A 144,179-nucleotide genomic window follows, 5' to 3' on the forward strand; every position below is an offset into this window, starting at 1 on the left:
TTCTTATTATTTTAGATTTCTATCTCCTTTGCATTCTCTTTTCTTTTCTCTTCTCTCCCTCCCTCTCTCTTTCTCTCTCTCTCTACCTTTCTGGTTCTCTCTCAAATTCAACCTGTGAGGCTGGATCCAGTTTCTCATCTACGTATGGAGTGTGTTTTAGCACCTGTTACGCTGTAGATGCCAAATTTCTGACCACCATTGCATATGGGACTAAAGCCCCTTTAGACAATAGCTTAAGTGTGCTCACTATTTTTTCTACTATTCTTTTTTTTTTTAGTTGTAGATATTCATCTTTTTTATGAGCCTGATTTTGAAGCTTTTATTTTACACACTATCCATCATTGTAATGTATTTGCAACAAAAATGATTATCAATAGGTGAATTCAGAGTACTACTTTGGCTGTACAAACCATCCCTCTGTTTTTTAACTATATTTTTCCCAAAAAGCTCAACAGGAATTTTTCAAACACAATTTGTTATATTAGTTTAAATTTTTTTAAAATATATAATTAAATATATATATTAATTTAAATATATATATATATACATATATATGTATATGACAGTCATAGAGTCTGAACAAAAGGAAACCTAAGCTATAATTCTATAGAGAGGTCAAGCCTCTAGGAAAAGCAGACTAACTAGATGCTAATTACACAAAGTATTTGCTTTTTTTCCCAACTTCCTCTTCACTGTGATATGGAAAGGGCCTGTGAGCAAAAATGCTAGTTAACCTCTTTAACTTCCATTAGTGCTATTGGCAGTGTCTCCTGGATAATTCAGAAAACTTTTGCTTAGTAACTATAGTGAAACAGACATTTTAATTTCCTGAGGTTTCCACTCGCTAGAGGCAGCAATTTAGGAATTTATGAAACTGTTCAATGCTAGTGTGATATATTGAAAAAAGAAAAAACTAAAATAGATGTGTAGAAAAACAACATTTGGAAAAATAATCTAAATATAATTTAAACCTCTTACTTATACACAAATGCTCTCTTGAGCTTTGGTTGCTTTGATTTACACCCTGAATCCTCTATTATTTACTAAATTGGATCTCTCAATATAACATCACTATTCATTAGCTGATGAAATAACCAAGAAATTAAGCTAGAAAGCTGTATAAAAATTCAGCTACTTTACAAATCTTTACAAACATTTTGGGAGAAAGAAGAAACACACAATATAATTGGCTAAAAAAATGAGTATAAAATCTAATAAGTGCATTGCAGGTACAATGTAGGTATCAACACCAATAGGACAGCTCATATATCTTTGTCTTCAAAAGATAGTTCAGAGGATAGATCAAATAGTGAACAGTAAAACTTTCAACAAAGTACAGCTTCATCCCTCCCAGGTAAAAATTAAATTGTTTTAATAATAATTATATTCATGACTGCTTTATTTTGTATACCTCTTTGATTACATTATGCATTTACAATATACCAAGATTTATATATGTTACACAAATAGAAAAACTATATTTTGGTTAAAAATATAGTCTTGTTCAAAGCTTAGAGAAACTTTATTTTGACAGTCATAAAAATGGAAGATAGGGCTCCACTGGTGGCGCAGTGGTTGAGAGTCTGGCTGCCGATGCAGGGGACACAGGTTCGTGACCCGGTCCGGGAAGATGCCGCAGAGCGGCTAGGCCCATGAGCCATGGCTGCTGAGCCTGTGCGCCTAGGGCCTGTGCTCCACAACGGGAGAGGCCACAACAGTGAGAGGCCCGCATATCGCAAAAAAAAAAAAAAAAAAAAAAAAAGTGGAGGATAGCTGAGAAATGTTAATTCAAAAAATTAATTGTTTTTATTTTCAACAAGTCATCTAAACCAATAGGAATAATAATTCCAGTGGAAATACAAATAAATCATACAGGAATATATAGTGGTACTGGAAGGGGCATTATAAGTTGTCTGGTTTCACAATTTCATCTTTTAGGTACAGAAACTAAGGCACGGAGAATATTAGTGGATTTTTCAAGTTTATATTCAAATAGTTAGTGGCAGAGCCTGTCTCCTCATTTCCATCATATTTGTTTGATTTCTTTAATGTGTAGCCCTTTCATAGCCTGAAATTTGAGCAAAGTCTTTTAAAGTTTAAATATAATGCCCTAATTTCTGTAATTTAGCTGTTTGAATATTTTAAAATGGCCTTTAGAGCCCAGAAATAAATGTCAAGCCACAGGGGGATGTTTTGCCTTAAATCAGCAACCAAATCTTCCTTGGCTCTCTGAAACCTGATGGACACTCGTGTGTTGTCAGCTGCCTTAACTGCAACATGTAAATGAATGGCCAGAAGAATCTAGGCAGATGTTGTTAAAATACCTACTTTTTCTTTTGGCATCTATCCTTTCTGGTGTTTTTTGCCTGTTCAGTGTCTCCAAGATCTGGACTACAATCAGTGCAGTTTTTTTCTAAGCCAGTAAAAGAAATCCATTTCTTATAATGATAAAATCCAAGTGCTCTCACCTAAACTTACTAAAGTCCTATTGTCTGCTTTAAGATCTGGCCTTGGTGTATGTGTCAATATATTGTCTGTAAATACAGCAGTAGAGATAGCAGAGACAACACATCCAGCACCACAGCTAGGGCAAGAGGACTTCTTTTGATAATAAATAGACTTGCAACTTAATTATGTGTATTAGAAATGGAAAGGCATTAACTCTGCATAATGTTTCTAAGCAAAAGTAACCAGATGCTCTACTTGGATTAATTTATTTAGTTAAATACCCTCGTAACTTGATTGTTTCTAAATGTCTACTCTATTTTTATTAACCTGCTAACTGCTGTATATATGAAAATACATATTTTAATGAAATATTATTACTTACTATATTCTAGTCTGAATTTTTATTTTCCACCTGCGATTTGTCTAGTAGTCTCCATGAAATTAAAGTAGGTTCTTTTTTTTTTTTTTGGTAAAAGAGATGGTTCTAAAAAATTAATACGTTGTGTCTAATTTCTAATAGTACTTAATAGAGCAAGTCCAAAATTTAAAACCATGTAGGTCTTTATAGACAAATCTTTCTCTTTACTCACAGAACGTCATAAAGTAGAACTTTCTGTCAGTAATTTTCTAAATCAAACTATAAGCAAAAATACATGAAGAAAAAATGGAGAAGTTGATACTGGAATTCTTAAACTGAGTGAAATTACCAAATGATCATTCTTATTTACTTATTTTATTGAAAAAAAAAGATACGCCTCTAACATTAAAAAAGCAATGTAATAAAAGGGTATGTTAGCAAAATATATCATTTGTAAAATAAACTATACCAGTAATCTTCAAAAAATTAAAGAAACTAAAATGCATATCTCATCTCTTGACAAGGTGTATAAAGTTTCGTGTTAATTGAGCAGTAAACTTTACTTATTTAAATTGATATGTCTATAAAATGCAACATTAAATAGTCATAAGAGCTGACAACTTGGATCCAAATTTATTGTTCCATGACCACAGTAAAGTGGGAAATACAGAGATGCAAACATATTAAGTGCATATAAACATTATATGGTTCCAAATTTATGGGGAAAAAAAACAAAACCAGAGAAAAATTATGAAATAAAAGATCAAACCCCATTATATTTCAAATTCTTTAGTATACTCCTTATGTAATTTTTAGATTTCAAAATTATTTATCATATTAATAAAACCATAATTCCTTTTGAACCATAGTGAAGTGAAAAAACAATTTAAATAACCCAATTTCTAAGATAAATACATATTAAGTCAAGTCAATGGCAAGCAAAAGAAAGAAAGGAACAAAAATCACACTTTTTTTAGCTTTGAGATTGCAGTATTTCTTCTACAAAACAAAGTCAGTCTATCCATAGCTGCCAGGATTTTTTGTTTGTTTGATTATTTAACTTAATGTTATCTAATCCTCACTAAATATGCTTGAATATACCTACCTTCTTTAATAATATGAACTAAAATTATAAGGACTCTTATTTCCAAAATATATTAATGGAAATAAGATATATTTTAAAAGGAAGAGATGAAGGAAAAAAAATAAAGCTAATATATTACTCCTCTGAGCTGCCTATATAACAAAAATATCTGAGCTGCCTATATAATAAATACTCCTCTGAGCTGCCTATATAATAAAAATATCTCTATAAAATTTTATATATATTATTTTTATTTATTTCTGCATACCATATCTTTGTCACACATATTAAATTGTGTGTTAACCAAAGGAAAAAAATCTGGAAGTTTAGGTATCAAAATATGAACAGGGTTTTTTTAATTGGTAGTGGGAATTCTAGGTATATTTTACCATTTTGTTTACACTTAACTGTATGATCTGTTTGGTTTTTTTTTCTTTCTTTTTTCGGATGAGCATACATTAGTTTTATAACTTGACAAGTCTATTTCCAATTTGGAAGAAAAATAAAGTGAACATCTTTTAGTTTTGAAAATAATGTTTATTGAATTATTGATCTGTTCAAAATTGATCTTAGTACAACTTTTTTTTTTAACATCTTTATTGGGGTATAATTGCTTTACAATGGTGTGTTAGTTTCTACTTTATAACAAAGTGAATCAGTTATACATATACATATGTTCCCATATCTCTTCCCTCTTGCATCTCCCTCCCTCCCACCCTCCCTATCCCACCCCTCCAGGCTGTCACAAAGCACCGAGCCAATATCCCTGTGCCATGCGGCTGCTTCCCACTAGCTATCTACCTTACTACGTTTGTTAGTGTGTATATGTCCATGACTCTCTCTCGCCCTGTCACAGCTCACCCTTCCCCCTCCCCATAACCTCAAGTCCGTTCTCTAGGAGGTCTGCGTCTTTATTCCTGCCTTACCCCTAGGTTCTTCATGACATTTTTTTCCTTAAATTCCATATATATGTGTTAGCATACGGTATTTGTCTTTTTCTTTCTGATTTACTTCACTCTGTATGACAGACTCTAGGTCTATCCACCTCATTACAAATAGCTCAATTTCGTTTCTTTTTATGGCTGAGTAATATTCCATTGTATATGTGTGCCACATCTTCTTTATCCATTCATCTGATGATGGGCACTTAGGTTGTTTCCATCTCCGGGCTATTGTACATAGAGCTGCAATGAACATTTTGGTACATGACTCTTTTTGAATTTTGGTTTTCTCAGGGTATATGCCCAGTAGTGGGATTGCTGGGTCATATGGTAGTTCTATTTGTAGCTTTTTAAGGAACCTCCATACTGTTCTCCATAGTGGCTGAACCAATTCACATTCCCACCAGCAGTGCAAGAGTGTTCCCTTTTCTCCACACCCTCTCCAGGATTTATTGTTTCTAGATTTTTTGATGATGGCCATTCTGACTGGTGTCAGATGATACCTCATTGTAGTTTTGATTTGCATTTCTCTAATGATTAGTGATGTTGAGCATAATTTCATGTGTTTGATGGCAATCTGTATATCTTCTTTGGAGAAATGTTTATTTAGGTCTTCTGCCCATTTTTGGATTGGGTTGTTTGTTTTTTTGTTATTGAGCTGCATGAGCTGCTTGTAAATATTGGAGATTAATCCTTTGTTGGTTGCTTCATTTGCAAATATTTTCTCCCATTCTGAGGGTTGTCTTTTGGTCTTGTTTATGGTTTCCTTTGCTGTGCAAAAGCTTTGAAGTTTCATTAGGTCCCATTTGTTTATTTTTGTTTTTATTTCCATTACTCTAGGAGGTGGGTCAGAAAGGATCTTGCTGTGATTTATGTCATAGAGTGTTCTGCCTATGTTTTCCTCTAAGACTTTGATAGTTTCTGGCCTTATATTTAGGTCTTTAATCCATTTTGAGCTTATTTTTGTGTATGGTGTTAGGGAGTGATCTAATCTCATACTTTTACATGTAGCTGTCCAGTTTTCCCAGCACCACTTATTGAAGAGGCTGTCCTTTCTCCACTGTACATTACTGCCACCTTTATCAAAGATAAGGTGTCCATATGTGCATGGGTTTATCTCTGGGCTTTCTATCCTGTTCCATTGATCTATCTTTCTGTTTTTGTGCCAGTACCATACCGTCTTGATAACTGTAGCTTTGTAGTATAGTCTGATGTCAGGGAGCCTCATTCTTCCTGTTCCTTTTTTCGTTCTCAAGATTGCTTTGGCTATTCGGGGTCTTCTGTGTTTCCATACAAATTGCAAAGTTTTTTGTTCTACTTCTGTGAAAAATGCCAGTGGTAGTTTGATAGGGATTGCATTGAATCTATAGATTGCTTTGGGTAGTAGAGTCATTTTCACAATGTTGATTCTTCCAATCCAAGAACATGGTATGTCTCTCCATCTATTTGTATCATCTTTAATTTCTTTCATCAGTGTCTTATAATTTTCTGCATACAGGTCTTTTGTCTCCTTAGGTACGTTTATTCCTAGATATTTTATTCTTTTTGTTGCAATGGTAAATGGGAGTGTTTCCTTGATTTCACTTTCAGATTTTTCATCATTAGTATATAGGAATGCCAGAGATTTCTGTGCATTAATTTTGTATCCTGCCACTTTACCAAATTCATTGATTAGCTCTAGTAGTTTTCTGGTAGCATCTTTAGGGTTCTCTATGTATAGGATCATGTCATCTGCAAACAGTGACAGCTTTACTTCTTCTTTTCCAATTTGGATTCCTTTTATTTCCTTTTCTTCTCTGATTGCTGTGGCTAAAACTTCCAAAACTATGTTGAATAAGAGTGGTGAGAGTGGGCAACCTTGTCTTGTTCCTGATCTTAGTGGAAATGCTTTCAGTTTTTCACCATTGAGGATGATATTTGTTGTGGGCTTTTCATATATGGCCATTATTATGTTGAGGAAAGTTCCCTCTATGCCTACTTTCTGCAGGGTTTTTATCATAAATTGGTGTTGAATTTTGTCAAAAGCTTTCTCTGCATCTATTGAGATGATCATATGATTTTTCTCCTTCAATTTGTTAATATGGTTTATCACATTGATAGATTTGCGTATATTGAAGAATCCTTGCATTCCTGGAATAAACCCCACTTGATCATGGTGTATGATCCTTTTAATGTGCTGTTGGATTCTGTTTGCTATTATTTTGTTGAGGATTTTTGCATTTATGTTCATCAGTGATATTGGCCTGTAGATTTCTTTCTTTGTGACATCCTTGTCTGGTTTTGGTATCAAGGTGATGGTGGCCTCGTAGAAGGAGTTTGGGAGTGTTCCTCCCTCTGCCATATTTTGGAAGAGTTTGAGAAGGATAGGTGTTAGCTGTTCTCTAAATGTTTGATAGAATTCGCCTGTGACACCATCTGGTCCTGGGCTTTTCTTTGTTGGAAGATTTTTAATCACAGTTTCAATTTCAGTGCTTGTGATTGGTCTGTTCATATTTTCTATTTCTTCCTGATTCAGTCTTGGCAGGTTGTGCATTTCTAAGAATTTGTCCATTTCTTCCAGATTGTCCATTTTATTGGCATAGAGTTGCTTGTAGTAATCTCTCATGATCTTTTGTATTTCTGCAGTGTCAGTTGTTACCTCTCCTTTTTCATTTCTAATTCTATTGATTTGAGTCTTCTCCCTTTTTTTCTTGATGAGTCTGGCTAGTGGTTTATCTATTTTGTTTATCTTCTCAAAGAACCAGCTTTTAGTTTTATTGATCTTTGCTATTGTTTCCTTCATTTCTTTTTCATTTATTTCTGATCTGATTTTTATGATTTCTTTCCTTCTGCTAGCTTTGGGGTTTTTTTGTTCTTCTTTCTCTAATTGCTTGAGGAGCAAGGTTAGGTTGTTTATTCGAGATGTTTCCTGCTTCTTAAGGTGGGCTTGTATTGCTATAAACTTCCCCCTTAGAACTGCTTTTGCTGCATCCCACAGGTTTTGGGTCGTTGTGTCTCCATTGTCATTTGTTTCTAGGTATTTTTTGATTTCCTCTTTGATTTCTTCAGTGATCACTTCATTATTAAGTAGTGTATTGTTTAGCCTCCATGTGTTTGTATTTTTTACAGATCTTTTCCTGTAATTGATCTAGTCTCATGGCGTTGTGGTCAGAAAAGATACTTGATACAATTTCAATTTTCTTAAATTTACCAAGGCTTGATTTGTGACCCAAGATATGATCTATCCTGGAGAATGTTCCATGAGCACTTGAGAAAAATGTGTATTCTGTTGTTTTTGGATGGAGTGTCCTATAAATATCAATTAAGTCCATCTTGTTTAATGTATCATTTAAAGCTTGTGTTTCCTTATTTATTTTCATTTTGGATGATCTGTCCATGGGTGAAAGTGGGGTGTTAAAGTCCCCTACTATGAATGTGTTACTGTCGATTTCCCCTTTTATGGCTGTTAGTATTTGCCTTATGTATTGAGGTGCTCCTATGTTGGGTGCATAAATATTTACAATTGTTATATCTTCTTCTTGGATCGATCCCTTGATCATTATGTAGTGTTCTTCTTTGTCTCTTTTAATAGTCCTTATTTTAAAATCTATTTTGTCTGATATGAGAATTGCTACTCCAGCTTTCTTTTGGTTTCCACTTGCATGGAATATCTTTTTCCATCCCCTTACTTTCAGTCTGTATGTGTCTCTAGGTCTGAAGTGGGTCTCTTGTAGACAGCATATATAAGGGTCTTGTTTTTGTATCCATTCAGCTAATCTGTGTCTTTTGGTGGGAGCATTTAGTCCATTTACATTTAAGGTAATTATCGACATGTATGTTTATATTCCCATTTTCTAAATTGTTTTGGGTTCGTTATTATAGGTCTTTTCCTTCTCTTGTGTTTCTTGCCTAGAGAAGATCCTTTAGCATTTGTTGTAAAGCTGGTTTGGTGGTGCTGAACTCTCTCAGCTTTTGCTTGTCTGTAAAGGTTTTAATTTCTCCATCAAATCTGAATGAGCTCCTTGCTGGGTAGAGTAGTCTTGGCTGCAGGTTTTTCTCCTTCATCACTTTCAGTATGTCCTGCCACTCCCTTCTGGCTTTGTAGGGTTTCTGCTGAGAGATCAGCTGTTAACCTTATGGGGATTCCCTTATGTGTTATTTGTTGTTTTTCCCTTGCTGCTTTTAATATGCTTTCTTTGTATTTACTTTTTGACAGTTTGATTAATATGTGTCTTGGCGTATTTCTCCTTGTATTTATCCTGTATGGGACTCTCTGTGCTTCCTGGACGTGATTAACTATTTCCTTTCCCATATTAGGGAAGTTTTCAACTATAATCTCTTCAAATATTTTCTCAGTCCCTTTCTTTTTCTCTTCTTCTTCTGGAACCCCTATAATTTGAATGTTGGTGCGTTTAATGTTGTCCCAGAGGTCTCTGAGACTGTCCTCAGTTCTTTTCATTCTTTTTTCTTTATTCTGCTCTGCAGTAGTTATTTCCACTATTTTATCTTCCAGGTCACTTATCCGTTCTTCTGCCTCAGTTATTCTGCTATTGATCCCATCTAGAGTACTTTTAATTTCATTTATTGTGTTGTTCATCGTTGCTTGTTTCATCTTTAGTTCTTCTAGGTCCTTGTTAACTGATTCTTGCATTTTGTCCATTCTATCTCCAAGATTTCGGATCATCCTTACTATCATTATTCTGAATTCTTTTTCAGGTAAGCTGCCTATTTCCTCTTCATTTGTTAGGTCTGGTGCATTTTTATCCTGCTCCTTTATCTGCTGTGTGGTTTTCTGTCTTCTCATTTTGCTTATCTTACTGTGTTTGGGGTCTCCTTTTTGCAGGCTGCAGGTTCGTAGTTCCTGCTGTTTTTGATGTCTGTCTCCAGTGGCTAAGGTTGGTTCAGTGGGTTGTGTAGGCTTCCTGGTGGAGGGGACTAGTGCCTGTGTTGTGGTGGATGAGGCTGGATCTTGTCTCTCTAGTGGGCAGGTTCACGTCTGGTGGTGTGTTTTGGGGTGTCTGTGGCCTTATTATGATTTTAGGCAGCCTCTCTGCTAATGGGTGGGGTTGTGTTCCTGTTTTGCTAGTTGTTTGGCATAGGTTGTCCAGCACTGTGGCTTGCTGGTCGTTGAGTGAAGCTGGGTGCTGGTGTTAAGATGGAGGTCTCTGGGAGATTTTTGCCGTTTGATATTATGTGGAGCTGGGAGGTCTCTTGTTGACCAGTGTCCTGAAGTTGGCTCTCCTACCTCAGAGGCAGAGCCCTGACTGCTGGCTGGAGCACCAAGAGCTTTTCATCCACACGGCTCAGAATAAAAGGGAGAAAAAGTAGAGGGAATTAGTAGAAGTATGAGGAAAGAAAGAAGGAAAGGAGGGAAGGAAGGAAGGAAGAAAGAAAGAAGCAAAGAAGGAAAGAAGGAAAGAAAGGAGGGAGGGAGGGAGGGAGGATGGAAGGAAGGAGGGAAAGAAGGAAAAAAGACAGAAAGAAAGAAGATACAGTAAAAATAAAATAAAGTATAATACAGTTATTGAATTAAAAAATTCTTATGTAGAAAAAAAAAAAGGGACGGATAGAACCTTAGGACAAATGTTGGAAGCAAAGCTATACAGACAAAATCTTACACAGAAGCATACACATACACCCTCACTAAAAGAGGTAAATGGGGAAAAATCATAAATCTTGCTGTCAGAGACCACCTCCTCAATTTGGGATGATTCGTTGTCTAAAGGAGGGAAAGAAGGAAGGAAGGAAGGAAGGAAAGAAAGAAAGAAAGAAAGAAAGAAAGAAAGAAAGAAAGAAAGAAAGAAAGAAAGAAAGAAAGAAAGAAAGAAAGAGAGAGAGAGAGAGAAAGAAAGAGAGAAAGAAAGAAAGAAAGAAGGTAAAGTATAATAACGTTATTAAAATTAAAATTGATTATTAAGAAAAAAATTTTTTAAAAAAACCATGGACGGATAGAACCCTAGGACAAATGGTGGAAGCAAGACTATACAGACAAGATCTCACACAGAAGCATACACATATACATTCACCAAAAGAGGAAAAGGGAAAAAAATCATAGATCTTGCTCCTAAAGTCCACTTCCTTAATTTGGGATGATTGGTTGTCTATTCAGTTATTCCACAGATGCAGGGTATATCAAGTTGATTGTGGAGCGTTAATCCGCTGCTTCTGAGGCTGCTGGGAGAGATTTCCCTTTCTCTTCTTTGTTCTCACAGCTCACAGGGGCTCAGCTTTGGATTTGGCCCTGCCACTGCGTGTAGGTCGCTGGAGGGCGTCTGTTTTTTGCTCAGACAGGGCGGGGTTAAAGGAGCCGCTGATTCGGGGGCTCTGGCGCACTCAGGCCAGCGGGGAGGGAGGGGCACGGAGTGCGGGGTGGGCCTGCGGCGGCAAAGGCCGGCGTGACTTTGCACCAGCCTGAGGCGCACTGTGCGTTCTCCTGGGGAAGTTGTCCCTGGATCCCAGGAACCTGGCAGTGGCGGGCTGCACAGGCTCCGCGGAAGAGGGGTGTGGAGAGTGACCTGTGCTCGCACGCAGGCCCCTCGGTGGCGGCAGCAGCAGCCTTATCGTCTCCCGCCCGTCTCTGGGGTCTGCGCTTTTAGCCGCGGCTTGCGCCCGTCTCTGGGGTCCGCGCTTTTAGCTGCAGCTCGCGCCCGTCTCTGGGGTTCGCGCTTTTAGCCGCGGCTCGCGCCCGTCTCCGGAGTTCCCTCAAGCAGCGTTCTTAAACCCCTCTCCTCACGCACCAGGAAACAAAGAGGGAAGAAAAAGTCTCTTGCCTCTTCGGCAGGTGCAGACTTTTCCCCGGACTCCCTCCCGGCTAGCCGTGGTGCACTAACCCCTTCAGGCTATGTTCAAGCCGCCAACCCCAGTCCTCTCCCTGCGCTCCGTCCGAAACCGAAACCTGAGCCTCAGAGCCTCAGCTCGCAGCCCCACCCGCCCTGGCGGGTGAGCAGACAAGCCTCTCGGGCTGGTGAGTGCCGGTCGGCACCGATCGTCTGTGCGGGAATCTCCCCGCTTTGCCCTCCGCACCCGTTGCTGTGCACTCCTCCGCGGCTTCGAAGCTCCCCCCTCCGCCCCCCGCAATCTCCGCCCGCGAAGGTGCTTCCTAGTGTGTGGAAACTTTTCCTCCTTCACAGCTCCCTCCCACTAGTGCAGGTGCCGTCCCTATTCTTTTGTCTCTGTTTTTTCTTTTCTTTTGCCCTACCCAGGTACGTGGGGAGTTTCTTGCCTTTTGGGAGGTCTGAGGTCTTCTGCCAGCGTTCAGTAGGTGTTCTGTAGGAGTTGTTCCACGTGTAGATGTATTTCTGGTGTATCTGTGGGGAGGAAGGTGATCTCCGCGTCTTACTCTTCCGCCATCTTCAAGGTCCCCCCCCTTAGTACTACTTTTTAAAGTGGTTGGAAAGCATCATGTAATAGTATGAGGTGTCTATCATAAATTTAGATCCATGTGTGGATATTTTTTAAATTTTAAGATAAAGTCAATTTTTTACAAATTAAATTATGTTTTGCTTCTTATTTACATTAATAATTTGGAGTTGCTGTGTCTTAATTTCTTCTTGGTATAAAGTTGACAATGGATATTAACTTTTTGACTGTTTCTGAGTTTTCCTTCTTTGCCTTACTACTTCTTGGTAGTAGATAGGATACATCCTTCTTCAAGAGATTGAGAGCTTTACTAAGTGGCTTGAAAAGAAGTGTTATATTTTCTCAGTATAACAAAATATTTGAGGTGTATAGTTAAAAAATAACTTTACTGAGATATAATTGAGATTCAAAAACTATACTTATATACTGTAAAAAAATTCATGACTTAGATGTATGCATACATCCATGAAACATCGCCACTATCAAGGTAATAAGCATATCCATCTTCTCCAAAAGATTCCTAATGCACCCACCCCCCCACCTTTTTTGAGAGGGTTGGGAGGGGAAAGAACACTTAACATGAGACCTACATTCTTTACAATTTTTTAAATGCACCTACAATATTAACTATAACATAGACACTGTGTTGTACAGCAGATCTTCAGAATTTATTCATCTTGCATAACTGATTCAGAGTGATTTTATTCACAATGTCTATCCTGCAACTTCAGTCATCCTATTTATATTCAACACAGGAGGAAGGGAGAAAGAGATGGCACCAGCAAAATCACTTCCTTGCATCAGGAAAGTAAAAGCTTCCCCAGAAGCTTCCCAGCAGTTTTGTTTTGTTTTCTATGGTAAAAATTGTTTTACCTGCCAATGGAGACAGTGAAGACTGTGAAGTTGGCAAGGAAGAAGTCATTTGGGAATGGGCATTGAGTTAGCCAACTATTTCTCTGTTTCTTTCTGAAACATTATTTGGCTCTAAGTTTTGTTCAGCAGATCTCATGTATTGAATAATACAACAATCACTCCTTAAGCAATCTCTTACATAATCACCCACCTCATGTTACCTCTTCCCAAAACCATACCCATACCTCACCTCTGAGTTCCATACCCATATGCACATATACTACCAACCAGACTTCTTCCTTTAAATAGTGTATGTATTAGATGTATCAGATAACTCAGTGTACACCATTTTGGATAACTGCTAACAAACAACCATCCTCTGACTCCAAACATGTACACACACAACAGTAACTACCACCACGCACAGACAATAGACTCAGCTCACGTGGATTATTAAGTAAATGTTAGAATCCAGGTCTTTACATGGATTCCCCCTTGCTCATTACCACCCACCATGACCCACTTAATGGAACTTAAGATATTATTTGATTCTCTCCTCTGTTCCCTGTTACAGATATAATTACATTAATTTAGGTTCTTAATTGCTGACACAAACTACTGCAAGATCCTCTGGGCTCCAAACCTCCAGTATCTTTATTCCTTAACATCTCTTTAAATAATACCATGTGTGTTATTTTAAATGTATAAAAGACTTAAAATGTCACTCTGTTGAAAACCCTTTCATTGATTCCTAGTACTAAGTACAAGCACCTAAATGTGGTATTTACTATTCCCTTGTCTCACCTATCCCCTTCATTGTTCTAGCCATACTGAACTATTTGCATTTATATGCAAGTTTGTGCAAATTGTAATACTGGGCATGAACTCTAATCATTCATCTGCCTTTGAATTCTAGCTCACCTGTATGACCCATTACTGTGACATTTGTGATTTTTTAAATCATTTTCTCCATAAAGGTTATAACTGTCCTTCCTACTTAGTTAGCATTCTAATTTGCCATAATTTTATTATAGAAACAAGTCACTTATTTACGCTCTGTTTCTCATACTAGAATGTGAGCATCTTGGAGGCAGTAAATCTTGTTTCCCTCTGAATCTTCAGGGCCTAGAGCCTTACAGAACATTCAGTCCAATAGGATTGGTGTCCTTATGAGAAGAAAAGACCCCAGAGCTCGCCTGTGCTCTCTTTCTCTCTGCAAGGCTATGTGACACAAACAGAAGGTGCCATCTCCAAGTCAGGAAGAGAATCCTCACCAGCGCTAACACTGTTGACATCCTGTTATTGGACTTCCAGCCTCCAAATTTTGCAGAAAACAAATTTCTCTTGTTTAAGCCATTCAGTCTGCATTATATTTTTATGGCAGCCTGAGCAAACCAATACAATTTGTGGATCAATTGTTCATTTAATTTAACCTGTTGAATAGTATAGATTGTGCTAATAAAATTCATCAGAGACCTGCTTTTTTATGAGAAAGTAAAATACACAAAGATTGAGTTTATAGCAGTTACAACATAAGGAAACTTGCATTACATTTATGCAATAAGTTTAGCAGATTGTCAGATCATGGGGTAAAATTACTGAGTCTGAATAATTTAATTCATGCTTGTATTCAGAATCAGTATCAGGAGGCAACAATGTAAAATTAATTTCCAGAGTCAAAATCTTTTTACTTTTTTAAATTGAAACACAGTTGATTTACAAAGTTGTGTTAGTTTCAAATGTACAGCAAAGTGATTCACTTTGAAAAAAATAATATATATATATATATTCCTTTTCACATTCCTTTCCATCATAGATTATTACAAGATATTGAATATAGTTCCCTGTGCTGTATAGTTAGTCCTTGTTTATTTATTTTATATACACATTGGTGTGTATCTGTTAATCCCAAACTCCTAATTTATCCCTCCCACCACCCCTTTCCCCCTTTGGTAACCATAAATTTGTTTTCTATGTCTGTGACTCTATTTCTGTTTTGTAAGTAAGTTCATTTGTATCATTTTTTTTTACTCATTTTACTTTTAAATTTTGTTTTCTCTAAGTGTCCTTTAATTCGAAAACTCAGGAAGACTAAATATATCAGTAATTCTTGTTCACAGTGTAGGGCTTTTCTTCTGTGGAATAGAGACTGATAATATATTTTATGTAAGTTACTTTAAATTTAAATACCATTGATTACTTATTAAATTACCATTTGTACAATCATAAACCTCTATATAAAATGAATCTAAAAATAAATAATTTTGCTATCTGTATTGACCTTTTCCCTCCTTTATAAATACAGTATATTTTAATTACACTGATTAACAAAAACAAAGACACAATGAATTGAACAAGTTAAAAAATTCTTAGCAGATCTACGTGCTAGGATAATTAAAGGACTTAAAAAGATTACACTGAGACAAGAAAAGAAGATTAAGAATTTCTATCATTTTTATCTATGAGGGAAATTACTAGGTGCATTTTTATGGTTATTATTACTGCTTGAAAAAAGAACTTAAAAGAAATATGACAATTAGAATAGGTGATGAAATTTCAGTAAATTTCCTGGAATTGAATCCAGGCCCTGCTGCTTCTTTTCTTTATGACTTTGGGCAATTTATTTAACCTCTCTGAACTTCAGTTCCTTGCACTGTAAAAAAGGAATAATTATGGGACTCACCTTCTAAGGTTGACGTAAAAATCGCATGAGCTTACATATGTAAAATGCTTGGCATAGTGCCTGACACCTAATAACACCCAATGAAAGTTAGCTATCTCATAATAATGCTAATAGGTGTTAATAACCCATTTTGTATTTGATATTTAAAATGAACTTAACACATTTACATTAGGTAAATAGAGATATACCTACAAGACCTGTCATAAATGTCAGAGACATGTCTAGTTCACTCTATCATCTATGATCATCCAGGGAGTTGAACTTTTGAGCCCTATGAAAGAGGTTTACCTATAAAAATTAAAATATACATCACCTTCCTGATATACTGTGTGGAGTAAAATGTTTGTTTATTTTTCACCATAAGGCAAATGATTCTAAAATATAGTTTCTGTATAATATAGAGAATCCATTGAAGGAATCAGGAAATTACCAGATTATCTTAATACGAATTTACTTTCACACACACACACACACACACACACACACACACACACACACACAACTAAAACTCAGCATCCCCCCAAATAAACAACTATCAGGTGAAGACTCACAAAGAAATTTAAAAATTATTTAAAAAATACGTGAAACCAATAAAGGGAAAGCTCAAGTATAAATGTTATTTACACACCAATAAAATACTTAGTTTCTTTTTTCTTAATATATACAAACACTTTCTAATTTGACAATCTAAGGTGTTTTGGAGTAATAACACAGAATAAGATGGTTTAGGGGAAAATATGAATGGAAACTTCCAATTTTTAAAAAATAATACATGAGTGTCCTAGGCAAGAGCTAAAAAATATATGGCAGGTATAGTGGTGAGGAGAAGAAATTATCATTAATTACTTTTCAACAGCAGTGGCAGTGTTTCAAGGTTGTCTTCTGCCTGCAGATTTATTAGCTCCTTCATGGAATATGTCACAAGGGAGGTATTTTTGAAGCAATAACAGAAGTGTGTGAAAAATCTCAATATGATGTGAGTGTAATCGCCTTCTTGCAGATGTTAATTCCCTGCTTGTTGCAACTAGAAAGCAGGTGCCAACATATTTGTGAATGCTCTTTCCTTCTGGACAGCACACCGGCAAGTTGGGAAAGAACCCTGTAACATGCTAGATGTCGTTGATACGTAATAAATCTTAGTAGTTCAAAAGTCTTTCCAAATGTATGAGTAGTTTCAACTGATATTTAGCCCCCTTCAAATTGGAAGATGAAATGAGGCAGTTGAAGCTGATTGTGTTCTCTGAGCTTGGAGGTGAGATATTTCTTCATCACATGTTGTCTCTGATGAACTCTCAACAAATAATGGATGTTTTCAAATATCTTCCAAAGTGAATTTAGTTTCAAAAAGAAAACGTCCTTTTTCAAAGCACAGTTCTTTAATGAAAAAAAAAGCATAATAATAAAAGAAAAACTCAATAAGAAATTTCAACTTTCAAGGTCACATAGGATAACTTTGTAATCCAAAGGTGATGGAAAGGAGAAAAATGAATCTGAAGAAATGTAAAAGCCAAGATCAGTAAAAGAAAGTTTATATTCTCTTTACAGAACACATAGATTAGAAAGAAATGTACAGCAAAAAATGTTAGGTTTTTTTGTGTGTGTGTGTACTGGATCAATATGAACTTCTGAACTGACAACTCATGGTAAAATATAGTACATTTTACCCAAGAGATGACCTTAACTATCTAATATAATGATTTTTTTATCTGAACAAATACAGAAGAAAATGAGTTTTCTGTGTTGTCACTGTATTTTAATTGTCCAAATACTAACTTTAATATATTTTCCATGTACTGAGAACTTCTATTAATATCCTCTATAACTATGAATGGAGGAAGTAAAGTGGACTAAAACTGAGGTTTTAGCATGTGCAAAACATAGTTTTATAAACATTGGATGTGTAAAATAATTTAATTTCTTCAAAAACTCTAAAATACTCTTATTTTCCTAATTTGAAAATGAGGAAATTGAAGAATGGAGTAATCATGTAAAATTCCCAAGCAGTTAATTTGTGCCACATCAAAGATCTGAACCAATGCTATTTGTCTCCAAAAGTACCTTCTAAACTTTTTGTAATAAGAAAATCATAAAGATGGATGAATCAAATGAAGAGTTTGCCTCTAGTTAAGAAAATGCACCTAATATTTAGAGTTGAGATGAGAACATAAAAAAAATAGGAAAGAAGCAGTTGAGAGATAAAGAATAAAAGAATGTTTACTATGTTTTGTATCTTACTAAATCTGATTACTTACACATAAGTCAATATTCCTTAAAAAAAAGTGTTGGGAGCATTTTTATTAATAGTTATTTTGATTAGAGCTTAATCATTTTCACTGGGTCAGATGAAACCAATCTGATTTTAGAATAGGAATGTTGAAAAATTGAGTAGGATGGCTAAAATCACCATCATACAATAATGAAACAAATGCTTATAAAACATGGAAGGTTTAAGGCCAAATCCAGTTGTCTTTTTCTTTTCTTTTTTTTTTCTGTCTCAGGTAATACTAAGTTCTTCTTTAACTAAACTGGGAAGTTTGTTCTAAATAATTTCTTAGAAAGATGCAATGTGTTGACCGGCTCCCTTTATTCAACAGATATTTGTTGACTATCTATACCAGAGTGTGTTCCAAATGCTTGAAATACTTCAGTGAAGAAAACTTTGAGAAGAAGAAGGTGGTGGAGGAGGAAGAGGAGGGGGAGGGGGAGAGGAAGGGGAAGAAGAAGAAGATGAAGAAGGAGAAGAAGAAGAAGGGGTGGGGAGAAGGAGAAATAGTAGTGGAGGAGGAGAAAGTGGAAAAAGAAGAGAAAGAGGAAGAGGAAGAAGATGAAAAGGGAAATAAAGAAAAGAAAGACAAGACACTTCCTCTTTACTTTTGTGGAGCTTGAACTACATCAGTGGGAAATCTATACTACACTGTTGATACACTAAATAAGTACCACTTATTATGCTAGAGGGTGATAAGTGCTTTGTCAGAAGGTTATGTTTTGCATAGGGATTGAAGTGTGGGTTATAATTTCCAAAGGGAGGTTGTGGTGGGCCTCGCAAAGAAGGGCCGATCCGAGCCAGTGATTGGAGGTAAGAGTCATGAGGAAATCTGAGGACATATTTTCTAGGCAGATGGACTACCAGGGCAAATGTCCTAAGCAGAGGTATGACTGGCATGTTCCAGGAACAGCCAGACTATCACTCCCACCACCCCCACCCCCATCCCCATATGATTTGAAGAGAATGAGCTCTCGGGAGAGCAGAAGATGAAGTTAGAGAGGAAACAGGTATCAAATCACATGGAGGTGCTTGTAGCCCATTTCAGGACATTATGTGCTTACTTACAGTTAAATGGGAACCTGTTGCAGGATTTTGAGCAGAGGAGTGATATGATTTCACATACCATGAAAGAACCACTTTGGCTTCTTTGCTAAGAATAGGCTGAATGAGGGCAAAGGTATAGTACAGGTAGGAAGTCAATGCAGTAATATAGATTATCAAAGAGGATGGCTTGGATCAGAGTGATAATTGGTGAGATATTAGTGATATAGTGGGAAGTAGTTGGATCCTGTTTATATTTTAAAAGAGCCAGAAATGTTTCCAAATGTCTAGTATGAAGGAAAAATACACTGAAGAATGACAAGTATTTGAAGAATGATGCCTAAAAATATGTAAAATGAAGTTGTCATCAACTGAGACAGAGAAGTTGGCAGGCAGAGTAGATTTGGAGGGGGAATATGAAGGGTACACTATTAGATATGTAGAATTTTAAATGTCTATTAGACACTAGTTGAGATGTTTAGTAGGCAGCTGGACTAATGAATCTGGGTTTCAGGTGAAAAGGACTAGAAATTATATTTGGGTGTCATTGGCACATAAACCATGAGGCTGCTTGAGATAACCACTGTAATAAAGAAGTGTAGAAGAGGTCTGAAAGTCTAAGTCAACATTATGAAGTCAGAGAAAAAGAAGAAAAAGAAGACAAGAATTAGGAGAACAAAGAAGAAAAACAGTGCCCTGGAGGCAAAATGAGGAAAGTTTATCAAGAAAGATATAAAGAGCAGCAGAATTTTATGCTGCTGATGTGTCATGTTAGATAAAGAATGAGAATCACATATTGGATTTAGTAAGGTAAAGATCACTAATTATATCAACAAGAGCACTTCTGCTAGAACTGGCATAATGCATGATCATTGTGGCTCCAAGACAATATGTGGAGAGAATTGGGAAACAGTGTGGATTTCAGGGAGCTGACCTGAAAAGGGAAGCAGAGGAGTGGATTTGTATTTGGTAAGGAAAATAGGATCAGATCACAAGAAATCATATTTTTAAATGAGAGAAATTTAAGAAATTTTTATGCCGATGACAAAAGTCTCGTATAATGGTTAATTTTAGGTGTTAGCTTGAGTAGTCTATTTTGCCCAGTTACTTGGTCAAATGCTGTTTAAATTGGTAGACTTTGAGTAAAGCGTAGGTGGGCCTCATCAAATAAGCTGAAGGTCTTAAAAGAAAAAATGCTGAAATCTCCCTAGGAGAAAAGAATTTTGCCTTCAGACCTGTCTTTCTCTCTCTCTCTCTCTCTTTCTCTGTCTCTCTCTCTTTCTCTCTCCTTCTCTCTCCCGATCCTACTCTGATTGGTTCCATTTCTCTGGAGAACCCTGACTAATATGGAAGTAAGCAGGAAAAATTACTGGGATGATGTCCTTGAATGAGTAAAAGGGAAATAATCTAGTATACATGTAAAGGGAATCTCTATAGTTAAGGTATGGTCAATTCTTTAGAGGAGTTCTTAAAATTGTTATACCATGAACCTTTTCGGCATGCTGGAGAAGCCTACTGATTCCTAGTCAAAGTAATATTTTAGGACTTCAAACAAAACCAATCACATGTAAATGCATGTATTTTTATAATATTAAAAACATAAAATTTTATTATAGTAAACTGTATTTCTCTATTAACAGTTTAAATAACAAGTTCAAGTGGTATGTTTGCCAGTGTTTTCAAAGTTGTGATTAGTGTAAAGGATACTTACACTATTGCAGTGCAATATGAAAATTATCTGTGCTTTCAAGCAATGATGAGTTACAGATATTGCAATTCAGTGTTTGCCTATATTCATCTTTTAAAGAAATATAAAATGTCAGGAATTATTAAAAATAAGAATATAACTTTTTTTCCTACAAATTCATGGGCCCCCTAATTTCCATCCATGGGAAATTTAGGGGATGCTGTCACCCAGTTTAGTACCTGCTCTACAGTGATTAAAAGGCAGTTAGAGGAAATGGTGCAGATGCTGTTAAGTGGGTAGAATTGGTAATGGAAGTTGGAAAGTTTGTGTCTAATTGCCTCTAATGATGTAAGACACAAGTTCCTCAGCTGTGGATGAGGAATAAGAGATGTGGAGATATGGAGAGAGGAGAGGATGGGTAATAATGGGCTGGAAGAATGAATGTCCTAGGGAAGCATCGTATGATTGCAAATCGCATTAAGATTTCACTTGAGGTTCAAGTCATAAATTTAAAGTGAGATCAGTCAATGTAGTTGTGTATTTATCTACATTCATGTTAATCTTTAAGGATGCAGAAAAATAGCAGCTGAAGTGTTAGATTTAATCAGAGTGTGGTTTTGCCAATTGAGTATGAGGAAGCATGAGGCGGGGGCACAGAAATTAAGTGTATGTACTTGACTATGGAATTCAAGATGGGTAAAGGAGGTTGACAAGGATGTTAGGAGATAAGGAACAGTGAAACTGATATGAATCAAAATATTGATGGCTTTGATGATATATATGATTGTTGGGGTCTGGGTTAGGTAGTGAGTTATAAATACATGAACCTAGAAGATATTACCATGCCTCTCACAAAGGGACAAATTTATTTTTTAACAACTTTATTGGAGTATAATTGCTTTACATTGTTGTGTTAGTTGCTGCTGTATAACAAAGTGAATCAGCTATATGTATACATAAATCCCCACATCTCCTCCCTCTTGTGTCTCCCTTCCATCCTCCCCATCCCACCCTTCTAGGTGGTCACAAAGCACCAAGCTGATCTCCCTGTGCTATGTGGCTGCTTCCCACTAGCTATTTTACATCTGGTAGTGTATATATGTCCATGCCACTATCTCACTTCGTCCCAGATTACCTTTCCCCCTACTAGTGTCCTCAAGTCCATTCTCTACGTCTGTGCCTTTATTCCTGTCCTGCCCCTAAGTTTTTCAGAACCATTTTTTTTTTAGATTCCATATATATGTGTTAGCATACTGTATTTGTTTTTCTCTTTCTGACTTACTTCACTCTGTATGACAGATTCTAGGTCCATCCACCTCACTACAAATAACTCTGTTTTGTTTCTTTTTATGGCTGAGTAATATTCCATTGTATATATGTGCCACATCTTCTTTATTCATTCAACTGTTGATGGACACTTAGGTTGCTTCCATGTCCTGGCTATTGTAAATAGTGCTTCAATGAACATTGTGGTACATGACTCTTTTTGAATTATGGTTTTTTCAGACTATATGCCCAGTAGTGGGATTGCTGGGTCATATGGTAGTTCTATTTTTAGTTTTTTAAGGAACCCTCATGCTGTTCTCCATAGTGGCTGTATCAGTTTACAGTGCAAGAGGGTTCCTTGTTCTCCACACCCTCTCCAGCATTTATTGTTTGTAAGTTTTTTGATCATGGCCATTAGGGACAAATTTTAAAATAATTGAGTGTTTCTTTTATCCAGCACTCTTCATGAAATATCAGAGGAAAAGATCTTTCACAGAAGAAAATTCTCAGAAAGGGACATAGTATTCTGAACAAGCAATTGCCACAAAGTCCTACTGCAGGATGGGGAAATCTGGTCTGGATCACATAAACACTATTTTTCATTTATGCTACACTGTAGCAATTCCAGTTCAGGTGTCCCACAATGGACTGAATGTTTGTGTCCCTCCACCCCAAATCCATATGTTGAAATCCTGGTCCCCAGTGTGATGGTATTAAGAGATAGGGTTTGGGAGAGATAATTAGTTCATGAGGAGGAAGCCCTCAAGAATGGGATTAGTGCCCTTATATATAGGACCCCAAAGAGTTCTCCAGCCCTCTTTCTGCCCCGAGAAGATATAACCAGAAATTGGCAGTCTACACTTACGAAGGACCTCTCCAGAACCAATCACATAGACACCCTGTTCTTGGACTTCCTAGTCTCCAGAACAGAAATAAAATTCTATAGTTTATAAGCCACCCAGTTTATGGTACTTTGTTATAGCAACCTGAATGGACTAAGATAGGTCTCAATCATATCGAAGGTCTGAGACAATGGATCAAGTAAATATGTGCCTACATGCCTAGAGCAAAGTATTTTAATCTTTTCTTGACAGGAAACTATAGGAAAAGTTAGCATATTCTTTTCCTTCGAAGCCACATCATTCTATTTAGCTTGACAAAAGGAAGAGATAAAATTTAAAAACTATCTCTAATGTCATGGCTGGTAGTTTCCCAAGAGTACTAATTCTAGGAAAGAAGCAGAGCATTTTCCTAGAAAATAAGGCTCCAACAGTGTCCTTGATATTTACGAGATTATTCTCCAGTTTGGCGTGGAGTGAAATAAAAAGTCTTGATCTACTCTTGTTGTGTGTTGGGCAGGAAGACAGGCAGTTAAGGAATGATAGACATTGAAGTCTCCCCCATGAATAAATGTTTTTTTAGAAAACTTGAAACCATTCAGTTTTTATAGCACCTGACTCATAACGGAATACAAAGAAGAAGAAATGCTTATAATCCCGGGAACAAAGCCATAACCAAGAAGGATAATGCTATTGTTGCATGTCACCCAGCTCAAAAGAAAGACTTGAATATTGAAAATAAACTCTTAAATCACAGTCATTTTTCTTCATGGGACACTAATAGTCAGTTCCTAAGTGGAACTGTAGGTCCCTTCCCATGTTATTTGCAATTATTTTTAGCTAATGAATGTAGATTTCTGAGATTCAAGCTTTTGTTCTTTAAAACAACAGTAAAAAGAACAGGGCTGTATATGTAAAAGAAGTTTGATGAAGATCAAATTATATAATATATATGAACAAATCAAATTATAAAAATTGTCGATATGCAATAAAAATTAAATTAGTATAAGTTGTCAGATAGATAAATAGATGATAGATAAGATAGGTAGATATAGATATAGACATATAAAGTTTCCTTAATTAAATGTTACCTTCAATAGGTCAAGTGATATTACCAAAGTAAACAAAATTAACAAAATAAAAATCAATCAATACAAACATCAAATAGATTTTTAAAAGATAACTAATATTTCAGCAAATAAATGATACTTGCTGTATGTTTTACATAAATTGGTAATTTCAGTAAAATGAATAACAAGCCAGTTTATTTTTGTCAAATTGTTTTTGATATATGTATATATATATTTCAATTAGAGTACATACCTAGATGTATGTACTCATTTTTAATTGAGTTTGCTTTTGTGTACTATTTCTTTTATCATTGGTCACCAGCTTCCACTCCACTGTTTCCAAAACCCTTTTCACTTTCCTAGTCACATGATGAGAAAGATGTAAAATATAGCTTGGACAATAGGAATCCAAATGGTGCCTTGGGCTAAGGATCATCCTCCTTTTTCTCTCTGGAGCACATGGAAAGAGGAGGATAAGATGAAATAGTAGTACTGAGTGTAAATGTGAGAAAACCAAATAAGCAAGAGGCTCTATATTTAGCAAATTTTCACAAGTGTTCAGAGCTTAGGGAAAATACAAACATGCTTAGCTCTTGAGTTTTGGTGTCCATGACATGCAGGCATGAATTTTTATTTCTAAAATTAAAAAGTTTTATTCTTAAGCAAGTTTATGCTGTTTAATAGAGAGACTCAGATGCAGGATAGGCACTGGCAAGAAATCTTTTTCAAAATCAATGTTCTATCCTTTATTAAAAATATAGTCCTTGTGACAGAAATAGATTTCAAAAATGTACATATTTATAATATTAATAGGAATATTTGAACAATTTAAATTATAATGCTTCAATTTAATATATAGATTACTTATACGTCTAAGAAATTATCTGAAAGTATTTTATATAACCAAACACAAGAACGAGTCAGAGAATTATGATTTATTAGGAAAATTGCCTTTCATTAGATGAACAAATTGCATACCTAATGTATAGGCAAATAATGAGATATCATTTAAGACATTAAAAGATATAGGTATTAATTTCTTAATATTTAATCATTTATTCACTAATTCAAAAAATAGTACTTAATATCTACTATTTTGTTATATTACATATTTAAAGTTGTTGTTTTTGTTTTTGTTTCTTTTTTTGGCGGTACGCGGGCCTCACACTGTTGTGGCCTCTCCCATTGCGGAGCACAGGCTCTGGACGCACAGGCTCAGCAGCCATGGCTCACGGGCCTAGCCGCTCCGCGGCATGTGAGATCTTCCCAGACCGGGGCACGAACCCGTGTCCCCTGCATCGGCAGGCGGACTCTTAACCACTGCGCCACCAGGGAAGCCCTGTTTTTTGTTTTTTTTAATTTTTAAAGTCTTTATTGAATTTGTTACAATATTGCTTCTGTTATATGTTTTGGTTTTTTGGCTGCAAGACAGGTGGAATCCTAGCTCCCCGACCAGGGATTGAACCCACAATCCCTACGTTAGAAGGCAAAGTCTTAACCACTGGACTGCTGGGGAAGTACCCATACTTAAAGTTTTAAAATTTATTACAGATGATAAATCATGCACAGAAAAAATTATAAAACAAACTAGGACGTTATGAATTTTAAAGAAAATGGAGTGTACTTATGATTAACCAATAAAAGAAAATGTTAGTCTCAAAGAGCTTAAGTTCATTAATTCAGTTATTCCCAAGTACATACTGATTGCCAAATATACTTCACATAGTTTGTAAGGAGGTGATAATAAAAGAGTGAATAGCGCAGATACAATTATTTTATTAATGATGGTTCTGGTTCATTTGAAAACTACACATATACATACATGTATGTGTGTATTTGCAAATGTGTGCATATGTGTGTATGATTACAAATGATGGAATTACTATGATGGAAAAAAATACCAAACTCTGCTCAAAAAGAGATTACATGGGTAATTTAGTCTTTATGATCAGTTGAAGCCTGTTGCATGTCAGGGCTTGTAAAGGGAAACAAACAAACAAAACGCAAGGTGTGTAGAGGAAGGGAAGAAACCAACCAAAGCTTCAGTTTTGGAAAGGGTACACTAGAGAGGCTTGTGAGACATCAAAGAAATGTCTAAAAGACAATAAGAAAGGTGAAGTAGGTATAAAGCTCTGGAATGAAGTAGCTATTCTTTTTCCATAGTGATACTCTTTCAAACCAGGGTTAAAGGATAAGATTACCTGTTTTTAAAATTATTTCATAAACACAGAGTGCTTAGTAAGTGTCAAGCACTTGAAATATAATTGCAGTACTGCATGGTGCTACCTAGAGAAAGAATGGGAATAGCTTGAGTCCCAAGCGGCATCAAAATCAGATGTCTATTTCAAGGAGGAGAAGGTGGTAAAGAACACTGAGAAAAAAAAGAAATATCTTAGTACAATTGAGAAGGGAGAGAGGAGAGAGAGACAAGAACTGAAAAAAGGAGAAAAGAGAAAGGGGATGTGGTTTTACAATATACAGGGAAAAAATAATGTTACTGAAGGAAAGAAATAAATGCTGGCAATAAGACTAGTAAAGTATGGTCAAGTGAAAAGTATAAAGTTTCCCTCGGCTTTAGTATAATGGAATGGTGACTGCAAGAAGATTTTTTGGCTGAGTGGTAGTAGAGATGCAGATGCCAGGCTGGAATAGGTTAAAGGTAGACCAGGATGTAACAAAATAGTGGCTTTATATGAAGGCAACTATAGAGGAGCTTGAATGTGAAGATGGTGGAGCACAGGGCAATAACTCTAGGCAGATGTGTGCCCAAAGAACACAACTCCTTTGATATTCTAAACAATAGCTCTAATCAAAACAACATGCTGCTTTTGCAATCAGTGTCTACAAAATTCAGAATTTATTTATCAAAATATATTGTATGTTAAACATTGTATTTGATTTTGAGTCTTAATTGTGTATTATTTCATTGGAAAATAGAATTATGTAAGAAAATGTCTTAAGGCAATTAAATTCCCTATCTATATAACATGAATAATACTTAAATCTTATAATTTTTCATTCAATATGCTCCTTCAATTTGTAGAGTAATATGTGAAAACACAGAAATAGTTTTATGGTCATTTTAGTTTTCAAAGGAGATAGCAATGGTTATTACAGAAATGGAAATAAATACAAGTTATTAATTAATTATATTAGAGAAAAGCAAAGTGACTCTTTTCCTTGAGAATATTCTCAATGCATTGTACAAATATGATTTTTCTATTAAAATCTAGTTCACTTTTTGCTTCTGACTTCAAACATATAATTATATTGTTTTAACCACTGAATAACCCTGTGACAATAATTCTATTATAGTGCATATTAATCATAATCCATTTTTGCATATACAACTTGTCTCTAAGTAGTGGTAATTGTTATTTGTTTTGAGTATTTTTCTGAATCTTCACATGAACTCTCATTTAAAATCATTCTCAATTAGGTAAATACGCATAGTTTTCTGAACAAAGGATTTTGTCAGTCTTTCTAAGATAGTGATAGTTAATCATGGTGCAAAGTCATGCTATCATACTGGTATATCAGTGGCTTTGAAAAGTCTATGTTGTCTAACTCTGATATCAAAATTGTGTTTTCTGTTTGTAGGAATTTTGTCTTGTCTTTTGGCATGCTTATTTTTTGTGTGTTTATTAATTTATTTGTTATTCATTTGAATGCTGGTCATTGTTTATACAACAATGTCAACTTCTCCGCAACAATTTTTTTTTCTCCAAGTGAGGCTTACAATTCCTTCTGTTAGGCAGTTAGTTTAAGGCCAGATCGTCTCAATTCAGACAGAGACTGAGAATATTCAAGGCTAGGATTAAGTTTTTGTGAAGAATGGCCTATTGTTATTTTCTAGAACATAGCACTTCGTGGATCATATTGAAACCTTAAGATTTTACCTTTCCTCCTTGGCAGTCTATGAACTCCATTTTTTGTGTTCCCAAATCCCAGAGACCACAATAGCCAAACTCTGTTTGGCTTCTTAGTTTCTTAGCTTCTGTTTATTAGCCTTTCCCCATGAGCCACTTATAAACTGCAAAACACCTCAAGACAGGAAGCATTGTTACATGAGTTTTAGCTAACCTCACTGAATTTTCCTTCTTTCTGGGATTTTGGCCCCTTAAGCCCTGGATTACTTGATAGCTTTAATATGCCTTCAAACATGTTTTTGTTGTTGTTAATTGAGCCCCACTTTTCTAGTTATTTTTAATTATTTCCTCCGAATCTATTGGTCTATGATAAATGAATCTGCCATTTGCAAGAAGTAAATTGTATTTATCTTTTCCTCATTCAGTCGCACCACCTCAAATATGAAGCCATGTATTTCAATAAAACCCCAAATCTCTTTTTAAATATATTTTACATCAACAAAAATAAGCACACCCAGAAAACGAAGAAGTACAGACACATATAGAGCTGTACACAGTTTGACTTATTCTTTTCTTTGCTTTCCCGTAATTTCAGCTGATCTTCAAAACACAGCAAAATAGACTAACCTGTCCAGATTTCACATCGTTATACATAAGAACTGATTAGAAAACAAAACACCTGTCTATTTTTCCACTCATGATAATAATGATTTATAAAGAAGATTGAATCTTCCTAAAAGAATTCATGAGTTACATTGCATATTTTTTCACACTAAGTCTTCAAAATATGATATGTGTATTATACTTAACAAAACATCTCAATTCAGACTAGCCACATTTCACCTTCTCGTTAGCTACGTGTGGCTAACAGCCATCATATTCGAAAGCACAGTTCTAATTCAATTTTAATATTATCTTTATAACTAACAAGTGAGTACGGTAATCAATAAATTAAGTATATTCCTTTAATATAACCTAGATAATATTTGTAAAATACTTGATAAGGAAAAACATAAATCAAAAGAAAGAACATTCTAATTAATGTCAAGATGTATAAAACTTTTGCATTTTATTCTCTTCCATATTACGTATCTTTATTAAAATTAGGATATATTGGTAGTTCTCACCAAGTACTCTTTATTTATAAATCTAGATGTATTGCAGTTTAGATTTTCTGTTAATATTGTTTATTTTATTAAATGAAGCAGGCTGTAAAGAGAAAATTAAGATGCAGTCACATATTAGCAGCTTACATCAAGTCTCTCATAGATTTTTTTTGCTAAGAAGTTTCTAGACCACATAGTACTAGAAAATACTGTACAATTTTAGGGATCATGGACCATATTATATTCATTTCTTTATCTCAAGGACACTTATAAGATTGACTGGAGTAGAGTAGACTTAGATTGTTTACAACAAAAGATATTTGTTTTCTCAAGTTATCATTAATATTTTCCAGAAAATATTTTATTTTTTCTGAGAGGCTGGTGGTGGGCAATTTCTGATTTGATGTCTGCTTTTGAGAGATTCCACAGCACACACATGGATGGTAATAATCTTTTATTACAGAATAGTCTCCAAAATCATCAGGGAAAGCAATAAAATTCTAATTTAATTCCAAAACTATCATTTGTTTTGGTACATTTGAATCATATAATCTATGCTTCATTTTATGCAGTGCCAGCAACAGCTTCCACTAAACTACATAACAGTGTTTACTAAGGCGTTCAGCTTTTCTGAGAAGTGGGATTTGAGGAAGAGCAGGAAAGACATTGGGGAAGAGGTTTGAAAAATATTAAAACACATATTTCTTTGATATATGTTGTCATGAATTTATATACAATGGTCATACCACCAGGTTTATTATCTTTGAAACATAAATTAATCATTTATAAAATCAGGAACATATTACAGAACATACAAGTGATTGTAACACCTTCCAACGTCTGAATACAAAGCTAAAACTGTTCTTGCTCATGGATTTCTAGTTTCATTAAATCATAGAAAATGAGTTTTATGACCAGTCCTCCAGATGGGCAAATATTCACATGCCACACAACATTTCACAGATTTATATGAAAAACAATCTGTAACTGTATGCATATTAGAAATGAGAAAATGAATCCTCACATATACATGGGTTTCCATAGGTGCACAGCTGTACAAATTTGAAGCTTTCCTTCCAGCGGGTTGACCTGTTGCCCTTTTACTGTAGGGTGACTAATAGCGATTAACCTTTACAAGAAATTAAACATAAAATTACCTGTACAAAAAATTAGAATTAGACATAAATAGTGTTCTGGTTTTTTTGTGTTTTTGTTTGGTTTTTCTTTTGTACTGGTGACATATGAGAACAACCTGTACAGTTACAGTTTTACCCAAAATGACAAATGAATTTTGCATCATCCACAGTTCTTATACCCAGAAATACAAGGATGTTACAGAGTCACATAGTTTAGTTTAGTGTCACAGAATTTATTTGCTTATTCTTTTGTATAGCAACAAAAGTGTCAATAATATAAAAATAATACCTATCAAAATATTTTGGTCAAGATTAAAATGTTTTAATCACTTGCATAATCAGAGATAATTTACTATCTATGCATTTTCCAAAAATCTGTTTCTTAATCTTTTAATGATAGCATAAATATAATAGCATTAAGTATAAAACATATAATAGCATAAATACCGCCTAGGATTTCCCCTCCTCCCTCCCTTTCTCCCTCTTCGGCAACCTCTCTCTCTCTCCTACTATCAGAATTTAATGATTTCTTAATTTCCTCCTACACATGGTTAATTGCTAGAATGAAAAGATGTACAAGAGAGCATATTACATTGTTCTTTTCTTCTTTTATAAAGAAATAAAATTATGATAGGATGCATTTAATCTATATAAACAATTCCAAGGGCTTTACTTTTAAGTTTTATAAAGACAGAGAGTTTGTTCTTTGACTTAGTGCTAAAAGGACTTGGAATTTTGCCTGGCACATAATACACTTTCAAAAACTAAAATAAAACAAAGCCTACTGAGTCCATGTGGATATTGTTACAGATCTTTAGGCAATCAATTACCATTAAAGTATAAATTGTATTATTTGCTTATAGACTTGCCTTTCATATTTTCCTCATAAAAATTATGTTCAACTAAATGCTAAGTTCTACATGTGAAATTACTTCACATGATGTAAAAGTAATAATTATTTTTGAGTATATTTTGCAATGGATAAATTGTTTATCATAGCTTTTAATATAGTTTACATTTTAAATTCTTGAGATCATTCTAAGCTACTTTTAGATTTTCTTAAATGTATTCTATAATCACACAAATAATACTTTATCCTCTACAGGCTTCTCTAGACAAATTATGTCATTAATGTATTTTTCTTGCTTGATAGTCCCTTCAACAAATTCCTAAGCAGAATGAAATCCCACCAGTGGCCTCTTTGACCCATAAACCTAATGTTTTGAAGTTTGGTGGTTGTAACAATATGTTACATTCTCAAAAATGGGTTTTTTTGGAATGAGTCTTGAACTTGTGTAATAAGTTGCTAATTATGAAATTAAGAAAATTAATTTTGGCAAAAAAATGGCAGAATATAAATCATCACAATGATCAGAAATGTTCTAACTGCAGCATTTGTAACCCTGCTAGTTTACTATTAGTGTAAATCTTTACATGTAATTGCCTTTCATTGATCTATTGCCTTAACACAGAATAGTGTGACAAATATTTAATGTTATTTCATACATTTCCAGCATGCATTGATTATTTATTAAAAATAAAATAATTAATTAGAAATACTACTGAGTTAAGAGCTGTAGTTCAGTCCTTCGTGTTCCCCCAAATCAGTTTTATTCCTGAGCTCTGACTCCACTTCGTCTTGCTTCCTCTCCAGAAGTAACTATGGGTCAAACACTTACCTGTTGTCTTTCCATATTCTATGTTTCTATTTCTTGCCTGAAATGACCGGACTGGCTAACCATGCCCGGAAACTTTTCCTGGAATGCATAAGTCGACCTAACAATACCACACAATAGGAAACCAATAACCCTAGTTTTGTGTTATGACTTTACTGGAAAAAATCATTTAATTTGGCTATGCCTCAGTTTCCACAGCTGTAAAATGGTGATATATTTTTGGGTTGTTTGAAAAATTACAGTGTTCTTATATAAAAGCTGGCACAAAATTTAATTGGAAAACTCTTTTTTCAGTCCTTTTTTGTGATATTCCTTTCATCTCTTCCTTCAACCCTCCTCAGAAATCTTCCATTCTTTGGCAGGCAGGACCAGAATTTCTGTAATCATATGGGTGATTTAACTCTAAACAGATGATTGTGATAATTGAGGAAAATGTTTACACGCTTTCCAAATCTAGCCTCAACAGAGAGAAAGCAGAGTATCTTCTATATTTCATAAACTGTTAAATGTTTTAAGGCAAATTATAATCCCACATCAACAGCCAACCTCTACTAATTCAATCTATCTGGAATAAATTTTTATTTAAACACATAAAAAATATATCATTTATGTATCATATTAACAGTTTCTGCAGTTCAGTTTAAAAGTGCACATTGCTATGAACAAGTTAATAATTTCTTGCCAAATAGAGCTTTAAAAATGGGTAAATGACATATATTAATAAGCCACTTACATATAATTTGGTGTTTCTAAATGCAACTTTTCCTCTTAAGTAAGTTAAGCATTCTTCTTGTAATTCTGGTTTAAAATATTAATTTACTAATTTTTTTCATATCGGAAAGCAAAACCAGATTTTATATTTTATTCAAATCACATTTATTTTAAATAAGACTCTTCTAGATGAATATTTTTTTGTAGTAACCCTAAACATTGCTTATTTAAGTGTTTCAAAATACAAAAATAAAATTAATATCCAATATGTTCCTTAGCCATCTCAGTATGAACGTGAACTGTGCCAGGTATTATTATCATATCCAAGAACTTTTCATTGCTTCTCTTGATCCAACTAAATCTATAATCTTCTGAGTCCAAGATTTATAATGCCTCACCTCCCTCACCCCCACAGGAAGCATAATCTCATTCATGCCCTGCTTCATTGAGAATAGGAAATATAAAATATTTACTTTTTTATAATTTACTGAAGCCATATTACTCTTACAATACACAGATAATTAAGGCAGACAAATTTATCATGCACATTTGTATATAAAGAAACTAATACATTTAGTCACATGGACAGCTGCCCTAGAAGACACATCTGTCCAAAAGCTTACTTGTGCTACCCTGAAAAACCTGAAATTTGAATACATGATTTGACATGGCTATGCTATTCATTTATCCATTTTCTATCATCTGCATACATCATATGCCCAAATGCTATTTTTACCTTATTGAGAGAGGGAAGAAAGAGTACTTGTTAAATATCCCAATATTGAAATAAATACTTACCTTATGTATTCCCACATACGTTCTTAAGTGTTAGGAGGTACATCACATCCATTTTTGTATTCCATTGCCCCCAACATGTATATTTTCTATAGAAGCATTCAACATGTTTTGTTTCTGTTTTACAGGATATTGAATCTCATGAACTACACCTATTCTACCTTGGTTGGTTGGTTTGTTGATGCCGGCCAAGTCAGTCCTATTTGCCATCTACACCAACAGGATTGTTCAAGGAATACTTACAAATCTTAAGCCAGACCAATGAGAAAACTTTTTGAGGTATATTTCTCCAATGTTTATTCTTGTTTTTGTTTTTGTTTTCTACAAATGCAGATAAGAAATAGCTCATTTTTTTCCTTTCTCTTTATGACACTCTTAAAAATAGAAGCACATATCTGTTTGCAACCATAGCTCTCACTATGTAGAGAGAACTGGTCTTAGAGAATGAAGTGAAAACAAAAAGAAAAGCGAAAGGAAAATGGAGAGAGATCAGAGAGGAGAGATGCTGCTCGACTCTATAATTCTAGTCATTTCTTAGGCTATATACATTTCTGATCTTTCTATTGACTTTTAACAAAAGTTACTGAATTCAACTTTTTTCTGCCTAAGCTAGCTGGAATTCACTTGCAAACAAGTAAGTGCTAGTAATCTAATGCTTTAATATTGTGATAAAACTAGGGTTACATACTTCGAGAATTTTAAGGTGCCCCCAAATTAGCATCTTTCGCCATGCAAATTCTGAATCAAATGAAGGAAAAGGCAAAAGCAGATGGAGAAATAACAATATGGTTGATATGGCTGACATTGGATAATATGCCTTAGGTGTTTGACAATAGGGCTTTGATACCACACTCCAGAACTGGACAGACTTACCCTCTTGGTAAGAGGCTGTGCTGGACCTTAATGTCCTTCTAGACAGAGCCTATCTTTGTAAGTTACATCACGGAGTAACAAAGAATGTGTGCTCCAGAGGATAGCGTAACTCCAGATAGATGTGAGGGGGGGAAGGCACTCCCCACTTTCTCTCCTAAATACTCTCATAAGGCAGGTAATTCCTTCTGCCTAGAGGAGGAAGCAGTGAGGGAGTAGATAGACCTGAAGTGTTACACTGATGGGTACCCCTCCTTGTGAAAGGATTTGTAATAAGGATTTGTAATAAGACATCCTGCCTAATTCATAAAGAAAAGTACATGGTATTTTTAATTAAAAATTGGATGTGGTGCTTTTAGAAGAATGATTTTAGGAAAAAAATCTAAAATGACAGGCAATTTGTTTAAAAATAGTTTGCTGTTATGTAAAATGTGACATTTTCTCTGTTATAAAATTCTACTACTTTTGTAGCCAGTATGTTTGGTGTAATTTAATTAATTTCTTAAGCATGCTTTTGCACTCTAATTTTATGAAAATCATTTGAAACATGAAACTTTAAGATGGAAATGAACAAATTTTAATAGAAAAATCAATATTAGTTCTTTTAATCTAATCAGTCTGTTGTCAAAAATGCTATTTTCTGGGATGTTAGGACTCTAGTTTAACCTTCGATTTCAGGTAATACTTACTCATATAGTTTCTCGGATGCTGCAAAGAAATCATATTTCTGCATTACATTCCCTACTTTTTCTCTTTGCACACATATATCTAGCACAGTAGAATCAATATAAAAGGGGATAGGAAATATGTTACTGCTATGAGTTGGGTTTTCTAAGAGACTGCTAAAATAGGACTGCTATTGCAGGAATTCAAAATGATGGTCACTTGTTCATTGGCAAATGCAAATAGTAGAAAAGTCTTACCACTTGTGCTTTTGTATTTATCCCACTGCTTTTTCTATCCCTGTATTAATAATTCAACATGAATGCATGTATTGCAATGTTTGAAATTTTTTGCAGTCTGCAAGTACAAAACTGAGACAAGATGAAATAATTCTCATAAATTTCTCCTACATCTAACAACATTCTTAGGCAACATTCTTCAGACATGTGAGTTCATAGATTCTGAAAATTATGTCTAAAATTTTAGAAACAAGAAATTAAAAATTATATTCTGCCATCTTTGGTGATCACTCAGCAGCAAACAATGGAAAACAGCCATGACTGAAATCTCAAGTTGGTAAGTCAAATTTATTTATGCAAAAGTCACTTGTGGATTATTGGTGAAGAGTGGGAGCAAATAAATAGATATTTTAACTATGACATGGATGCTATAGTTCTAAGTAAGTAATTTTTAGTTAGGTGATTAATCTAAACAAAGTGACTAAGTTATTCCAGATGATTTAAATTCATCTTTACATTGGTCTTGAATGTTGTAATAATAAAAATTACCTTCCCAACGAAGAACCTCTATCTAAATTATAATATGAATAAAAGTTGCCAATCACACATCTTCAATTGAATTTTCAAAATGTTATGGTCTTTATTTTTATATTCTATATGTCTCTAGTGTATTTGTTGATAATAGTATATTTAAGTTATCATTATTTTTGGACATGTGGCAAGAAAGGATGTGCACCAAATTTGTCATAAATCTTAACTCTTCCACAGAATAAAGGATTATTTTTTGGGCTAAATTAAGCTCTCAAGTTAATTAACAACTTCTCATAAATATAACAATGATTTAAATGTGATTTTAATAGAACAATGCCATACCAGGTACATTAAAATTATCATTAGTCCAATAATATGTATAAAAATAGTGTATGGAAGTGGCTTAAATGATCTGGAGACTAACCATAGCTCAGGAACTAGGCAAAGTTAAGACAGGCATCATTTCTGTATATGTCTGCTAAGTAGTTCTGGCGATCACATTTACTGAAAATTTCAGTGTTGTTTCTTCTGGGGGACTTTCCAAACACTTCTTAATTCCTTTCAAAGGAAACTTTTATGAATCAAACAAAGAAACACAAATTTAAAACATTGAACCATTTTTTGGTCGTTGTTATGTTAACCTCTACAAAGTATTGCCATCTGGTTCTTACTGACTCATTTAAAAACGCTTCCCTTATAAAGCTCCTGACATCTTTTGTCATTTAAAAAAACCAAAGTTAATGTGTATACAGTCTGTTATGACAAGTATGGCTAGGAGCAAGAACAGTTATTTAATATAAGAAAAGAATAATAAGCAACAAAAATAATACATATATACACATACTATACACACACACACACACACACATATATATATATATATATATATATATATATATATATATACATATGCATATTTTTCCTCTGTCACTAAGGGTTCTATACTTTCATTTAGAAGCAATCATTTTAGGTTTTAGCTAGTGCCCTTACTGAAAGTCAGATTAGGTACTATCCTGATTTGCTCTTCATTATAATATAGATTTATTATTTAACAGGTTAAAGAAATGATTTCTTTCAAAGAAAAGATATTTCTTCACCAAGCTTTAAAATATTAGTTTTCATTTTGCCTCAGAATATTTTATTCATTGGCAAAATGCCCAGTCCAGTAATATAAAAGGAATAAATTATGTACATTTAGATGGCATTTTAGTGCACTCTTAATTAAGAGATGGTAACCATCATCTAAGGGGACACATTTTATTTAGTGAGTAAAAGAACAGATCCATTAACCCCCATAAATTCCAATATTTAGCATTAGGGATGAATTTTAAATTACTGTTAATTTTTTTCATTGTGTTAAAAAAAAAACCTTAGGATATTGATAAAGAATGAATGAAATCTCCTTGGTATATACATATAACAAATATTTTGAATATTTAAATATGAAATGTGAACATAATCATTACTTAGAATGTTTTGTTATTAAAGAAACAGTGGATTTCTAACATTTTGAAGCAGTTTAACACACTGTTATGTAGTGTTTAACAGAGCTAACTATTGATCAGGCAAGTATTTCTTTAAGGACATCTGCATCTTTGTAAATGTGGACTAGTAGTTTGATTGGGTATTCTCTAATGATGAAGAAACCCCCTAAAATCGGCTGAATGTATTAAAAATTACTCGATAGATTTTTTGAAATTGATATAAGTATGTTTTTGAACAGAGAGAAAACAAAGAAGCAAGAAGGTACATTTCTGAATAGTGAAGGAAGGAAACAGTAAGATATTTTATACATGTTACATATCAAGATAGAAATAAAAATAGGGTAGAAATTGATATTTTGCTAAAATAGTAATGTGTTAAAATATTTATGTACAAAACACATACAGACAAACACTTAAACATAATAGCAAGCATTTCTGGAAATTTTAAAAGAAATAACTCTTTACAAGTAATATTTTCAAATTGAAAAGCAGGTGAATATTCAAGCCAGCATATGAAATATTTATTGATTTATAAAATTCCGGTACAAGTGATTTGCTTGTATTTGTGATAGAATTCATTAGCCTTTAAATATGTTTCCAAAGATGTGATGAATATTTATTTAAGAAACTGGTGATTTTAGGAAAAATGGTATGGTGTATTTACCAAACACTGGCCTATGATTTATAAGCAGGGATGGAGCCTTATTAATGACTTAGTAGCAGTACTATATCACTGTCAGGGCAAAAGGTAAGAAAAGGCCAATAAAAATCAATTGTATTTGATTTTTTTCCTCATTAATAAAAGGTATATTGACTTACAGAGACATAGTACACTTAAAAATTTAACCTGCAATACCTATATTCCCAAAACAATTTAAACAATTCAAACTGTATATGTATATGCGGCTAGTTAGAATATTGAGAGAGAAGGGGATTGGTTCAAATTAAGCTACTTTTCTGTTTTCACTGCATGATTTATCTTCCAGAAATCATATTGACTTTTTTTTTTTTTTTTTTTTTTTGCGGTACGCGGGCCTCTCACTGTTGTGGCCTCTACCGTTGCGGAGCACAGGCTCCAGATGCACAGGCTCAGTGGCCATGGCTCACAGGCCTAGCCGCTCTGCGGCATATGGGATCTTCCCGGACCGGGGCAGGAGCCCGTATCCTCTGTATTGGCAGGCGGACTCTCAAACACTGTGCCACCAGGGAAGCCCCATATTAACTTTAAAACAATATTTCAATATTATAATATAGACCAGATTGTCCCAATTTCTTTGAAAAGAATATTCTCTTAATAATAAAGTTATTTTCTAAAAATAGAGTAGCTTTTTCACAACGTATTAGTTTTTTAAAATTCTGGAAAATGCATATTCCTGCTTTATAGGATTACTGAATCAAATCTGCGTGCTGATTTTCAGGATCTTTCAGGGAAAAATTTTTTTTAATTAAAGTTAGTCTGAATTTATAATACTGTCAGCATTCCTTGAGATGTTTACTATGATGTACCAATATCCAATTTTATAATGACTTTAAATTATTTTTAACAATTTAATTGGCACAAATTAAATTTCTCATTAAGTATATTATAATTCATCCATATTTTTATACCTTTGTTAAAAATAAAAAGATATTTGTAAGTCATAACTACTAATTAGGCATCTGGTTTCAGTCATCCTAAATATCATTGGCTAGAATGTTATTTCCACTTTTTAAATCATAATGATTAGTTATAATTTTATAGATAATATTTAAATAGTTAACTCTATATTTTAGTAATATTTATAACTGGCATTTATTCCATAATTTCTGTTTGGTAATTTTTTAAGAGAAATTCAGTGAGTAGTAAAATATTGGTTCTTGTACTGATGGAATAGCCTTATTGCACTAAAAATCTGAAATGATACTCTACCCCGTTATAGACTCGCAGAACAGTTTCCTTTCCTTAGGTCTTGTAAGGGATTACTCCATCTTACCTTTTGTCTATTATTGCTGAGAAAATGGCTCTCAGTCTCATTGCCATTCTTTTGCAGGTAACTTACACTACTAAAGTATCCTTTCAGATTTTCTCTTCATATCTGATATTTTCAGTTTCACTAGGTTCTATCTGGTGTGGATTTATTTTACTTATCCTATAATTTGTGTCAACTTTTAAGGTAAGGTTCATGTCTTTGAGTTAGAACAAATCCTTAAACTTTATTAGATCTACTTTTTTCTCTACTATGTTCTTAATTATCTTTATCTGAAATAATCATTAGGAATATATTGATGCCTCTTAAAATAACACACATGTTTCTTAATAGCTTTTTCATAGTTTTCTTCTCTGTGTGAAGAGTGAAGGGGTCTTTGTCCTAAATTCTACTAAAATGCCCTAAGAATTTGTCCAGTCTGTAATTTTTAACATGTAGTTTGATTTTACTCCAGTAATTACATATTTTAATTTCTCTGTGTTCATTTTTAATACACATGCCTCTTATTTAATCTTCCACTTTTACTTTATACACTCTACTGAGTTATATGAGTACTCTTACTCTCCTTGTATCTGAAGTAATTAATCATAGTTATTGTACTTATTTGTTTTGTCTGGATAGAATAAATCTTCTGCTTTTCAAGTTTGTTAGGAATTATTACTACAAATTATTATTGTATCTTCATAACAATACTAGCTATTCTAATAAATAGACCCTCATTTATGACAGTTCAAAGACACCATGGATTTTTTTTTTTTTTTTTTTTTTTTGCCTTATAACAGTAAAAACTGGTGGTTCTTGTTGGTAGATAACCTAGCCCCTTCCATCTTGCTATACTTCTATCAGTAAGAGCCTTACCATTTTTTTGCATCCAGAAGACATAAGAAAAAAGGGATTATGTGTAAAAAGCACATCCAAAGTTTAGAATCTTACCTTGTAAATGAAAGCGATCTCTTCTCTTCATATTCGAATTGGGAAAACAAGTCACATGGCCATACATAGATACAAGGGACTCTAGAACCTGGTCCAGCAACTGCTTTCTAGTCACAGTCACAGGTCTCTACCATGGACAGAAACATAAGAGTTAACTGGTCTAGCCATTTCTGCCAACTCATATATATATATTTTTTCTTCACATACTTTGGATTTCTAGTTTAGGTTTACCCTGAGTCTCTGAGTAGAAATTCTCTCTTCTCATTCTCTCCCTCTCTCTTTCTCTCCTTTCTCTCTCCCTTTGTCCCTTCTTCCCTCCCTCCCCCCTCTCCATTCATTCCCCTTTGTATTTGGTTGTGTGATTGCTTCACCCAGACACTGAGACCCCCAAATACTTCACAGCTCAGATAGTCACAGCTCAGTCTTCGTCTTCCTTCACTATGTTGGCTTTTGAACATTGAATGATCTACCTTGTTTGGATATGATGCTTACTATGAGGCTGAGTGTACTTCTTCTCAAACCCTGACTATGTAGCATTAACACAAACTATGGTCACACGTAGAGTGTATGGGTAAGATAGCGTTGTCACATCCCAATTTTTAAAAGTCTAAAAATTTACAATACACAGGTCTTTCAGCTCCTTGGTTAAACTTACTACTAGGTATTTTATTCTGTTTGATGCAATTGCAAATGGAGTTATTTTCTTAATATATCTCTCTAATAGTTTGTTATTAATATATAGAAACACAAGTTTTTGTGTATTGATTTTATATCCTGCAATTCTGTTTTGTGATGGAGTCTTTAGGGTTTTTATATATTGATATATCATGTCATCTGCAAATAATGACAGTTTTACATGTTTCTTTCCAGTTTAGATGCCTTCTATTTTTTTTCCTTGCCTTATTGCTCTGGCTAGGACTTCCAATACTATGTTGAATAGAAGTGTCAAGATTTGACATTCTTGTCTCATTCCTGATCTTAGGGAAAAAGCTTTTCACTGTTGAGTATGATGTTAGCTATAGGCTTGTCATATATGGCCTTCCTTATGTTAAGGTACATATCCTCTAAACCTGCTTACTTGAGGGATTTTATCATAAATGAATGTTGAATTTTGTCAAATGCATTTTCTTCATCCTTAAATTTTAAAAAGTCTTAAAGTTTTCGTTCTTAGCTAGACTAGTGATACTCCCCCTCAGTTATTCTACAGAATGAAATTCCCACCGCATGGTCCATTCCACAACCAGTAGTCCAGGATGCTAGCAAGATCAGTCTGAACTTTTTACTTTGAATTGCTGTTTGATTTCTGGTTTATAGAGACAATGTTCTTTTTTTTTTTTTTCTGAGTGTCCCTGTGGCATTTATATCTCTTGCTCTGTATTTAGAGTATTATGGAGTTAAATATGAATGGCTAGAGTCTTCCATATTGCTAGCTCATCTTTTTATAAGTATATTGCTTATATTTTGTGAATTATATTTTCCACTAGTCAATTTTATATATTCTTCTTTTTTGACTTATGTCATCTTCTAATCTCTATATTTATTTAGGTCTAAAAATTTTATCATATTTGATGTGAATATTTCTGGTTGGCTTGGTGCCTCCAAATATTTCTAATGTTTATGTGGAAAAGTAAGTAGACTAAAGCACACCATTTACAATCTGCACCTTTATCTGATTCATTTTACATAATCCCTATGTGCCCTTATGTTTTCTTTTCTTTTCTTTGTTTCTGTTTTTGTTTGTTTGTTTGTTTGCTTTTGTGGGTTTTTTGCTTGGGTTTTTTTTCTCTTTTTTTTTTGGTTATGTATGTATATAGCCAATACACTGTATACAATCTGGGAATTAAGTCCATAGGGAAAGGAACTAAGGAACTATCAAGTCTTTAGAACAGGCACAAGAAAAATGACCCATAAAAAATTACAAGATTTTTACAGTTATAACCTCCAGATAATTTAGGGTGTATCAGACCTTATTTTTTAAAAACAAAGTTAAAGCAATCTGAGAATCTTTCCTGAGACATCTAGGACTTTGCACCACATTTAGTTAGCAAATTGATCCATGGCTCCTTTGCTTCTCTGGACCAGAGAAGTCAGAGCCTACTTTTGCCTAAGGAATAGATTTGTGCTCATTCCTCCTTTCTCCTAAAACACAGTGAATGATAATGACAGATATTGCTCCCATGGCTCCCTCTAAAATGCCTTCAGGGTATATTTCAAGAAAAAATACCTTTCCCCATCCTGATTTAAACTTAGTGCAACCCTATGATTCTGAGTCATTCATGAAATTTAAGCAGTCTCTATTTTTTGAAGTTTAAAAAAATTGAAAGATAATTTAATACTTAAAACTGAGACCATCTATAACAGATCTGTTCTAACAAAATAATTTTCACTTTTACATGATTTCACATATTTGTATCACTTAACTTCTTTTCAAATAAAGTTAAAAGAGTGTGTGTGAAAAGATCATTCCCCATCACAACCAACACCTTTATAATAAAGTTTTTCTCAGTATTTATATTTCTAATATCTCTCAAGACATATCTTATGCCATGATGGCCTTCAGACTAATAGTCCCATGTGAGGTTACATTCAACTATATTTTCACACAAAATGATTCTGATTCTCATTCAATATTTCACTGCTTCAATATATTTCAATACCTCACTTTGGTTTTGTGAAAGTGAAAGTCTAGTGCATACTGCTAAAGTTAAGTATAAGTTTAAGAAGGCTTTTGTTTTCTAACTTACACAATTCTACAAAAGGGAACAGCTAGAGATAAATTTGAGTTGTCATATTTATAAATCTCATATATATATATATTTTTACATCTTTATTGGAGTATAATAGCTTTACAATGGTGTGTTAGTTTCTGCTTTATAACAAAGTGCATCAGCTATACATATACATATATGCCCATATATCCTCCCTCTTGCGTCACCCTCCCACCCTCCCTATCCCACACCTCTAGGTGGTCACAAAGCACCAAGCTGATCCCCCTGTGCTATGCAGCTGCTTCCCACTAGCTATCTATTTTACGTTTGGTAGTGTATTTATGTCCATGCCACTGTCTCACTTTGTCACAGCTTACTCTTCCCCCTCCCCATATCCTCAAGTCCATTCTCTAGTAGGTCTGTGTCTTTATTCCTGTTTTACCCCTAGATTTTCATGACATTTTTTTCTCTTAAATTCCATATATATGTGTTAGCATACGGTATTTGTCTTTCTCTTTCTGACTTACTTCACTCAGTATGACAGACTCTAGGTCCATCCACCTCATTACAAATAGCTCAATTTCATTTCTTTTTATGGCTGAGTAATATTCCATGGTATATATGTGCCACATCTTCTTTATCCATTCATCCGATGATGGACACTTAGGTTGTTTCCATCCCCGGGCTATTGTAAATAGAGCTGAAATGAACATTTTGGTACATGACCCTTTTTTTTTTTTTTTAACATCTTTATTGGAGTATAATTGCTTTACAATGGTGTGTTAGTTTCTGATTCACAACAAAATGAATCAGTTATTTATATACATATGTTCCCATATCTCTTCCTGCTTGCATCTCCTTCCCTCCCACCCTCCCTATCCCACCCCTCCAGGCAGTCACAAAGCACTGAGCTGATCTCCCTGTGCGATGCGGCTGCTTCCCACTATCTATCTACCTTACGTTTGGTAGTGTATATATGTCCATGCCTCTCTCTCGCTTTGTCACAGTTTACCCTTCCCCCTCCCCATATCCTCAAGTCCATTCTCTAGTAAGTGTGTGTCTTTATACCTGTTTTACCCCTAGGTTCTTCATGACATTTTTTTCCTTGATTCCATATATATGTGTAGCATATGGTATTTGTCTCACTCTTTCTGACTTATTTCACTCTGTATGACAGACTCTAGGTCTATCCACCTCATTACAAATAGCTCAATTTTATTTCCTTTTATGGCTGAGTAATATTCCATTGTATATATGTGCCACATCTTCTTTATCCATTCATCCGATGATGGACACTTACGTTGTTTCCATCTCCTGGCTATTGTAAATAGAGCTGCAATGAACAGTTTGGTACATGACTCTTTTAGAGTTATGGTTTTCTCAGGGTATATGCCCAGTAGTGGGATTGCTGGGTCATATGGCAGTTCTATTTGTAGTTTTTTAAGGAACCTCCATACTGTTCTCCATAGTGGCTGTATCAATTTACTTTCCACCAACAGTATAAGAGGGTTCCCTTTTCCCCACACCCTCTCCAGCATTTATTGTTTCTAGATTTTTTGATGATGGCAATTCTGACTGGTGTGAGATGATATCTCATTGTAGTTTTGATTTGCATTTCTCTAATGATTAGTGATGTTGAGCATAATTTCATGTGTTTGATGGCAATCTGTATATCTTCTTTGGAGAAATGTCTATTTAGGTCTTCTGCCCATTTTTGGATTGGGTTGTTTATTTTTTTGTTATTAAGCTGCATGAGCTGTTTATAAATTTTGGAGATTAATCCTTTGTCAGTTGCTTCATTTGCAAATATTTTCTGCCATTCTGAGGGTTGTCTTTTTGTCTTGTTTATGGTTTCCTTTGCTGTGCAAAAGCTTTGAAGTTTCATTAGGTCCCATTTGTTGATTTTTGTTTTTATTTCCATTTCTCTAGGAGGTGGGTCTAAAAGGACCTTGCTGTGATTTATGTCATAGAGTGTCCTGACTATGTTTTCCTCTAAGAGTTTGATAGTTTCTTGCCTTACATTTAGGTCTTTAATCCATTTTGAGCTTATTTTTGTGTATGGTGTTAGGGAGTGATCTAATCTCATACTTTTACATATACCTGTCCAATTTTCCCAGCACCACTTATTGAAGAGGCTGTCCTTTCTCCATTGTACATTCCTGCCTCATTTATCAAAGATAAGGTGACCATATGTGCGTGGGTTTCTCTCTGGGCTTTCTATCCTGTTCCATGGATCTATATTTCTGTTTTTGTGCCAGTGCCATACCATCTTGATGACTATAGCTTTGTAGTATAGTCTGAAGTCAGGAAGCCTGATTCCTCCAGCTCCGTTTACCATTCTCAAGATTGCTTTGGCTATTCAGTGTCTTTTGTGTTTCCACACAAATTGTGAAATTTTTTGTTCTAGTTCTGTGAAAAATGCCAGTGGTAGTGTGATAGGGATTGCATTGAATCTGTAGATTGCTTTCAGTAGTAGAGTCATTTTCACAATGTTGATTCTTCCAATCCAAGAACATGGTATATCTCTCCATCTATTTGTATCCTCTTTAATTTCTTTCATCAGTGTCATAATTTTCTGCATACAAGTCTTTTGTCTCCTTAGGTAGGTTTATTCCTAGATATTTTATTCTTTTTGTTGCAATGGTAAATGGGAGTGTTTTCTTGATTTCACTTTCATTTTTCATCCTTAGTGTATAGGAATGCCAGAGATTTCTGTTCATTAATTTTGTATCCTGCTACTTTACCAAATTCATTGATTAGCTCTAGTAGTTTTCTGGTATCATCTTTAGGATTCTCTACGTATAGTATCATGTCATCTGCAAACAGTGACAGCTTTACTTCTTATTTTCTGATTTAGATTCCTTTTATTTCCTTTTCTTCTCTGATTCCTGTGGCTAAAACTTCCAAAACTATGTTGAATCAGAGTGGTGAGAGTGGGCAACCTTGTCTTGTTCCTGATCTTAGTGGAAATGCTTTCAGTTTTTCATGATTGAGGACAATGTTGGCTGTGGGCTTGTCATGTATGGCCTTTATTATGTTGAGGAAAGTTCCCTCTATGCCTACTTTCTGCAGGGTTTTTATCATAAATGGGTGTTGAATTTTGTCAAAAGCTTTCTCTGCATCTATTGAGATGATCATATGGTTTTTCTCCTTCAATTTGTTAATATGGTGTATCACGTTGATTGATTTGTGTATATTGAAGATTCCTTGCATTCCTGGAATAAACCCCACTTGATCATGGTGTATGATCCTTTTAGTGTGCTCTTGGATTCTGTTTGCTAGGATTTTGTTGAGGATTTTTGCATCTATGTTCATCAGTGATATTGGCCTGTAGTTTTCTTTCTTTATGACATCTTTGTCTGGTTTTGGTATCAGGGTGATGGTGGTCTTGTAGAATGAGTTTGGGAGTGTTCATCCCTCTGCTATATTTTGGAAGAGTTCGAGAGGATAGGTGTTAGCTCTTCTCTAAATGTTTGATAGAATTCGCCTGTGAAGCCATCAGATCCTGGGCTTTTGTTTGTTGGAAGGTTTTTAATCACAGTGTCAATATCAGTGCTTGTGATTGGTCTGTTCATATGTTCTATTTCTTCCTGATTCAGTCTTGGTAGGTTATGCATTTCTAAGAATTTGTCCATTTCTTCCAGGTTATCCATTTTACTGGCATAGAGTTGCTTGTAGTAATCTCTCATGATCTTTTGTATTTCTGCAGTGTCAGTTGTTACTTCTCCTTTTTCATTTCTAATTCTATTGATTTGAGTCTTCCTCCTTTTTTTTCTTGATGAGTCTGGCTAATGGTTTATCAATTTTGTTTATCTTCTCAAAGAACCAGCTTTTAGTTTTATTGATCTTTGCTATCATTTCCTTCATTTCTTTTTCATTTATTTCTGATCTGACTTTTATGATTTCTTTCCTTCTGCTAACTTTGGGTTTTTTTTTTCTTCTCTCTCTAATTGCTTTAGGTGCAAGTTTAGGTTGTTTATTCAAGATGTTTCCTGTTTCTTAAGGTAGGATTGTATTGCTATAAACTTCCCTCTTAGAACTGCTTTTGCGGCATCCCATAGATTTGGGTCATCGTGTCTCCATTGTGATTTGTTTCTAGGTATTTTTTTTATTTCCTCTTTGATTTCTTCAGTAATCACGTCATTATTAAATAGTGTATTGTTTAGCCTCCATGGGTTTGTATCTTTTACAGATCTTTTCCTGTATTTGATATCTAGTCTCATAGCGTTGTGGCCGGATAAGATACTTGATACAATTTCAATTTTCTTAAATTTACCAAGGCTTGATTTGTGACCCAAGATATGATCTATCCTGGACAATGTTCCAGGAGCACTAGAGAAAAATGTGTATTCTGTTGTTTTTGGATGGAATGTCCTATAAATATCAATTAAGTCCATCTTGTTTAATGTATCATTTAAAGCTTGTGTTTCCTTATTTATTTTCATTTTGGATGATCTGTCCATTGGTGAAAGTGAGGTGTTAAAGTCCCCTACTATGAATGTGTTACTGTCGATTTCCCCTTTTATGGCTGTTAGTATTTGCCTTATGTATTGAGGTGCTCCTATGTTGGGTGCATAAATATTTACAATTGTTATATCTTCTTCTTGGATCGATCCCTTGATCATTATGTAGTGTCCTTCTTTGACTCTTCTAATAGTCTTTATTTTAAAGTCTATTTTGTCTGATATGAGAATTGCTACTCCAGCTTTCTTTTGGTTTCCATTAGCATGAAATATCTTTTTCCATCACCTTACTTTCAGTCTCTATGTGTCTCTAGGTCTGAAGTGGGTCTTGTACACAGCAAATATCTGGGTCTTGCTTTTGTATCCATTCAGCCAATCTGTGTCTTTTAGTGGGAGCATTTAATCCATTTACATTTAAGGTAATTATTGATATGTATGTTCCTATTCCCATTTTCTTAATTGTTTTGGGTTCGTTATTGTAGGTCTTTTCCTTCTCTTGTGTTTCTTGCCTAGAGAAGTTCCTTCAGCGGTTGTTGTAGAGCTGCTGTGGTGGTGCTGAACTCTCTCAGTTTTTGCTTGTCTGTAAAGGTTTTAATTTCTCCGTCAAATCTGAATGAGATCCTTGAGGGGTAGAGTAATCTTGGTTGCAAGTTTTCCTCCTTCATCACTTTAAATATGTCCTGCCAGTCCCTTCTGGCTTGCAGAGTTTCTGCTGAAAGATCAGCTGTTAACCTTACGGGGATTCCCTTGTGTGTTATTTGTTGTTTTTCCCTTGCTGCTTTTAATATGTTTTCTTTGTATTTAATTTTTGACAGTTTGATTAATATGTGTCTTGGCATATTTCTCCTTGGATTTATCCTGTATGGGACTCTCTGTGATTCCTGGACTTGATTAACTATTTCCTTTCCCATATTAGGGAAGTTTTCAACTATAATCTCTTCAAATATTTTCTCAGTCCCTTTCTTTTTCTTTTCTTTTTCTGGAACCACTATAATTCGAATGTTGGTGCACTTAATGTTGTCCCAGAGGTCTCTGAGACTGTCCTCAGTTCTTTTCATTCTTTTTTCTTTATTCTGCTCTACAGTAGTTATTTCCACTCTTTTATCTTCCAGGTCACTTATCCATTCTTCTGCCTCAGTAGTTCTGCTATTGATCCCATCTAGAGTATTTTTAATTTCATTTATTGTGTTGTTCATCATTGTTTGTTTCATCTTTAGTTCTTCTAGGTCCTTGTTAAATGTTTCTTGCATTTTGTCTATTCTATTTCCAAGATTTTGGATCATCTTTACTATCATTATTCTGAATTCTTTTTCAGGTAGACTGCCTATTTCCTCTTCATTTGTTAGGGTTGGTGGGTTTTTATCTTGCTCCTTCATCTGCTGTGTGTTTTTCTGTCTTCTCATTTTGCTTATCTTACTGTGTTTGGGGTCTCCTTTTTGCAGGCTGCAGGTTCGTAGTTCCTGTTGTTTTTGGTTCTGTCCCCAGTGGCTAAAGTTTGTTCAGTGGGCTGTGTAGGCTTCCTGGTGGAGGGGACTAGTGCCTGTGTTCTGGTGGATGAGGCTGGATCTTGTCTTTCTGGTGGGCAGGTCCACGTCTGGTGGTGTGTTTTGGGGTGTCTGTCGACTTATTATGATTTTGGGCAGCCTCTGCTAATGGGTGGGGTTGTGTTTCTGTCTTGCTAATTATTTGGCATGGGATGTCCAGCACTGTAGCTTGCTCGTCGTTGAGTGAAGCTGGGTGCTGGTGTTGAGATGGAGATCTCTGGGAGATTTTCACCATTGATATTATGTGGAGCTGTGAGGTCTCTTGTGGACCATTGTCCTGAAGTTGGCTCTCCCACCTCAGAGGCAGAGCCCTGACTCCTGGCTGGAGCACCAAGAGCCTTTCATCCACATGGCTCAGAATAAGAGGGAGAAAAAGTAGAAAGAAGAAAGAAAGAAAGAAAGACAGAAAGAAAGAAAGAAAGAAAGAAAGAAAGAAAGGAAGAAAGAAAGAAAGAAAGAAAGAAAGAAAGAAAGAAAGAAAGAAAGAAAGAAAGAAAGGAAGGAAGGAAGGAAGGAAGGAGAAAGAAAGAAAGAAAGAAAGACAGAGGGAGAAAGAAAGGACGGGGGGAGGGAGGGAAGGAAGGAGGAAAGGAAGGAAAGAAAGAAAGAAGATAAAATAAAGCTATTAAAATAATTATTAAGAAAAGAAATTTTTTAAAGAAACAAAAACAAACAACAACAAAAAAAAACAAACAGACGGATAGAACCCTAGGAAAAATGGTGCAAGCAAAGCTATGCAGACAAAAATCTCACAGAGAAGCATACACATACACACTCGCAAAAAGGGAAAAAGGGGAAAAAATCATAAATCTTGCTCTCAAAGTCCACCTCCTCAATTTGGGATGATTCGTTGTCTATTCATATATTCCACAGATGCAGGGTACATCAAGTTGACTGTGGAGCTTTAATCCGCTGCTTCTGAGGCTGCTGGGGGAGATTTCCCTTTCTCTTCTTTGTTTTCACAGCTCCCGGGGCTCAATTTTGGATTTGGCCCCACCTCTGCGTGTAGGTCACCGGAGGGTGTCTGTTCTTTGCTCAGACAGGACGGGGTTAAAGGAGCAGCTGCTTCGGGGCCTCTGGCTCACTCTGGCTGGGGGGAGGGAGGGGTGCAGAGTGTGGGGCGAGCTTTGGCGGCAGAGGCCGGCATGACGTTGCACCAGCCTGAGGCGCGCCGTGCTGCGTTCTCCTGGGAAAGTTGTCCCTGGATCATGGGACCCTGGCAGTGGCGGGCTGCACAGGCTCCCCAGAAGGGGGGTGTGGACAGTGACCTGTGCTCGTACACAGGCTTCTTAGTGGCGGCATCAGCAGCCTTAGCGTCTCATGCCTGTCTCTGGGGTCCGCGCTTTTAGCCCGGCTCGCGCCCGTCTCTGGAGCTCCTTTAAGCAGCACTCTTCATCCCCTCTCCTTGCGCACCAGGAAACAAAGAGGGAAGAAAAAGTCTCTTGCCTCTTCGGCAGGTCCACACTTTTCCCGGACTCCCTCCCGGCTAGCCGTGGCGCACTAACCCCCTGCAGGCTGTGTTCACGCCGCCAACCCCAGTCCTCTCCCAGCGCTCCAACCGAAGCCCGAGCCTCAGCTCCCAGTCCCGCCCGCCCCGGTGGGTGAGCAGACAAGCCTCTCGGGCTGGTGAGTGCTGGTCGGCCCTGATCCTCTGTGCGGGAATCTCTCCACTTTGCCCTCCGCACCCCTGTTGCTGGGCTCTCCTCCGCGGCTCCGAAGCTTTCCCCCTCCACCACCCGCAGTCTCCGCCCACGAAGGGGCTTCCTAGTGTGTGGACACTTTTCCTCCTTCACACCTCCCTCCCACTGGTGCAGGTCCCGTCCCTATCCTTTTGTCTCTGTTTATTCTTTTTTCTTTTGCCCTACCCAGGTACGTGGGGGGTTTCTTGCCTTTTGGGAGGTCTGAGGTCTTCTGCCAGTGTTCGGTAGGTGTTCTGTAGGCGTTGTTCCACGTGTAGATATATTTCTGGTGTATCTGTGGGGAGGAAGGTGATCTCCACGTCTTACTCTTCCGCCATCTTCCCCTCGTCCTTCAAATCTCATATATTTTTCCTACAATATAAATATACATATTGGGTATTAAAATATATGGAAGAAATACATGTCTTTTGTGCTGCTAGCTGTCTAAGGTAAATACAGTTCATGTTTAATACATCTACCCAATGTGTAGGCAATTTTTCTTGATGTAATAAATTATTGTTTAGAATCTTTAGATTTTCTGCTTCAGACCACAGAGATTCTGGTTAATCATAATCAAATATTTATGAGTAAAAATTTAGTCATTATACATTTTCTGATGTGCATAATACAAGGAAGTATGATTTTGCTGATTATATATATATTGTTTACATATACATATATATTTATATTTGTTTATACATACATTCTCATTTTTATTTTATGTATGTAATAGGAAAATTCAGTAAATGTAATAAAAATAATAAACATGTTGATAATATTGTTTCAAGCTTGGATCTGACTTTCTAGTATCTAAATTACTAATACATTTTTTAACTTTTTTTGCTTCCTTATTTAATTGTTTTTATTTTTTTTCCCCTAATTAACCTGTTATATCACGGGGCTAAATACATCATGTAGAAGAGAAAACCTTCACTATCGATAGTCACATATAATATAAAGAGGTTACATAGTGGCTTTCAAAAGTAATGTATTTAGCTTGATTATGAAATAATACATGGTAATGCTGGAAAAACTGGCAGGGGAGAAAAGTCTAAATATAATCTATAATTCAATTCCAGACAATAATATTGTTATTATGTTTCCTTCCAGGTTATTTTATATTTATACTCACATATAAATAAATAGATCTTCAGTGAAATCATAAAGTTACCATACTTGGGTAACCTGCATTTCCCTTGATTTTAAGAACTTGGTATATGATTCTATTATATTAAGCCCCATATTTTACTTGGCTAATCTCTTACTGTTTCTAAATTGCAGTTTTTGAATATAACTTTGGAAATTACCGGTAATACTTGCTTCCTTAGAAAAAATAATTTTCAAGTTGTTGATTATCTCAAAATACATATTTTATGCACTTTGAAAATATATTGCCAAATTATGCTTCATAAATTTTCCATAAATTTATATTCCAAAAATATACATCAGAATCAATATGCTGCTCTTTTACCAACACAATTAAAAATATATACTAGGTAGATCACATGTTTTTCAATAGTCATAGGGATGGTGGTAGAAAAGCAATATGAAAAATTTCATCCATTTAAGAGAAGCAGGCTGAGGGGATTTAGGAATCATACAGAAAAACACCAAATAACTCTAAGACCAAAAGTCTTTCCAAACTATAGTAAATATTCTCCTACTCTTTAGATTCCTCAAAGTCTCCCTGACTTCTGGCCTGAAACATTCATTCTCCAGTGCTGGAAGCATGGAATGTGGGCATACAAAAGCTCTCCACTAAGTTACTTCCAAATCTTGTCAGGGGCTGAAGAGAGATGCTTGCCCAATGTCATTACTCCTTCCTTGGGGCAACCCACTTGCAATAACTAGTTGACTTGGCAATATAAAGGCCCAGATCCTTTGCTCCAATTTGGTACCACTCTGAGGGACAATTCCAGCTCTAGTGCTCCTTTGGATGGGATCTGTGTTACAGTTCAACTTCCACTATTACCTAAACCTGTTTCTTTACTTCCTTAGATATGTTAATTCTGAGAATATTTATCATAAAATTTCTGCATGTAAATTTCCATCTCAGAGTTCTCCTGGGAGAAACCAACTTGCAATACCTAATGTAATCTTCATAACACCAAAAAAAATAAAAAAGCATATTTCCTTTTTTTTTAATCCCTGTGTGACAGTTGGAAAGAGACTGATTAATCCTGAGACCACCTTATTCTTTAATATTAAAGGTATTACTAGAAAGGGGAAATTGAACAGGAAATAATATAGAAAAAGAAAACTGAGGTGGTCAGTGGCTCCTGGATGAAAAAAATTATATAAACTTTATGCCCCCTTTGAAGTTTTCCTCCGTTACTCTAGATTAATAATTCTTTGAACAACACTTGGAACTTTCACTATATATTTCTCCATGCTGTGGGAACAGGGGATCTGCTAAGGAGACTGGAAAGAGGAGGAAACTCTTTAGAGCTGACTGTCTCTGAAGAGCAAAGTTCCTGGGGTCAGCCTGAAGTGGAAAAAGCTGTTCAAAAGCTTAAAATATGCTGGATAAGAATAAAGTATGCCTCAAATCTGAAGTGATTTGAGGACTTTTAACCTAAACACATTTTAAAAGATCAAAGACTAAATCTACCAACAGGCAAATGCAAAGCATAGAGACTAGAATTCTGCAAACCCCGCCCTCAGGTCTAATCTCTAAGGAGAGAAAAACCAGTCTCAGACAAAGTTCATATGAAGCCAGGGAGAATGATTAGATATGTTACCTGGGAAGTATCTAATTTAGGTAAGGCTGTCCATGTTATAAATTTGTAAGATTGAAAGAAATATGGCAAAAATTATGGAGAAAATTTTAAAAAGGAAGAAAAGAAGGAAGTATGACTTACCAAAGTTAAAGACAAACATACATTTTACTCTTAAGATAATAAAAAAATTTTAATATCAATGAATAAAGTTATATTTAAAATACAATGTTAAGATAAATAGATAATGCTGGGGACAAAAGTAAAATTATTATAGAAACAAACATTAGTAAGATAAAATTATAGCAGCAGAATTCCATTTTATCAGTACCTAAACAAATAGACTGGAAGATACACTTGGGATAATAACTGAGAAATGAGAGGGGAAATTAAATAACATCAACTTGAAGCAAGATAATAATTATGAAGTACATATTACAAGAATATTAAGAAATGGATAATTGATTCACCTGAAGTATAAAGCACAAAATATGGAAGAGAAAAAATATTTTAAAATATTGTAGAATATAAATTTATTGAAATTAAAGAAATGAAGCAGAAAAGTAAAAGAAAAATCATTTGTCAATAATTAATTGATTAAGGTACAATCAACACTTGATATATTATGTTATGGCTATTTGAAGCACCCCAGGGATGGGTAAAATTCAAGTAAGTTAAAGGGGTGAAATCAGGATGGTTTCAAACCTCTCCTGAGGAGTATTCAGCAGAAAGTCTTCAAGAATGATTTCTGTAGGGCAATGAAGGAAATCCAGCCAACCTATCATGCAGATATAAAATCAAAATTACAATGGTTGTTTTCCTTTATCTTAGCTAACTGCTCACATGGTCACACTTAAGATTAACCACCAGCAGTAGTAACTGCCTTTTCTCTGAAATGCGTATTTTAAGAATCCTGTTGGGAATTCCCTGGCTGTCCAGTTGTTAGGACTCTGTGCTTCCACTGCTGGGTGGCCCAGGTTTGATCCCTAGTTGGAGAACTAAAATCCCACAAGCCAAGCAGCACTGCCAAAAATAAATAAATAAATAAAAGATAAAAATAAAAACCAACTTGTGGCAGAGTCAAAAGTAGAAAAAAAAGCCACTATTAAAAAAAAAAAAGGAATCCTGTCTTGCGAATATCATGTCTTTTCCCACTAAGTTTTCTTACGCTAAGTGCTATACTCCAACAGTCTTTTGATTGCCCTGAGAACTCCAACCAGTTGATGCCACAAGTTTTCACTATGCAGCAATCAATTTGTTTCTTCATTTCCTTTATTAACAATATCATCCCCTAAATTCTTATGCTATTCTCCCCATCTGACCTATGCAAGTAGACAAACCTCACCCCAGTTATTGATCTATTCTGAGTTCACACCTAAGTGTCTGAATAACACTACAAAAATAATATAACAATGTTACATAGTCCCACCTTATTTATGTACACAAATCTCAAATGGGCACTATTACATGTATCTATTAACTGCACATTCCCATTCTCTGATATAGCTAGTTTATATCCCATCTACTTGCCCCTGCACACTCAGCAGAAAACTTTTCCTAAAGTTTTGTTTGAAAAATGAAAGCAATTGGAAGATAAAAAGTCATACTTCTATTCCCAGATCTAACAATGCTCCTTCTTTTGAACACATATGTTCTGACTTCACTCATATTACAAATTAAGGAATACCTTACTTCCATCTAAGGTCTTGTAACTTAGCAGGACCCTATGGGGCCTTCCTGGGACAAAACATCCCCAACCGTGTCCTCTGCTTGCCTCTTGTTTGTAGAAAAGCTGTAGTCTTCGAGGCATCTCCTGAGTCACAAAATCTTGACTCACGGATTAATGGTTGAAAACAAGTAAACATTTAGTAACAAAAATAGCAGTTGAGCTAGGAGAACTGGTAAGAATTTAAAGAGTAAATCAACTATATGATGGTCACAGAATCTTTAGTTCTTCCCTGAAGTACCTGGATAAGAGTATCTGATGAACATTTCCTGAGTTGTTTTACATATGCTAAACCTCCACCAAATGGAAGAAGTTAACTGCATGATGACCATTAGCATGTAGCCCCCAGACCTACTGGAGCCTGAGGATTGTTAATGTTAACCCCTGTGACATAGCCCTGTTACCTCACCATCAACCAATCAGAGAATTGTGCATAAGCTTAACCACATACCCTGCAACTGTCTTCCCTCACCTTTCCTTTAAAATTGCTTCCCTGAAACTCATCTGGGAGTTTGGGTTTTTGAGCACAAGCCACCCATTCTCCTTGCATGGTTCATGCAATAAACCTTTCTCTGCTCCCAATTCCAGTGTTTGGGGTTGAGTGTCCTCACAGTGTGCCAGACACATGAGCTTGGGTTCAAAAACAGTCTGTCATTTGTAATCTGACTGCCATATCCCTCCATCAACTCAAGAATTTTAATAGTGCAATTTTTCTCTCTCACCCTTTATCATCAAGAGTTTTATATATATATATATATATATATATATATATATATATATATATATATAATTTATAGAGTTTTACCTTAAAAATCCGTGTTAGGAAAAAATTCCCTTGACCCAACATTTCCCTCTAAGAATTTTCTAATTCACTGCTGTTCATTGCAAAAATAGTAACCTAAAAGAGGTGTCTATAGTTATGTTCCTTTTTACTTCCCCACACATATTTTCCAGGTCATTTCATATGGACTTTTATATCCTCCTAATTTAAAAAAGAATTAAAAAGGATTTTGTAGGATGGATGAATATTAAATAAATAGCCATAACTAATGTCTAAGTGTTATTTATATATTGGACTATGTTATGAGGACTGTTACAAGCTTGCTAATCTATAACCCTAAATTAGAGAATAACGGTAACTAGATTATTAAGATTACAAATGAGAAAAATAAAATTTGTAATTGGATATTTCTATTTTTATATCTTCATAGGTACAAAAGAGGGAGGCATAACACATTCAGAGAGAATATTAGTAACCAGGTGCTTATACAAGGAGTTCAAATATTGGAGTATCTCTGTCCATCCATTCAAGCAGGAAGAACTTGGAGAATTTCTATTTCCATTCAAATATTTGAAAGATATAAGGTAGAGATATATATATTAGCCATAGTTTCTCAGAGAAACACAATTAAGAAGACATATATATATGTATATATAGAAAGAGATTTATTATAAGTTTGGATGACGTGATTATGGAGGCTGAGAAGTCCCACAATCTGCCTTCTGTAAGCTGGAAACCAAGGAATGCTGGTGATTTAGTTCAAAGGCATAAGAATCAGAGAGCTGATGACATATTTCTCCAAATCTATGTCTGAAAGCCTAAGGTCCAGGAGCACCAAGGGCAAGAGAAAAATCACTGTTCAGGGCTTCCCTGGTGGCGCAGTGGTTGAGAGTCCGCCTGCCGATGCAGGGGACACGGGTTCGTGCCCCAGTCCGGGAAGATCCCACATGCCGCGGAGCGGCTAGGCCCTTGAGCCATGGCTGCTGAGCCTGCGCGTCCAGAGCCTGTGCTCCGCAACAGGAGAGGCCACAACAGTGAGAGGCCCACGTACCGCAAAAAAAAAAAAAAAAAAAAAAAAAAAATCACTGTTCAGATCAGCCACTCATGCAGAGAGAGAGAGCAAGCAAATTATTTCTTTCTCCAAATTTTTGTTATATTCAGGCCCTAAAAAGTTTTTATGATGCCCATTCACATGTGGAGGGCAATTTAGTTAACGCAGTCTACCAAATCAAATGCTAATCTCTTTTGGAATCATTATCCCAAATACACCCAGAATAGTGTTTAACCGGGTATTTGGACATCAATGATACAGTCAAATTGACACAAAATTAACTAAATCACAATGTTTTATGTTTAAAAGGCTGAGCTATTAGTTATTTTGATATTATGTATATTCATTTGATATATGTTGTAACATATAAAAGTACTATTTAAAAAACAGACTCATTTGACTGATGTTTACATTTAGAGTTTGAACTTTTTATTCATTTAACAAAACCTGATAGATCTATTAGCTGTAGCCTGGCACTGAAAACTGTTTATCCCCTGATATTTGACCAATATTTTTCCTATATCAAGAATTTGAAATAATCATAATACAGCATACTGCAAAACACCTTTAAAAATAAATTTCAAAACTGATAATAAATGGTTTATTTTGATTTTGTACATATATATGTATGGTATATATAAATATTTATATGTATAATACATATATATCTAAAACCAGTACAAAATATCCTTATAATAGAAGATACAAAAATTTTAGAAAACATCAATATAATTCATCTAATTAATGTAGAATTATCTCTCTTAACAAATAAGGTTCTAGCCAGTAGGGTTCACAGGCAAATTGTTTCAAATATATTTAAATAATTTTTCACCCTTCCAGATATCCATGCTTCTTAGCATGTAATTTTGCAGTCCCTCTTGCTAAGAGCCAACATGTATATCTGAACCTTAACTTTGGACTTGGCCAAGTGGTGACAGTCCAAGGTGATGGAAGTAACAGTGTACTAATTTTGAGTTTAGGCCTAAAAAACCCCTAACCAATTTCTGTTTCCCTCTTGCAGCTCTTCCATCTCCATGTGAAACGTATTCCACTTAGGTCTGTGATCTCAGGAAAATGAGATAGAGATTACCGAATGATTTTAGTAGGGTTTTTTTTTGTGTGGTATGCGGGCCTCTCACTGTTGTGGCCTCTCCCGTTGTGGAGCACAGGCTCCGGATGCGCAGGCTCAGCAGCCATGGCTCACGGGCCCAGCCACTCCGCGGCATGTGGGATCTTCCCAGACCGGGTCACGAACCTGTGTCCCCTGCATCGGCAGGCGGACTGTCAACCACTGTACCACCAGGGAAGCCCAACCGAATGATTTTGATGGAACTATTATATTCTCATATTGAGCTTTTCTAGACACAGGTTGAATCCACAGAAAGATGCCCTGGTGAATCTAGAACTGTGGGTTTTCTGAATGCATCAAAAGTCTAGGCCAACGAGAAATCCTTCAAGATGATAACACTACTGCAAATAATTGGCATTCCAGCTGGGATGCTGTATTAAATAAGCTGTATAGAGAAGAGATATTTAAGACACTTATACATTTAGTTATGGTCTTGATTTACTGTGCCATATATCACCTGGATAAAAACTTGATCTCTCCCAACAATGTCTTTCCAATCTATTCACAATTATTTATCTAATTCAATTCTGAAATTTAACAGTTTTTACACATTACCTCTCAACTAACTCCTAACATACACCAGATTGTCATGTTTTCACTGCTCAAATTTGAAAATTAAGGAAATCAAGGTGCTATCATTAAATAAATTAAACTCATAAAGATTTTTAAGTTTTTAAAAAAATTACGGGTCAAGGTTTTTTCATACACTCGTATTTTTCTTCTCATAGTACAACTTTCACACAAATTGAAATACTTAAAATCCTGACTGTGATCCCCATGGGATGAAAATAAACTGTGCCAAAGCTATCAACACATGTAATGCATTGTGAACAAGGAGAGAAGTACATATAGGAACTATTTTGTTTGTCTACTGCTATGTTAACATGCTTATAGTTTTTATGGCTTGTGATCACTTAAAAAGCTTCAATCGGGCTTCCCAGGTGGCTCAGTGGTTGAGAGTCCGCCTGCCAATGCAGGGGACACGGGTTTGTGCCCCAGTCCGGGAAGATTCCACATGCCGCCGAGCGGCTGGGCCCATGAGCCATGGCCGCTGAGCCTGCGCGTCCGGAGCCTGTGCTCTGCAACGGGAGAGGCCACAACAGTGAGAGGCCTGCGTACCGCCAAAAAAAAAAAAAAAAAAAAAAGCTTCAATCATTTTGTAAAGGAAGTATGCCAAGATCCATGAGGTTTTTTTAGAGCAGATTAAATGACTGCCTTTTAAAACTGTAACCTTCAAGTACATGAAGGAGTATTATAACCAGTTGCTCTTCATTTCCACTGAGTAGAAGACACGGAAATATGTTTAAATCACAGCAGGAGTGATTTAGATTGGACAACAGGAAGATACACTTGACAAATATTCATACTGGACCCTAAAAAGACTACCAAGGGAGATTTGTAAACTCCTTTTCCACGCAGGTCTTTGCCAATAAATTGTACAACTACTGTGATGACCATGAATTCTTGCAAGTAGGTCAAGGAGGTGAACAATGAAATGCTAAGGTAACCAGAAGTCTTATTGTTCTGTACTAGGATGGTAGAAATTATCTTGTTTTACTCATTCCCTTTCTCACATACATGACTTCCTTTTTTCCCCTTACCTAATATGAATCCTAATGACTAAGTCAGTGTAAATTGGTCATTTCTCTTTTCCCACTGTGGTGCTTTGTTATGAGCAATAAAGGTCTATACTGAAATAGCAAATGTAAAGAAAGCTAAAATGATGCCATTTTTTATTGAATTAATTTATCTCATATTTTATTCTTAATACTAAATGACCATGTATTTTCTATTCTGAGTGTTATATTTTATCAAAATTATTTATTACTGCCTTAATATTGCTTTTTATGTTGGTATTTTACACTGAGAAAATAATATGAATCAAAAGATCCTTTGCATTCAGAAGATATTCTACTTTGTTTTTGAAAACATATTTGAATAAGTTGGAAATGAAATACCACTATGAAAGAGCAAAACTTGTCAAAAGTGTACTTTTTCTTTATTACTATATTCATCTAAGTTATGCTTTCCCATTTAATGTAGTATCCTTAATAGAATAAATTAAACTGTTATTTCTGTAACTAAACTAGCTATCTATATTCCTTTTATGTTAGGTATTGGAGTTGATTTATTTTAATGGCCTCAATAATTCCCCTACCCCATGTGTATGCTCTTTGGCAATATCTTTGCAATACTCCTAACAAGAAGTAGGATTTATTTCCTCAACCACTGAATCTGAGCTGGAAATGTGACTTCCCTTGACCCATAGGATGGTATACAGATGACATTTTAGAGTTCAGGAGATGACTTCGCAGGAAGTCTTTAACTTCCTTTCCTTTCCTCTTCTAGCCATAAGGCCACTATATAAAACCATGCCACTGGAACATGAGAAACCACATGAATGAGAACTGAGGAACTACAGTCCACATTTAGGACCCAAAACCACACATGTGAGTGAAAACATATGGAACCATTCAACCTAGGTCAAGCCATTTTATGACTGCAACCTCATGAGAATCCCAAGAGAAACCCCTCACAAAGTCCCTCATCGGAGCCCAGCTCAAGTTTCCTACCCACAACATCATGAGCAATTAAGGTGGCATTGTTTGAAGCACTATGTTTTGAGGTGGTTTGTTAAGGAGCAATAAACAACCCACAGTGATATTATGGACATACCACATCATCAATTTATAATTTACAAACAAAATAAATTATAACATGAAATATGCTTTTACCCACGTGAAAATAATATTCTATACTGCATAATGTACCTTAATAAAACCATTATGGGTGAATAAAAAGTATCATAATATAATATAATTAAAGAAGACACATTTAAAGGGAAAAATGTAAGAGATGAGAAAAATAGAACCATACAACCAATTTGATAAAGATTTCAAAGGGTCATGGACTATTATATATGGCATCTGAACGACTAGGTAGATGATTTTTTAAAAAAATAATTATTCGGCTACTATTGACATAAACTCTACCTCAATGTCTTCACTTTATTTTTCCAATGTCATGCTCTCCCCATGTCCTCACTGTACTATTTTAACTGTTTTTTCTTAGCCTCTTCGTTGGTTCTTATTGATTTGCCAAGTCTTTCAAAGGCATAAATAAATAACATTCAGTGGGATACAGGGGAGTCAGGAAAGCAAATAAACGGAAGTGGCATAGTGGAACTGCCTGCCAGCCAGAGTCCTGAGGCAATGAGCATGGGGACTGTTAAGTATCAATGGCAGAAGCAATGCTAGCTTAAGCTGATTGTTTCTGTGCAAAGATTTTGGCTGTGCCTTGTCTTTCTTAATTATTGTCCAGGTCTAGTGCTTCTGCTTTCCCATTGATTCTACAAACTCTTTGATACACCTATCTTGCCTAATCAAACGTAGTTTCTAATGCTTTCAACTAATAAGTAACAATGTGACAGTATCTGAACTGAGTGGAAGCAATAGACCTTCAATAAAATGAGGAAAACCTGGAACTGGACACCTGAATTTGTAGCATTAAAAGGAGTGAAAATCAGGAGATGGATATCTGGCTATACGTGGCATACAATAGAGAAACATCTCAACAAATTCTTCTCTGGAAAGTAGTTCTCATGAAAAGTGTCTTTGTGTGAATAAGAGGCCACTTCTATGAAGGAAATTCGAAGTTTAAGATGTTGGATTTCTTTAATGACATTGGAAAATTTCCATAAAATAGAAACAAAAGCTCAAATACATTTATAAATATTCTATATTTTAGTCAATTTTAACTATAACCTGTTGCTAAATAACTTACCAGATTGATATTATTTTCATTCCTCCTGGCATGGCACAGTTGTAAATCACAACTAAGTATCTAAATATTTTATTAAAAAGATCTACAATTTAGCTTACAGGATAATTTAGGGTTTTTTCTGCATACTCCCTAAGGACATTTCATGTAAACGGAAGTTGATGGACCATCCAGGCGAGTTTATGGTAAGTTCCGTAAGATCACCTCAGCCTTGTCTCCTAATTACAGTCTGATAAGAAAAAAAAAAAATGCTAGTCTCTTCAGTCAACTGAGGTACATTGTGGTGAATTCCTGAAAAGCCCAGTTTTTGAATATTTGTTATTTAACAGAAGCCAAAATGCAATTGAGGGAAAGTGATAATTAAGATAGTTGTAAGTAGGGAAACTATATCATGTTTATTGTTTATATATATTGTTTATATAGTGACAATTTTGAGAGTAAAATGGGCCATTACTGACAATTATATCTGGTTAATAAATTGACCTGTTCCAGGCAAACTGGGAAGTACAGTCTTTAAGGCACATTGAGGATCCATTCCTCAGGGTTTTCTTAATTCAACTTGCGGTATTCTTCTCTTAGGTAACATTCAGCACACTTGTAAACATTTTTTTCCAAGTTTGAATTCCTCGCAAGAATACAAACTTCAAGAGAGAAACAACCTTATGTGTCTTATTCAGTATCTAGCACAGTATATGGCATGTAATTCTGCTAAATATTTGATAAATAAATTATTCATTGCTAAATATCCAGCTAGTGTTTGGTGTAAAACAAGAAAAATCCAGATAAAATTGTTACAGAAAAAATAGTTTCTTTCCTTGTGTACCCGTATTATAGAAGTGATTGTCCAATATACTGTTTTTGGATCTTTACATTAGTGAAACTCATTTTAGACTTCTAGAAGATAATAACAGAAAATTATATAAATTGAAGAACTGAGATAGTTCTACCTATCCACAATAAATGTAATATAACTCTCACAAATCTAAATTGAGTATGGATGCAAAAATATAGAAATATCAGAGATAAATGAAGACATTAATATCAGTAATTATTTTATCAAATAATCTTGGGACATCTTTTATTTTCAAATTACCATTTTGGGTCTCTTTATTGATTTTATGGACTTTGTGTTTGCACATAATTATGAAATCTGTATAGTTTCACTTTATTATAAAATTTTTTATTGCCTGAAATTATTGGTTAAATATGAACATATATGAATTACAAATACTGTCAAATGGTAATTGTTTGTTAATAACTGCACTCTTTTAGTATATTTTAATCAAAATGAATTACAAATATTTTCAAATGGTAGTTGTCACTTCTTGTGCTCCTTTAAAATATTTTAATCCATATGTGCAATCAGCATCTCTAATGTTGCATATGGTACACAGTTATTCTTTCAAAGAAGAATTGTTTATAGATAGCTCAATCAGTAAATGTTTTATTTTATTACAAAAATAATAGAAGATAAAGGTTAAGTGCTTTGCTTTTTATTTTCATATTTTTCACTATTAAAATCCATCAATAGGGCTTCCGTGGTAGCGCAGTGGTTGAGAGTCCGCCTGCCGATGCGGGGGACGCGGGTTCGTGCCCCGGTCCGGGAGGATCCCACATGCCGCGCCATGGCCGCTGGGCCTGCGCGTCCGGGGCCTGTGCTCCGCAGCGGGAGAGGCCGCAGCAGTGAGAGGCCCGCGTACCGCAAAAAAAAAAAAAAAAAAAAATCCATCAATAAATTAATTGCTCCTTAGGGTCTTTTTTTTCTCAGCAGTTTGGAATCATGAAGTAGAATCTTAAAAAAAAACTGCAAATAAATTTTGAATTATTACTTGAAAATGTAATATGAGAAGCCCTTATTTGAAATTCAAAGAGTTGCTTACAAAGCTCCTGATATGTCAACATTTTTTATGTTTTTCTCTTTTAAAATACACACACACACACACACACACACACACACACACACACACTACTGCACTGTAAAAATCCCCCAATTTTTTTTTTTTTTTTAATTTTTATTTATTTATTTTTGCGGTACGCGGGCCTTTCACTGTTGTGGCCTCTCCTGTTGCGGAGCACAGGCTCCGGATGCGCAGGCTCAGCGGCCATGGCTCACGGGCCCAGCCGCTCCGCGGCATGTGGGATCCTCCCGGACCGGGGCACGAACCCGTGTCTCCTGCATCGGCAGGCGGACTCTCAACCACTGCACCACCAAGGAAGCCCCCCAAATATTTTTAATATCTTTTATTATTTGGAGAGAGAGGTCCAGATAAATACTATATAGTAGTAAGTGTATATTTCATATCTAGAAATATGTATCTGTGGTAGAGTCCTAACATTTATAATTAATTAGAAATGAATACAAAACATGAAATTAACTCTCCATTCTATTACAGTTTCTGTGATGTGGTATGTCCATTCTTACTTTAGAAAATAATTATACATCTTGGTCAAAATGGTGTTTTAGATTCCTCAGTTGTTTGACTTCATCAAATTTAAGAAACACAGATTTAACTATCAATTTGAATTCTCTGTTTTATCCAATATAGAAGAGAAATACCTTTTCTAATATAAATTCTAATTTCAGCTACACAAATCTTTGACAGCACAACTGAGCTGTGTTTTTGACACATCTTCTACCTTGAAAAATAACCTTTATAATCTGCTTGAGTTTTGAGAAAACAAGATCTTTCTGCAAAACAGACACTGAGGAAATAATCACAGTGGCTCTCTCTGCCTGTAGCCTCCATTTTATCAGCTCTCTGCTCTTGCTGCCTTTGTTGACCTCCAGAGTCGAAGCTGAAGAGCATCTTAAGGCTTTTTTCATCATTGATTAGAAAATAAGCAAAAGATTAGTATGAAAATTAAAGCCTGAATGCATACTTTCATTTTCATATATATTTAGAGTATACTTATTAATTTAATTTAATAACAAGTATAAATGCAATTATAAGCAATTTACTTGACATTTGTGTCCTTAGAGCAGTTTAAATTAGAGAACAAAAAGTCAACGTAAGGAAGGAATGCTGTTGAGAAATAGGGGTAGCTATGGAGAGGTTCACTTGCTGGTTCATAGAATGTGTACATTTTAAAGCTTAATAGACACTAACAGATGTGGGCTTTAAAAAATAATAAGCTTACTATGTGGGTGGTCTTATCCATTTTTGTCACAAAATATGTTATGCTGTTTCTGAACTATTTTTTTAATCCAGAACTTGATCATTTTGTAATCACTTGGTAAGTAAGAATGAAGGTGAAAAGGAGACCTATGTCATTTAATCGTAAGTCTAATATTTAAAAATTTAGATACAAATTATTTTACTTGAGCATCAATATTTAGTTTGATTTATCAATAAGTTTTTTCAAGTGGATAAGGTAAATGTGAATCTTACAGACACTCAAAATGGAATCAAATGCAAGCATACATGTGAAATCTCATGTACATATTTAGATGACTATTACAAATATATTTTCTTTAATTACTATTGAAACTGACTTAAACTCCAAAAAGAAGTAGTTTGCAAAATATAGAAAAAGAGTTTTATTATTCAAGTAAGTGCATTATTTCTGGCATCATTTTTAAAATTAAAATAACTCAAAATACATTAATAATGATAATACAGATAAAGAATGTGAAATAAGTTATAATTCAGAAATGACATCTTATATGAAATTGCAAGAATGAGGTCAGTAATACAAATAAAGCTCTTGAGCCAATTTCTTTGCTGTTCTCTTTACTTCAGTTCAGGTCTACTTTATTCTTTTAATTGCTTAAGGCAAAACCTAAGTTTATGCTTGTCTCCTCTCTTTCTATCACAACCCTTCACATTATGAACAAACCTTGTCTGTTAAGCATTCAATATCCAACTTTTAAACTTTTCAGCACCGACAATGTCACCACCCAGATCCAAGAATTGTTGCAGACAGGACCAACTTCACATGTGAGTTACCTACGCAGTAGGTCCCTGTGAATAGAAGGACTCTGCTCTTGGTTTCTTGAAATTCTTGATAATTTTTTAAATTGGAACCCAACATTTTCATTTTGCCCTGGGCTCTCAAATTATGTAACCAGACCTGATTGCAAAGATTGTCTAAATGGCTTCCTTGCTTCTGCTCTTATTCCCACTAGACATGGCAGGACAGCCAAGAAGATCTGTCAAAACTTAAGTTAGATCATATTGCTCCTTTGCTTAAAGTCCTCTGTGTCAAAGTTGAGATTTTGACTAATAAGTTCATATATAATTTTTCTACCCTCTTATCCCTCTTATTCTTCTACTGTTGTCTTTCTATATAGCTCTCTCTGTCTCAGGCACTAACCTTCTAGATGCTCCTACGCACACACATATTCTATACAAAGGCTTTTACTTTTTGCGTTTGTTTCTAAATCTAGAAAACACATTTTTAACCTGGTCAATTTTTCCCCCAAGAGAGCAAAAATGAATTCTTGGGCAACAAAAATAGCTTTAGATATTAAAATTGGTTTTGGTCCTCCAATGTTCAACACTACTGGTCAAAATCTTGTTCTCAGGATTGAATTTCTTATAAAGGGGCAATTAAGGAATGTCTCAAAGGCTCCTAATGATATTAAAAATTTTTTGAGAAACATTAGTCTAGAATATTCTTCCACCAGAGATCTTAAGGTATGTTACCTCACTTTTTATTCAGAATCACCTCCTCAGTGGGCTCTTCCCTGACCACTGTAGCTCAAGTTTCAAAACTTACTCAAGTCTCCACACTTTCTACCTTCCAACAATTAAATTCCTCTTTCCCTAATACACACACACATACACACACACACACACACACACACACCACAATGTAACCTGCTTTATATTTTATCTGTTGTGTTTAGTAACAGTTTATTCTACTAGAATATAAGTTCCATTAGAGGCGAGCTATTGTCTGTTTTGTTTACTATTATATCCCCATTCCTTTCATACAGTAGAAACTCAGAGTATATCTGTGAATGAATGATTCAAACAACCTGAGAAGAATAAACAAACTGTCTAATGTGCAATGAGTTTATTGAAAATAACTAAAATACAGTTAGAGTCAATAAATTATATCTGTGATCTTTTAGATATCTAAAAAATATGAAATATGTATTATAAACAGGAATAAAGTTTCTGTTTAACTGGTAATATATTCAAGTGGAAAAATATATTTAGTTTAAGCTCTGGCTTTCAGATAAAAGACAGGTAATCAAAATATTTTTGTGAAAAAACAGAGGAAACATATTCATTTTGTTAACATTATCTTTCTTTATTGACAATATAAGATACCACCCTGTATCTCAAATTCAAATACACAGTAATAAAATTTTAATGTTTTATTTCAAATGAAAGTGAACACTGGATATGTAAGACTTTCATAAGAGAATTTCGGGTGCACAAAAGGTTTATAGATAATGTTTAGTCAGACTCCCACCATATTTTAATGGAATATGACATATCAAAAATCCAATTGAAAATTAAAATAATTGGCAGTATCAGGCTATCACTACCACATAGCTGCCTTACATGAAGTTGAGTGACAGCTTTAACATCTGGAAGAATTATACGTTCCCTAGTTTGTTGCAGTATCTGATACTCTCTAGAATCTCATCTGCCCCTGGTCAACTGTTTAAACTCCATCTCTATCTTTCTCTCCTTGACTCTTTCATCACCAAATTTAGTTTCCATCTCTTCTTCCTCACAAACAGCCCTCTTCTGTCACCCTGGTCTTTTTTCTTCTTTCTTTCTTTTTTTTTTTTTACAAAACAACAAAACTCCTCAGTAGGCCATCTGTCTAGTCACAGCTCCTATAGGTCTTCTACTCTGACTGCTTTTTTCTAAAATGAGTCCTTACTGTGAAACATAAACAAGCATTTGTCTCAAGCATGGCATTTCCTACAATTTGTTTTTAGCGATTTTTCTGTCAGTTTTGCTGCATCAAGCAAGGCCTGTATTAGCAAAATTTATGTTAAAGCTACAATCTCACCAATAGTTACAATGTCTGAAGTACTGACTTGGCACTTGGTATACACTTTTTGTCATTATAATTGCATTCTGTCTCCTGACTGGATAATACTCTTTAGGACAAAGCTATTTATTTCATATATTTGGGGAAACAAAGATACAAGCAGAAAATAAATAAAAGCTTTTAATCTGTTAATAAATAAGATCTTCCTCAGCCAAAGACTTATTCCCTAAATGGACTAACAAAATAGATGCAATTCTGAAAAATTCATGGAAAAACAAAACAAAACAAAATGTAAAAAGTTAGCCAAGGATAAACAACACTAGAATGAAAACATACAAGTGGGATAAAATAATCATAAGAGAATTCTGCAAATCTAGACTATTTTGGAAAATGAATGTATTATATATGACATTTATTATCAAAGCTTGGCAGTCCCATCACCTAGTCCAGTGTGAAAACAAATTAAACATACATTGGACCTTCATATTTTATATTGACCCTGATTGCTCCAATTATTGGGATAAATTCAATGAGATTATATTTATAAAATAAAACAAATACATTTACAATACACAAATAAAATCATATGGCCAGCCCCTTAGGAACCCATACACATAAAATAAAATACATGAGCTGCTGATTTGATTGTTCTCATTTCACTGGGAATAGCAATTATCTATTGCATAAAATAGGTCATATTTGTTGGCTCATAAAGCCAGCAAGTTTGAACACTTGTTTTGGATTTTATAAGTTTGGCTCACCTTTTTTATCTAGACTTCACTGATACATCTGTTGTTTATCTTTTTGGTGAAGCTCAACCATACCCCATTCTTCTAAGCTTATAAAATCTGATTAGTTATCTTTCCTCTCAGTTGTAAAGCTTTTAGTAAATGCCCATTTGAGCTAAATCATTAAAGTAGAAATGCTTAAATTACACATGGTCACATGTTAATCACAGATAAGAAGAGTTTCAGCAGATTAGAAATAATAAAATGAAATATCAGAATTTTACTTCTTAAACAATCACAAAAGTATATCTTCTCCTACCTGAACTGATAATGTAGTATTAACTCCACTGATTTACAGATGTAAGTAATAATGATAGAATATTAACTACACATAAAACATAAGTAGTGTGTCTTTTATTTTATTTTTTAAATCAAGTCTGGTTTTTAATGCTGTGTTAAAAAAACATTGATTAAATTAAAAGATTTGAATTAAAATTAGTTATTAATTTAAAAATAATATTTTTGGATTTTCTTATATTTATGTTTGCTATGCTCTCATGATTTGAAAAACATAGTTTATTATCACACTAATATGAAAATATCACATATCAATTGCTATTTAAAAAAAATTCTTGTCTGCAATTAAAATAATGACAGAATTTTTGAGATAAATATCTATTAGCAGACTTCCTGCTTGAAACTTTTCAGTTGTATAATCTTAATTGGTTAAACTACTTAGTTTTTATAACCCACAATTCCTATGTAAAAAAATATCTATGACAAACCCAGTGTCTAGCCCAGAGTAAGTATTCCATAAGTGGTAATTTTGTTATAAAAAGCATTAAAATAATGCATTCAATTGTGTCTAACAGTCAAAGGAGAACACTGAATTTTAATATCTTCAACAGTTCTATATCAGTTAAATGGTGTTGAGACTCATATAACAAATATCCGACAATAGTGGTATTAATTAGGAGCCCATTTCCCCCATGTGATTAGATTTGGATCTAGGCTTTCCATGATTGGGACAGCCACTTAAGGAAGTCTTTACAGGATACAGTCCATTCTAGATTTCTCCACCAACAATCTAATTAAGCCTGTCTTTGCTTGTTTGTTCATTTTTGTTTTAGTTTTTTACAATAGTAATTTCTTAGTTTTCTTCTTGGCATTGGTTCATGATCCAGAGAGATAGGTGGGAATCTTATAACATTTTTGTCTCTAGGCTCACTAAATGTCATCTTATTTGTCAAGTTTGAATCACTTACTTTAAAAATATGGAAGTCTGTAATATATATGGTCACCTAATCTATGACAAAGAAGGCAAGAATATACAGTGGAGCAAAGAAAATCTCTTCAATAAGTGGTGCTGGGAAAACTGGACAGCTACATGTAAGAGAATGAAATTAGAACACTTCCTAACACCATATACAAAAATAAACTCCAAATGGGTTAAAGACATAAATGTAAAGCCAGACACTATAAAATTCTTAGAGGAAAACATAGAACACTCTCTGACATAAATCACAGCAAGATCTTTTTTGACCCACCTCTTAGAGTAATGAAAATAAAAACAAAAATAAACAAATGGGACCTAATGAAACTTAAAAGCTTTTGCACATCAAAGGAAACCATAAACAAGATGAAAAGACAACCCTCAGAATGGGAGAAAATATTTGCAAACGAAGCAACTGACAAGGGAGTAATCTCCAAAATATACAAACAGCTCATGCAGCTCAATATCAAAAAAAAACAACTCAATCAAAAAATGGGCAGAAGATCTAAATAGACATTTCTCCAAGGAAGACATACAGATGGCCAATAAATACATGAAAACATTCTCAACATCACTAATTATTAGAGAAATGAAAATCAAAACTACAATGAGGTATCACCTCACACCTGTCAGAATGGCCATCATTAAAAAAATCTACAAAAAATAAATGCTGGAGAGGGTGTGGAGAAAAGGGAACCCTCTTGCACTGTTGGTTGGAATGTAAACTGATACAGCCACTATGGAGAACAGTATGGAGGTTCCTTAAAAAACTACAAATAGAACTACCATATGCCCCTGCAATCCCACTCCTGGGCATATACCCTGAGAAAACCATAATTCAAAAAGACATATAAACCCCAATGTTCATTGCAGCGCAATTTACAATAGCCAGGACATGGAAGAAACCTAAATGTCTATCAACAGAAGAATGGATAAAGAAGATGTGGTACATATATACAATGGAATATTACTCAGCCATAAAAAGGAATGAAATTCTGCAATTTGCAGAGACATGGATGGACCTAGAGTCTGTCATACAGAGTGAAGTAAGTCAGAAAGAGGAAAACAAATATTGTATAATATCGTTTTTATGTGGAATCTAGAAAAATGATACAGATGAACTTATTTGTAAAGTAGAAATAAAGACACAGAGGTAGAGAATGGATGTATGGATACGGGAGGGGGATGAATTGAGAGATTGGGATTGACATATATACCCTACTATGTGTAAAATAGATAACTAATAAGAACCTACTGTATAGCACAGGGAATGCTACTCAGTGCGCTGTGGTGACCTAAATGGGAGGGGAATCCAAAGAGGGAATATAGCTGATTCACTTTGCTGTACAGCAGAAACTAATACAACATTGTAAAGCAACTATACTCCAATAAAAATTAATTAAATATATATATATGGAAGTCTGCAAAGCTGAATATACAGTATATATGTATATCCCTAGGTTCATATATTCTAGCTATGGGAGACACATCACCATATATGAGGGTGTAAACTTAGTATGTAATGTTATCCTGGAAGACAGCATAAAAACATTGCTTACAGAATATAGGTGAATACTTGTGACCTCACCCCACCAAAAAATTAATATGTTGAAAAGCTAATGCTTAAGGTGATGGTATTAGGAGATAAAGAATTTGGGCGATGATTAGGTCACGAGGGTGGTGCTTTTATGAATGGGATTAGTGCCTTTATAAAAGAGGCCCCAAAGAGCTAGTTCATCCCTTCCACTCCATGAAGATACAATAACCCAGAAGAGGGCCCTCACCTGACAATGCTGGCATCCCGATCCTCAGACTTCAGCCTCCATAAATGTGAAAAATAAATTTCTAATGTTTAAAGCACCAAGGCTGTGCTTTTGTATTATAGCAGTCTAAATGGATTGACAATAGGACATGCTATAAAACTAGGAAATCTCATGATATTAATGCCATTGGCATGTCTGCATTGCCATGGAGGTGGTGTTTTTTGTCCTAAGGTATTTTCCATGTGCTACTATGTGATAGTTCATGAATTCTGTAAGCACATGTGTGGAGTTGCTGGTGAGGTATGTGGAAGGAAGAGTCATACTCCTCCCCAAAGATGTCCATGCCCTACTACCCAGAACGTGTAAATATCTTTTCCTGCAAGACTAATGGAAGTTTGCAGATGTGATTAAGATTAAGGAACTTGAGGTGGGGTTATTATTATAGGTTATTTGATATCCTAAAATTGGACAATTGTTCCTGACTAGGTCCCAAAGGTGAGATAAAAGAGGGAGTAGAGATTCAAAGTTTGACAGGGGCTTAATCTGTTTTTCCTGGCTTTGAAGATGGAGAGAGGAGCTCTAGAAATGTGTGTGACCTCTAGAAGCTGGGAATAGTCCTAAGGTCACAGCCTGCAAAAAAAACCAGAGATTTCAGTGTGACCACCACAAAGGACAGGATTCTGCCAACAACCTGAATGAGCAAGGAACCCGGCCCTTCTCTAGAGCCTGAAGAAGGAATGGAGCCCTGCTACACCTTGATTTTAACCTCGTGCAGACTAAAGCACTGCTTCACACTTCTGAGCTACAGAACTGTAAGATGGTAAATTTGTACTGTTTTCAACCACTAGCGTGTTGATAATTTGCTAAAGCTGTAATAGAAAACTAATACCCGAGAGGAATGGCAAACCACACATAGAGTATGTATTGATTCTTGGAAGGAGAAAGAACTTGCTGCCTCCGAGATAATGGAGGTTGCCAGATAGATAGATGATTTCTTGGGAAATGTCATATTGAGTGTTCAACATCAACCTATTCTCTGGAAGTTTGAGAGTTCAGCAGTGGTAACAATTTGATTAGACTTGGAGAGAGTGATCAATGCCCACCTGTTAACATGGTCACACTGCTAATGGAAGCATTGGGAAAGGAAACATTGGAATGACCATAAGAGAGACTGGCTGACATTTACAAAACAGATACACTGTTATTAGACTCACGTCTTCAACTGATGCTTTCTGTTGGGTGTAATATGAGAAACAAATATTTACAATGCTTGTTCTCGTAATTTTAGTTGATATTTTCATTTATGTTTTGGTTATGTTGACAAATAGACAAAACTAAAACAACAAAGGTATATGTCAGATCCTCATGAATTCATCAATGATTTGTTATTGAATTGAACAATAAGTTTAAAATACTCGAATATTTCCTCAATTTTTTTGTGCTATTTAGAATGTAACAAATATAAATGAGACATTTTTATCTTAACCTAATCTAAATTTAGCCTCCATTATTAACATTTTCTTCTCCACTTAAGCATAGAAAATCAACTGTAATAACAAATCAAGTCATGATTTGTACCATTTGCTAATTTTCCCCATGGCATTTGCCCATTCTGGCTGATTTCAAGCTACCAATGTGGTATCACTGACCATGAAGTTGGGAAGTTATGCTCAGTAACACAGCATTTTCTGTCATTTCTGCCAGGTAGGTACAATAGATATATACAATCTCAATCACTTAGGTAATATCAAAATGTAATACATTATTAGAAAATGATGAATTTTAGTCTTTGTTATTTTAGTTGTAAACATTGTTTATTTAAGCTTATATAATTTTATTTTTAATATTGCTTCTATTTTACAACTGCCTCACATAAGTTCTGCAGACTTTCAGCCAAAGTTTGGTTCAGGTATTAAGACTACTGATGACACATACACCTAGAGGGTATGGAGGCATTTATTTATTACATAATGAGGCTTTCTGGGAAAAGTAGGGTAGGTTCCCAAGCAGACATGAAACTGGCTTCAGAGATTAGGGAAAGATTAGCTTCATTTTTCTGTGATTAGGAATTGGGGATAGGATGACAATTCCCTTACACAGTCCAGGGCTTTTATTATTTGAATGTCTTTTCAGTGCCAAAGAAGGGTGCACCCAGACTTTTATTTTAATCAGCTGTGGGGCAGAAGAGGAAGGGTTATGGGTGAGGCTTGAAAACTGTCACCAGTGAAACATCAAAATAATGTCAGACCCTTGACAGGCAGCTTTCATGGGACATTGTGAACCAAGTCCAGCTTGTGACTCCTTGTGTAGAAGTTGACAAGCTTCTGCAGATGATCCTAAATCAAGAACATGCTTTGAATCTGCTCAAATATCTTTAAAACTTCTGTCCTACAGGCTGTGTTTCACACTAATTTTTCAAACACGTAAGGTTCTATGAAGTATTTCATTCTTTTTGAAACCAAAACGTCAGTTATTTTTGAACATAGACGAAGTTTGCAAGAAATATCTCAAGAACATAAATTGACATTTGTGTCCTAGGGTTCAGAAAACTTTCTAACAGTATCAGAGTCATCATTCAAGAATAGTTTTGGGATTTACATTTGTGATTTACATAAAAATTTACACACCTAGATAAATATATTTTAAAAGTCAAATATAACTTCACTCCTGCTATGGACTAAATGTTTGTGTTTCCCCAAAATTCATATGTTGAAACCCTAACTCTCAGTGTGATGACATTAGGAGGTGAGACTTTTGGGAGGTGATTAGGTCATGAAGGTGGCCCGTATGAAAGGGATTGGTGACCTTTTAAAACAGCACCCAGAGAGCTCCCTGGTCCTTTCTACCAAGTTAGGACACAGCCAGAAGACGGCTGTCTATAAACAAGGAAGCATGCTCTCACCAGACACGGAATATGCCAGTTACTTGATTTTGAGACTTCACATCCCCAAAACTGTGAGGATCATATGTTTGTAGTTTAAGTTATCCAGTCTATGACATTTTTATTGTAGTGGCCTGAATGGACTAAAAGAGTTCCTTTGTTTGACTTTAAAACTTTTTAAAGTTTTAATTTAATTTAAGTATTTTAAACATGGTGTTTGGTTCATGGATGGTCATCATATAATGTAAATTAAACTTGAATCTGAAAATGCAAATGGTGTACTTCTTATGTGAGAGATATTTAAATTGTATGTCCTTGACTAAGTTTAAATTAACAAAGATTAATCAAATGTGTTTTCAAAAACTACTGATTATGTCCAACCTCTTTTAACCTGATATTCATGATACGTTTAGTTAACTAAACAGTTTAGTAGAGCACAGGTCAGGTGAATGTTGATTTTTTAAAAGGGCAGCATATGATATAGCAGATTTGGATTATGATGATGAAGATCTGAGGACCATGCTTATTGCAATTGATGTGTCATTTATTTTAAAGAAAAATTAAGTAGTGAATATATGACAAGCAGGAAGTGTCACAGTATAATATTTCACTGACAAAGTTCTTTTTATGTAAGATAATATTTATTGCAACTCTAAATAAACATAAAGAGACTAGAATTTGAAGCAGTTAGGAACATGTTTTTTTTTTTTTCTAGAGGCTACTGTTTTACATTGAAGTATTTAACAACTGTCTTCTAAAATTACTAGTTCATAAAATTATTTTCTTTTAAAGTATTATTCAGAAAATACTTAGAACCTTATGAGAAATAAGATATTTGTGGACAAGGGTAAGCACAAAAAACCTTATCAATATTTATTAAAAATAATAAAACTGTGCACACATATTCCTATTCTCAGAAACACAATTTACCACATTCTTCCCCTAATTCTAAAACTTATGCCTAGTAACGATCTGTCAAAAAATATTACCGTATTCTATTTTTTCCTAATAAATTTATCTTCAACATTGCCATCAAGAGAATACCTAAGATCTTAATCAATTGTCTTTTAGAGTATCACTGTTAAATGTTGAAAAACCACTTGGTAATTACAACTGTTTTATATTCCTTTTTAACTCATATTTAGATGCAAAGGTTTGTTTCCTATTATTATTAATTATGAGCCAATAATATCCTGAAAATTAATTAAAGTCATGTTATTGGCTGAATGTCACTGCAGGCTATGAGTTCACTAGAAATGTAATATGTATATTGCTTTAAAAACTCTTACACTTATGTTATCGTACTTAGGTTCACATTATAGTAGCAATAGCAAGCATTTATGATTGTGTCTGGTGATCATTAGTAAATAGTTGGATTTGTGGTCAGAAAAATATATAATAATCTACTTTTCTTTGTTATTTTCAGGTTAATGCCAGCAGAAGTCACATAATATATACCATATATTATACAATATGCATCATTATTCATGAATTACATACAGATAGATTATAGGTAAGATTTGAGCCTTATCAAGTTTGGTAACTTTAAGTTAATGTTTTTACTTTTCAAACTTCCAGTTGAACATTAGAGCACTTGAATATTTTTGTTTCATTAAAATACATGACAAATATAAAAATACTACTTTAGTAAGTAGACCAATGAATTATGAAATATACAACAATTTTGTGTAAGCTAACCTGTAGGCATCTATAAACCAATGATATTTACTTGAAAGTTGTTGGAAATTGGGACAATTTAAATAAATCCTGGCATTTTTTCCAAGGCTATATGCAAGAAGTCTTTACTTCTGTGGAAAAGCATCTTCCTGCTGCCAATTAAAATTACCAAGCGTGAAGAGTAGCAAGATTATATTTGAATATATAAGAGTATTCAAATAGATACGATGAAGTCATATGTCTTGCATATATGTCTAAAGAAATTCAGTATATAAATGCAGAGGCATGAGAAACACTTTTTCCTGTGAGAAGAAACTCCCTGTTTTAATATTTGCTTCATTTAAGTTCTACTAGATTAAAGGACAGTTTTTAATCAAAGATATATAAATGTGTAATCAAATCTCCATTAACTCCCCATGTACCTCAGGTAATTCCAAGTGATTTAATCAATATTTGGCTGGGTGACAGGTTTTTGCATCAATGGACCGTATGGTGTTATTAGTATCTATAAATAGACAATGGAATATAATAAAAGTTCTATGTGGAGCACCAGTCTTTCAAATTCTAACTTTATGATTGCTGACTTTGAAGAGAAATTATTAAAAGTAACATTTTGTTTTAAAACTCACTATACAAAAAATGAGTTTTTTTATATAGTATGCCAGTTTTAAAAGTGTTTATAAGCCATCACAATATAAAGTGTGAAAGATTTAATCCTGTATGGGTATAATCACATTTGTAATACAAAATATTTATCCCAACAGTCTGAAATCATATATATGTGTGTGTGTGTGTATATATATATATATATATATATATATATATATATATATATATATATATATATATATAAAACCTTGGTGTTTTCTTAATGCACTTAAAAATTTTAATAATCAACTAATTTTAGAAGTATGCATCAGAAATTAGGACATCTGCTGTTAGCATACTACCTTGGTATGGAGAGCAAGAACCCTAAGGAAATTATTAGGGCATACAGACACATAAAGGGTTTACCTTCTCACTCATGGTTCCTGCCACAGCAATAGGCCCTGGAATCCAGGTACGAAAGTATTTTTGGAAAATATTCCCTCATGTATGTGACCTAATTTATAAGTATGAACTGTTCACTAAAAGACAGTATGTGATTTATTTTTCCCCTTAAGCAAAATGTCCCTTAAATTTTTTATAAATTTTAAATTTCCACAAATATAAGACCATGTCCTAGAGCACAATCATCATTCTAAATTTTTCCACAAATCAAATTTAATAAATCATATTTTCTTTTCCCACCAAACTGGCAGAAATTGGAGACATGAATAACTTGATTATCTCTCTGGTGATCTTTGAAAGTAAAATGAGGTGAAGAAAGTGTTCTCTGCTCTTTTTCTGGAATTGAAATGTCTTCTATGTGAAACTTATATTCCATTTCAACATGAATTTTATTTACTAGCTAAACTCTTTAGTTGAAGAGAACTTTACAACAACTAGTTTGTTTTTAACACGAAGACACTGTAATTCTTATCAAGTGTTTTAAGATTTGTTGTGGTTATGTGAAGGACTTCCATATTGCACTTGCAGATAATTGATGTTGCCAGATACAAAGGATGCTTAAGACCTAAGGATCTGGCTTAACCTAAGATGATCCATAAGAAAATGGAATTTATAAACCGGAAAGATCTCATTTGTTGTACCGTATTTAATTAAATTGATGCATGTGTGAAGCTTTAAACACTGAAAATACAGAGATTTTGAAAGAATGTATTTATGACATTTAGTTATAAAGTCTAAATCACTCACACACTCTAAAATGTTAGTAATCACTTTAACACATTGAGATATTGAGTTCCAGTATTTAATAAAGTGTAATTTTGCTTTAAAACAGTACAATCGGGCTTCCCTGGTGGCGCAGTGGTTGGGAGTCCGCCTGCCGATGCAGGGGACGCGGGTTCGTGCCCCGGTCCGGGAGGATCCCGCGTGCCGCGGGGCGGCTGGGCCCGTGGGCCATGGCCGCTGAGCCTGCGCGTCCGGAGCCTGTGCTCCGCCATGGGAGAGGCCACGGCAGTGAGAGGCCCACGTACTGCAAAAAAAAAAACAGTACAATCTTATTTAATTAGAGTTCTCAAACTCTTTGAGGAGAGATTTTCCATTCTCCTCTATTTATTTATCCCTATTTATTTAAGGAATATTAAATAGTAATGAACCTTTTCTTGTTAAGATTTAATTCATTTGCCTTTATGAAATGACACTATTACCATGTACCTTTCTTTACATGATCATTTGTGTGTGCAGACTAATAATGGTTTTCCGTGCAAACGACTGTCTGAAAAAAGTCTTGAAACATGTTGCAAATTATGTGTGTTGTTAATCTCTTATGGTGATCTGCCAGATTTTTTTATACTACATATTCCCCACCTTTGAACTTTTTTGTTTTGATTAACTTTTACTAGGTATCTAATAAATACTTTTAAGAAAGTTTTATGTGTGGTATAGCTACATAATTCCTCATATCTGAGAATGATTTTCTGTTGCTTAAATTCATGAAAGAAAAAAATGTCCCAATTATGTATTCTTGGGTTTTATAATTTTCCTTGTACTCTACGGAAGTTACTCCAATTGTCTTCTGGCACTTAATATAGTAGAGGAAAAAACCTACATCATACTATGTTTATTTTTTTTAAGTAACTTTTTAATTATTCTACCAGAATACTTAAAGGACTATATTTCCAGTTTTAATTATCATATAATTCATTTTTAAAAAGGTAAAAATATTCTTCTCATGAGAAGTGACAATGTTCTCTCTTACTTTCCCATTCTAAGACTTCTCACAGGCAAATATTTTTGAATTACTTCCTTTAGTCTTTTTTGTTGTTGTTACTGTTGTTACCTCCCTAACTCTACATAGCATGATTACAATACTAGGTGTTGATGACGCATTATTTGCTGACTACCCTTAAGGGATATAATAATTTAGATTCTTACCTACACCTTCCTGTCAACAATTCAAATTTTTTGATATGTGATTAAGTTCTGTTGATGATTGTTGCATTTTTAAATAATATGTCGTCAAGAACTTTGAAGGGTCTAAGATTTTAGTTTACTTGTGAATTCATAAATTCACTAGCAACAAATTTATAGATAACTTTGCCAGAGATGAAGGAAAATGTATTGGTCAATGTAATAACAGTAGCCCCAGACACATTATTCTTGTCCATTCCCTGAGCCCCAATTCCTACAGCGCAACACAATGAAGGCCAGATGATGCTTTCACATGCAGTGGAGGTGCATTATAGATGAACCCTGACATTAGGAAGACTCATCTTGTGTAAGGGGCTACTAGCAAAGTTGCTTACTATACAAAAACCTTGAAAAGATTATCCAGAGCAAAAATGCTACTAATGCCTTTTTTCAGAAGATATGCAAAACACACAAGAAGAATTTTCTCCTTACATATAATTAAAAGTCTATTTCTTTGTAAATGACTTTAAACATCTCGTGATTAGCACTGTTAGATCAAGCAACTAGCACATTTATACATCTCTCCACCACTCTCTCTTTTCTTTCTCATGTGCTCTCTTGCTCTTATTTTTTCCTGCCATATTATAAAGATTTATGTTATTTACATTTTATCCCTCAATTATATTTGTGTGCTGTTTTCGTTAACAATTCAAGAAAATTTTGAGATAATAAACTAAACATTTAGCTTGTCTCCATTTCCTTGCAAGACCCCATTAGAAAGATAGAAATAAATGCCTTACTAGTGAAGAAGGTTCAATGTTATTTTCAAGAGAAAACGTAAATGAAACCCTGTTGACAGCTCAAATAGACACAAGTCATCAGCAACCAAGAATATATGGAATTTGAAACTGAAGAAAAAGCAAGAAGCATGACAACAATCTAAAGTTCTAAAATCCTGGGCAGGAATGGAATGAGACCAAACAGTGGAATTACATGAAATGTCTTATATACAGCAATTATACCCCTCAGAGTCCCTAATGACCACCCTCAAACACCTCCTCCATTGTTATTCAAACTGAATAAGAAGCACAACTTCTACTATACTGCTTAAAGAAAAAAAAATTTAAGGCTATTTTTTAAATAAAAAATAATTAAATGACTCTGGAGACCTTAGGACTTTAGGGTACAATTTATTGGAAAGGAAAGGAAGACTGTGTAAGGTCGGAACTTAACAAATGGCACCACGAAACAGAGGAAAGCTTCAAGTGAACTTTATTAGGGAGCGCTCCCGGGCGAGGTTCACTGGTCCGAGAGAAAGGGGGCCAGAGAAGTCGCACCCGGGCAAGGGTTGGGCAAGATTTTATAGGGGAAGAAGGGAAAGGGATGTGGTGAATCTGGGAGGGCGCAGGGTATTCCTTATTTGGTGGTCTTTTCGGGTATCCTGGGGGACCGTTAGTCCCGCCCCTCGAAAGGCGGGAAGGCTGGGCTGGGTTCAAAGTCCCCAGGTCAGTTCCTGGAACTGGGTGGTCCAGAATGTCTCCAGGGCAGTTTCTGGAACTGGGTGGTCCGGAGAATTTCGGTCTGATGCAACCTGTGAATCTGATTGTGTTTCCCTGCCTCGGGCCAGTTGGCCTTACAGACTGCACTTCCTTTCCTGGCATTCCAGGAAAAAATGGATTTATTTTCATTAACCTTTCCTGAAAGACCTTTAAAATACATATTACCGTTTCTTTTAATTAGGCTTAATTTTGCATGCTTAACTTTTTACAAGCTCCAAAAATTTCCTCCATTATTTATTTGACTAAAGATCCTGTTCATTTTTTCTAATGTATATGTTAAGTAAACATTATTGTCTAACATCTATTTCACATACCCTATCTCTAGTTCTTTATTTTCTCAAAAGTAGGATGGCTTCTCAGATTTTCCCTCCACATTGCTACATTGTTTTGCACTGTAAATTCTCTTCTATATTGTTTACAGTATTATTTTACTTTTGCTCTTTTTGTTTTTTATGCAATATTTTTTGCATCCTATTCATTTCTATTTTTATCTTGTTCTGTTGTTGTTGTCTTTTTTTTTTTTTTCAATCTATTCTGTATTTTCTGGAAGTCTTCCTTACAAAAATTTTTCCCTACTTTTTATAAAGCACATTTTCAAAGTGAGTCTTCTGAATCTTCAAGTTTGTTGTTTATTTTTGTTTACCCATAATATTGTTTTATTTCTTTCTCTCTGTCCCTCCATCCCTCCATCATTTTGTCCCTCTATTCCTCCCTCCCTTCCCTCCTTCCACCTTTCTTTGTTCCCTTCTTTAATTCTTTAATTTATCCTGACATGAGAAACTTCTGTCTGGATCAGGGTTTTAAGGGGCACTGAAGTTCAGGTTATTCTTTGTCTTTAGGATTATGTCAATCTCTTCCTCAACACCTATAGCTGGAGTGCAGGGTAATTGCATCACTCTTTGCCCACTTTTGGGTGTGTTAAACTGTTTTATCTGAAGGGCCTGAAGGGACTTGAGATAAGATTATACTTAGTCTCCAGGTGAAGCACATGAAAACTGGACCCCTAAGTGCCTTCTGCTAGCAGGACTGTTACATCTCTGCCTCCAGAGCCTGTGGGCATTTTAAATCTCAAGAGGAAAGCTCAACTACCAAAACATTTTATTCTTGCCCAGTGGTTTTTCTGGACACTTCAACAGATTGCATCAGTTTTCTAGCTGGTAAAGATTCTTGCTGTATTAGGAAAAGTAAACATGTTGAAGGACAAATGATCTTCCTCACTCTAGGCAGATGATCAAGAATAGGCCTATGACTGTGCTTATCAATTTAATTTCCTCAGCTTGGGCAGGTCTTGGAATTTCATCTTAATTTCACCTGGTGGAATTTTTTAATAGTTTACCTGAGTATTTTCATGTAAGATGTAAACCAATCCATACAAGGGGTTTGTTATCAAATATCATTTAAAACAGAAATTTTTGACAATCAATTGAGTAATATAATCTAGAAATGAATCTGCCCAAATAACCAAATATTTAAACCCTTTGACTAGCACATTATCTTCCCAGGGTAATGTGGATGCAGAAAAATTAGGATGACTAAGACAAGAGCATTACTCACCAACCCAGTTCTACAAGGGTTCAGTCATAACCCACTGCAGTTACTGACTGACAGTTATACTCTGAGAGGAATTTAGGGCAAAAATAAAATGAGGCACTCTGTACTTTGGATGCACATGAATAGGCAGACCTCATAGATAGTTAGATATGTAACTCAGGAAGAATTTTAATGACCTCAGATTCTTGCATCTTCCCATATATAGAAAAACACGAAAAATATTAACTTGAGACATCTGTTCTTTATGATTAGCAGTAATCTTTTTCTTTTGTCACAAGCATTTGAAATTATGTACCAAAATGTATCCTTGACTGCAAGTATTTCCTAGCCAAAAATTATACGTAAACTGGCTTCTCCCCTACCTCTTCAGAGCAGTTTTCTCAGCGGTAACTGAGAGACTGTCTCTCAGGCTTTAGTCCTCAGTAAGACCCCAAATAAAACTTGAACTCACAATTCTTATGTTGTGTGCCCTTTTTCTTAAGTCGACAGTAATATACATTGGAATCTAAATGAAAATCTGAAAATAGTTATGAGAACTGCAGAACTCGCAGCAGATAACAGTTCCAACCAAACCCCTTCACTAAGGGACTTAGCCAAACTCTCGCATGGCTTCTACAAGCTTAAATCCATATTCCTAAAATATTCCAGACCCCCTCACTTGCGTGCCTGAAAATGTTCAAGGCCTCAAGGAGAATTTACTATTTGTTCCAGCCAAAACCTGGTGATAAGCAGGCCCCTGAGCTCCCTTAGAGCAGTTTATTTAGATAGCAATTACAAATCCTTTGACCTTTGAAATGTAAAGTTATCACAGAGAACTGTTTCCTCAATGACCTAAGAGTTGTCTCTTTGAAATGGAAACATTCAGGAGATAATTCTCACTCATAGCCCTGTAAGAGGATAAGGGCCTAACTGGGGGATGTCATGCTCCAACTTGTACCACTGCAAGTTTGTTTCTCCTCCAGATAAGTGCCAGTTAGCAAACCTGGATGGCCTGTCACATGGACCAAGCCCCTCTATTCACCATTGGTGTCTTTCTCTTAGCACACCCTAACCTTTAAAAACCTTCCTGTCTTTTGTTTTGGTGAAGCTGAGTTCAGTTCACACTGGACTCTCTCCCCTATTGCAATGGTTATTACTGAATAAAATCTGTCCTTATTGCTGTAACTAATGTCCAGCTTTATTTTTCTTTGACAGTGAACTTAAATTTAATTACAGTGCTAATTACATGAGTTGAGAGTTTAAGTTTTATTCAGGGTCTGACTGAGGACTATAACCCAGGAAACAGCCCCTCAGTAGCTCTGTGGAAACTGCTCCAAAGATGTACGGGAGGAACCAGTTTATAAATGATTTTTGTCTGGGGAATACATGCAATCAAACACACATCTTGGTAAAAGATTACTTAGCCATTCACAAGGAGCAAATATCTCAAGTTAATGATTTTAGTGTTTTCTATGTATGGGAAAGACGTAAGACTCTTGGTTCATTAAAATTCTTCCCGAGATATACATCTAACTATCTAAGGGGCTTGCTTGTCTAAAGCACAGAGTATCTCATCTTGCTATCATCTTAATTTTCTCTGTCCAAAGTGCTGAGTTCCTCATTCTGTCATCTTCTTAATTTCCTTTCAGAGTGCACTGTCCATCAGCAACTGCAGTGGGTTACAACTTAATCCTTGTGGAAATGGGTGGTGAGCAATGCCCTTTGTTCTTCTTATACAACAGAAAAAAGTGATCTTGGTAAAGTGACTGCATTATAGGTATATATCAGTAAGTATACATTATGAAAAAAGGTCAAGTGATACACTGACTACATTTTTTAACTGCTTCCCTTTTACTTAAGAATTGCAGTCATGACTTTCTCTAGATCTTTTCCTTCAGTATGTTAAGTAAGCTCAGTGTCATAGTTTTAGATATGAAAATAAACCTTAACTACTATTTTGGTTACACAAACCAAAAATATCTTGGTCAAATACAACAGCCGTAAGTTTACAATTTATTTCTCATGTTGGAAAGTTACAGATAGACTGACCCAATTTTTTTATTTACTTAGTCAGTTCTGAAGTTCTAGGATGCTCTAGTGTGTTCTTTTAAATCTTCTGCTAGTGAGTGGTACACCTGAATTATAAAAGTTGAAATCTTAGCTAGAATTTGCCCTGCTTCTTCTTTATCCTTAATCAGCTGAAAAAGGATAATATTACGGAGCTACAGACATTAAACAAGACCACCAATGGAAACATGTAGAACAGATACAATGAAATGTGGCACTTCTGGCATGGAAAGACAATGGAATAGGCTTTTGCCTCAAAATCAAAGAATCAAATATGCACATACACACACACATGAACATGCATACAAGACTTCACCTTTCCTCCCCTATTTTCTTTATTGTATGTCAAGCTTATTGTAATTGTATTATTTCAGATTTATTTCCTAGTTACTGTGTTCATCTTTAAATACGTATAGTAAAAGCTCCCCATCTAAAGCAACATCTAAATGTGGGGAAACATTTATAAAATAGAAGAGCACTCAGAAATTGGAAAAAGTATAGTGTAAAAAAATTTGGAAAATCTAACATTATTTTTTCTTAGGCTGAAGTATAGAGATAGAAGATGGGGAGTAATTATGTCTCCTTCTACAAGCCTTAACAATTGCAAAATAATTGGAAGTTTGTTCCCCATCAAGAAGTGTTACAATAGGTTAAAATATGTTAAGCAAAGAAATGGACACAATCTAGTTATTCTATATCTTAAAATGCAATAAAGATGTTTTCAGGACTATCTTGTGAGTTATAGGTTTAAAGTGTATGTAGAACATAGACTTAAATGTATAAACTGTCTTCTGTCACAAGTAAATGGCAAACACTGTCACCACCATTTTTTAAAAAGGGCTTTTTAGAATTATATATTACATATATTTGTGTCTAGTGCTAGGAACAGGAGAGACATACATGGAGAGGAAATTATTACTATAAATTTTTACACATTAACCTATTTTAAATTCTTCATTGAATGATTTTTATAGAAATGTGCTTGGGTATTATCTAACTCCTCCAGTTGTTATGGTGATTGAAAGTTCCAATTTGTGGATTTCTATTAGGCTGTTAAACACTAAATAAAGAAACCAAATCTTATACTATGGTAGTAATTCAAATAAACCACAGCTCCATTTAGAAATTTGTTCCTATTAATATTTTAATTGTTTTATTATCATAATATTAGGAACATTCACATGTGGTGAGTCTGCTTCTATGCCTTATAATTAATGGTAAATAATAGAGAAACTTGTAATCTTTTATACCTTCTCACTTTGGACAACTTTAGTAACATCTTTGATATTTTTATCATTTCCATAGTGCTGTACAAAAATGTATCCGTGAATTTGCATTAGTTGGTTACTGATAAAAAATCCTATATTAATAACAATGATGAAAATAGTACTTTTTAAAGTAAAATAACATACATTTATATTTTTTGAATCTAATACATCTGTGCTAAATTAGTAAGCTCATTCCTTTCCTTTTTCATTACTTCTAATAAACATCCCAACAGGGGACTGAGTGCATGGTGCTTTGCATATTTATCAGGGTCTTCTTCAGAGTCACTTTTTTTTTTTTTTTTTTTTTGGCGGTGCGCGGGCCTCTCACCGTTGTGGCCTCTCCCGCTGCGGAGCACAGGCTCCGGACGCGCAGGCTCAGCGGCCATGGCTCACGGGCCCAGCCGCTCCGCGGCATGTGGGATCCCCCCGGACCGGGGCACGAACCCGCGTCCCCTGCATCGGCAGGCGGACTCTCAACCACCGCGCCACCAGGGAAGCCCCAGAGTCACTTTTAAGACTTTCTTTTACCCACCATGCTTTTCACTCAGGTTAGGATACCATTCAACATATATAGACTGCTGGGAGAAAGATGTGGAGAGTGTGTGGTAATCATGATTAGAGTCTCTTTACTTTGGGAAAGTAAGGCAGTAGAAGAAAGAGAAATCTGAAGGTTAAAGTCATAAACAAGGACTGTGCATATTAATTATATACCTAGAGGTAGGTTTCTGTTCTATTGAATAGCTCAGTTTATGGAATAGCAATATAAGAACTCTTGAAATATTACTTTAGGTCAAGCCACAAAAGTTGTTTTACCATAGCTTATACAGTTAGGTCTCATTTTCAGTTCATTTCCATGCAGGAAAAAGGAAAAAAAAAAAAAGCTGAATTTGTTTCACTCTCAGCTACATGATTCAGAGGTATTTAACCTTCAAAATGATTGATAGTGACCTAGTTTGAAAGAATAGTGGAAGGCTGAAGATGCTTTTTATGAAAAATTAGCCATTCCAAAGTTCTCCAGTATAGCTGCAATACAGGAAGCTAGGTCATCCTCAAGAGAGAATGAAAGAAAAAGTTGCTGTACTTGTACCGTAAGACCAAAAGAGCTGCCATCTGCAGAGTCAGGCACTGGAGTGTAATGACTCAGTTCAATGCTGAGCAACTAAGAGAACATCTCAAACATCTAGAGGCATCTTATTCTACTGACAGAAGCAGCACTGGAGAACATAAATATCACTGAATGAAGCCACGCTGCTGACCCTCTCTTGATGTCCCCTGTGTTGCTATTTTTAGGGCAAAGTCCTTTGGTACCCTTTTGGCTTTTCTGTGTCAGACAATGAAGGGTATGTGGGACTTAGGATTGAATTTAACAAACTTTATAGCACTGTCTAATATAGCATTGTCTCTTTCTCAGAGAACATAATTAGCTGTTTGGTTTTCTTTTTTAAAGGAGATGGAATAACAAAGTATACTTTGTTTTTTCTCCTAATTTTCTTCTCTTGACTTTTGAAAACAGTAGAGCATTTTTCCTGCCTTAACCAAAGCAGGAAATCATTGAGTATGTTGCAAAGAGGACAGCAGGTGTTTTTCATGGGAAATAAAGGTAAAGAAATGGAGAAGGTGGCTAGGTTAGACTGGAATGGGAAAAAGTTGAAGTAACCCCTCCTGCCTGCCCCTCAGGCTTAAAATTCAAGAATCAAGAGGAAACCTGTTATCCAGGAAACAGATGCTGTTACATAAGCCTAGGACCTGCTGCTTCCATTAGGCCAGCTCTGTCCACAACCAAACCTCCAGCTGCAGCTCATCCTAGCTCAGGGCATCTCCCCCTCCATCACTGAAGGACCTGGCTGAGAGCAGATTCCCTGTGTGTGCTTTATAAATAGAGACTACAATGTTTGTTCTAAAATTCCCATTGCCCTCTGATAGCAAATATTGTCTGTAACCTTTTAAGCCTTTGATATTCCTCTCAGAGTTATAAATTTTCTCTCTGAGCTATAAATTTATTTTCAGATATTGCAAAACAACAATATATCAAAACAAAATCTCTCTTTAAAACAAAACAAAATAGGGCAATATTGCACAAAATAAAACAAAACAGAAAACACCTCACAAAATTCATTAGTCCAAAGGGAATGAATGTCAGAAAGATGGGCCAACACAGCTGCTGGATGTGGGAGTACTATCCTAACATCCTCCCTCCTGTCTTGTGCCTCCTTCGAATTTCATCACACTTTCTTCCATCTTCCTCACTTCCTCTTCTTTCAAATAACCTTGAAATAAATTTCAACTTGTCAGTATTTAAAATTCATCTTGATTTTTTTCTGGTAAGGGAAACATTTTAAAATAGAAATCAATAATATCAGCAATGGCAATATTTTCAGTAAAGATCACACATATCTACATAGATAAAAATTGTGAAAATATTCACTGGTTATGAGTACAAATGTCATAGTACTGTAAAATTAACCACAATTTTATATTAATGAGCATTCATGCTATAAAATAGGTACCTCATTAAATTGGATACATCATCGTTATAAAGGCTAGTAATATATATTTGCACTTCATTAAAAAAACCTGTGAGCCTTGTATTTTAGTTTAGATGCTTGAAATTTGATCAGTCACACAGTAAGCTACAGATTGAATGACTGCAATAATAGATATTTCTGAAAGATCATGGTTTTTCTATGATAATTTGCTGTATTTGGCAAAAAAAAAAAAATCACTCAGGTGTCCAGTATAGGGAGTAAACTTCTCAGGGGGTACGAAGCTTTTAATCAAAACCAGTGTTACTGGCACTTTTCAGTCAGGCCCGAACAAGGGTCCTCCTGCCCAATGTAGCTTACACCAATAGAGGGTGACCTAGTTTGATTCAGAAGCTAAGGAAAGCTTTATTCTCTGATCAAAGAATGAAGAGATGCAAGCTGGCACTCTAGAGCCCAGGCTCTCTCAACAGGCAGTGGGCGGGGCTGCTTTATAGGTATCTTTCCCTTAAGGAGGGGTAGGGGTGGAGCTCTCTCGGGGCAGGAGCACCTACGCTGCTCACGCTCCCTTTCCGCAGTGCCTGGCGACGCGTCTCTGCACACAGTCTGCTGCCGCCATCTTGAATTGAGTGTCCCAGAGCTGCGGTGTCCGGCGTGGTCCTTTGGCACTAGGAACGCTGGCCTGAAGTGCCAGGTGCAAGGCCTCTGCACGCAGCATCCTATGAGCGAGTGAGGCAGTGAGCACAAAGGAAAAAAATAAGGTTAGATTTTATTTTATTACCCAGATTCTGTTTTCATTTCCCGGGAAATGTTAATGGGCTTTGCCTGTGCCGATGTTCCAAAGGGAGTGTTTCACCATAGGGAAAGGGTTGGATTACTGGAGGAGCTGGTGTTAGTAGAATTAGGTTTGGTCCACAAACCAATTAGCCCTTGTCCATCATGGTCCAGTTCTGAACAGAGGAACCACGTTTCCTGGAGTAGAGGTTTTCATCCCCCACTGACGGAATGTTCTCAGTTGCCCGTTCATGCACTCTGCTTTGTCTTGAACAAAGGTTAGTCAGGCTTCTCTCCTCTCTGTAAGTTCCCGAATTTTAACTTTCCCCAAGTCTGAGCAAGAGCTGAAAGCTCATCCTGGGCACTGGCTGACCACAGGGAGACACCGTTCCCTTCAGACTCCACCCATCATTTTCCCCTGCTTGCGCAACTTTCCCTTATAAGTTTTTGGCTGATCTTCGTTACCCCTCCTCTCATCTGCGTACGGAGATGCAGAGTTCTTGTAGTCGTGTTGCTCAGGGCACTTCAGATTGAAGTGCTGGTCGCGGCATCTCTGCACATGGTACACCACTGCCGTCTTGAACTGAGGTGTCATACGCAGAGCTTCTGCGCATGGCCCGCCAACTTAGGGTGTCGGTCTGTGCTGCAAACTCTAATCCAATGTGTTAGGTTCAAGGTTTTTTCACATGGCTCCCTATGGGCAAGTGAAACTAGACTAAATCCCAAAGAAGAGGTTAGTCCTCATCTTATCATAGTCCTCATCTTATCTAAATTCCATCTTATTTTTCCTGGAGACTCCAGGGGTCTTTGCTGGTGACACAAGGAGGTTAAAGAAATTTTCTGAGTTGAAGTCGTGAGTGATTTGAGATAATAGAGAAGTATTTATAAAGCAATTTGTGTATAAAGGTAACAGTAGTGGCAGTTTTTCGAATGAAGTGGATGTGGAGAAGGACATAGGGTTGAGAGTCCAGGATGGGTGACTGAGAGGCTTGAATTTTTAAAGCTGGCACAGAGAGTTATTAGGCAGGATAAAACATGCGCTCGTGCTTCAAGTTGAGGGTCGGCCTATTCTGATTAAGTTATATGCTATCTTCCACATATATGGCAATAATTAAAGAGTTTGGTAATACATAGTAGTGCCTGCCTCAGTATATAATAAAACATTATTTGGATAATACAAAACCAATTGTTAATGTCTTTTCTATAATGTCTGAGCTTTTTTTCCATAATAAGTATTAGTTTTTAAAGTAAAACAAACCCCCAAAAAGCTAACATTTATAATTGACTAAATGAAACAAAATATTACCCTAGAAGCATGTTTCAACACTGTTTCATTGTCAGATTTTAGAAATTCTAAATCTGGCCACCATGATTGCAGGTTGTAGTTAATAGCAGTAACTGAGAAAGCTGCTGAATCCGTGGTCAATTATTATAGAGTAATTTTATGACAATAAGTAGGAAAATATTCTCAGAAGGAATGTAAAAATATGTACATCACTGTTTTTATATACACTTTCCAAATAAAGTGACTTTGAAGAGTAACTTTGTGTACTTATCAGTGAACCTATATACTCAAACGTCTTTAATGTATTGGAAGGTAAAAACAAGGCAAGTTTTATATATAATAAAGAAAAAAAAGCAGAGACCTTGGTATAACTTCTGAATTGAACAATAATAAACTTAAAAAAATTATTTTATATTATACCAAGAGTAGAAATCTTGGGAGTAATTATTCCCAGATAATAATTTTGCAAAAAATCTAAGAACATATAAAAGCATTATTATATTATTGATTTCTTAACTCTGTTTTTAATTTTATGGCAAGAGAATTCTCCATCCTTTTCTATAAACAAATTGGGTTTTAATTTTTGGTTTAATTTGCATGTTGCTATCTACCAGTGAGGTTGAGCATCTGTTTGTATATTGTTTAGCTCTTCTGCTTTCTCTTTCCATCAATTCCCTATACATATTCTCTGCTCACATTTTTACTTTTTTTTTTTTTTTTTGGCCACACCACATGGCTTGTGGGATCTTAGTTCCCTGGTCAAGTATTGAACCTGGGCCATGTCAGTAAAAGTGAGTCCTAACCACTGGACCACCAGGGAATTCCCATTCTCAACTTTTGTTGGATTCACATTTACTTCTTATTGATTCCAAGGTCTTAGTATATATTAGGTAGTAATCTCTTGCCAGTATTAGACATTGCAAATAGCTTCTCTCAGTTTGTGACCAATATGCTTGCTTTGTCTATGAATATCAATGGAATTTGAAAAAAATCAATCTTCAATCATTGATTTATGAAGCCATTTTAATAATACAGAAATATTAAAACTAATTAAAATGAGATTTAAATTTACACATTTTGTTGGTAAAAATTTTAAAATGCAATACAATCAAGTGTTGGTGAGGATAAGTGAAAACAGGAAGACTTTTGCATTTAGCATTGGACTTTACACTTGCTCAGCCTTTCTGGAAATATTCTGGTAATTTTTATTGAAATTAAATGTGCACATATTCTATGACTAGAGAATAGATTTGAGTACTTATTTTGTACTTATTTGAGTCCTTATTGTCATGCAATTGTTCACAAAGAGACTGGCACGTGGATATTTATATGATATTAGTTGTAGCATTCTAGGTATTTATCAATAAGAAAATGAATGAATGTAATGTACACATAAGATGGGTTACTATGGAGGACTCAGGAGCAATGTGCTACATTTAAATATAGAAAAAAGATACACTTAAAAACACAGACTTAGGTTGCTTCCATGTCCTGGCTATTGTAAATAGAGCTGCAATGGATATTTTGGTACATGACTCCTTTTGAATTATGGTTTTCTCAGGGTATATGCCCAGTAGTGGGACTGCTGGGTCTTATGGTAGTTATATTTTTAGTTTTTTAAGGAACCTCCATACTGTTCTCCATAGTGGCTGTATCAATTTACATTCCCACCAACAGTGCAAGAGGGTTCCCTTTTCTCCACACCCTCTCCAGTATTTATTGTTTGTAGATTTTTTGATGATGGCAATTCTGACTGGTGTGAGATGATATCTCATTGTAGTTTTGATTTGCATTTCTTTAATGATTAATGATGTTGAGCATTCTTTCATGTGTTTGTTGGCAATCTGTATATCTTCTTTGGAGAAATGTCTATTTTGGTCTTCTGCCCATTTTTGGATTGGGTTGTTTGTTTTTTTGATATTGAGATGCATGAGCTGCTTGTAAACTTTGGAGATTAATTCTTTGTCAGTTGTTTCATTTGCAAATATTTTCTCCCATTCTGAGTGTTGTCTTTTGGTCTTGTCTAAGTGTCCATCAACAGATGAATGGATAAAGAAGATGTGGCACATATATACAATGGAATATTACTCAGCCATAAAAAGAAACGAAATTGAGTTATTTGTAGTGAGGTGGATGGATCTAGAGTCTGTTGTACAGAGTGAAGTAAGTCAGAAAGAGAAAAACAAATACTGTATGCTGACACATATATATGGAATCTAAGAAAAAAAAAAAAGAAGGTCATGAAGAACCTAGGGGTAAGACAGGAATAAAGACACAGACCTACTAGAGAATGGACTTCAGGATATGGGGAGGGGGAAGTGTAAGCTGTGACAAAGTGAGAGAGTGGCATGGACATATATACACTACCAAACGTAAAATAGATAGCTAGTGGGAAGCAGTCACATAGCACAGGGAGATCAGCTCGGTGCTTTGAGACCAGCTAGAGGGGTGGGATAGGGAGGGTGGGAGGGAGGGAGACATAACAGAGAGGAGATATGGGAACATATGTATATGTATAACTGATTCACTTTGTTATAAAGCAGAAACTAACACACCATTGTAAAGCAATTATACTCCAATAAAGATGTTAAAAAAATAAAAATTAAAAAAAAACAAAAAAAACACATAGACTTGACTAAAATGGAAGATGAGACCTACAGCGTAACACTATTTTTATTAAGCAATGTATGGATAATTTTATATGCTTTTTCTAGGATATACACATATCTAAGAACATATATTAAATACATAAAATCATAATTATAGAAATATTGGAATGTGAATAAGGGTCAAACGGGGATGATGAAGTAAAATAAAACAAGAGGGGAAATTTGTTAGTCAAGATGATACTAATGTTCCAAGAATTCCTTGCGTTAGTATTTTCCTATAGTTACCTACATTCTCCCCCACACCAAAATTAATAATAATAATAATAGGAAGAGAATAATGGAAAAGCATAGGTCATAATCTAGAATAGCACGATTAACAAAATATATCAAACAGTTATAATGAATAATGAAATGATAATATATTTAGTATTAGCATTAAGATATACATTTGTGACTAACTTAGGAGAGAAAGGATGGGAGAAAAAACAAAAAAAGTCTGAAAAAATATTATGTGTTTAGTGTAAAAATATCAAATACTTACAATAAAATATTATACAAAGTTATTTCACTTGGAGATACTAATTAAACTCAAAACCAGCAAAGCTCCAGTGGTTAGCTAAACAGGTAGAATAATCATCCTATTATTATTTTTTTAACTATATTGTCTGAGGTAATACTATTTTCCCTATAACAAAAAAAGAATTTTCATCTCCTTTGGTGATATTGTTTTTCCCTCTACCTTTCAATGCTTTCTGGAGAATTGTAAATTTTACTCCCAAGTAAGGCCAAATAAATGAGTCCATTCAGAATGCAGCTGTCTTTCTTCTGTTAATACTATTGCCAAAATAAAATCACTTAAGTGTAGTAGATAATAAGTTGTCTACTTGATGCCATTCTCACTATTGTAAAAGAATAATCAATTTCTTATTTTTGAATAACATGTAATTACACATATAGTAAAATCATTCAGTGAATAGAAACTTTTCCTGTTAAGAATAGTATAGTCATTCTTTGTTCTAAAGATAACTGTGAAATAATCCTGGATTTAAATACCTGCCACGGACTTCCCTGGTGGCGCAGTGGTTAAGAATCCGCCTGCCAATGCAGGGGACACGGGTTTGAGCCCTTGTCCGGGAAGATCCCACATGCCGCGAAGCAACTAAGCCCGTGTGCCACAACTACTGAGCCTGCACTCTGGATCCTACAAGCCACAACTACTGAGCCTGTGTGCCACAACTACTGAAGCCCGCGCACCTAGAGCCTGTGCTCTACAACAAGAGAAGCCACTGCAATGAGAAGCTCGTGTGCAGCAACAAAGACCCAACACAGCCAAAGATAAATAAATAAATTTTTTTTTAAAGAAATACCTGCCATAATATATTTTTAATAGTAACATAACCACTTCAATTTTACTCCATACTAAGGATGGAAATTGAATTTTTTTCTGAAGGAGAAGAACTTCACTTAACCACTATTACAGAACACTGAATGGCTTTAAAAATTAGCTTCTGCTGCAGACTTGGTCATGTTTCTCAATTAGTTCAAAGACAAAACAGTGCTTGTAAGAGAAACAGAAATATGTTGAAATAACTTTTGATGACTATTAACGTTTTTTAAATCATGAGCAATATCAAGCTGCTTTATATACTGCACTGTCAAAAGTTAAAACAAAAAGCAAAATCTACATGTGCATGCAGCTTTTCAGTGTATCTATTTTCTGAGTTCAAACTACCACTCTTAACAGCAATTTTCAGTGAAAATTTCAATGAAAGTTCAAAGGAAATTTCAAGATGTATTTAATTATAAAATGGAAGAACTTCCATATAATCTTCGCTTGGAAGTGATTACCTGCAATGTAATGACATGATAAAAGGCAAATATCAAGAAAAGAGTCGAATAGGGTTCTATAAATATGCTCAGTTAAAAGCATATATTTGTGGGTTGATGCAGTATTTGGCATTACCGATCTCCATGAGGAAAGATTTTCATAGAGGAAATAAGTAAAATCTCATCACATATCAGCATTAATAGATAAATATTTGCAAAAGTTAATATGGAAGACCAATTTTGAATCCCAATGAAACAAAACAGAACCAAAAAAAAAAAAGAGAGAGAGAGAGAGAGAGAGAGAGAAAAAGAAATCCCATTATTCTCATTAGTAGACATTTATTACAAAAAAATCGTATTCAAAAGTTTTTTTCTTTTCTCTCTTATACAAGGGTATGCATTAAATCTTCACTTTTGTCTTTTGGTCCTTAAACCCTATAATATCTACTATTTGGTCCTTTGTCAGAAAATGTTTGCTGACTTCATGATTAGAAAACTACATATATTTGTCTAAAGATTTTAAGCGTTTTGCAAGTTACAATCCATATTTTCTAGAAATTAATAAAGATGTAATTGTTTTACAGTATACATAAACATTGCAGAAAAACTTCCAGCAACATTTAGGATTGTTATATATCAAGTTTTGATATACAATCATATTTGCTTCTGCTTTACTTAATCTGTCTCCACTGACATGCTTATGTGCTGTCATATATATACATATATATCCTTATCCATAAAACTTTAGTCATATATACGTACATATACATATATACATATACTATATATACATGTACTTATATACTATATATATGTATATATAGTAGTCATATGATATTTCATTAGTCATATATGCATATGCATATATATGTGTATATGTGTGTGTTAATGTATGTAAGGGTATATATATACAGTGAGAGGATAATTGGAGCTTTACAATGTTGTGTTAGTTTCTGCTGTATAATGAAGTAAATCAACGATATGTATACCTATATCCCCTCCCTCTTGGACCTCCCTACCACCTACCCCCCTCATCCCACCCATCTAGGTCGTCACAGAGCACCAAGCTGAGCTTCCTGTGCTTTATAGCATGTTCCCACTAGCTATCTGTTTTACACATGGTAGTGTATATATGTCAATCCTGATCTCCCAATTCATCCCACCCTCCCCTTCCCCCACTGTGTCCACATGTCCATCCTCTACGTCTACATCTCTGTTCCTGCCCTGCACATAGGTTCATCTGTACCATTTTTCTAGATTCCACATATATGTGTTAATATACAATATTTGGTTTTCTTTTTCAGGATTACTTCACTCTGTATGACAGACTCTAGGTCCATCCACATCTCTACAAATGACCCAATTTCATTCCTTTTTATGGCTGAATAATATTCCATTGTACATATGTACCACATCTTCTTTATCCGTTCATCTGTCACTGGACATTTAGGTTGTTTCCATGTCCTGGCTATTGTAAATAGTGCTGCAGTGAATGTTGGGGTGCATGTGTCCTTCTGAATTATGGTTTTCTCAGGTATATGCCCAATAGTGAGATTGCTGGGTCATATGGTAGTTCTATTTTTAGTCTTTAAAGGAACCTCCATAGTGTTCTCCATAGTGGCTGTATCAACTTACATTCCCATCAACGGTGCAAGAGGGTTCCCTTTTCTCCACACCCTCTCCAGCATTTATTGTTTGTAGAGTTTTTGATGATGGCCATTCTGATTGGTGTGAGGTGACACCTCATTGTAGTTTTGATTTGCATTTCTCTAATAATTAGTGATGTTGAGCATCTTTTCATATGCCTCTTGGCCATCTGTATGTCTTCTTTGGTGAAATGTCTATTTGGAAAATAGGTCTTCCACCCATTTTTTTATTGGGTTTTTTGTTTTTTTGATACTGAGCTGCATGAGCTATTTGTATATTTTGGAGATTAATCCTTTGTTGCTTTGTTTGCAAATATTTTCTCCCATTCTGAGGGTTGTCTTTTCGTTTTGTTTATGGTTTCCTTTGCTGTGCAAAAGCTTTGAAGTTTCATTAGGTCCCATTTGTTTATTTTTGTTTTTATTTTCATTACTCTAGGAGGTGGGTCAAAAAAATTCTTGCTGTGTTTTATGTCACAGAGTGTTTTTCCTATGTTTTCCTCTAAGAGTTTTATAGTGTCCAGTATTACTTTTAGGTCTTTAATACATTTGGAGTTTATTTTTGTGTATGTTGCTAAGGAGTGTTCTAATTTAATTCTTTTACATGTAGCTGACCTGTTTTCCCAGCACCACTTATTGAAGAGGCTGTCCTTTCTCCAATGTATGTTTTTGTCTCTTTTGTCATAAATTAGGTGACCATATGTGTCTGGGTTTACCTTCGGCCTTTCTATCCTGCAACATTGATCTATATTTCTGTTTTTGTGCCAGTACCATATTGGCTTGATTACTGTAGCTTTGTCGTATAGTTTGAAGTTGGGGAGTCTGATTCTTCCAGCTTTGTTTTTCTTTCTCAAGATTGCTTTGGCTATTCGGGGTCTTTTGTGTTTCTATACAAATTGTAAAATTTTTTGTTCTAATATATACAGTCATATATATATGTATATATCCTTAGCCATAAAACTTTAGCCATATATATGTGTATATATATATGTGTATATATAGTAGTCATATGCATATTTCATTTGTTGTATATACGTATATATATGTATATGTGTGTGTTAATGTATGTAAGGGTATATATACAGTGGGAGGATAATTTTGAATTTTTTTATTTTTAAGATAGATTTTGACATTAATGTTTAATTGTAGTGGTGACATGAAATGATCTTTTCTTATCTGTGTCTAATTCTTGATATATAAGTTAAATTGTATTTATAATACAGGTATACATTGTTTTATTGCCCTTCACTTTATTGCACTTCATGGATACTGCATTTTTTTTTTTTTTTTTTTTTTACAAATTGAAGGCTTATGGAAACCCTGCATCAAGCAAGTCTATTAGCACCATTTTTCCAATAGCATTTGTTCACTTTCTGTCTTTGTGTCACATTTTGGTAATGCTTGCAATACTTCAAATTTTTTCATTATTATTATACTTGCCATGGTGACCTTTGATGTTACTACTATGACTTGCTGAAGGCTGAGATGATGGTTAGCTTTTTTTAGCAATAAAGTATTTTTTAATTTAGGTATGTTCATTGTTTCTTTTAGATATAATGATGTTGCACACTTAATAGACTACATTGTAGTCTCAGCATAACTTTTATATGCACTGGGAAAACAAAAAATTTGTGTAACTCATTTTATGCAATATTTGATTTGTTGTTGTGGTCTGGGACCAAACCCACAATATCTCCAAGGTATGCCTGTATACTCTTGTGTGTTTTCCGTCTTTCTCAAATTTTTGGAAGAAATTTTTTTGTTATAGGAGTTAGCTATTTCTTAAATATTATGTAGAAATCCTTTGTAAAATTCTCTAAACTTGATGCCATTTTTGTGGTTAAATATATAATAAAAATAGTTTTATTAAAGGTTAATGTTCAAATCAGATATTCTATGTTTTTAAACATTTATATTTTTTAAAATGAAAATTGCATGAAACAATGTATAATTTAATAAATTTGTACAAGGTGAAAACTCATGTGATAGCCACACCCAAGTCATGAAACAGCACCCTGAAACTTTGTACTTCCTCCAATCATTACATTTCTTCTTTCCAAAGGTTAGTACAACTAACATATAGTTAAGTTTTGCCTGTGTTATGACTGTTTAGATGAATGGAATAAATTAGTATATATTAGTTTGCTCCATGTTTCTTTAACCTAATATTATACTTTTAGTTGTTGAAATAGTTGTATTTCATTCATTTCCTTCATTTTTGATAGTGTATCTTGTAACTATATCACATTTTATTAACCTACTCTGGTAAGAGCGAGTAAGGAGTCAAGCATTAGCCTTGTGATCTGTTCTCTCCCTTTCCCCTGGGAAGAAAGAAGGCAGGTATCGCAGTCTAATCTCCTTGTAAACATAGTAATGGCAGATCTCCTGGCAAAAAGTCTAAATTTCTTTTTTTCTGGGATGAGAGTTCTTATCTATGAAGTGCTTTTAGCATATTTGCCTGGTTATCTAGGATTGCTTACTGTTAACACACTTTGGGTCTATGGACTTATAGGACATGGCTCCCTTGACAATGTCACAGCAGCTGTGTAACTCTCTGAGTATAAAATGTAGATGTTTCATGATCACAATGGCTAAGTGAGCTTACCTCAAACTTCACTTAGAAATTTCATCTATTTTCCAAAGCCTAAGTATGTCCAGTATAAGAAAAAATGGCCTAGGAATTCTTGCAAGAGATCCTGGATCTCTACCTTCTGCTGTGTATTTGTATTCTTGTAATGATCATAAAGCTTGAAAGTGGGTAAGATTTCTAGTTCATGGGAGTCTAACCTGACAATTTGACCCTCTGTGTTTTTTCAGTGGACATTCAAGTTGTTTTCAATATTAAACTTAATTTAGCTTGAGTACTCTGGACACAGATCTTGAACTGAAGATATGCATTTAGAGATTTATTGGGGGAATACATGTGAAGGAGTAAGGATAAAATTTTATCTGCAGTGAAATTGCAGCAGAGGACACAAGAGATCCCATAGGGAGCTCTGAAGCTGGTGTGGGCTTTCAGAGATTGCCCATATTAACACAAAAGAGCTGGGAATTTGTACCACACAATTACTAGTTATTGGAGGAGGAATTTTTCCAGGACAAGGTTTAAACTTGGTAAATCAGCTCCTTCTACCTGAGACAACATTAAGGTAAGAGATGACAGCCCCGCAGCCCTCAGCTGCTTTAGCTACAGCAACTGCTTAATTGCTATCTCACGGAAAACTCTGGGATAGAACTTCCTTATCTGAATCCTACCTATGGATAAATTAAACCATGGTATTTTTTTATAAAAACACTTAAGTACAACTGTTCTTATAAGACATGTGCCAAGATTCAGAGCCACTCTTTCTTCAAAGAATAATAAGAGGAGCAAGATCAAGAAGATGAGTAAAGAAAATAGCAGAACTCATTCTCTATCTTGACCTCCGAATACATAAAAAATCATTTATAGTTTCTTAAATCTCCCTGAGAGAGCCCAGAACACATAGAGAGAGCCCAGAACACATATTTAATCTTGAGAATAATTATGATCAGCTAGAGGAATATGTCTAAACTTTAAAAATGTGGTCCAGATTATTTTCTTATCTTGAAGAAAAGCCGACATTAAATATGTGTAATATGTGAAACATTATCAGTCTCTATTTATGACAAAATTACTTTTCAAGTGATGAAATGTAATTTGAAGACATTAACAATGTAATTGTGAGAACTGCACCATTCTGAACCTTTTTTAAGCATTCTCTTTAACTAGCAAAACCAGCATCTAGACAACATATAGATTCTTGTTTTCAAAAGTTAATTTTTCAGGTCATACATTGCTTTAAGCAATATTTCAAGAAATCTGCAAAACAAGAATTTCATACGAACAACCAGGGATTAGAGGAGAATAATTGAATACATTTTATGAAATAAGACATACATTCTTAGTAATTAACATTTTAAACATAAATGAATTCAACTATTACAACCATGCAGGCCTAAGTAGAAACATGTTTGCGTTTAACTTCTAATCCTTGTTAATAGACCATTGCTGAAAACCTTCTTGAACTGTCTTCTTACTTTTTAGTCATCATGGTTTTGTGTCTCATAAATAAAATATTCACTTATAATTTTAAATTGCTCTTCTGGACTCACGGTATTTCATTTATGTCTGTAAAAGATTATCCTTACTGTCTAAATTCAGTTTTAAATGTTTTCTCCCTCACCTTCTTGGAACCCATTAAATGTATCTCCAGTACTGTTTGCCTGTCTCTTTTCATATTTACTATGTACACCCTGAACAGTGCCCGGAATTGAATATGACTTATACGTCTCCACAATAACGCCTTTCCTTTACTGTGGTTATAGTTCTATTCTTCTTTTTATAGTACTAATAAAATAATCAGGGCTTTCCTGGTGGTGCAGTGGTTGAGAGTCCGCCTGCCGATGCAGGGGACACGGGTTCGTGACCCGGTCCGGGAAGATCCCACATGCCGCGGAGTGGCTGGGCCCGTGAGCCATGGCCGCTGAGCCTGCGCGTCCGGAGCCTGTGCTCCGCAACGGGAGAGGCCACAACAGTGAGAGGCCTGCGTACCGCAAAAATAAAAAATAAAGTTTACTTACTTTCTAAATATTTCCTTTTGTTCTTTTCTGAACACTGAGCTATTTGTTCTGTAGTAAGGAAGAAAATAGACCTTATTTTTTTCTAGTCTATATCTCCTGATATATTGTTTTACATGGAACATATCTTTATAGTTAAATTTCCCCAAGAGATTCACTGAAACTTGATTCTTATTCTTAAATGTTGACTGTTTCTACTGTCACTAGAATTGAATTTGGGAACTGTCAACTTGCAAAAAAAAAAAAAACCTCTCAAATTGTGTATTGATATTATGAAAAGAAATCTTTCCATTCTACAAAATGAGGGAGTCTGGGTCCCCGATTTATGAATAATTGTCCCAATGAGGCACTCAGGTTTAGGTCTATATAGTATTTGGGGTTTATCTGTTACATTGAATTGTACTCAATTTAGAGACCAAAACATGACTCTGGTCTATTAGCAAGGTATGGCAGCACACAAGGCAATTCAGGAAAAGAAACACTCTGATCTTTGCTGGGGCAGAGTGGCTTATACATGGTGCTTGGATACTCTGGGTTATGGAAGGTCAGAGAGCACGTTAGATGTCCAGTAGAAAAGTAAATGTGTAGTATAACCTATCCAGCTGGGACAGGGAAGAGGAGAATTCACAGATAAGATCAAGGTTGGATATGGTTTCTGGGAACAAAGTCAGCTAGATTCCAGTTTTTAGAAAGTAAGTAAACAATTTCTGGGCTTGGGACGTTTTCCAGGGGTTTCACAATAGTTTTATGACTCGTTTTCTTTATGTACTACTTCACTTTTCAAATAAATTTGAAACTGAAAATATGTTAATGTGATATGCACTAGATTCCATTACTGTGCTCACGTTTCATAAGATCTAGCAATGTGGTCTCTTAAACCATAATATTATGTTTAATCGTTACATGTTGTTTTTATAAAAGCAATCAGTTAGTTTTTTTATTAAGATGCTTTTATAGTACTTGTAATGAGAAACACCATAGTCCATTTCACAATTAACACATGTTCTCAACTCAGATACATTTCAGATAATGAACAATTTCACAAAGGAGATGAAAATAATTTGTATAAAATACATATAGTATCATCTATTTCTTTATCATCTTTGATATGGAACTATATCTGTTAAAAGTACTTAAATACAAATCACCGAATACAAAACAAAATAAGTATTTGCTAGTCATTCAATTATTATGATGACTATGAAGAACTGGGGTGGGTCAATCAACATTAACAAATGTTGTTTGGCCGCTTTCATTTTCTGTTAAAATGAGATTGTAATGAATTAGAATGGGTCCTAAATCCAGTTACTGGGGTCCACATAAGAAGGCTATATGAAGACACAGACATAGAGGAGAGAATTCCAGGCAAATATGAAGGCAGAGATTGGAGTGACACATCCATAAGCCAAAGAACATCAGAAATGACTGCAACCACTAGAAGCCAGGAGAGAGGTGTGGAATTGATCCTCCTCTAGAGATTTTAGCAGGAGCATGGCCTTGTCAGCACTTTGATATTGGACTTCTAGCCTCCAGAATTGTGAGGGAACACATCCCTGCTGCTTTATGCTACCCAATTTACAGTAATTTGTTACCTTTGTCCTAAGGAACGAATACACAGGCATTATGCTGGTTGTCACTGGAAATTCAATAGAAGGCAAGATCTGAATTCTACTGGGAAGAATAGACAAGGAAGCAGATGATTACAAGGCATTATGATATGTCTTATAATGTGTTGTTTGGGAGTACTAAGTGGTTCATCTAACTTAAGAGTATCAGAAGTCAAGTAAAGCTTCTTGAGGCAAAGAATGTCTGAATAGAGACCTGAAGATAAGTAGATGTTAGGAAGAATGGGGATGGAGAATAAATCCTGCAGGAGAAAGTATGCAGAATCATCCTGGTAGCTATGGCAGGAATGATCTTTGCATATCTGTAGTATAAGTAAAGTAGTAGAGGAAGTAAATTAGTTTTTACAAAGCCAAGGGTGCGGAGAAACATAAAGCAGAATAAGCAAGGTTTATTGGTCATTCACAACATTTACATACATACTGAAGGCAAGGAGAAGACTCCTTCTAAATTAATTCAGAAACGTGGGGAGGAATGTTATCAGCTTTATTGTTAGTAAAGGAGTAACTAGTTTGCATATGAATCTAAAATGTTTTCTTACACCTTTTGCCCAGTGAGTTGGATTTACTCTTCCAGTTTAAGGCAGAAGAGCTTAACTGCTTTCAAATCACCACCCACTAAGACAAACCCTGCACCAACAGGTTTGCTGGTCACACAGTTAGAATATATTTTTTTCAGTTTCCTTTGCAGTTAGGCATGGCCACATTACTGGGTTCTGGCCAATATATGAATATGAATATGAAGAGAATATGAATATGAATATGAAGAGAAGTGAAGTATAAGTCTATAGACCTGTCCCATTAAATCTTTCCATGTGCATTCCCTCCTTCTTGATCCCCTTCCTGGTGATCTAAGATGCAATAATATTGATGATTAGAGAGCCATAATATAGAAGGAGTTTGGTTTCTTGATTTATGGACAGTCACCCCAATGAGGCACAAAGATTTAGGTCTGTATTGGATTTTTTTATTTATCTGTTACAGCAAATAGAAGTATTCTGAATAATAATATAGGCAGAAGCAGAGAGAAGAACACTAGCAACTGTAGGGGAAGCATTTGTGAGAGAGAGAGATTAGGCTACTTGTGGCCTATCTCCATTTTCCACAGAGATTCAGAAGGAGAAAGAGAAAAATGTATTTTCAAAACTCAAAAGTTTAGGATAGAAGACAAATAATGGGTGAAAGTTGGCATCTGTAATTTTCTTTAAATTGATTCCTCCCAATAATTAGAGGCTGTGTCTCTTCCTGTCTACAGAAATATAAAGTGTCAGATAATGAATGCTGTACCCCTTTTCTCACATACATGACGTAGCATTGAACACTATTAAGATTCATCATAAAAAATCACCTAGATTGGGAAATGGATTGAAATTCTATGATAATGAGAGTTAGAAGGTAATGGTAGTAATCCAAGTTATACCTTTGGTATTTCTAGTACAGATGGAAAGAATATATGCTAATTCAAAATATAGTTAGAAGGTGGAGTTTAAAGACATTGGTAATCATTTGTAAATACAGGACCACACAAGTCGTTCACTAATATACTAAATATATGAAAAAAGATATGTAGAGGGTAGGTTCTTGACAATTATAAATAGTATCATCAGTCTGTAGGTTATTGGATTTTAGTTGACTATGGAAATTCAAAGAGAAAATGCCTTGTAGGATGTGTGTGTGTGTGAATCTACAGTGAAAGTACTTGTTCAGAGAGAAAGTAGAATGAGAAGAGAAAAAAAGTTAAAAATAAAATTCTAGGTAAATGTGAGATGAAGAAATCTATTAACATGACTCTTAAGAAGTCTCTTGAAGAGAATACACCTCAGTGCCGTTGTTAGCTGATCTATCTGACTGGAATGATCACTTAACCCTGTTTTTCCTATCATTTCAACATGACTTTTAGGCATTTTTTGGAAATCTGCTTAAAAGTTATTTCACAAAGTGTATTTTCCACATAAACCACTTCTGCCTACTCCAGGTTATGATATGATTTTATTGTACATATAACTGAAGAAGGAAGTCATTTTGGAAAAGCAAGGACAAATGTTAATTACTTTTCTTCATTTGAATTTTAGCTTAGTAGAAAATATTTCACTTGAAGAAACTAAAACATTATGGTGCTATATTTGATTTGTTGCAAATATATCTTAGCTTTCTTGTGACATTACTAGACACTTTCTACCCTTCTCCATATAAGTTGGTGGTACTCACTACAATCCATCAGGCAATGTGGCCAATGCCAGAAACAAGATTACATAGCATAGCTGATAATAGGATAGTCATTCTGAATAAAAAACGGTGTAGGACATGACAATATGGCCTTGAAGTCTAGCATTCTAAGAATAATTCACTTTTGAGCAGAGAAATTTAATCTGTAATATAGAAATGTATTAAGTAAGGAAATAAAGATTTATGTAAACATCACAGTCTGTGAACATGCGTAAATGTTTTATGTTGGAACCAGTTTGAACCTTTCTTTCCAGTTTTACTGAACTTTGGTTTATATTCATTGAAGAGAAAGGGAAAATCCCCAGTTTTATTGTGAGAGTTTGTTCTTGTTGTGTGTCACCTTTCACACCAAAATCCTTTCCAGTTCCACCTAGCTATAGAGGTAATAACATCCACTAAAGTGGAGGGAGTGAGGGTGATTTGTATTACATGCCACATAGTGTAACTTAGAATAGCCTGCCTTCTATAAATATGGGCCAGAAATAAGGGTATGTGCAAAAGAAAAATTAATAGAATAAGCCTTTCTGTGTTGCATTGTTTTGTCTTTCAGCTTTAGTGAATATACTGTATTGTATTTTTATGTTTTCAACCTTTATATATTATCCTGCATGTTGTCACATGAGAGATCATAAAAAAGGCAGTGCTTCTGAAATATTATAAATGTGATGAAGTGGACTGAAATGGGCATTTTAAATTATACTGTCTAGAGATAAGTGAAAGTACCTTTCTACATAGCTCTAATGGTAATCAGATCACTTACCTTGGGGAAATACATGTTCTAAATCTCCCTCTGATATTATTTTATGCTCTTCGTAGGGTTTGAGTCTAAATCACAACTCACACATCTGTGTTTTTAAGAGTCTGTTGAGAGGTCATTAAGCCTTTCTGAACCATGTACTAGTCCTCAGAGCTTTGTTTTCTTTGTGCATGTTATTTAGTTTGTATGAGTGCTGAACAACCTAAAAAACTTGAGTCTGAAGTAAACATGTTTTTGGGTGGCCAACTAATTGTAGAGCAATTCTTTGACCTTTCCTCTCATTCACTGAAGCAAATCAAAGTGTATTTCAAACAATGCTGCCTTAAGCCATTCTCAGAGCAAAGTTACAGCATAAAAGTAGTTCACCTCTGAATGTCTTAAGGTAGTGATTCTACTCTTGACTCAGAAGAGCAAATAAAAAAAAAAATGGAAGAAATGCTGTGGATGGCGGTATTCTTTAATACTGTCCAAAGGCCTTGCTGAGATAGCTTGTCCCATTTCATGTGTATGAAATGACAGCTTTGCAAGGTGTATGATTGAGACAACAATAACAAAATAACTCCAGAAGATACCGTACTCTGCAATTTTGAAAACAGTGCTATTCCTGAATATGACTAATTGGAAATTGCTTAAGTATGGAAAGTATCAGATATAAAGGAAAATGATATACAAAGTGAGAAAGAGGTAGCATTTTTCCCAGGCCATATAGTTTTATCTATAAAACAATCTGGGAAATTTTAATATTACTTACTTTACAATAGACTTTGACTGAAATAAAGACCAAAGTTATTGGTTGCCCTGATCATATTGATAAGTAAAATCATATCCAAGCAGATTGAAAATGATTAAAGTTCCTAATCCTGAAAAGTTTTGACATAAAGTGTATAGATAGCATCTACTTTACTTGCTTTAGTAAAGTCTTAATATGAATCATGTAAATATAACATTAAGTTCTATTAAAACCTTATAATGAGATAAACTTTTTCTTTGTTAGTAGTTTTACTCCATATTTAATTTCAATCCAGAGTGAAATTACTGTATTTGCCAATTTATATTGTAACTATTATTTTAAGAATTTAATCCTTCATTGCACTTGCTTAAGCACATTATAGATATCTGAAAATTACTATGAAATATAAGGTTTAAAATTGGAATTCATACAAATTATACCTGGTTAAAATTGTTCAACTATGAAACAGTAAAACTGCTTCCTATTAAATTCCTGAAAACTGAAAGTTATCAATTTAAATCACCATCAAAATGTTAATGAATTCGTGAATCAGTTCTATTTTAAGAGAGCTAGTTTATTCCATGTGAAGTATAGTTTTCTTTATATAAAAACACAACTGTCTTAATATATTTATGATACACATTTCCAGAGACTAACCCTGAGGTTGATCACACTATTGGCCCTCATTGCTCATCCCTCCTGGGTACATGCCCATTGATATATGACTTTTTGGTTCCTTCCACTAAAGAGATGTGTGGAGTGGGGAGGGATGGAGTGAATATTTTCGCACCCCTTGGATTTGGGTTTTGCCGTGTGACTTGCTTTGAACAATTGAATAAGGTGAAAGTGATAACATGCTACTTCTGAAGCAAAGCATAAGAGGTAGTACATTTTGTCTGTTTGTTCTCTCACACCTTTGCTATCACAATGAAAAGAACATCTCCAAACTAACTTATTGATCCAATAGAAAAGACTTGAAGACAAGTGAGCTACCCTTGTACAGCTGAATTACAGAGGCCAATCTAGGTCAGCCAAATCCCTACCAATGGATAGGTGATGAACAAGTCCATCCTACCCGAAGCAGGTTGGGCTGAATCTAGACCAGATGGAAATATGACCTAAAGAAATACTAATTGTTATATGACAATGAGATTTGGACACTGCTTGATACATAGAATTGTTGTTACAAATAGCACAAAGATGCATATATTCTAGATTTCAGAAATTTAATAAAGATAGACATGGGATGGAAACAATACAATTTTGAAAATGCTAATAGTTCATAGTTCACATAATTAATCAAGAATAATTAATGTTTTAGTCCGTTTCTTTGTAGATCACAAATACTATTAAATATCATAGAAAGACATCCTACTTAGAAAAGAACGTAAGCATCTTCACCACAGATTTGGCATACGTATCTCCCATGAAGACTCACTTAATGACTCCTTAGGAAATATTGAAAAAAATTCCATTTATAAGAAATTAGGAAGTATCAGTATATATCTGACTGTGTGTACTTTTGCAATGTCACTTATCCTTGCTTTGATTTCTTTCAAGGGCACTCATCTAAATGGAACTTTATCAAGACAAGAATGAGCTCTAAAAATAAAGTAAATCTTACAGGATACCCTCTACAGATGATGCTTGCAATCTTACTTACCATCTGAAAGTATCTGTGAAAGAAAATATAAGAATACTACATTATAAATTTAGGATCAGTGAAAAAAATCCATGGCAAATTCAGGCATTGTGCCTACCTCTGAAGAAAATTATATCTGTTTAACTGACAATAATAGTGGTGAAGTACAGGATAAAAATGCTATACAGAGGAAAACTGAATAATTACATGATAAAAAAAAATGGGTAACCTAGAAAATAAGCATCACTCATCTAATATGCACTATAGGAATCCTAGAAAGAAGCATTAAAAAAAAGTAAAGCCTTTTCTGAGTTAAATCTGGATAGCATTAGATCAATAGTCCCCTTTATGTTTACTGGTAGCAAGACTATTCAGAAAATTACCATCCTAGTTACAATGCAGGCATTAGATTCATTCTTTCAAGTGCCTACACTTTAGAGATAGATAAAACCTGAGAATAAGGAGGAGGTTAAATGCCATAAATTTCTATTTAAATGATTTTAATGAAAATGTTCAAAATGAAAATTTCAAATAATATATCTATAACTTTTCAGTCATTCATTTGCATTTCTAAATGTTCAATATTGTGGCATATATGAACATGCAAATAGAATTTTAGTCAAACAAATTTATCTAAATTTTATTTAAACTAACTGCATTTTATATATAAAACATTTTAAGAGCTGTCTCATCTCACATATTCTCAGTATTACAATATTTTTTCAGATTCTATAACCTTTATAAAACGTTCTGGAAAAAAACTAATTATATTGTTATATGTCTTCATTTTTCCATTATAAGCATTATTAGAATATGCCTTTTGCATTTTTGCACCTTTAATAGAAGCCACATATGTAGCTATTCCCAGTTTATATTTATAAAAGATGATCATGATAAAATTATAGCAGCAGCAAGAACTCAATGAAGAGACTATATTTTGGTTTTAAAATGCCAAGTCTAAAAGGAAGTAATATTCTAAAATAAGCAAAATTTGTTAAAAGAGTTTTTTAGGTTTCCTTTTAAATGCTTCAAATTTATCTACTTTGTTCTTTATATTGTCTTCCAGAAAATCAAGGCTTTTATTGGCTTCAACTCTGCCTACCTTTCCTGCATAGTATGCATGCTTGCAAAAGGCATAAAGTAACTTCTCTTGTCCTAATATGGTCCCTCAATGAACTGAACATCCTGGAATTAATACCATTATGTGGCTCTCTTTCCAATGAATCTGAGCTGGAATAATACAATAAAACAATATGGAGAAAATTGTTGCAATTGCTGTTATATACTAATGGAAATTTGACAACACTGTTGCCTATAATAAAGTGGAAAAAGAGAACATAAAAATAAACTAGTGGATCTGGCTAAAGATTTACCAGACAGAATGTTAAAAATGTCAACTATTTATAATATATAATGTAGAACATATATAATGTAGAACATATATAATGTATATATATACATACAATAAATATGTGTATCTATTTCTGAATGTTTAGTTGCATCAGAAAAATGTATCCCTTTGCTTAACCTTTTGTTAGGTTTTCTGTTACATGTAGCTAAGCCCATTTCTACTTGATAAAATTGTCAGAAGTTTATAACCCAGATTTCTTGCTGTGGTAAGTGAAAGCTTTCATAAGCTCACCACTACTTATATCTCTACCCTCAGATTTCACATTCTGCAGTGCATTGTCTTTATTTTAACCAATCCATTGTCCAAATTTTATAACAATATAAAATAAAGATGCTCTTTTTAAATTATTATTTTGTTTAAGTAAGAATGGAAAATTCTGATTTCTTTATATGCTTCTGGAAATGCAGAATAGATATTGATAGTCTATAGGAAGTTCTTCAGTAAAAAATCTGAATGCTGTGAGCTAAATATTTTCTAAATATATTTGACCACATAATTGTTATTCAAGTAACACCTTGTATCAGTACTCAATATAAGCATTATAGGAGAATGCACTGTGAAATGCTGTGTCTTAGCACATGAAATTCTTACATTCTCTTAAACATGCTTTTTCTCCTCACTTCAGGGATTTGTTGACAGTGTCACTGCTGTATATAAATGCCCATTTTTTAACTTGTCTTCACCAGGAACACTGCTCTTCTTTACATACAAACTCCTCTGACTTGCATGGTGATGACACAGGATTGATTCTGTCCTCGAGAGCCAAGACTAACTTTACAGATAATCTTGGAATTTTCTTAGGAATGGATTCCTTTCCTGGACAATACGTCAGGTACACAAATGCTGGTGATCACTGAAAATCCCTAAAACCACACAGGACTAAGCAAGCAACTTGAAGTTATACCCAAATAGTGTTACTTCTATTGGAAAACTCCTATGAGAACAAGGTGTGTGTGTCTCACACACACACACACACACACACACACACACACACACACACACACAGAGTTAAGCTTAGTTTTTAACTTTTCCTTCAATCCTTTCAATCCCAATCAAATAGATCCACATTCTTTATCTGGTAGTAGTCTGAACAATGTTATCATTAGACCACTTAGAGCAGATGAGTTCTGCCTTATGCTAATGTTGACTTCAGATGATTATTAAGTGTTTCTTAGTAGTAAAATGGTCCTTTTGGGGGTTTTGTCATAGAAAAAAATTACTCGCACATCATATTTGATTTTTCAACTTAAGGTAAGCTGATACAATTAAACACATGAGAGAAACTTTAAGGGGCTTATTGAAATGCAGTGACCAAATGGGAAATATTTTAGAGTCTTCAGCACTACATTACACTACAATTAAGTATAAGGAATAAGATTTTTTTTTGAATTTTAGTATTTTTTTATATAGCAGGTCAGGTCTTCTTAGTTATCTATTTGATACATATTAGTGTATATATGTCAGTTCCAATCTCCCAATTCATCCCCCCACACTCCCCCCACTGCTTTCCCCACTTGGTGTCCATACATTTGTTCTCTACATCTGTGTCTCTATTTCTGCCTTGCAAACCGGTTCATCTGTACAATTTTTCTAGATTCCACATATATGTGTTAATATACAATATTTGTTTTTCTCTTTTTGACTTACCTCATTCTGTATGACAGTCTCTGTGTCCATCCATGTCTCTACAAATGACCCAGTTTTCTTCCTTTTTATGGCTGAATAATATTCCATTGTATATATGTACCACATCTTCTTTATCCATCCTTCTCTCAATGGGCATTTAGGTTGCTTCCATGACCTGGCTATTGTAAATAGTGCCGCAATGAACATTGGGGTGCATGTGTCTTTTCGAATTATGGTTTTCTCTGGGTATATGGTTTCCCAGTAGTGGGATTGCTGGGTCATATGGTAATTCTTAGTTTTTTAAGGAACCTCCATACTGGCTGTATCAATTTAGACTCCCACCAACAGTGCAAGAGGGTTCCCTTTTCTCCACACCCTCTCCAGCATTTGTTGTTTGTAGATTTTCTGATGATGCCCATTGAGGAATAAGATTAATCTCATAATTAAAAGAATAAATGTTAAAGACTTCTTCAAAATAAGAATCTTGTAGGTTTATGGGAGGTTACTTCTTTCAGAAACACTCCAGAACATTGGCATTGTTAGGACCTTAAATTTACTTGTTGTTGGGAAAGGGAAGAAAAGCATCCTCCTCGTCCTCCTACCTTAATTGACACATTGGTTTACCTCTTTCACGCTATGCTTCTTGATATCACAGAAGTCAAAAATTATTAACTTGTTCAGTTATTAGTGATAAATTTCCTGGTACTTTTCGTTTTCCAACAAAGGCATTTAGACATTTTCACTCCTCCTTTATGTACAGTCAACTGACACCTATTGGCCAGAGTTTTCTTAATATTTTTTATATGTTGAGCATATATTCACTTGTAAGACATATTGCCATAGTAAGTCAACAGCTCAGAACACACACGCACACACACACACACACACACACACACACACACACACACTCTCTCGAGAACTTATCAGTTAAAAAGTCTTTTATCCAATTCCATCCATCTAAATACAGAAGAAAGTGTACCTGGAAAGAATTAGGCTATGAAACATTGTTGCTTGTCTAATTTTGTCTCATACATGTACATTCTTTCACAATCTCTACTTGGTGCCTTTATGATTATTAATACTAAACTTTATTTTTTATAACATTGGACTATTTATATATATATATACATATATATATATATATATATTTTTTTTTTTTTTGCGGTATGCAGGCCTCTCACTGTTGTGGCCTCTCCCGTTGCGGAGCACAGGCTCTGGATGCGCAGGCTCAGCGGCCATGGCTCACGGGCCCAGCCGCTCCGTGGCATGTGGGATCTTCCCAGACTGGGGCACGAACCTGTGTCCCCTGCATCAGCAGGTGGACTCTCAACCGCTGCGCCACCAGGGAAGCCCTATGTATTTTTTAAGAAGGCAATTTATAAATTATCCTGGCAAGCTTGGGCTATTTTGCTTTAGAATCAACTGGTTGTATCATTCTATATTCTATGATCTGTTGGCATTTATTTATACCTGCATGCACTGACAATACTATCATTTTTATTATACAAACTATCTGAATCCCAGAGAAATTATGTATCATGTCAAAAAGTCACAGAGCTAAGAACTCTAGATTCAGTATTGGACTACATTTCTGCCATAAGCTCAATCTATTATAATCTTAACTCATATTTCCTACTTTTTAAAATTGAGTTGAGTCACAAAAATATCATATATTGAAATTAATACCATATTATTAATAATTATGACAATTGTTTTGAGATGTTATCACATAAAGACTTGCATTGAGTAATTTATACACAATATCTGCAATTTGTACATTTACCCTGGAATTAGATTTTCACAGATAAAGGAACCAATACCTTCTTCAGAGGACCAAGAGTTCAAAAAAGGTAGAATTGGGTTGAACTCTAGTATCTGTAGTCTTTTTCTATTTCACATTAATTTTCATTTTCCAGTGATTATATTTTTCTTTGCTATAGAAAAGAGAAAACTTTTTCAGTTCTACTAAAATAATCAAAATCAATTTCTATTAACATGTTTGTTCTTTATGTTGCTATTTATAATTCAGGGCACATAATCCCTATATAAATTTGATATCTGGCACAGAAGACAATTTTCTTGTAGGTTGGTACATTTCTAGTGTTGTTACCTTTTTCAGTTGCTTTGTCATTCCAATTTATTCTCTGCTCTTTTTATATCTCTCTCAGTCTAACTCTTGCTGTCACTTTCATGTCCCTGCTCTCACCTCTTGGCTCTCCCCTTCATTTTCTCTGTATGCTTGGACTTACAGGTTAAACATTTACTTTTTACATGAATATTTCCTTTTCAGTGTGGACAACTTAATATACTATAATACTGGACATTACAATAAGCATTCATGACTTATAGAAACACAGTAAAATCTAGAGATTGTGGTTATATGTCTCAGATCTCACTTCAAAATAGACATCTAGCCAAGAGGGTTATATAACTAGACGTAGCAACAGAGTTGTAGGTCTCTCTTTCTTCAATCCTAAACCCAAAAAACTCTCAGGCAATATAAGGACTGAAAGTGAACTAAGATGCAAAAATGAGCAAATGGGAGCAGGGGTGAGGAGGCAGAGGACTGGCAAGGAAGGAAAAGAGACTTGATTCTGCAGGAAATCTGGGTACTAGTGAATTAATGGCCAGTGCAGAGAAAAAACTGCTGTGGGGCAGCTAATGTCTGGATCATTTCTATTCGGTAGACAAATTCCTCAAGGTTTCCAAATATATTACAGCCCACTCCAAATGCTGGATAAACTACTTATCACCATTCATCAAAACTGACTTTGAGGGTGTCCTTCAGGTGCCTCCGAGAGCAATTTGAAACAAGTGCCACTTGCTGGTTCCCTTGCGTTTCTTATGGCTGCTAGTGAACATCAATAATATGAATTCCATTTTAATTTTTCTGTAAGGGATCTTATTTATAGGGCAATTTCCAGTGCAGTGTCTTGTCTCTATGAAATGATTGCCAACTCAGGCAGCCGTTAAAGTTTACTGCGTAGGCCTTCCTGCAAGATACAATATGGATATTACTTTCGAAAGTAATTTGGAATACGAAGTGAGAAGAGTATGTTAACTCTTTGCAAACATCCCAACTTAGATAAGGAAATTCTTGCCTTTCGAACTGATGCTCTGCTTTTTTAAAGTAACATAAAATGCAGCATTAAAACTTACTTTTTACTAACCTTATTTATAAATTAATGATGTCTCACTTTCAAGTGAGCATTACCTCACAGAATTCCAGTTATTAATTGAAGGAAATGATCAATTTATTTCATTTCAGCTTTCATGCCAGTATTGTAACCCTCACCCACACACTGTGATAAACTACATAAGCTGTCACATTTTTATGTGCTCTGTCTTCTTGGGCAGAGGCATATGTCCACTTAGAAGCCTGTCTCCACCCTCCTACACACAATTAAATAATGAGATTCTCCAGCTCTAATCTAGTTAGTGAAAGGTTCTATTCAGAATGGAACCTGATATTTCAAAGTTCAAATCTTTATCTAAAGCTTCAAGGATCATACTGCTCTATCTATATTTTATTTTATTTTTTTATGTACAGCAGTTTCTTATTAGTTATCTATTTTATACATATTAGTGTATATATGTCAATCCTAGTCTCCCAATTCATCCCGCCACCACCCCTCAACCCCACTTTCCCCTCTTGGTGTCCATATGTTTGTTCTCTACATCTGTGTCTCTATTTCTGCCTTGCAAACCACTTCATCTGTACCATTTTTCTAGATTCCACATATATGCATTAATATACGATATTTGTTTTTCTCTTTCTGACTTACTTCACTCTGTATGACAGTCTCTAGGTCCATCCACGTCTCTACAAATGACTCAGTTTTGTTCTTTTTTATGGCTGAGTAATATTCCATTGTATACATGTACCATATCTTCTTTATCCATTCGTCTGTCGATGGGCATTTAGGTTGCTTCCATGACCTGGCTATTGTAAATAGTGCTGCAATGAACATTGGGGTGCATTGTCTTTTTGAATTATGGTTTTCTCAGGGTACATGCCCAGTAGTGGGATTGCTAATGGTAATTCTATTTTTAGTTTTTTAAGGAACCTCCATACTGTTCTCCATAGTGGCTGTATCAATTTACACTCCCACCAACGGTGCAAGAGGGTTCCCTTTTCTCCACACCCTCCCAGCATTTGTTGTTTGTAGATTTTCTGATGATGCCCCCTTAAAACTATTCCTAGAATATGACATCTCCTCTTAATTTTCTCTGAACCAGGTGTGTTATAGTTCAACCATCTTCATGTGCCATTAAGATTCCTCCCAGTGTTTTTGGGCCTCTTCTAGATATTTTATTTAGTCAAAATTTATTCTAAAATGAATTGTTTTCATTTTGAAAATGTATCTTAGTTGTGTCAGCCACTGTTATTTCTGATAATGCTATTGTCAATAGCTTACACAAAAAGTTTTATTAACACAAAGACTCCTTTTCCCCTTTAAAGTATATTTACCTCAATGGTATAGATTCAAATTGAGCAAGTTTCTTTTTTTTTTTTCCTCACCTACTAAATTTAATCTTGCCAGAGTCAAGATAATCTTCTTCCACCTTGATGCCAATTTAACTAGTTTGTATTATTTATTATATTTAATTTTAAACCAGCTGTCATTTAAAAGTTTTGTAACTAAATACTTTTTATCTAATTTCAAAGAACTGAAAGTAGTTTAGAACATGACAAAGAAAGATTTTTACAAGTCAACTCAGAATCACCCAAGATGCTAAGAAAATGAGTGCAGGCTAAAAACATAAATAGATAGCTTTTGTTATTTAGTTCTCATGTCTCTGTCTGATAAACAAGGCATTAGTACATTTAATTCAGATTATTAAAAGAGCATATGGAATTTCTAATCAACTTTGATATATGGAGATTGCCTCAAAATATTTTTATTTTAAGAAGTCTATATATATATATTCTCTACTTCCCTAAAATATAAGCAATATAGAACAAGCAACAAGAGGTAAAACTCCTTATGGAGCTACTAAAAATTAGCTTCCGTGACAGTACTAACGTTTATGGTTGCCAGCTTTTATTTGGGGTAATAGATTATACTGTGGTTAAAACATAGGATTTAGACTTACCAGTCAAACGTGTTTATTGAATACCTACTCTATAAAAGCACTATTAATAGACATAATGGTTACATCGATGAGAATGAGAGAGAGTCCTTGCCTCTTCATTAAGGCTTTCAAGAATGTAAAATGGGGATAGAAATAACTGTAGATTTTTTTTTTAGCAAAGGTAGTTGAGAAATATATCCCTCTGCAACTGATATTTGATCTCTCATTGATATGACAAGGAGAAAGCCAAGTAAAAATCTATGCAGTGAATTTCCCAGAGGAAAAGAGGTCTTTGAGAAAAAAAGTTTTTTTTTCTCAAAAAGAGAAGAAATACAAAGGACCTCAGAAACAAAAAGTAATGTAGGGAAGCAGAGTTTGTAGTAAATGAGGGTAAGTAACAAGGCAGAGAGAAGATCATGTAGAAATTGGTAGACATGGTAAGAAGTTAGAAAGGTTTTCTGTTTGCGACGGGGAGTTTTAGGTAGGGCAACAGCTTGATGTTATTTGAGCCTGTGAGAGATCATTCAAGCTGTTGTGTAGTACATGGTTTGCAGGATACCAAGAAGTGAGGCATGGAGCCCTGACAGGAGATTGTATCTGGAATCTGGATATTGGTGTCTTGAAGAAGGTTCGTAGTGGCATAAGTAATGAGGTTTAGATCTCTTTGGAAATAGATTTGAGAGGACTTTCTGGTGAAGTGGCTGTAGAATGTAAGGGCAAGATGCATCACAGATAAGGCTAAGATTTTTGGTCTGAGTAAAGGGTAGCTTATGATCTATTTACTGTTAAGTAGTATTTTTTCTAGGGCGGTCTGTATATTGATAATAATATGATGTCGATGATATTGACATTATTTTGACTGTATGATATCAAAATCGTCTTTTCATGTTTGGGTCTTAGGCAATACAATGCACATCTCCTACTATAAAATATACAAGTGCCAAATAATCAATTTCCTCAGGTAACTTGTACCAATAGCATGGGCACTAAACTAATGCTCTTGCAATCAGGGGCACATGCCCTAGATATTGACATAAGAAATTATGATCAAAAGAATTAACAGCAATGGTAAATTGTCCTCTCTGGCAGCAGTGGCAGCTGTATTAAGTTGCAACAGTAGAAGTAGTGTTAGCAGCAGCTTCTAGGATAAAAGGGTTAATTGTGCTTGCAGCACACTGACAGTAGTTCAGGCTGGAATATCTAGAGTTCTGACAAGGTGGCCACTGTTTCTCTGCTAAACCAGTTTTGTGGAGGGATTTTGGGCATGCTCTCAGGTTGTGTATCTTCTAAGAATGATCCTCCAGGGATCCCAACAATTTTGTGAGTCAACCAACATCCTTTTTTTTTTCTTTTTATGCTTGAATTCACTAGACACATCTGCAGTGTTTTGTTTGTTGGAAGATTTTAATCACAGTCTCAATATCAGTGCTTGTGATTGGTCTGTTTATATTTTCTGTTTCTTCCCGGTTCAGTATTGGAAAGTTGTGCTTTTGTATGAATTTGTCATTTCTTCCAAGTTGTCCATTTTATAGGCATATAGTTGCTTGTAGTAATCTCTCATGATCCTTTGTATTTCTTCAGTGTCAGTTGTTACTTCTGCTTTTTCATTTCTAATTCTATTGATTTGAGTCTTCTCCCTTTTTTTCTTGATAAGTCTGGCTAATGGTTTATCAATTTTGTTTATCTTCTCTAAGAACCAGCTTTTAGTTTTATTGATCTTGGTGATCATTTCCTTCATTTCTTTTCCATTTATTTCTGATCTGATCTTTATGATTTCTTTCCTTTGGCTAACTTTGAGTTTTTTTCATTCTTCTTTCTCTAATTGCTTTAGGTGTAAGCTTAGGTTGTTTATTTGAGATTTTTTCTTGTTTCTTGAGGTAGGATGGTATTGCTATAAACTTCCCTCTTAGAACTGCTTTTGCTGCATCCCATCCGTTTTGGGCCGTCGTATTTTCATTGTCATTTGTTTCTAGGTGTTTCTTGATTTCCTCTTTGATTTCTTCAGTGATCTCTTGGTTATTTAGTAGCATATTGTTTAGCCTCCATGTGTTTGCATTTTTTAGAGATTTTTTTTCCTGTAATTGATATCTAGTCTCATAGTGTTGTGGTCAGAAAAGATACTTGATATGATTTCAATTTTCTTAAATTTACCAAGGCTTGATTTGTGACTCACAATATGGTCTATCCTGGAGAATGTTCCATGAGCACTTGAAAAGAAAGTGTATTCTGTTGTTTTTGGATGGAATGTCCTATAAATATCAATTAAGTCCATCTTGTTTAATGTATTATTTAAAGCTTGTGTTTCCTTCTTTATTTTCATTTTGGTTGATCTGTCCATTGGTGAAAGTGGGGTGTTAAAGTCCCCTAGTATTATTGTGTTACAGTCGATTTCCCCTTTTATGGTTGTTAGCATTTGCCTTATATATTGAGGTACTCCTGTGTTGGGTGCATTAAATATTTACAATTGCTATATCTTCTTCTTGGATTGATCCCTTGATCATTATGTAGTGTTCTTCTTTGTCTCTTGTAATAGTCTTTATTTTAAAGTCTATTTTGCCTGATATGAGAATTGCTACTCCAGCTTTCTTTTGATTTCCATTTGCATGGAATATCTTTTTTCATCCCCTCACTTTCAGTCTGTATGTGTCCCTAGGTCTGAAGTGGGTCTCTTGTAGACAGCATATATGTGGGTCTTCTTTTTGTATCCATTCAGCCAGTCTATGTCTTTTGGTTGGAGCATTTAATCCATTTACATTTAAGGTAATTATCGATATGTATGTTCCTATTACCATTTTCTTGATTGTTTGGGGTTTGTTATTGTAGGTCTTTTCCTTCTCTGTGTTTCCTGCCTAGAGAAGTTCCTTTAGCATTTTTTGTAAAGCTGGTTTGGTGGTGCTGAATTCTCTTAACTTTTGCTTATTTGTAAAGGTTTTAATTTCTCTGTCGAATCTGTATGTGATCCTTGCTGGGTAGGGTAATCTTGCTTGTAGGTCCTTCCCTTTCATCACTTTAAATATGTCCTAACACTCCCTTCTGGCTTGCAGAGCTTCTGCTGAAAGATCAGCTTTTAATCTCATGGGGATTCCCTTGTATTTTGTTTGTTGCTTTTCCCTTGCTGCTTTTAATATTTTTTCATTGTACTTCATTTTTGATAGTTTGATTACTATGTGTCTTCGTGTGTTTCCCCTTGGATTTATCCTGTATGGGACTCTGCACTTCCTGGACTCGACTATTTCCTTTCCCATATTAGGGAAGTTTTCAACTATAATCCCTTCAAATATTTTCTCAGTCCCTTTCTTTTCCTCTTCCGGGACCCCTGTAATTCGAACGTTGGTGTGTTTAATGTTGTCCCAGATGTCTCTGAGACTGTCCTCAATTCTTTTCATTCTTTTTTCTTTATTCTGCTCTGCAGTAGTTTATTTCCACTAGTTTATCTTCCAGGTCACTTATCCGTTACTTCTGCCTCTATTATTCTTGCTATTGATCCCTTCTAGAGAATTTTTAATTTCATTTATTGTTTTGTTCATCATTGTTTGTGTGCTCTCTAGTTCTTCTAGTTCCTTGTTAACTGTTTCTTGTATTTTCTCCATTCTACTTCCAAGATTTTGGATCTTTACTCTCATTCTTCTGAATTCTTGTTCAGGTAAACTGCCTATTTCCTCTTCATTTGTTTGGTCTGGTGGGTTTTTACTTTGCTCCTTCATCTGCTGCATATTTCTTTGTCTTTTTGTTTTGCTAACTTACTGTGTTTGGGGTCTCCTTTTCGCAGGCTGCAGGTTCATAGTTCCCATTGTTTTTGGTGTCTGCCCCCAGTGGGTGAGGTTGGTTCAGTGGGTTCTGTAGGCTTCCTGGTGGAGGGGACTGGTGCCTGTGTTCTGGTGAATGAGGCTGGATCTTGTCTTTCTGGTGGGCAGGACCATATCCGGGGGTGTGTTTTGGGGTGTCTGTGAACCTGTTATGTTTATAAGCAGCCTCTCTGCTATTGGGTGGGGTTGTGTTCCTGTCTTGCTAGTTGTTTGGCATGGTATGTCCAGCACTGGAGCTTGCTGATCATTGAGTGGAGCTGGGTCTCAGCGTTGAGATGGAGATCTCTGGGAGAGCTCTTGCTGATTGGTAATACATGGCGCCAGGAGGTCTCTGGTAGTCCACTGTCCTGAACTCTGCTCTCCCACCTCAGAGGCTCAGGCCTGACACCTGGCCGGAGCACCAAGACCCTGTCAGCACACAGCAATCTGGTTATGTAGTTTACTGCAGAGCTGACTCAAATTCAAGTCTGCCGATTAACCAGCAACGGGTGTTTCTATCCATGTGAGACCTGTCAAGTCTACGTGCTGAGACACCGAGGTTTGCAGCTAAGAGAGGTTTTACTTACAAGGCAGTCCAACAGGGAGCAGGAGAACAAATCTCAAACCCGCCTTCCTCCTTCCCTGAAGGCAAGGGGCTCAGGGTACTCCTTTGTGAAGTATTTATCAAGGTCGTGGGCTAAAGGGAAAAGGAAATAGGAGGTGTCACAGATGTTAGAGGAGAAAAGTTGAAAAATATTTTAACTAATAGAAAAATTAATGTATTAAGGAAGTGAAATGAAACTATTTTCCATAGTTATTGGTTAGTGTATATATATATATATATATATATATATATATATATGCTTTTCAAATAAATGCATGCACTATCCACAAATGTATACTTAATTATCTTGAGGAAATTCTCCTGGAATTAATGCATGTTTTCTTTCTGACTTAAAAGAATGAGTTTATTTATTACCATAGTGGCATTGCTCTATTACTTCTTATTTAATGAAATATTTATTGAGGCAATGTGGCACCACCATACAAGGCATCATGGGAGATATGAAAATAAACAGATTAGGTGTGTAGAGAAGATGAAGCGTTCAAAAAATTGTGAATTTATTTGTTTGATTCTAAAATTTGAACTTTGGGGTAAAGAGTCTTTGAATAAGGGAAGCACAGACAGAAAAGGCTGTAAATGGTTTTAGAATGTCTTGAATGCTGTACCTTCTCCATCCTTTCCCACTATACCTCTTTTGCCAGGTCTTAAATGTTCACCATCATCATTACAATAACAAGTTATGAAAAAAAATTGTATTGATATGGATTTATGTGGATAGCTTAACTGTAAGTAATGTCTACTGAAAAAAGAAAAAATGCAAAACCTGAAAGTTGAGAGTTATGTTTTATTCGGTGGACAAATCTGAGGACGTAAGCCTGGGACATAGCATTTCAGATAATTCTGAGAAACTTCTGAAGAGGAAGGGGGGGAAGCCAGGATATATAGGAGTTTTTGAACAAAACCAGGTAGTCAGAATATCAAAAGATTACTGTTAATAAAAGAAAACCAGATATCTCATGTTAAGGAATTTAGCGCTTTTCTATGTATGGGAAGATGCAAGAGTCTGGGATCACTGAAATCATTCCATTGATATGCACCTCAGCTATCTGAGGCCAGTATCCTGTATTTTCTCATCCTGTGTTTCCTCAGGCTGCACCGTCGGGGGTGGCTGCAGTCTGGTGACTGCTAGGTGGCAGGCATTCTTTATTTCCTTCCTGAGTTCCCTCAGCCTTTACCATCCGGGAGGCTGTAATGTGGTGGCTTGATCCTTTATTTACTGATATGGCAGGCAGCATTCTTAGTTCACAGTAATAATGAATATATTGATTGGTACAGTAAGTCAGCAACTCTCTCTGAATAAACATCAATGACTACTACATTTCTGAAAAGATAATTTTTAAATTTAGATATTTTTATAAAGCTCACCTTTCCCAAATTTATAATATACAAATAAAAGTATCCAACACATTCCTGTTGAATGGCTTGGTGTAAAGGACAGTTCTCTAGCAATACATTATGTGCTGCAATTGTTTTTTATACGCTAGTTAGTAGAATACGTCAGTGAACCCTCATCCTCACTTCTCTGATGATGATATGAAGAGGGAAAGAGCCATCTAGTTATACCAATACACTGAATGTTGACTCGGTAGTATGGAATAGCTTATGAAAATTGTTGGACTGATAGGGTAAGGCACTTTTACCTTTTTCAAGAGTCATACAGTGTCTTCTTTGAGAAATGAAATAGCATAAAATTGAATAGTATATTCACAACCTACAATTGAGGAGTCACTTGGCACTTCAGAAGATCTTGGCATCTTCAAATTGTTTCTAATAGTTATCTCCAGCACTTCTTTCAATGAATGTATACAACAAATTTGTATCATTTCTATTGCAAATACATAGAGTTTTCTCAGAATCAGAATAGGTAAAAATAGAAGAATAAAACCATATTGCAAAAGAACTTTGGCCTTGGTACACTGCAGATATTTTCAGTCACATTTATTTTGATTAAAAATGAACAAGATGTGGTAACATGTACTAAAAATATGAAGCAAAAACAAGTTCTCATTTACGCAATTGGAGAAGACCTTGGTCATACTCAAAGTCTGCCTAATAATACAAATGCATTTTGAAAAAAAGAAAAATAGAAAGTTTTTAATCACCTTAAAGTTACCAATATAGCTGACTGGGTTAAACTGACAAGTATAAAAAGCAATGGAATATGCCAAGATAAATTTTTAAAACCTAAGGCTATTTCTACATGATAATCTTAAATCTCTTTAAGTAATAGGTGAGAATACAGTTAAATAAGTAATTTATTAATTTATATATATGGTTAAAATATGGGTATCTCTTTTGATCTTATATTTCCTGAAAATAAAAGCTTCACTATTTTGATTGAAAAAATGTATGTATATGTGTGTATATATTTGTATATATACATATAATTTTAAATTCAATAATGTATTTAAATAAATATGCTATTATTCAAATTTCTTCAAAACTAATTGTGTGTGGTATTTTTAATTTAGTCTGTTGATAATCTCTGGCATACATTTAAATTTGGACATTTATTTCATTTACTTTACATTTCTCAGTGACTTGTTACTCCTTTATATAACATGCAAACATTAAGTTTTATCTCACATCCTAAAAAAGTAAAAATAAAAAGAAAAGCAAGTTTTCAACCCCTTTTCCTTCCTGTAATATCCCATTCTTTGCCTTTCTCATAAACCTAAACAGAATTGATTATATTTGCCATCTTAAAATATCTCCTCCTGTGTTGCTTTAAATGCCCTTTGAACTTCATCATTCTGTCAAAATGCTACATCATTGTCATTAAGTACCTTTGCTGTCTAACTGTGGCATCCCATACCTTTTACCTCTCCTCTTGAAAACTTGTTTTCCACCTGGCCCCCACATCTCCCCCCTCCCCTAAATCTCATGCCTCTGTCTGATTGCTTCTCTTTAGGCCTCCTTACTGGTCATTACATAGAAATGTGATGCTTATTATTTTATATTTTTCATAGTTTGAATATTAAATTGCTTTTCTGTATGTATTACCAAGCTTTCTTTTTTCTCTAATTTCCCAGATAGTTTAATTATCTGCTGTCTGAAACAGCTATTTGAGGTCTTTTTAAACTTTTACCCACACCACTCCAAATATGAGCTGATGATTTTACCTTCTCTTACATATTTAAAAAATAGTTATTAGTGAATTTTACCACATACATAAGTAGTACCAGGGACTTCCCTGGTGGCTCAGTGGTTAAGAATCCGCCTGCCAATGCAGGGGACATGGGTTCAACCCCTGGTCCAGGAAGATCCCACATGCCGCGGAGCAACTAAGCCCATGTGCCACAGCTACTGAGCCTGCACTCTAGAGCCTGTGAGCCACAACTACTGAGCCTGTGTGCCACAACTACTGAAGCCTACATGCTCTAGGGCCTGGGCACCACAACTACTGAAGTCTGTGTGCCTAGAGCCCATGCTCCACAACAAGAGAAGCCACCACAATGAGAAGCCCATGCACTGCAATGAAGAGTAGCCGCTTGATTGCTGCAACTAGAGAAAAGCTCACACACAGCAATGAAGACCCAAAGCAGCCAAAAAAAAAAAAAAATGTAGAACCCATGTTAATATTCTTGTATCTTAGCTTTTGCTCAGTCTTTTCAAGATTTATCTATATTTTTATGAAAACATTAAATCAATTTAATACTTTAAAGCAATTTAATAGTATGCATACTTTTTTACTGAACCGAACTTGGGTCTGCTCACCAGATGAGCAGCAAAGTCAATCTACTGACAACAGGCTGTGGTGAAGAAAAGTACAGCGTTTCACATTGTCCTGTTTTCAGAATTACATTGAAGTAAATATACCTTTACCAACCTCTCAGAGATGTCACACAGTCAAGCTTAATTGGATTTTGTTTATGAAAACCACTCTTTTTCTCTTGGGCCCTAAAAGAAACTTGGTGCCAGGTAATTAAGGATAATCATGTTAATAAGTCATCTTCATTGTGATTTTATGTGTTAAAAGCAAAGCAAAACAAACAATAACAAAACTACTTCTGAGTCTGGAAAAATATATCTAGAAAACATCTTCTCTATTATTCATAGTCTCAACAAGGCATTCTTCACCAGTGTCTTAAGACCATGGACATACTGAGCGAAAATTGTCATGGCCTCCACACTCAGAATTTTCCAGGCTCAGGGAAGCTCTTTCTAGACCTGCTCTTCTCTCCTGAGTAAGTTAGTTTCTAAGCAGGAACCGCTAATGAGTCAAGCATCCAGGCATTTACTTCTTCATGTAATCAATTTCAGTTGACTTTGACCTGGTCATGACTTTTGAAAAATAGAATGGAATACAGGCGATCAGTGTGGTATCTGAGGCTAGATCATAAAAAGTCTTGCAGCATCTGCCTAAATTTCTTGTTAGGGTTGCTTTTTGTCTTTTGATACTACTTCCCAGGACATAGCTACTATGCTTTGACAAACATAAATTAAATGCAGAAGTCAGAAGTAGGTGCTCTGGTAAACAACCCAAGTGAGGTCCTAGGCAACAGTCAAACGCTGCCCGTCTTGTGACTTAACCACCTTGGCCCAGCCTAGTGGCACTTTAGGATTATTATAGTTCAGCTGTACTGTAACCATGTGAAAAACCTCAGGCAAGAACAATTCAGCTAAGTCCAGTCAAGGAATCACATTCCTTTGCTTCTATTGTATGGCTTCTTGTGAATTGTTACAAACACATGCCATGATTTATGGCTCCATTTCAACCATCCTTTGTAAATAATTCTTTATTAAAATGTGTGCAGTATAAGTATTGATGTAATTATTCTGAGATACAGAATACAGATAACATAAATGACATTTATGAATAAGATGTATAATTTTTAAAAATAACACTTTATGTAATGGGTATATAAATGATCACATAAACAAATACAGAAATTAACCTTTCTGTGTATTTTCTACAGGACATTGATAATACAGATGAAATCATAAGGAGGTGCATTTATTATCCTTTTATTTCATTCAAGCCAATGTAATTTAAAAATTCACTTAGATTAGTTTTAACTTTAATTAAAATGTTTGCATACATTTTCTACAGAGTGAGCCATAAAATTGAATATAGTAGTAAATGGTTCTGAATAATGCCTTTAAGATCATTAAAGTGAACCAAAAACAACATAAAGAAGCAAGAAGCAACATAATTAACTGTTAAAGAATGTATTTTTAGCAATTTAAGCTGAAAAAGATTAATTACAATGTTAATTTTATTAATTTTAATTTAAAGAAATAAATATATTTTTGTTCTAGGTCTGTTTGTTTTCACTCAGAAGGAACTTATCTGATAATTTAATGACTTTGAATATTTATTTCTATTATTTTTCCTGGGCCCACTGGCTCCTTTAAAGGCTGTCCATGGCCAATTTGCAAATGTGTAGTATCTGTATCATGGTTTACCTGAAAAACAAAGAGGTATCCCCTATGCAAACTCTTCCTAATTATACTTTTTAGCATGTTGTGGAAGTAGCAGACATAATCTTCAGAATCTTCCAAGCCTGTGTACTGACAGGCTTTACTGATCTTTCTAAAGTCTTTTCCTCAGTGATGTGTTAATTTTATTTTTTAATCTCATTAGTAAAAAGAGTTTCCCACTTATTTACCAAAGACATAATCTTCATAGGCTGGATTAGATAATAATTCCTATTTGCTTTGAGAGTGAAAATTATTTTATAATTTTAGTATTATATCTCTGACTTTGTTGGCGGAGATCATTAGAAGAATTTGGTTTTTAATTTAAACTTCATGTTTCCAGACTTTTCCTCTAGAGATCCTGACTCACAATGTCTGAAGTATGACTATTTAATTAGCCAACCACCTGATTCTTATCTGACAGACTTGAAAAATACTACCAAGTTATTCATTAACTTATTATGGGGCAGATTGTAGACATTATTAATATTTGATTTTGAGCACACAAATATCACTTCAAAGAATGAGAAAGGATTGCCACTCTAGATGTATATTTCAAATGCCCACTTTCTCAAGGTTACTTACTGTCTTTACTCAAAAAAAGCCACTGTTACTTAGTGTACTCTTTAAAGGATTTATAAGATTTCTAAATTTTGCATAACACATTAAATCCTGAAAAATGTAGTTTATCTTGAAGTACTTTTGAAAAAAAGTATGTGAAAATAAAGTTATTTTTAGAATTCTATATTATATTTAGTTATCACGGCCCCTCCTTTCCATTATGGTACTATAGTATCTAGCTAGATCTAACAATTTAGCTTTAAACGATAAAAAAAAAATTAATAGATGGACCATATCAATGTCTGGTCAACAAAAAATAGTCAAGATATGAAAGAAACAATGGTCACATGCAATTGGTTTTTAGATTTTTTTTATTGCCTCTGCTGATTTTTTCTCTGCTCTTGTTCTTGGTAAACATCTCACCAGATATTAAAATATTTTAGCTTTTCAATATAGATTTGGCTTGTCAGAGTTTTTGTATTAGAGAATGGTTTACTAAATACAATATCATAAAGTTTTTGACTGTCACCTTCTACATCTCTAGCTGAGAAAATAACAAGCCATTTTAGAAGAATGGATGGATCCAGTATTTATATTCTAACTTTTTAATGATAATCAAGTTCTGCAAATCAGCTAAGATTTAAATAAATTAAAATTTCAATATAATGACTTGATTGCCAAGATAAATGGGAAAAAATAGCATCAGGAAAAATTAGTACTGAATATGCAGATGAATGAAATTGGACCCCTCCTGCCATCATATACCAAAAGGAACTCAAATATGTCCTAAGGCATAAATGTAAGAGCCAATAAAAGAACTCTTAGGGAAAAAACATATGCATGGATCTCAAATTATACAATGGTTTCTTAGACATGACACCAAAAACACAAAAAATAAAATAAAAATATTAATTAGACTTAATCAAAATGAAAAACTTTTGTGCTAAAAAAGGACACCATCAGGAAAGTGAAAATACATTTCTCAAAAAGATACAAATGGATAATAAATACATGAAAAGACATTCAGTATCACTAGTGATTAGGGTAATGTGTATCAAAACCACAGTGAGATACCCCTTCACACCCATTAGGATGTCCATAAGCAGAAACATCGAAAATAACAAGTGTTGATAAGGATGTGGAGAAAGTGGAGCCCTCACACACTGATGGTGAGAATGTAAGATGGTGCAGTAACCTTGAAAAACAGTCTGTCAGTTCCTCTAAATTTTAAATATAAATATACCATATGAAATAATTCCAATTCAAGGGATATAAAAACTTGCATGCAAATGTTTATAACAGCACTATTGATAATAGTGAAAATCCAAATGCCCATCAACTGATGAATGAGTACATAAAATGTTGTATAACCATACAGAGTATCATTTGGCAATAAAAAATGAATGAAATACCAATACATGCTGCAACATGCATGACCCTTTTAAACTTATGCTAAGAAAAAGGAGCCAATAATAAAAGACAATGTATTCTATCATTGCACTGATCTCATATGCCCAAAATAAGCAAATCTCTAGAGACAGAAAACAGATTCATAATTGTCTATGCCTGGGAAGTTGGTTAGTATGGGTAGTAAAGGGGTGCTAGCCAAAACCCAAGAAATTAAAGGAGAAGATGTCATTTCTTAAGAGAGGTTTCTTCTAGTCTTCATTTATAATATTGCTCCCCTTTCCCATTCACTCTCTTTCATCTAAAAAAAAAGACATTTTTATATTGCTTACCACAATCAATAATGTCATATATTTATTGGTTTACTTGTTTATAGCCTGAAGGAGAGTAGGTAATCAATATTTTAGTGAATGTATGAGTTTGTAAAATAATAAAATTATAAATTATTCTTTCTCTAAAATGTAGAGTTAGCTAATCTAAATTTGGCAGTTTTATACATGTCCATATTCATTCATACATATTTATGAAGAGAATATTGGGGAAATAGGCACTGTATTTTGTTTCAGAAAATCTATTAGTAATCACTGCTGCTGGTTAATGCCTATGATTATTAGAAAGGACAATTTTGTATGGAATCTCTGCTTTAGTTAGTGACTACAATGAAGAACATCATAGTTTAATTTTTCTACAAACTGAAGTAATTTAGAAGGAATAGAAATGATAAGACTTATTTATGACCACACCACAAAAAATTATGATATGAATAACATTAGTCTTCTGCATCTTTACTATTTTCTCATTAATGTTCTCTCACTTCTTAGTGCACTTTTTACTTTGGGTGTCTTTGTGTGTAATTTTCTTTTTTCTTTTTTTTTTTTTTTTTTGTGGTACGCGGTCCTTTCACTGTTGTGGCCTCTCCCGTTGTGGAGCACAGGCTCCAGACGTGCAGGCTCAGTGGCCATGGCTCACGGGCCTAGCCTCTCCGCGGCATGTGGGATCTTCCCGGACTGGGGCACGAACCCGTGTCCCCTGCATCGGCAGGCGGACTCTCAACCACTGCGCCACCAGGGAAGCCCTTCATGTGTAATTTTCTGATGTTCTATCTTAGTTTCCCTCTACTTTGATGGCTCTTGTCCCTCAGTCTGACAAATAAAACCTAATTATTAATGGTGTTTCCATCAGGGACTTTGTCATCTCCACAAAAGTATAACAGATTGCTCACAGCACTTAAATGTTTGAAAATTACAGCTCCATAGCCAAAAAATGGAGATACTGGGGGCATTTAGGAAACCTCATATCATAGTGCATGTGTGTTGTCCCTTTTAACACCATAAGGATTATAATCTTATCACTTTTCTAAAGTTCTAGAAGTTGTTGTCTTCCACACTACAGAATGAAGAAGGAGATATCAGATGCATTAGGATACATGCCAAGATTGTCAGGAAACAGTACTGTTAATTAGCCGAAATACTGGTGGGAAACAAAACTAGACAACACTTACATAAGTCTAAGAAACCATTGAATGAGATGAAGGTTCTTGGTGAATGCTTTTTATTAATTTACTAATATTTCTGGTTGTATTTGAGATAGTTGATTTAGGTTCTTAGAAATTGAAACTGTATATGTATATTGAATGACTCACACTAAATACCTAAAACTGAAATTATAAACTATTTAAATAGATACTCACATACTTATTTTTAAGAAATAAAGTGATTCCAGCCAATAAAAAGGAATTATTTCTCTGTTTGGGGGATATTGCCTGTTTAAGTTCCTTGACTCACTAAATTCTTATATTATCCTATGTGTTGTAGAAAAAAATATCTATTTTTCATATATAAATTATCTAGGAAGTATTTTTGTCAACTGAAGAGAAAATAGATTAACAGAAAGAAAATGACAAGTATTTTACAGATCTAAACACTTTTACACTCCAGACTTGCATTCTGTAATGATTTAAGCCAACTACTGAGTCCTCAACATCTGTCTTTATAATGTGGGAACATCCCACACAACATCCACAAAAAGTGATTAAAATGAGGATAAGGAATGATGGAGTCAGAAGGAATAAAAACTCTTGGAAAGGGGAAAAAATGACTTTTAGCTTTACCTATCTCCTCCTACCTTTGTGTTTTGAAAACCAAGTGATAGACAAAAGAGGTAAAAGAAAAGGTAATGAAATAAAAAGCTATTTAAGACAGCGGTCCCCAACATTTTTGGCACTAGGGACCAGTTTCGTGGAAGACAATTTTTCCACGGATGGAGTGGGCGAGGTGGGTAGGGTGGGGTTTGTTCAGGTGGTAATGTGAGCGACGGGGGCAGTGGTTCAGGTGGTAATATAAGTGATGGGGAGCCATTGGGAGCGGCAGATGAAGCTTCACTCGCTCGCCTGCCTCTCACCTCCTGCTGTACGGCCCGGTTCCTAACAAGCTGAGGACCAGTACCAGTCCATGGACCGGGGTGGGGGACCCCTGATTTAAGAGATTAAAGAGACTTTGTCAAAATGTTATAGATTTTGTGTTTCTCATCATTAAGTCCAGAAATTGTGTTTCTAATTTTGCTTAAATCTGTAGCCTGTTTTAACTTAATTAAAAACCTAGAAAGGGGCTTCCCTGGTGGCGTAGTGGTTGAGAGTCCGCCTGCCGATGCAGGGGACACGGGTTCGTGCCCCGGTCCGGGAAGATGCCACATGCCGCGGAGCGGCTAGGCCCGTGAGCCATGGCCGCTGAGCCTGCGCGTCTGGAGCCTGTGCTCCGCACAACAGGAGAGGCCACAACGGTGAGAGGCCCGCGTACCGCAAAAAAAAAAAAAAAAAAAAAAAAAAAACCTAGAAAGAATCGGAAGTATTACCTCTATAATCTTTGACTTCCTAGGAAGGATCCTGTACAATATAAGAGTTAGCTTTGATGCATAATATAAGAACTAGCTTTTATTGTGATTATGAGTAATGTTGCTATGAACAAGTTCATTCAACATTTTCATTTAAAAATAAATGTACCCTACTAAACTTGAAAAGCAGATTAAATTAAAATGAATATTTCTTAATCATTTACATTTAACTAAAACTTTAATATTATGGGCTCTAATAGTTCAAAACCAATAGGTTTTAGAAATAGCTCTCAGATGTTCAGCTTGGTTTTCTTCAATATAATGATTTGTATATGAGTTCATGAAACTTTTGTTCTCAAAGCATTGAAGTAGGCCAGCTAGCTTCTGATACCAAACAGATACATTTTTTTCTTTGTTTATAATTAAAACATAAAGTCTTTGTAAAAAGAAAAAGAGATAAAAATTGCAGTGTTACACTGAAAAGAAAACTGTGAGGGCCGAATAGCATGTTAAAAAGTTTAAGATATTTAGATAAAAATAGGAATGTTGATCTGTTTACGAATCAGGACAGCGTGTCCACATAAGAGAATAGGTAGCAGATGTAAGCAAAAGGACCTTTCTTGTCCAAACAGCTGAAGAGCAGCCTTTGAAAGGGCTGGTCATATTTGTATTACAATATAAGTAAGGTAAGGTTAGTAATTAAACATATATGTATATATAGTATTTAAATCAAAATTAAGGACTTCCTTTTGTTTCTCACATTAACTATTCATAAAACTCAAGTAAGTTTTGAAAATCTGCTTATGTAGTTGGAGATCACTACAGTTTTAAAGAGAAATTTTAATTAGACTAAAATATATCTATAATTAGAGGTCAGAAATTAATTTTTTTTTAAATTGAGATGGAAAAGTAATACTCGTAATATATTCAACAGTATATTAGTATGTAGAACCCATACGGATAACACCAACCAAAAAGGAAAGTATGCTTCTGATTAGGTTAATTTTTGGTTGGTGAATATCTAAATAAATGTTAAATATAAAAATATATTTTATAACTTATTATCAATATGCATATATAAATGATTTCTTAAAAATCAGTACACTTCTATGTAATTTCTTAATTTGTCTACAGTAAAACAAGTATTCAAATATGCTCCTACCACTTGTGTCTGTTAATAAGACAAATGATGTTGCTTATGTTCAGTGATATAGTATAATTTTTGAAATAAGTATACCACAATAAAAATATTCCTAATAATTTGGAAATTATATAAATATTCCTAATAGGTTGCAGGGCCTACAAAATCATGATATACCTAGCAACTAGCAGTTACATAAAATTTTATTTTATTTAAAAATTCTGACTGTTTGAAGATTATGGCAGTCTTAACTATGAGTATATAGAGTAGTATCAGGCAGAAAATATCTAATACCATTTTGAGATATATTTAAAAGACTAGAAATTAAAGGCCTAGGTATTAATACTCCATCCATCCATATCCAGTATTAGGCAGTGATTGTCTGAATTATATTTCAAATGCTCAAACTGCCAAGCATCCAGGAATGATATAAAAGTATAATCCAACTTAGTTATTATCTGGAAAGTTGAAAGGAATTCGATCTGGTGACAGGATCAGAATAGCAATGGTAGGGACCAAAATTAGTTTCTCAAAAGCAATGACATTTAGCAAAAATATGTGGAGAATAAGTTGAAACTTGTTAGAACAGAAAGGTATTTAAAATATAGGAGATATAATGTAGGAATAGATTGGTAATTCCTGTTTTAAAATGGTCTTAAGTAAATTTAGAAAGCTTATTTCTGGATTTTCTTCTTTCACTGGCCATAAACTAGAACTTGTTTTATTTTTGTCCTGTGCTATATTAGTCCCAGTTTGTTATGTAATGAAATAGTCTCATGCTTATTCATGGCTTTTAATATGTATTGCTGATAATGCTTAGTCTTTCTATTAGCAAAATGCTTAAAGTTAACACTTTGTTATATTCAAATTCATAGAATGAATTAAGGATTAATTGTGTAACTATAAAAAGATATTTTTTCTAATGCCGTTGGATTTTTCCTTACCATACTTTTCCAATGTTCAATCATTTAACTATATGAAGATTAAAAAAAAAATGCTTTTTGAACTATTTCAAGCATTGCCTGTAATTACATGATATTTAAATGATTTTATCCAAGTTTAACAATATATATTCAACAACAATTGAGCTATGTAAACGTTTTAGCATTGTCAAGCTTTGATACCTCAAACTCATAATACAAAGCATATTACTTAGCTTGATCTTTCCATTAGGCAAAAGTACTTAGAACGTAATTTTTGAATCATTTCTACTCCTTCCTATCATACATAAATTCTGACTAAAGGGAAATCATTTGTTGTTTTTCAGTCTCTGGATTTTGCACCTTATATTGTATAACCTCTATTACCATGTCATTAAAAATAATGTTGGTAGCAGAAGAATATAAACATAAATAAATATATTCTTACAAACTTTTAAATCCAAACGTAAGTGACATATGGTGAGAAACATCTCAGTGTTTATAAGAGGGTGAGCTTGTTTTTGCTGGACTGTGATTTGCTAAATCATTCCTGGTTGGCTTCTAAGAAGTCATCAAAAGGTCCTAAATCTTATAACTCATAGATTCAATGATTTTTCAAAGGGTTGTGGGTTTTAGTTTTTATAGATCTTGACATTTTGCTAATGCATAAGCACTTTGGAAAATCGAGTTATGTCAATTGTACAAATTTACCCTCCAAAATTACCACAGTTACCTTTAACATAATATTTAAACTTAAAAAATGATACAATATATTGATATTACCATTCATTAAAATATTGAACCCAAGGTCAGCTCCCTGTACTGAAATTCCAAAACCCCACATCTATGTAAGTTTGAAGCCAAAGCACACTTTGTAGGAAAATTTGACATGAACATGATAAAACTGTAATCTTTATTTTACTTAGTGTGAATATTCACATATTTTACTAGAGCAATTGTTTTTGATTTGAGTATGCTTCCACAGATTTCCTTGTAAATGCTGCTTATTATAGAGAATACACAATCTTCAAAAATCTAAAAAGTTCTGAAGCCCAAAACATATTTGTCTGTTAGGATCAGGTAAGATATTCTGTACATATATAAAAATAAAATATTACATTTACATAGCAAATAGACTTTATATATTGTGCTAGATACTGTAATGCATGCTTCTATAACAAATAACTTCTCAGTATCAACAGTTTATAAACAAGAACTTTATCTCTGTCAACATAACGTTTCAAGGCTGCTGTAACTAAGCAGTCACCTTTCTGTCATATTAGGCTTCTGGAGTCCAGGTTTCTTGCTGTGGATTGGTCAACCCTTAGTTCTTTTGATTACCAGCTGGTGCAATGGAGTGAAGTGTATGGAGTAGGAACACTGCTTTCCTAAAGCTTTCTCCTAGAAATCATGCTCATCAATGTGTCTTGTCTTCTAAGGCTGAGAAGTAACTGCAGCACCACACTATACGCTAGAGGGATGGGAATACAGCCTGTGATTGTACAGCCCCTTTTAAGAAACATGTCTCTATTATGAAAGAGTGAGCACAGATTTTTGGTGGATAGAAAAAAGTCTCTTCCACAGGTTCTGTTAAATTATGCATTCAAATACTTAATTTTTTCTATTTTCTATTTTAATTCACATCTAAGTTGTGTTCCACAAGCTATGAAATTTAAGAATATTCTTTGTTGTTGTGGTTGTGTGTGTATTGTTGGTTGTTTAAAAAAATGAGAAAAGTAGCATTTTTCTTCCCAACTCAAAGAGATAACAATGACAAGTAATGTTTCTCCTTGTTCGCTCGCTGTCTCTCTCGCTCTCTCTCTCTCTCTCTCTCTCTCTCTCTCCCCTCTAATCGAAGGTCCTTTGGCTACATTTGTAAATCTATCTCTACAAGATCCCAGGAAACCTCTCTTTTGGATGCCACAGTTGCAGATTTTACAAGGTCCCTTAGGAAAGCAGTATGCACTTAGAATTGAGCATTGCATATGGATACATCAATAGCGTGCTTTTGTCAAAAGGGACAAAGTTCCAGTTATAAGATAAATAAGTATGAGGGATGTAATGTACAATATGATGACTATTAACACTGCTCTATGATATATAAGAAAGTTGTTAAGAGAGTAGATCCTGAGAGTTCTCATCACAAGGAGAATTTTTTTTCTTGTATCTATATGAGATGATGGATGTTAACTCAACCTATTGTAATCACTTCACAATATATGTAAATCAAACCCTCATTCTGTACACCATAAATTTATATGGTGATATATGTCGCTTATTTCTCTAACACTGGAAAAAAAAGAATTGGGTAAAATTTTTCTTAAATATCATGTTTGCTAAGATATTAATATCACTAATAGTATAAATTGTGTTTTTAAAGATGGCTTTTTTTTTCTAATTTTTATTTCCCAGTAGTTTGGGATTTGTATTTCTTATTTTCTTCTTCATTTTTATGTTATTTCTTGTGGTCAAGGAATACAATCATCATCTCCACTCCTCGATGGAAAATAAATAAACTGTGTACATTTACCTTCACGACCTCTCCCTTCTCTGGCCAGAATCTAAACAGCAGCAAGCAAGCAAAGGATACCACGAGCAGGAAGAAAGAGGAGAGCAGAGAGATCAAGCTCATCGAATCATAGCAGGCTTCCAGCCTGAAGCAGGTCTAAGCTGTTCAGAAGGAGAATAGTTTACGATAAATCAAGTTCAGAGTTTTGAATAATATCTTGGTTTGAACATTCTAATTACTGAATTGGGACGGCTTTATGATTTAAAGTTGCTGGAAGTTTTCTGACTTCTAGTTATGAAAATGTCAACCACCAAACCACTTACAAAAAACTTGAAAATCAGACATATATAAATTCACTGAAGGCCTACTAAGGCAGGACTAAATTGAGGAGACAAGATTTTAGAGAAGTGAGAAATACGAGTGAATGGGACATTATGCATTTCTTTCCCTATGAAGCACTAGGGAGACAGTGCAGCTGTGAAGAATACAGCAGACAAGAGATTGAGAAGCTGAGCAGATTCCCAGAGTTATTTTGTGTATTGCAGAATTAATATTAGTCTTCGAGGTCCACTAAGGAGACATGGTCTGGTAAACACCTCAACTTAAAGCTGGTACACCTAAATATTAAAACTTACAGTAAAGAAAAGAAACAAAAAATTCTTAGACTTGAATTAGCTCAATATCTCATTGGAATAATTTATCCTACCTACCATCAAGAATCAAATGTAACCAACTCTGGAAAAAGATTACGTATCCTCAAGTTACGTTTAAAACTTTACCTATAATATATCTGTCTTTCAATCAAAAACTACTAAACATAGTATCAAGCAGTAACAAATGAGTGAAAGCCAAATGAAACAGTAGATAATATAAACAAACTCATAGTATTCCAAAATTTAAGAATTGACGTATATGGTTTTGGAAGAAAAAAACAACTGTGATTATATGTTTCAGAAAATGATAATGGTCATTTCTATAATGTTTATAATATCCCTAAATCTGGACACAACTCAAGTGTCTGTTAAGAAAACAGTATATATATTATTTGTGATATTTTCATAAAATTGAACATTGCATAACAATGAAAACAAATATGCTTATTCTCTATGAAGCAACATGATAAAAACTTGTGCATATAAAATCTAGTGAAAAAAGTCATTCACAAAAGAGTACCTAAAGTGTGATTCCATTTACATAACATTTTTTAAAAGATAAAACAAATCCATAGTCTTAGAGATTAATATAGTGATTGTAGTGAGTGACATGGTGTCTCTCTCTCTCTCTCTCTCTCTCTCTCTCTCTCTCTCTCTCTATATATATATATACATATATATATATATGTATATATATATCCACTACCTAATGCTTGCAATCTGTGAATGCAACTTTAATGTGAAAAATGATCTTTAAGATATAGTTAAATTAAGATCTCAAGATGAGATCATCCTCAATGATCCATATGGGTCCTAAATCCAAAGACAAGCATCCATATAAGCGACACACTGAGAAGAAACACAGAGGAAAAGACATGTGAAGAGGAAGGCAGAGATTGGAGTTAGCAGCCACAAGTAAAGGAATGCCAGGGGCCACCAAGCTGGAAGAGGCAAGGAATAATCTCTCCTAGACTTCTGAGGGATTACAGCCCTGAGAACATCTTGATTTCAGACTTCTGACTTCAAAATGTCTTCCATTTATGATAACTCATTGTACGTGTATGAGTGATAAACTTTTTTATTTCTATATTTTTTAAAGATTATTACAAAACAATACAAATTTCTTTGGTAATAGAGGGCAAGGGAATTGGATTAGATGAGAGAAGCTCATTATTCCCTTTAACATTTATCTGCATTTTAAACAAAATTGGCTATAGCATACAGGACTGTATTACAGACAGTTTTAAAATTAATATAGTCCTATACATGGAGTAAGTTAAAATTATAGTAATGGAGAACAGATGAAGTATGTTTTTCTTTTTTCTGATACTAATATTTTTAATATACTTCAGTCTCCAGAATCAGTTTGTAATAACTATTTTCAGCAAGGTTCCCATATAAAATGATAAGGGGAAAATGGACTCAATTCAATTCCTCAGTAAAAATCTCCAAGCTCATTTTAATCCAAACTGAGGTATCTAGCTGTGATCACTTAATAGATTATGGTACTATCTTCTGATTATGTTAATATAAATTTTATTTGAAAAGTCAGAGCCAGAACTAAACTGACTCGGGCTTAAATACTTCTAAGGAATACGGTCAATCCTAGTGTGGTATAGGAATCCCTCTGGATATCAATACAAACAAGAATAAACAGTTCTGACTTTGTAGTATAACTTTTTCTTTTTAAGAATATAGAAACTATTGTTGATAAGAATATGAATAGGCATTTTAGGTAGCAGAAAACCCAAAAGGCAATAAACAAATGCAAATATGTACCAATTACCAGAAAAATACACATAAAAACAATGAGATTTCCCTTTACACCACTTAGACTGAAAAAAAAATTAGAAAACTGAATGAGGTCAATTGGTGGGGAATGGGGTTTGGGTTATCTAGTATCTTTCATGGATTGCTGGTTGAGGCTAGACTGATGTGTAGCCATTTTCATTTGTAATCTGGCACTGCTCAGGTAAATTAAATATCTGTATAAGCCATAATCAGGATATTCCATGACTAGCTATATATCCCAGAGAAATTGTCACACTTGTCTGGAAGGTGAAATGTATGTTGCCATTACTGTTGTGTGTGTATACTGTTGTGTGTGTATATTGTGTTGATGAAGAGTTAGTGTATCTGCAAAAAAGAAGAAAATTAGCAGGTAAGAGATGGTAGATGTATGTCATCTATGTAAGTGCTATGCAGTAATTAGAAGCAATGGGCTAAATGTACAATAGCAACATGAATTCTTTATAAGTCGTAATGCTTATTGAAAAGAAAGTAAGAAACAGAATAAAATATGTAAGAGAAACCGTTTCTGCAAAGTTAAGAATACACATACACAAAAAAGCAAAAAACAATGTCAAGAAAAATACAGTCAAAAAGATGAACATTAAACATATCAAAATAATCACCCATGGGGAGGAGTTAATGAGGTAATAAATGAGGACAAAGGGACTTCCCTGGTGGTCCAGTGAGTAAGACTCCATGCTCCCAATGCAGGGGGCCCAGGTTCGATCTCTGGCTGGGGAATTAGATCCTGCGTGCATGCCGCAACTAAGAAGCCCGCATGCCTCAACTAAAGATCCTGCACGCTGCAACTAAGACCTGGCACAGCCAAAATAAATAAATAAATATTTTTTTAAAATGAGGGCAAAGAGAATAAATAAAATAAAAAGCAGAGAGACAGATCAGAGAAGGGTCCTGTAGGACCATAGATAATACTGTGCCCAGAGCTATTAACTATGATTATGTCCATCAGCACTCCACATCTAAGGTTAAAGAAAGGTTTAAGTGACCAGCAAGTAAGAAAATCCTTAAGTATCCTTCAGAATTGGGTGATGAAGACTGATAAGTCAGGAAATATCTGGGAATAGATGACCACCACCTCAGAGGAAAAAAAAAAAAAGAATAGAGAGACTACATGTAGAATATTCTTGAATTTGAGGCCATGTGGAACCCCCATATGAAGGGTTTGATATTCCAAAGCATCTTTAACTTTGTTTCTCCAATATATGTTATGAAATTCTGTACTTCTTTTGCATTATTTGATTTTTATGAATAACATTTTTCAAATTGTAAAGCAATGGTGATGGTGGTAACTTTTATATGAATCATGAATATATATCCATTTTTCTTCTGTAATCTAAGGAAAAATTCTCTAAATTAATATGCATTTTTTAGAGATCTGAAGGATCTGAATTTTTAGAACAGGAAATATTTTTGTTTTATGGAAAGAGAAACTATTTTATTGAAGGACTTTTCTCCTCACCATCTGTCCTTCTACAACACATAGGACTTCAAGCTCCTCAAGAACACATATCTTTTCCCATTCATAGTAGTAGTTTTGATTCCTGTTATTGTAGTAGTTGATATTATAGGCTATATTTTTTTTATTTATTAAGTAAATTAATTCAGAAAATATTAGTAGATATGGGGTTAGATATTTGAATTAGAATTGGTAGTATGTCTTACAATGTACATTTGCTCTATAAACAAGCAATTCCACTGCTAGGTATACACCCAAGAGAAATGAAAATGTATGTCCACAGGAAAACATGTACACAAATGTTTATAGAAGCATTATTCATAATAGACAAATAATAGACACAATTCAGTTGTCCATCAACTAATGAATGGATAAACAATAGGTGGTATAACTATACAATGGAATATTTGTTTTGTAAGTTTATTTATTTTATTTTTGGCTGTGCTGGGTCTTCGTTGCTGTTCATGGGCTTTCTCTAGTTGCAGCGAGTGGGGGCTACTCTTCTTTGCAGCGCATGAGCTTCTCATTGTGGTGGCTTCTCTTGTTGTGGAGCATGGGCTCTAGGTGCACGGGCTTCAGTAGTTGTGGCACGCAGGCTCAGTAGTTGTGGCTCATGGGCTCTAGAGAGCAGGCTCAGTAGTTGTGGTGCATGGGCTTAGTTGCTCCGTGGCATGTGGGATCTTCCTGGACTAGGGCTCAAACCCATGTCCTCTGCACTGGCAGGCAGATTCTTAACAACTGTGCCACCAGGGAAGCCCAACAACGGAATATTATTAAGCCACAATAGAAAATATAGTATTGATATTGATACGATAAGGATGAATCTTGAAAACATTGTGTCAAACAAAAGAAGCCAGACACAAGATGTCATGTATTGTATAATACCATTTACATGAAGTGTCCAGAATAGACAAATCTGTAGAGACAGAAGTAGGTTAATGTTTGTGAGGGGCTTGAGGGGACAGGAGGCAGATATTGGGAGTGACTTACAATGGGTGGGACATTATAACGGTTCATATCTAGTCTTTCTGTGGTAAGCAAAATATCTTGGAATTAGACAATGGTGATGGACGTATAACCTTGTGAGTATACGAGAAAACACTAAATTGCTCACTTTAAAAGATGGACTTTATGGTATATGAATTATATCTCAATAAAGCTGTTTTTTAATAATTAATTTTATGTGTACTCTTGAAATTCCCTTGAAAAAAAATTATCTTATTTCTTTCCTATTCCACCAATTACTACATAATATTTTTGCAACAAATTATGTGTTTAAAAACATGTGAATAAAAGATCTCTAACAGAGGCTTTGTTATGAAAGGCCTTTTTCTAGGACCTTTGTGTGTATTATTCAGCGCAGGTTAGGATTTTTATACTTGTGTAAACCCCTGATGTTTCTTCTTCCCCTCCCAGTCTTTATGATCATCACTGATCTTCATCATCATAGCTCCAAAGTGTTGAGCCATTGCAAAGTTTTTTTTATTGAAGTATAGTTGTTTAACAGTGTTGTGTTAATTTCTTCTGTACAACAAAGTGACTCAGTTATACACATGCATACATTCTTTTCTATAGTGGAGATTGGATATAGTACCCTGTGCTATACAGTAGGACCTTGCTGTTTATCCATTCTAAATGTAATAGTTTTCATCTTCTAACCCCAAACTCCCTGTCCACCCCTCCCTTACTCCCCTCCCCCTTGGTAACAACAAGTCTGTTCTCTATGTCTGTGAGTCTGTTTCTGTTTTGTAGATAAGTTCATTTGTGCCATGTTTTAGACTTCACATATAAGTGATATCATATGGTATTTTTCTTTCTTTTTGACTTATTTCACTTAGTATGATAATCTCTAGTTGAATCCATGTTGCTGTAAATGGCATTATTTCATTCTTTTTATGGCTGAGTAGTCCATTGCATGTATGTACCTATCTTCTTTATCCTTTCATCTATCAATGGCAATTTAGGTTGTTTCCATGTCTTGGCTATTGTGAATAGTGCTGCTATGAACATAGGGGCACCTGTATCTTTTTGAATTATAGTTTTGTTCTGATATATGTCCAGGAGTGAGATTGCTGGATCATATGAGTCACTGCAAATTTTTTGGAAGTTTGCTATACTCTACATAGGAATTATCTAATTTGTTCCTGAGAAACTCTATTTGATGTAGGTTGTCTTATTATATGAACATTTTAGATCAGAAAACCGAAGCTTTGAGTGTTTAAGTAAGTCATCCAAGATCAGCTAGATAGTAGAGAAGCCAACACTGAAATCTAGGTGAATGTGATACCAGAACAAGTATTCTGAAAACTTCTCCTATGTTATCTACAAAGTAAATTAACATAGGAATTGTTAAGATGTATAGACACACACACGGACATCTGTGTAGTCTATGAATTTTGCAATATTTAATTTAAAAGTTTATCTTTTTATTTAAATGCACTTTTATTCTTCAGAAACAATATTCGCTATCTTGCTAGTTTATCTTTTGCTCATTGATTATTCAATATATTTTCAGAAACCATTATCAGTAAAAAATGCTATTCTTTTTACAAATATTGGATTCCTTAAACAGCATGTCTTCAATTTAAAACTACCAGTCCGGGGGGCTTCCCTGGTGGGGCAGTGGTTGAGAGTCCGCCTGTCGATGCAGGAGACACGAGTTCGTGCCCCGGTCCAGGAAGATCCCACATGCCGGGGAGCGGCTGGACCCGTGAGCCATGACCGCTGAGCCTGCACATCCGGAGCCTGTGCTACGCAACGGGAGAGGCCACAACGATGAGAGGCCCACATACCGCAAAAAAATAAATTAAAAAAAAAAAAACTACCAGTCCATTGTAAGTTAAAATCATCAGAGGCAAGTGTCTGTGAGTTACAGAAATAAGTGACGGCTATTCTTTGTGGTTTTAATCAGCAGTGTCAATGACAGTGCTAAAAATGCAACTGCTAATTCAGTAAAAAGTTATCACTAGATACCTTGCAGGCAGCAAAGAAGAGCAAAAGCAATTAAAGATTGCTAAAAATAGTTTTCAGGAGATTTCTCTAATTCATATCAGGAGAAAAAGGAATGCACTTAACCTTGGTTTTTGTCTTATTTTAGAAACAATTTATTATAGAGAGCAGAGTTTTAAAAAAAAGTCAAGAAGTAGTTGATCTCCTCATGAAGAGCAAGTCAATTTTTCCTGTTCTTTTGGAATGTGGAATAATTTTCTTGTTCAAGACAATATCCAGTAAGGATTTATTTCTAAAATATGTAATACATACATATGAGTCCCCAAAATACTGAAGTTTGGTGATTTTCTTGGCAGCCAAAAAGAAAGCAGTATTATCTCCTTAACTCAAAAGAATTTTGCTCAAATATACAGCAAGCCGGGCAACTTGGAGAGCTGCTGTGGCTCAGATTTAAAACAAAAGTAGATGTTATACCTATGGGACTCAGTTACCATAATATCACATGTGCATGACTAAGCATTTTTGGCTTCCCATTAAAAAAAATCATATATATAATTAGATTTCATTTCATTGATCAATCCTATTTTTATATTATTGCAAAGTGGTTATTGGCATGTCTTTACATACCTATGTAGATATCTTTCTAATTATTTCCACAGATCAAACTCCTAAAACAGGAACTGTAGAACTGTTGGATCAAATAACATAAAATATTTTAAGGCTTTTAATAAAAATTACTAAGTTGTCTTAAAACATCAATACTATTTTGCATTCTGTTCTGCACTGTATTGGAACTCCTGTTCCATCACAATATTGCTAAAATTTGGTGTTAATATTAGCTAATTTGATAATGGGCAAATATCCTCTATGAGCATCTTCATAGCTATTCATTTGGATTCTACAGAACTACACCCTTTGTTTATATTTATTGAACTTCTGTAGTTTCTCCTTTGTGTATGTGAATTGCTTCTACAATTTCATTAATAGGTTGATATTTCATTGTTTCTTTTTGTTTGTGTTTGGCAGCATGCTATAATTGAAGTGCATATGTTTTGGTATTAGAGAGTTATCAGTTCAAATCCCAGCTCAGTTAGTTAATATGTAGTTTTGAATATAACACATGCCACTTCCATAATAATACAATAGGATTGATAGGTACAAAATAAGAGTACTAACAATAATCACTAAGACATTATATCCAGGTAGTTATGGATGTCTCTTACAGTATAAAAGCAAACTGCACATGCAAATATGTTTGCCTCAATTAATAAACAAGGAAGCTTATTTATCTGTTTATATTTAGCATTGGAAGATGGGAAGTGTTTTGGAATGTATTAGGATAGAGATGTATAGTCTATAACAATATTGAATCACTATGCTGTACACCTGAAACTAGTATAATATTGTAAATCAACTTTATTCAATAACATCAACCTAAAATAATAATGAAGTGTCTTAAATGACTCTTCTCACCCACAAATTCCCTTAAAATGAAGTGAAGCATCTAAAGATAGAGGAATTAGAATCAAATATGACAGAACAGTTCCAAAGATTCTTAGTAAAACTGGGCATAAGAAATGTCCAGAGGGGCATTAGAGATGTGTGGCTGAGAGTGTGGCAAATACTACCTTCTCTAGGATTCAAAGAAACTTGGGATCAATCAGAAATTCTAACCATTGCATAAATATCATTCTCATAATGGGTTTTGGCAGTCAAATAATCCATTCAGTGTGTTTTAGAAAGTAGATAGGGATAAATAGCTATGAAATAAAACTGCAGTTCACAGAGTACAGTTTTGACCCTTTGGAGATCCCATAACTAACCACAGAAGTGAGCAGAGACCTGTTCTTATGCTGGAGGGACTCCTGGGCTAGCAGACATTTAGGTTACAAAGATTTTTTTTTTTTAAGGAAATTTTGTATGCAATGTTACCTCTCCTTTCCTTTATATGTTGCTATACTTTCCACATTCAGAGCTAATAAAAATATTCTTTTATATTTATTTTCAAAATAACTGTAGTTTTATTCACCTATGTTAAATATTTGATGTATCTGGGATTTATTTTATTATAAGGAGGGGGGAAAATAGACTATAGTTGAATAACCAGGTGGAAGATGAATTTAAAAAGAACTCTTCAAGAAAGTTTCCTTACTTGGAAGTGGTATCTAATGTCAGCAGGAGATGAATCATCATAAAAAGTGGATGATTAGCAATGAGATCAAGCAGATATGGCCTTGTCCTGGGTGGCTGGTGATACCTTGGAGAGATAGGGGAGTGTCATATCAGGAAGATTGTTCACGGTAGCTTCCTGTTTCTGATCTTGCCTAAGTTCATTTTAGCCAAGACAACGTGCTCTGTTCATCCAGGCAGTGAAACCGCATCGATAATTAAGGTATCAAACAGAGCAGTTAGGACAAGCTGATATTTCTCTGTCAAATGTTTTCCTCTCATAGTCTTTTTAGCCAATGATACTTTATCTTTGATTCCTTTTGTTTTTTTTCACGTTCTACATTTAACCCATCAGCAATTACTGTTGGATGTATCTTCAAAATATACCAAAACTTGACCACTTCTCACCACCTCCATAGTTACCACCTTGTCCAGGCTACTGTAATAATCTTCAATCCCATCTTCCTCTTAGGTCTTTACCCCATTCTCTTCTACTCAACACAAACAATTAGAGTGATATTTTCAAAATGTAAGACACGGAGGTA

Source organism: Tursiops truncatus, chromosome 3 (genome assembly GCF_011762595.2).
Source record: "Tursiops truncatus isolate mTurTru1 chromosome 3, mTurTru1.mat.Y, whole genome shotgun sequence".
Lineage (NCBI taxonomy): Eukaryota > Metazoa > Chordata > Mammalia > Artiodactyla > Delphinidae > Tursiops > Tursiops truncatus.